At 42.8% G+C, this 143,155-nt stretch overlaps 4 protein-coding genes and 1 long non-coding RNA gene across 12 annotated transcripts in view; 2 read left to right on the forward strand and 3 right to left on the reverse strand.

The window, feature by feature from the left end:
- Positions 1 to 1,069: 1,069 nt before the first annotated feature.
- Positions 1,070 to 6,324, forward strand: LOC139168889 (uncharacterized). Its single transcript, XR_011559402.1, has 3 exons — positions 1,070 to 1,107; positions 2,804 to 2,854; positions 6,068 to 6,324. It is a non-coding gene; the product is annotated as an uncharacterized lncRNA (long non-coding RNA).
- A 2,700-nt stretch (positions 6,325 to 9,024) lies between these two features.
- On the reverse strand, positions 9,025 to 42,747 carry MCM10 (minichromosome maintenance 10 replication initiation factor). Of its 4 annotated transcripts, none has more exons than XM_070755059.1 (20): positions 42,631 to 42,747; positions 41,587 to 41,640; positions 40,345 to 40,653; positions 38,844 to 38,948; positions 34,893 to 35,030; positions 33,818 to 33,989; positions 32,715 to 32,880; positions 31,434 to 31,601; positions 30,160 to 30,276; positions 26,983 to 27,182; positions 25,538 to 25,638; positions 24,529 to 24,636; positions 23,387 to 23,504; positions 17,141 to 17,369; positions 16,227 to 16,365; positions 15,102 to 15,220; positions 13,449 to 13,562; positions 12,363 to 12,508; positions 10,922 to 10,964; positions 9,025 to 9,906 (listed from the first exon to the last, which is right to left on the reverse strand). In XM_070755059.1, exons 2-20 carry the CDS (start codon positions 41,591 to 41,593, stop codon positions 9,823 to 9,825), a joined length of 2,583 nt encoding a protein of 860 aa, XP_070611160.1. In that variant the 5' UTR covers positions 41,594 to 41,640; positions 42,631 to 42,747; the 3' UTR covers positions 9,025 to 9,822. The 4 variants fall into 4 exon arrangements, with proteins under 4 accessions (XP_070611160.1, XP_070611159.1, XP_070611161.1 ...); XM_070755058.1 differs by having other exon boundaries at positions 38,838 to 38,948; positions 42,631 to 42,718; XM_070755060.1 differs by having other exon boundaries at positions 42,429 to 42,649.
- Positions 42,748 to 44,759: 2,012 nt separating this feature from the next.
- On the reverse strand, positions 44,760 to 71,823 carry OPTN (optineurin). 5 transcript variants are annotated; one of them, XM_070755025.1, is made up of 15 exons: positions 71,426 to 71,823; positions 70,062 to 70,168; positions 67,547 to 67,723; positions 66,734 to 66,936; positions 64,027 to 64,194; positions 62,011 to 62,090; positions 60,568 to 60,714; positions 59,190 to 59,274; positions 56,426 to 56,541; positions 55,496 to 55,645; positions 53,607 to 53,700; positions 52,009 to 52,167; positions 49,750 to 49,880; positions 47,451 to 47,506; positions 44,760 to 46,078 (listed from the first exon to the last, which is right to left on the reverse strand). In XM_070755025.1, the coding sequence occupies exons 3-15, from the start codon at positions 67,710 to 67,712 to the stop codon at positions 45,954 to 45,956; spliced, it is 1,680 nt and encodes a 559-aa protein (XP_070611126.1). In that variant the 5' UTR covers positions 67,713 to 67,723; positions 70,062 to 70,168; positions 71,426 to 71,823; the 3' UTR covers positions 44,760 to 45,953. The 5 variants fall into 5 exon arrangements, with proteins under 5 accessions (XP_070611126.1, XP_070611128.1, XP_070611127.1 ...); XM_070755027.1 differs by having other exon boundaries at positions 62,017 to 62,090; positions 71,426 to 71,761; XM_070755026.1 differs by lacking the exon at positions 70,062 to 70,168 and having other exon boundaries at positions 71,426 to 71,762.
- A 20,143-nt stretch (positions 71,824 to 91,966) lies between these two features.
- CCDC3 (coiled-coil domain containing 3) lies at positions 91,967 to 115,411 on the forward strand. The gene is made up of 3 exons (XM_070754656.1): positions 91,967 to 92,429; positions 95,377 to 95,551; positions 114,757 to 115,411. The coding sequence occupies exons 1-3, from the start codon at positions 92,050 to 92,052 to the stop codon at positions 115,030 to 115,032; spliced, it is 831 nt and encodes a 276-aa protein (XP_070610757.1). The 5' UTR covers positions 91,967 to 92,049; the 3' UTR covers positions 115,033 to 115,411.
- An 18,615-nt stretch (positions 115,412 to 134,026) lies between these two features.
- The window catches only part of CAMK1D (calcium/calmodulin dependent protein kinase ID), a 154,138-nt gene continuing 145,009 nt past the window's right edge, over positions 134,027 to 143,155 (reverse strand). Inside the window, exons 9-11 of the mRNA XM_070755030.1 lie at positions 139,244 to 139,331; positions 138,391 to 138,532; positions 134,027 to 135,140 (exon numbers count right to left, since the gene is read on the reverse strand). Of these exons, the coding sequence (XP_070611131.1) occupies positions 135,016 to 135,140; positions 138,391 to 138,532; positions 139,244 to 139,331 (355 nt within the window). The 3' untranslated portion in view covers positions 134,027 to 135,015. The remainder of the gene's footprint in view (positions 135,141 to 138,390; positions 138,533 to 139,243; positions 139,332 to 143,155) is intronic.

Here is a 143,155-nt window from a genome sequence, read left to right on the forward strand (position 1 = left end):
TTGCACTCGCGAGATTTCATCGATTTTCACCATTTTCTGCTCCTGTGCATGCGCAGAAGCAAAAATATCGGCGAAAATAGCCAAAACCTCACGAGATTTGGCTTGCTGCACATGTGCAGAAGGCAAATCATTTGTGGGGGATGCACATACGTGGGTTGGGAGTGTGCACGCCTGCACCAGCCACTGAGGACCCTCTGGGTAGCGAGGTAAGTGGGAACCCACCACTGGAGCTGTTCTGTCGGGCTCTCTGGTAGACTCCTTCCAAAAATTCACAGGTACAAATTTCAGACACACACACACGTTTCAAAATTCAAAACAATGTTCTTTATAATGAAAATTCCCTTAAACCAAGCCCTCTTTTGGTATAGCAAAGAGCACTCGTCTCCAAACAAACTGGTAATTTGTACAAGTCCCTTATCAGTTCTGTGATATTTAGCTTGCAGCTGTGAGGCAATTCACAGTCCTTCTTCTTTCACAAAGTGAAACACACTTTGCTCTGGTTTAGTTTCAAAGCGGGGAAAAATCAGCACACAAAAGGTCAAAGTCAGTAAAGCAGTCACGAAACACAAGGATCAGATAATCCTCCACAATGGCCAAACCCACAGGCTGCTCTTTATAGCAGCCTCACTCATGACCACAGCCCCACCCAACCACAGGTGGCCTCATTTTCTTTGATAATAATCTCTCAGTTGTTGTTGCCTATGCATCGCTCTCCACATGCGTGGCTGTATCATTAACTCTTGTTCTGAATCGAAGGAGGAGCGACATAATTGATCTCCTTCTGAGCTGTCTGCCCCACTCTCCTCCTCCCTGTCACTCATGTCTTCTTGGTCAGAGGAGCCTTCATCATCAGATTCCACTGAGGGTAAAACAGGCCTGCAGCATGTGGATGTCTCCTCCACATCCACAGGCCTTGGGGCAGGAGCTGGGCCTGGAGGTAACGTTCTTTTGTGTTAGGTCCTGTTCTACTTTCCTGTGAGTCGTCAGATTCACGTCTTCCTCTAGTTGCAGATCTGAAGAAAAAGCTCTTTCTGCAGAAATTGCGCGCTTCAAACTTTTTAAGGAAGCAAGAGAAAAGATCAGCAAGTTCCAGTGAGGAATCTGACGGTGAGGCAGTCGGTGGGATTTTAATGGAAAAAATGGTTGGATGCGTTGGGTTTTTAAAATTACAAATAATTAAGGTGGTAATTCATCCAGTTCGGACCAGTTCGAATGAACCGGTAATGTCAATTTGTGGGTGGGCTCTGGCTTCATGCCGCCTTATTTAGACACATTTTGAAGCCGCGTGCAAAGGGACGCACGGACACACACTCACATTTGCGAACCGGTAGGGAAAATAAGTCAACACTGCTTCTGTCGGGTGCATTGTCAAATTTATTTATTTATTTCATTTTATTAAATTCCTGACGGACTCTAGGCAGCGTCTACCAGGGTTTCCCAACCTTGGCAACTTGAAGATATTTGGACTTCAACTCCCAGAATTCCACAGCCAGCGAATGCTGGCTGGGGAATTCTGGGAGTTGAAGTCCAAATATCTTCAAGTTGCCAAAGTTGGGAAACACTAGCGTATACAATAAAACCATATACAGTGGTACCTCTACCCACGAACGCCTCTACTTAAGGGTTCAAGAATCATTTTTCACTTACAAACCTCCGAAACTGTAACCGGAAAAGGCGGGGAGAAGCCTCCGTGGGGCCTCTCTAGCAATTTCCTGGGAGGAAACAGGGCTGGAAAAGGTGGGGAGAAGCCTCCGTGGGGCCTCTCTAGCAATTTCCTGGGAGGAAACAGGGCTGGAAAAGGAGGGGAGAAGCCTCCGTGGGGCCTCTCTAGCAATTTCCTGGGAGGAAACAGGGCTGGAAAAGGAGGGGAGAAGCCTCCGTGGGGCCTCTCTAGCAATTTCCTGGGAGGAAACAGGGCTGGAAAAGGAGGGGAGAAGCCTCCGTGGGGCCTCTCTAGCAATTTCCTGGGAGGAAACAGGGCTGGAAAAGGAGGGGAGAAGCCTCCGTGGGGCCTCTCTAGCAATTTCCTGGGAGGAAACAGGGCTGGAAAAGGAGGGGAGAAGCCTCCGTGGGGCCTGTCTAGCAATTTCTTGGGAGGAAACAGGGCTGGAAAAGGAGTGGAGAAGCCTCCATGGGGCCTCTCTAGCAATTTCCTGGAAGGAAACAGGGCCAGAAAAGGCAGGGAGAAGCCTCCTTGTTGCCTCTCTAGGAATCTCTTGAGAGGAAACAAGGCCGGAAAAGGTGGGGAGAAGCCTCCGTGGGGCTGTAGATAGATCTTCAGAGTCTTGCGGAAGGCGAGGAGGGTGGGGTCAGTACGAATCTCTGGAGGGAGCTGATTCCAGTGGGCCAGGGCCACCACAGAGAAGGCTCTTCTCCTAGGCCCCGCCAGATGACATTGTCTGGTTGACGGGACCTGGAGAAGGCCAACTCTGTGGGACCTGATCAGCCGCTGGGATTTATGCGGCAGAAGGCGGTCCCGCAAGTAGTCTTGTCCGATGCCATGTAGGGCTTTATAGGTCATCATCAACACTTTGAATTGTGTCCGGCAACCAATGCAGGCTGCGGAGTGTTTACGAAACATGGGTATATCTTGGAAGACCCATGACTGCTCGTACGGCTGCATTTTGCATGATTTGTAGTTTCCGAACACTCTTCAGAGGTAGCCCCATGTAGCGAACATTGCAGTAGTGATCCTTAATGGGTTCAGGAAAAAGGGTGATGTGGCAGCGCATAGCAATGAAACCCACGCAGTAAATGGAGGAAGAAAGGATTCCCACCCATTAACCTTTGGTCTCTTTTCCAGAAGGCAGGTCCCGCCGCACGTACAGGAACGTCTCTGAGGAAGACCCCAGAGGTAAGGACAGACGCCCAAAGAGCCACAAAGTCCCACATCTGCTGTGTTTTCAAATCTTGCCTCTAGAACGGCAAGATGTTGAGACGCGCCATTCAACGACTGGCGTTCTGTTTGGTTCAAACTATCAGATGTTGTGATGGCGCTAGTAAAAAAAAGCAGCGAATGAACAGTCCTTATTTTAGGACGGTCGGCAACATCCCCACAATCGTGTGAACCTTCGTGTGATGCTTAGAATTGAGACATCTCCTGCAGGCCTATATAGTTTTATGTATGGTATGCTTGTGTTGTATGTTCTTTTAAATAATGGGTTTTTAGATTTTTAAATATTAGATTTGTTCTCTGTACATTGTTTTACTATTGTTGTGAGCTGCCCCGAGTCTGCGGAGAGGGGCGGCATTCAAATCTAATAAATAATAATAATAATAATAATAATAATAATAATAATAATAATAGCAACAATAATAATAATGGAACAAACTTCCAGCAGATGTGGTTGGTAAATCTGAAGTTAGTTGGGGGAAAGATCAAAAGCAACGTGAGAAAATATTATTTGACTGAAAGAGGAGTAGATCCTTGGAACAAACTTCTAGCAGACGTGGTTGGTCAATCCACAGTCACTGAATGGAAACATGCCTGGGATGAACATAGATCCATCCTAAGGATAAAATACAGGAAGTAGTATAAGGGCAGACTGAATGTACCAGGAGGTCTTTTTCTGACGTCAATCTTCTAGGTTTCTATGTCCTGTTTTTTCACTCCCGCTGTAACTTTGAACTACGTGAACTGTTGTGTACGTCAAGCACTTGCTATACTACACAGCAATATCAGGGTTTTCTCAGGACACAGGTACGAATTCCAAAAAGGCAACGATTACTGGATATCCCCCCCCCCAATCCATTCTTTCTATACTTGAAAAGAATATAGATATACAGATAAAATCTGGCTGGCTTTCTCCCTCAGGAAAAGGCCCCATTACACAGATTCTTTGAAACCAGCGTCACAATGGATTCTTTGAAAAACAAGGCAAAACTCCCACTGAATTGCTTGCTTGAGCCTCTGTCAGAAAGGTCCGCGATTTCAAAATTTGAAGGCTTTGGAAATTTTGGAGATTTATCATGTCTGTGCCTATCTGTCTGTCCGTCCGTCCGTCCATCCATCCATCAATCCATCCATCCTTCTAGCTATCTCTCTATGTATCTCTCTCTCTCTCTTTGTCTGTATCTGTCTGTCTGTCCATCCATCCATCCATCCCTCCCCCCCCCCCCCTCTCTCTCTATCTATCTATCTATCTATCTATCTATCTATCTATCTATCTATCTATCTATCTATCTATCTATCTATCTATCTATCTATCTATCTATCTATCTATATCTATATATATATATATATATATGTTTTTTCTTATGTCGGATGACCCTGGTATATTTTTAAGGAACGTCACAGCTCCTCTTTTTTTGCCTATAGGCCCAGCCTAGGGCCACTGCAAGGCAGTAATATATTTATAGCCGACAAACTATATTTTGTATGTGTTAAATGTTTATAGCTGGAATTTTAAAATTAAGGGAGACCAGGATAGATCTATTTCGGCCTTATTAGGCCTCATCAGCTGGCCACACCCATTCTTTTACTGGGATTCAATCTGGGAAGCTTCTGCATTGTAAAGCAGAGAGCTAGCAATTAGACCCATCCGATCTGAATCCATCCAGCTTTGTACCAGGGAGGGGTATATGTTTTTTCTTATGTCGGATGACCCTGGTATATTTTTAAGGAACGTCACAGCTCCTCTTTTTTTGCCTATAGGCCCAGCCTAGGGCCACTGCAAGGCAGTAATATATTTATAGCCGACAAACTATATTTTGTATGTGTTAAATGTTTATAGCTGGAATTTTAAAATTCCAGCTATAAACATTTAACATATATATATATATATATATATGTAGATTGTTCTGAGTTCGGGTTTTGCCCTGTGTAATGTTTTGCATGTCTATGCGACGTTTGGTCTTGGTATATTCGGGTTTCTTCCCGTGTAGGAAGAAACCCGAATATGCGACGTTTCGGCGAAATCACATTCACCATCTTCAGGCTGTAGTTCCAATCTTTGTGTTGTTTTAAATGGAATGTTAGCAACTGACATTTCTTCCTAGTATGTAGTGTGGGGGTGGAGATTTGCTTTGAATGTAGCAAATAGATTGGGTGACCACGTTTCAGTGATCTGATTGGTTGGTGTAATCATAGTTATTAGAAGGAATGACATGGAGATTTTTTTGAGGTGTTTTGTTTAAGGCTGATTTCCAAATATAAAATTCTAAAATCATAATTATTAGAAGGATTGACATGCTGATTATTATGAAGTGTTTATTTTGTTTAAGGCTGGTTTCCAAATCTCTGGCAGGCGGGAGGTATGGTAACATCTGGGGTCGTTACCATATATATATATATATAATCTATCTGTATCTGTCTGTCTGTCTGTCTGTCTATCTATTATCTATCTATCCATCCATCTATCCATAGATCTATCTATCTTTCTATGTATCTCTCTATCATCTGTCCGTCTGTCAATCCGTCCATCCATCCATCTCTCTATAGATCTCTTTCTATATATATATATATATATGTAATCTATCTGTATCTTTCTGTCTATCTCTATCTATCATCTATCTATCTATCTATCTATCTATCTATCTATCTATCTATCTATCTATCTATTATCTATCAATCCATCAATCTATCTGTAGATCTATCTATCTATCTATCTTTCTATGTATCTCTCTCTCTCATCTGTCTGTCTGTGTCTGTCTTTCTATCTGTCTATAATCTATCTGTCTGTCTGTCTGTGTCTGTCTATCTATCTATCTATCTATCTATCTATCTATCTATCTATCTATCTATCTATCTATCTACCTATCTACCTATCTACCTATTATCTATCTATCCATCTATCCATAGATCTATCTATCTTTCTATGTATCTCTCTATCATCTGTCCATCCGTCCATCCATCTTCTCACAATGAAAACAATTAACCAGTGGAACGACTTGAAGCAAAAACATGCAGATTCAAAACATTTTCATTAAAACACGTAAACGGATTGCAACCCATTCGTCGCTGTGTTTACATAGCGGAAGAGGTAGAAACGGTGTGTGTGTGTTGTCAGCTGGACATTTGTACTGATGTTTACTATTGAATGTTTATTGTTTTTTTTCCACTCTACAGGAAGGGAGGAGATACCTGAAAGTACCGGTAATAGAAGTGAACTGATTGACGACATATACGACTATAATTAGGGCCAGCACGTAGAAGAATTGCTGGCGGGGAGCAACTCCAACCTGTCGAACCGACCAACTATCTGCAAACCTAGAATTGTTTTAATGTCCACTAATGCTCCTAGGTCAATTAATCTTTTCATACGGTCAGTGATTTTTGCTTAGGATTGCCTCTTGCTCTGTAACATGGGTGTGTAGAAAAACCTGAACATTGATCAAGACTTCCCTTCAGGCAGGACCAACTCTTCAAGAGCTGTGTGCACCTATCTATCTACCAGCGGGCTGCTACCAGTTCAGGCGAACTGGTCCGAGCTGGTCGGCAGCCACTCTTGGTTCCAAAGTACTTTTCCCAAATGATTTCTAAAGTTCTGCAGTTTGCCGATATTCATGTTTCCATTCACAAAAAACATGACGCTACAGCGATTAGTATTTTGATAGAGATGCTTGGAAAGTCATTGTTTTCCGATCTTTCTCAAATGATGGTAGGATACAGCTAAAAGACCATTGTTTATGCGCCTGTAACCATCTCTCTGTTTTAGCGTCTGGCCTTCTCTGTCTAACGGTTGTTTAATATTGAAAAATGTCAACGCTTTGGAAAAAAAAGCCTAACAGTTGTGTAGTAGATTTGCAACTGACATTGGGCAGCCAAAATGAGATATTTTGAAAATTAAAAACGGTCGTTTAAAACGTCTCTAGATTTGAGTCGTCTGGTCATTTGCTCTACGTAGTGGAAAGGACATGAGGGCGGCAGGTCCCAAACCTTTCCTTTCCTTTCTCTCCCTTCCCTTTCTCCTTTTCGTCCTTTCCCTTTCCTTTCCTCCTATTTCCTTCCCTTCCTTTTTTCCTTTCCCTCCCTCCCTCCCCTTTTCTCTTCCTTTTCTATTTCCTTCCCTCCCCTCCTTCTTTTCCCTCCCTTCCCTTTCTTTTTCTCCTTTCCCTCCATCCCTTCCTTTCCTTTATTTCCTTCCCCTCTTCTTTTCCTTTTCCTTCCCTTTCTTTCTTCCCTTCCCCTCCTTTCCTTTATTTCCTTCCCTTCCTCTCTTCCTTTCCCTCCCTCCATCCCTTTCTTTCCTTCCCTTCCCCTCTTCTTTTCCTTTTCCTTCCCTTTCTTTCTTCCCTTCCTTTATTTCCTCCCCTTCCTCTCTTCCTTTCCCTCCCTCCTTCCTTTTCTCCTTTCCCTCCATCCCTTCCTTTCCTCCTTTCCTTTGTCCTTCCCTTCTGCTTTTCATTTCATCCCCTTCCCTTTTTCCTTTTCTTTCTTTCCCTTCCTTTCTTTCCCCTTCCTTCCTTTCATTCACAACATGCCCTTTCTGTGGCATTTTCTGGGATGAACAGATGTGATTTGGGGTGTAGCAGTTCCGACCAATTTGGGCAAACCAGTAGTAGCAACCTGAGGGTGGGCCCGTCTGCCCCGGCACTAGGCCGCCCTACTTAGGAATATTTTGAAACCTATGCGCAAGTCATGCTTGCAAGCAAAGCACATGCATTGAAGACTACACATATGTGCTCATATTTTTGGTACTGGGAGAACTGGTAAGTAAATTATGTGAATCCCACCTCTGCTCCCAGCCCCATGACTCCTCCGTGCCGCAACTACCACTCGATCCTTGAGTAGGAGTCACGAGTCTTGAAGATCCCCAGGTTGCACACCGGGTCAGGGGCAGCGCCACCCAATTCATAAAGACGGTCAATTCCCAGATCCCAGTGGCTCCAACACCCAAAGCTTCTCAGCCTTGTCAGGCTTCAGTCCTTGTTTCCTCTCCGAAGCCCCACCGAAACAAGACGGGATGTCAACAGCGCCCATCCCTTCACAGCCGGGGTGGAGCAACAGGTAGAGTGCAGTACTGCAGGCCACTGAAGCTGACTGTAGATCTGAAGGTCAGCGGTTCAAATCTCATCACCGGCTCAAGGTTGGCTCACCCTTCCATCCTTCCGAGGTGGGTCAAAGGAGGACCCGGATTTTGGGGGACAATATGCTGCTGCAGTATAGCATAAATGTTAGAAATAGGATTGTATTAAAAATCTGGACCTCTAGCATAAAAAAAAATACTCCGCTTGACCCTGATTCTATAAAACCAGGATAAGGAAGGGCCCTCATCTGCCTAATCTGCATTCCTGGCCATCACTACAGGGAAACAAAAGGGGCTCAAATAAACATCTCACCATAAACAAAGTTTTCACAACTTGGGACAGGACGTTATAGGATCAAAGGGGGGGGGGGATTTACCTTGCCTGAAGCAAACAACAGGATGACAGAGTAATTAAGGAAGATTAGTGAGATAAGAAGACTTCAGAGAAATTGGGTGTGAGGAACATCTGCTCTTGGGGAAGAGTTTTGAAGGAAACCATTTCTTGATATCTATGGGAAAAGGAAGAACTCAAAAGATACGTTTGAAGTTGTGCTGTTGGATGTATCATTTGACATGTATATGTAATTATACCTCATTTCCTTATGTTCCTAAATAAAAAGGGGTACATGGCTCTACACCATGTCACTTCACCCAGAGAGAGAGAATGTGTCCAGGTTCTTATGTCTCACATGTTTTTTTTGCTGAATTTTAAGGGAGACTAGGATAGATCTATTTCAGCCTTGTTTTGGCCTCATCAGCTAGCCATACCCACTGGGACTTGAACCTGCAACCTTTGCCTTGTAAGGCAGAGAATTATCCTCTAGGCTACAGTATCCAATCCCTTCAGCTCTGCACCAGGGAATATATATAAATGATCTTTAGAAATATGTACATATACATACAGAGAGATAGATCAATAACTACAGGACAGGAATTGGGCAAAGTAAGTGTATGGATAAACAACCCAGCCTTTTAAACTTTTATACACTTATACTTAAGAACAACAGGTTAAAAATGCAACCACTGCAGCCCATGGAAACATTCCAAGAGACAGATGCCAAATTCGGCCGACCAATGGCCATTTTATTGATCGAAAGGTGAAGGGAACGAATTAACCAGTAAAATACAGATGGAGTTGTAGCATGCAGTCATCAGCAGACATAGACATTAAATTACCGGATTAAAACAGATTTTTAAAAAGGTGAAGCTCATTTTAAAAAATCACAAGCTACCTCGGTTTTATTAAAATCACAAGGGTCTTCTTTCAAACGCTTCTCGGGTACATACATCAAGGTTGCCAAGTTTAAAATCGAACGCTCACTACAGGTACACTGTTAATCCAACATTAAAGCAAGGTGGGGTTTTCAAAACATCCTATTTCAAGGGATGACGACGCCTTAACTTTTAGATTTAAGATTGACAGCTTTTAAGTCCTGTGGACTTCAACTCCCAGAATTCCACAGCCAGCCACGAATCCTGGGAGTTGAAAGTCTACAAGTCTTAAAATTGCCAAAGTTGCTTTGAGCAAAGACTTACCTGGAGAAGGATTCCTTCAGATATAATCGACCCTCAGAAAACTATATTTTTTTCCCAGCCTCATCCTGAAAATGCCCAAATCTCAGAGGAAGCTCCAAAGAAACTGACTTTGTTTCGGTTCTAAATACGCCATTAACTCTCCATATTTAAGAATACGACTTTCCTTCCGAAATCCAACGAAGGGTGAGGATTAGGTGCATTTCTTCCAAGTTTCAAAGAAATAAAAAAAGTTAATTAATTTGGATCGGACTGTCGTTCAGAAAGATCACTGTGTGAAAACGTTAGGAATTCAAGAGCTAAAACTTGGACCCATCCGACATTATTTCGTGCTGTTGAGAAAACGGGCGTGTTCTTCTCCTCTGGGCAGAAGAGTTTCTGCCCCAATTTTGGGGCCTTTCTTCTCCTAGAGAAAGGAAATGTCCCGTTAGCTGTCCGTCAAAATAAGCTTCAATCCATCACAATCCTTCCCATCCAAATAAGACTTCAATCCATTAGCCCGTAATTAACCGGAGATACAGTGATGGTGTCACTGTTTTCAGAGCAAGCTGGCTTCTAACAAGCCCACCCATATGCAATTCCAATTCCAAATAAAATAATTTTTTATTTATTATCTTTTATTAAATAAATTAAATTAATAAATTAAAAATAAATTATGTATGTAGGGTTTTTATAATAAGGTTTTTTTTAGTTATTTTAGTATTGGATTGGATTGTTACATGTTGTTTTTATCATTGTTGTTAGCCGCCCCGAGTCTATGGAGATACAAATCCAATAAATAAATAAACAAACAAACAAACAAACAAGATTTAAGATGGCAACGAGGAAAACTGCCTAGATAGAGGGTTTTATATTAATTGGATTTTGGATTTGTCTTCCACTGTTCTTTTTATATTTTGTAAGCTACCCCGAGTCCCCGGAGAGGGGCGGCATATAAATCCAATCAATCAATCAATCAATCAATCAATCAATCAATCAATCAATCAATCAATCATCAATCAATGATTGATTGGATTTATATCAAGTTATATTTTAACAGGTTTTTGAATATATAAGATATTATACGTTTGTTGGGGGCAACCTGAAAAAGGAACAATATTCTTGGGAGAATATTGCTTTTAATCGCCGCTATTTTGCCCATAAATGACAGCTGAAGATGAGACCCTTTCTCTATATCTCTATCTATAACTTGCATTAATTTCTGATAATTATCCTGTCTTATTGTGCTACATTTTGCTGATATCTAGAGACCTAAATGTTTTTGGCACTATCTTTATACTAAACAATGTTTCTAGTTTAAATTTTTGTTTGTGTGTGCCATGTTCTTTGCTATCATTTAGTTGTTCATTTTAACCCCGCTATTTATTTCTAATCCAATTTTGCTACCAATTTTGGTAGCAAACCTTCAGACCAACTCTTACCTTAAGCATCCCATCACGTTCCCATTTAAAGAGGCCGCAGTTACTGAAACAGGAAGAAAGGCAGGGGAAAAAAATCATTTCATGTCTTAATAACAACAGGAGGACGAAGGCAAGATTGTTCATACAAATCATTGCAAAATTATATCTCAAACGTATAAATATTGTGACATAGCTATTGTTCCAATTCACATTTTCTAGATTGGAAATTGCAAATTTATTTAGGTAGATTTTCAAAATGTGTTCCCCTGTATCAGCCGTGCTTCCTAAATTAGCTTTATTCAGGAAAAAAGAAAGAAAATGCCACTTAGAAACATAGACTGACGGCAGAAAAAGACCTCATGATCCATCTAGTCTGCCCTTATACTATTTTTTATATTTTATCTTAGGATGGATCTGTTTATCCCAGGCATGTTTACATTCAGTTACTGTGGATTTATCTACCATGACTGCTGGAAGTTTGTTCCAAGGATCTACGACTCTTTCAGTCAAATAATATTTTCTCATGTTGCTTCTGATCTTTCCCCCCAACTAACTTCAGATTGTGTTCACTTTCCTATTAAAAACACTTCCCTCCTGAACCTTATTTAACCCTTTCACATCTTTAAATGTTTCGATCATGTCCCCCCTTTTCCTTCTGTCCTCCAGACTACACAGATGGAGTTCATGAAGTCTTTCCTGATACGTTTTATGCTTAAGACCTTCCACCATTCTTGTAGCCCGTCTTTGGACCCGTTCAATTTTGTCCATATCTTTTTGTAGGTGAGGTCTCCAGAACTGAACACAGTATTATTCCAAATGTGGTCTCACCAGCACTCTATATAAGGGGATCACAATCTCCCTCTTCCTGCTTGTTATACCTCTAGCTATGCAGCCAAGCATCCTACTTGCTTTTCCTACCGCCCGACCACACTGCTCACCCATTTTGAGACTGTCAGAAATCACTACCCCTAAATCCTTCTCTTCTGAAGTTTTTGCTAACACAGAACTGCCAATGCAATACTCAGATTGAGGATTCCTTTCCCCCAAGTGCATTATTTTACATTTGGAAACATTAAACTGCAGTTTCCATTGCTTTGACCATTTATCTAGTAAAGCTAAATCATTTACCATATTACAGATCCCTTCAGGAATATCAACCCTATTGCACACTTTAGTGTCATCGGCAAATAGGCAAACCTTCCTTACCAAACCTTCCCCTATGTCACTCACAAACATATTAAAAAGAATATGTTCTGCAAGAATACTTCTGCAATTCTGTTTTATATCTAACATGCATAAAAAGAGACAACATTTTTGAAGTGTACATAGATGCCCTGGTTTTCCCCAAGCAATCAGGCTTCATTTCAAGAGATGCCCCAGTTTTCCATCAAACCTCTATGTATATATTCTGTCAAGAATAAGCTGTTTTTCAGGGGTTGCAAACAAAAGGAACTTCACGTACCTGCAGTGTTTTTTTGGGAGCTTGTCCAGGGAAATGGCTCTGTTCCCGCAAACACACTTGAAAAATCTTTTCACCCCGTTGTGCCAGTGGTAATTGTGGCCTTCCGCCACGCACGAATCCAGCAGTTTGAAATAGGTGTAGTTGCACTTCACGGGTGAAAAGAGAAAAAGAGAGACGCACATTGGAATAGATAGATAAATAGATATGGATGGATGATAGATAGAAAATAGACGATTGATAGATAAATAGATATGGATGGATGATAGATAGATTGATAGATAAATAGATGATTGATAGATTGATAAATAGATATGGATGGATGATAGATAGAAAACAGATTGATAGATAAATAGATATGGATGGATGATAGATTGTTAAATAGATATGGATGGATGATAGATAGATAAATAGATATGGATGGATGATAGATAGATAAATAGATGATTGATAGATAAATATATGGATGGATGATAGATAGATATTACATGTTTTTCTGTCGAATCACCAGAGAAACCCAAATATGGGAGGGAGCATACTGATTAGCTACTGCCTAGCAAGGGAAAAACAGCCCAGGTTCGAATCCTAGAAGGGTATGGCTAGCTGATGTGAGCATAATAAGCTTGAAATAGATCTATACTAGTCTGCCAAACCTTTCACTATCAGCAAAAATATGTTACATGCATGTATGTATGTACGTGTGTTTATGTATGTGTGTATACACAAGCTGATACAGGAGATGAGCCTGTAGCCTAATGGCTAAGACTCTGCCTTACAAGGCAGAGGCCCCAGGTTCAAATCTGAGTAAAAGGGTATGGCTACCCGATGAAGGCAAATAAGCCAGAAATAGATCTATAGTATTGTCCCTTCCTTTTCATTATCAGCAAAAATATGTTACACACACACACACACACATATATTTGTTTTCATAGATTTTCACAGGTATATTCTCCCTCCCTTCCTCTTTTTCCCCTTCTCTTTCCTTCCTTCCTTTTTTTCTCTTTTCATTCTTTTACTTTCCTTCCTTCCTTCCTTTTTCTTGTTCTCTCCTTCCTTCCTTCCTTCCTTCCGCTTTCCCGCTTGGCTTACCGTTTTGCACGTTGCCACACGACATTTCACTTCTCGGATGCTTCTCATTTTCTCTTCCATTTGTTCTTTTTTTACCAAGGGCTCGAAGTATCGTTCCTGCATCTCAGCCTCAAACTGTGACATGGGAGGGAGAGAGAGAGAGAGAGACTAAAGCATTTAGACTTATATACCACTCCACAGTGTTTCTCCAGCCGTCTCTAAGCGGTTTACAGAATCAGCCTCTTGCAAACCCCAACAATCTGGGTCCTCATTTGACCCACCTGGGAAGGAACATAACATAAGAAGAGCCCTGCTGAGCCGGGCCAAAGCCCATCGAGTCCACCATTCTGTGTCCCCCCAATTGTCCCTGGGGATCTTGAGCAGAAAGAGAAGGCAAGACCCTCCCTTTCCCTGGAACCCCAACAAATGGGACCCAAGGGAACCCTGCCTGCCTCAACCAACATAGAGGCGGCACATGGACATCCGTTTCAATCACCACCTATGATACACTTGGCATCCCTGAATCTGTCTCATCCTGCCTTGAAGCTATCAAGGCTGATAGCTGTCACAACCTCTTCTGGAAGGGAATCCCATCAATCAAAGACCCTCTGGGGGAAGAAATATTTCCCTTGATTTGTCCTCACTTTCTTATCTAGGAGTTTTAGGGAGGGCCCCCTCGTCCTAATATTGTGATAGAGGAAATAATTTATCTCTATTCACCTTTTCTATCCCATGCAGGATTTTATACACTTCGATCAAGTCACCCCTTAAACGCCGCCTTTCAATGCTGAAGAGACCAAGGCGTTGCAACCTGGTTTCCTAAGGGAGGGGCTCCATTTCCTTGATCCTTCTTGTTGCCCTTTTTTGCACCTTTCCCAGTTCCATTCTATCCTCCTTGAGGTGCGGTGACCAGAACTGTACACAGGACTCCAAGTGTGGCCTCACCATCGATTTGTACAGAGGCAACACAACACTTACTGACTTATTTTCAATTCCCTTTAAGCAGAATCTCAGGCTCCACTGTAAAATTCATTCAAATTGGATCACCAAAGGTTTTTTTTTCCTTTAAAGTTAAGAGTTGTACCCTTCCAAATTGCCCAACAGAGTTCATTCTCGTCCAGCAACCTTCCACAGCCTTTCCAGTTACGAAGCTGACGAAAATGTACCCTTGTAATCCAATCTAACACATTTAAAAGCGCCTAGATGGCCGTTGACAATAGAGGTTCTCATCCTGGGGGTTGGGACCCCTTTGGAGGTCGAACGACCGTTTCACAGGGGTCACCTAAGACTCTGGGGGGAAAAGACAAAATTCCCATCGTGTTAGGAACTAAAGCTTCTATTCTGGTGCCTTGGAATGTGTTTTTACAATCTGACCAATCGGGTGTTGACAGTGGGTGTGTCCCTCTGACCTTCCTGCCAATCAGCTTCAAGCTATGTTGGGAGAATTGGCGCTAGGCTTATGGCTGGGGGTCACCACAACATGAGGGACCGTTTTAAGGGGTCGCGGCATTAGAAAGGTTGAGAACCACTGGTTTACAAATTTTACTTGTCTCCGTAAACACAAAAGGGAAACGGATGCCAAGACCGTAAGCGCAGCCACGGCTTTGGCCTTCACCAATTCCTTGACGGATTCTGGGCTGCTCTCCAAATGGTTTTACGTGGGACGGGGCTCACCTCCTCAAGGACGCCATTGTGTTTAGAGCGAGCGTGCAGGATCTCCTGAAACTCCTCCGATTCCAGGTATTCCAGCTGTTGGCGCCGTTTCTTTTCCAAGGGCTCTAACGCTCCCCCCTCTGCGGAAACACACACACACAAATTCAGACTTCCGTAGTGTAGTTGGGCAAGAGGATTCCTTCAGTTAGTCAGTCTTAATTATTTCGAGGATTTGTTTAACTTGTTAAACTATCACATGCTTTATCTATCTACAATTTATCAATCTATCAATCCATTTATCAATATCTGTCATCTCTCAATCATCTCTTTCTCTCTCTAATCATCTATCCATCCATCCTATCTATCCCATCATCAATTTATCATCTATCATTTATCTCTCTCTATCATCCCTCAATCATCTATATTATCATCAATCTATCAATCAATTTATCATCTATCAATCTATCTATGTATCTATCTATGTATCTATCTATGTATCTATCTATGTATCTATCTATCTATGTATCTATGTATCTATGTATCTATCTATGTATCTATCTATCTATCTATCTATCTATCTATCTATGTATCTATCTATCTATGTATCTATCTATGTATCTATCTATGTATGTATCTATCTATGTATCTATGTATCTATCTATCTATGTATCTATCTATCTATGTATCTATCTATGTATCTATCTATGTATGTATCTATCTATGTATCTATGTATCTATCTATCTATCTATGTATCTATCTATCTATGTATCTATCTATGTATCTATCTATGTATGTATCTATCTATGTATCTATGTATCTATCTATCTATGTATCTATGTATCTATCTATCTATCTATGTATCTATGTATCTATCTATGTATCTATCTATGTATCTATCTATGTATGTATCTATCTATGTATCTATCTATGTATCTATCTATGTATCTATGTATGTATGTCTCTATCATCAATCTATTTATTTATCAATTTATCATTTATCTCTCTCTCTAATCAATCAATTATATCTATCTATCTAGAGCAAGATAATTTTTGGGATTCAGTTTGCGGCCATAAGTCCAGGACCACCTGTAAACAGACAAAGTAATTGTTTGATAACCGTTATCAAGTCTAAGGTTTCTCCGCACCTTCTATTTCGGTGATATTCTTTTCCACCCTTTCAGAAATCTCCGGACGGTCAAAATCTGATCGTTTCCGCTTGACGCTGTTGGGATCGACTTTGGGAAGGATTTGGCCTTTTGCGCGCAGTTTCTTTATCGCTGCCATCTAAAAGAGCCATTAGAAACACATTTTCAGCCGTTTCAATAAAATCTCGCACGAAAAGCCAGTTATACCCCCAAACACTTCTGGCTAAGTTAAAGCCTAAGGCCTTTCAGAAACCATCATTTCTAAAAAGTTATACATGTCTAAAACTCACAGATTTCCTCTCATAAGTTAAATCTGCGAGGCCATAGGTTATAACAAGCCGACATAGGGCAATAATAATAATAATAATAATAATAATAATAATAATAATTATTAATTAGATTTGTATGCCGCCCCTCTCCGTAGACTCAGGGTGGCTTACAGCAATGATAAAAACAATATATAATGACAAATCTAATAGTTAGAATCTAAATACCAATAATACATTTAAAGAGTCTAAAAAACAAGAAACCCCAATATATGAAAATATACATACAGTCATATCATACACAAAAAACTACATAGGCAGGGGGAGATGTTTCAGTTCCCCCACGCTTGACGACAGAGGTGGGTTTTGAGGAGTTTACGAAAGGCAAGGAGAGTGGTGGCAGTTCTAATCTCTGGAGGGAGCTGGTTCCAGAGTCGGGGCTGCCACAGAGAAGGCTCTTCCCCTGGGACCCGCCAGACGACATTTAGTCGACGGGACCTGGAGAAGGCCCACTCTGTGGGACCTAACTGGTCGCTGGGATTCGTGATGTCTATCGTTCCTTCACATATAAACACACATACACAAACATTTCATTTTATATCCTGCCTTTTTGCCCGTAAGGGATTACGAGTCAGGGGTCTCCGTTACCTTTTTAGCTTCTGCCAAGCAGCTCAATTTGGGGGCCGGAGAGGGCCAGTCGTCAAAGAACAGAACGTCTTCCCCTTCGGAGAGGCCGGAACCAAGTCGAGGAATCTGGGGGCTCGACAGTTGTGCGTCTTTAGGAAATTGGGATGCTGCTGTTGGGGACTGTAGCACAGCCTGCCCTCCAGAAGAGGGTGAGGTTGGGGTCTTTTTAACAGCAGGGTCCTGAAGAAATCTGCAACGAAGGGTGAAAAAATGGGTGAACCGTGCGGTCAGGCAGTAGGGAAAGCAAGTTGAATGCTTGGCTGCATAGCTGGAGGTATCACAAGCAGGAAGAGGGAGATTGTGATCCCACTGTATAGAGCATTGGTGAGACCTCATTTGGAATAATACTGTGTCCGGTTCTGGAGACCTCACCTACAAAAAGATATTGATATAAGAACGTAAGAGCCCTGCTGAATCAGGCCAAAGCCCATCAAGTCCAGCATTCTGTGTCACTCAGTGGCCCACCAATTGTCCATGGGGATCCTGAGCAGAAAGAGAAGGCAAACCCCCCCCCTTTCCCTGGACCTCCAACAAATGGGACCCTAGGGAACCCTGCCTGCCTCAACCAACATAGAGGTGGCACATGGACATCTGTTTCAATCACCATCTATGATACACTTGGCATCCATGAATCTGTCTCATCCTGCCTTGAAGCTCTCCAGGCTGACAGCTGTCACGACCTCTTCTGGGAGGGAATTCCACCAACCAAGGACCCTCTGGGGGAAGAAATATTTCCCTTGATTTGTCCTCACTTTCTCACCTGTGAGCTTTAGGGAGGGGCCCCTCGTCCTAGTATTGTGTGATAGAGGAAATAATTTTTCTCTATTCACCTTTTCTATCCCATGGATGATTTTATACCCTTCGATCAAGTCCCCCCTTCAACTCCGTCTTTCAAGGCTGAAGAGAACAAGGTGTTACAACCTGGTTTCATAAGGGAGGGGCTCCATTTCCTTCATCATTCTTGTTGCCCTTTTTTGCACCTAATCAAATTGAACGGGTCCAAAGACGGGCTACAAGAATGGTGGAAGGTCTTCAGCATAAAACTGATCAGGAAAGACTTCATGAATCTGTCTAGTCTGGAGGACAGAAGGGAAATCGGGCACAGGATCGAAACATTTAAATATGTAAAAGGGTTCAATAAGGTCCAGGATGGAAGTGTTTTTAATAGGAAAGTGAACCCAAGAACAAGGGGACACAATCTGAAGTTAGTTGGGGGAAAGTTCAGAAGCAACAGGAGAAAATATTATTTGACTGAAAGAGGAGTAGATGCTTGGAACAAACTTCCAGCAGACGTGGTTGGTAAATCCACAGTAACTGAATTTAAACATGCCTGGGATAAACATAGATCCATTCTAAGATAAAATACAGGAAATAGTATAAGGGCAGACTAGATGGACCAGGAGGTCTTTTTCTGCCGTCAATCTTCTATGTTTCTATTATTATTATCGCTATCATTATTATTATTACTGAATACAGTCACTGAATTGAAACATGCCTGGGATAAACATAGATCTCCCCCAGGCTTATATAGTTTTATGTATGGTATGCTTGTGTTGTATGTTTTTTAAATACAGTGGTACCTCGAGATACGAGTTTAATTCGTTCCGGACCTGGGCTCTTAAGTCGAGCAGCTCTTATCTCGAACGACTTTTCCCCATAGGAATTAATGTAAATAATTTTAATTGGTTCCAGCCCTCAAAAAACTCACAAAGTTAGTCTAAATTATGCAGAAAGACAAGTTTTTAATGAAGAAATGTACATGTACATATAAATGAATAATGAAGTTTCTTTCACTTAACTTGTAAACTTTCTTAAACTTTTAAATTTACATATGTTCAACTTCTCTGCCACCCAATCCTGTAGGACAGAGGTCCCCAACCCTTTTTGCACCAGGGACCGGCTTTAAGCGATCAAGAGAGGAATGGGTGAATGAATGGACGGAGGGTGGGAAGGAAGGAAGGAAAGAGGGAAGGGACAGGAACAGAGGAAGGAAGCAAGGAAACTTATGAAAGGGGAGAGTAAGAGAGGAATGAGTGAAGGGAGGGAGGGAGGGAAGAAGGTGGGAAGGAGAAAGAAAAGAAGAAATAGAGGAAGGGAAGGTAAAAGAGAGAAAGAAAAAGAGCTAACTTCCGCGTTCAGCTTCAGGAGACAGCTGCGAAGCCGCGCGCGTGTTTTAAAAGGTTGCAGCCGGCCTGGGGGGCTCGGGGGGGTGCTGGCAAGCCCCCCAGGCTGGCTGCAAGCACCCCCCGAGCCCCCCAGGCCGGCTGCAACCTTTTAAAACACGCGCGCCGCTTCGCAGCTGTCTCCTGAAGCCGAACGCGGAAGTTAGCGTTTGGCTTCAGGAGACAGCTCCTTGGCGCTTGTATCTCGAATTTGGGCTTGTAAGTAGAACAAAAATATCTCTCCCCTCCCAGCTCTTATCTCGAGTTGCTCGTAAGTAGAGCAGCTCTTATGTCGGGGTTCCACTGTAATGGGTATTTAGATATTTTCTTTTAAATATTAGATTTGTTCATTGTACACTGTTTTATTATAATGTTGTGAACAGCCTCTAGTCTGACGAGAGGGGCGGCATACAAATCTAATGAATAATAATAATAATAATAATGTAACAAATCTAATATTTAAAAAAACATCTAAAACCCCCATCATTAAAACCATAGAAAACAAGCATACCATACATAAAACTATACAAGCCTGGGGGAGATGTCTCAATTCTCCCATGCCTGGCGATACAGGTGGGTCTTAAGCAATTGATGAAAGACAAGGAGGGTGGGGGCGGTTCTGATCTCTGGGGGGGAGTTGATTCCAGAGGGCTGGGGCCGCCACAGAGAAGGCTCTTTCCCTGGGTCCCGCCAGATGACATTGTTTAGTCGACGGGACCCGGAGAAGGCCAACTCTGTGGGACCTTATTGGCCACTGGGATTCGTGCGGCAGAAGACAGTTCCGGAGATATTCTGGTCCGATGCCATGTAGGGCCTTATAGGTCATTACCAACATTTTGAATTGTGACCGGAAACTAATCGGCAGCCAGTGCAAGCCACGAAGTTTTGGAGAGACATGGCGAATCTATGTAAGCCCACGATAGCTCTGGTGGCCGCATTCTGGACGATCTGAAGTTTCCGAAAACTTTTCAAAGGTAGCCCCATGTATTTATTTATTTATTAGATTTGTATGCCGCCCCTCTCCGTAGACTCGGGGTGGCTAACAACAGTAAAAAGACAATATGAACAAATCTAATATTAAAAGTAATGTAAAAAACCCCAATTTAAGAAACCAATCATACATACTGAAATACCATGCATAAATTTTATAAGCCTAGGGGGAGAGAAAGTCTCAATTCCCCCATGCCTGACGACAGAGGTGGGTTTTAAGGAGCTTACGAAAGGCAAGGAGGGTGGGGGCAACTCTGATATATGGGGGGAGTTGGTTCCAGAGGGTCGGGGTCACCACAGAGAAGGCTCTTCCCCTGGGTCCTGCCAGACGACATTGTTTAGTCGACGGGACCCGGAGAAGGCCAACGCTGTTGGACCTAACTGGTCGCTGGGATTCGTGCGGCAGAAGACGGTTCCGGAGGTATATAGAGAGCGTTGCAGTAGTTGAACCTCGAGGTGATGAGGCTTTCCTGATAATTCCCTGATTTGCTGGACACAATGGAATTAAAAACGAAAAACCAGCAATTCTTTCCTTAAAAAGCAAAAACCCCGCCATAAAAATGGCAAAACCGATGGAGCGCTGGGCTGGATGAAATGACTTTGATCTGAACGAGCCAGAGAGGAGACAAAAGAGTTTGCATTTACGTCAGAATCACTGATTCGGCTCCTGTGAAAACAATGGCCGAGGGCTCGTTCAGTAAACGCAGTCGCTGTGTATATAATAAAATATGTGAAAGGACATTCTGATAACTTTCTTGGAATATTGTGTTCTCTTTCTGGAATGTGTCAACAACTTCTCATTCTGGGAAAAAAACACAATGGCCCTGGAATTTGGCAGAAACAAAAATGTTTTGATTTGATTTGATTTGTATGCCACCCCTCTCCGTAGACTCGTGGTGGCTAACAACAGTAGTAAAACAACATATGACAATCCAATATTAAAACAGTTAAAAACCCTTATTGTAAAACCAATCATACATACAAACATACCATGCATAAAATTGTAAAGGCCTAGGGGGAAAGAGTATCTCAATTCCCCCATGCCAGGCGGCACAGGTGGGTTTTAAGAAGCTTACGAAAGGCAAGGAGGGTGGGGGCAATTCTAATCTCTGGGGGGGAGTTGGTTCCAGAGGGCCGGGGCCGCCACAGAGAAGGCTCTTCTCCTGGGTCCCGCCAAGCGACACTGTTTAGTTGACGGGACCCGGAGAAGACCCGCTCTGTGGGACTTAACCGGTCGCTGGGATTCGTGCGGCAGAAGGCGGTCCCTGAGATAGTCTGGTCAGGTGCCATGAAGGGCTTTATAGGTCATAACCAACACTTTGAATTGTGACCGGAAACTGATCGGCAACCAATGCAGACTGCGGAGTGTTGGTGTAACATGGGCATATTTGGGGAAGCCCATGATTGCTCTCGCAGCTGCATTCTGCACGATCTGAAGTTTCCGAACACTCTTCAAAGGTAGCCCCATGTAGAGAGCATTGCAGTAGTCGAGCCTCGAGGTGATGAGGGCATGAGTGACTGTGAGCAGTGACTCCCGGTCCAAATAGGGCCGCAACTGGTGCACCAGGCAAACCTGGGCAAACGCCCCCCTCCCCACAGCTGAAAGATGTTTCTCTAATGTGAGCTGCGGATCGAGGAGGACGTCCAAGTTGCGGACCCTCTCTGAGGGGGTCACTGACTCCCCCCCCAGGGTGATGGACGGACGGATGGAATTGTCCTTGGGAGGCAAAACCCACAGCCACTCCGTCTTATTATTATCACCTCGGGGAGATTGGCATATTTATTATCTTTATTTATTTGTTAGTTTTCTATGTCGCCCAGGGCTGAGTCTGAGTTTGGACAAGATCAGTTAAAAAATGGAAGAACTAAAAACCCATTTAAAAATGAGTAAAAAATGAAAAACCAGATCTTTTCTAAAAAAAAAACCACAAATGAAGAAAGATTGGTAGTAAGGAAGATTATGGACTGTGTGCAAATGAATAGACTTAAAGTGAAAATTAAGGGCAAAGAAGACTCGGGAGTTTTGCAAAATTTGGGGGAAATTTTATGAATGCGTCGAGAGTGTAAATAATAAATAAGATAAACTTAAATACAGTGATCCCCCGGGTATCGCGACCCCGATCATTGCGAAACGGCTATATCGCGAGTTTTCAACCCGGAAGTAACACCATCTGCACGCATGCGTAGATGGTGGAGTTTGCGTTCCGGCAGATCAGCTGCTGGGCGGCCGAAGGAACGTTCCCTGGGTCTTCCCGCCGGCATGGGGGGCTTCCTAGCACCCCCCAAACCCGGGTTGGGGGCTGGGGGGGGGTGCTAGGAAGCTCCCCATGATGGCGGAGACCTGTTAAAACACTCGCGCGGCTTCCAAACTGAGTCCTGAAGCCAAGCGCAGAAGTTCGCCTTTGGCGCTTGGCTTCAGGACTCAGTTTGGAAGCCGCGCGAGTGTTTTAAAAGGTCTCCGCCAACAATGGGATCTTCCTAGCACCCCCCCAAACCCGGGTTGGGGGCTCGGGGGGGGTGCTAGGAAGCTCCCCATGATGGCGGAGACCTGTTAAAACACTCGCGCGGCTTCCAAACCGAGTCCTGAAGCCAAGCGCAGAAGTTCGCCTTTGGCGCTTGGCTTTAGGGCTCAGTTTGTAAGCCGCGCGGGTGTTTTAAAACCCCAATCTTCGGCTCCTCGCTGCTGCGGCGGAAGTAAAAACACCATCTGCGCATGCGCAGATGGTGTTTTTACTTCCGCAGCGCTACTTCGCGAAAACCCGATCATTGCGAGGGGTCCTGGAACGGAACCCTCGCAATGATCGGGGGATCACTGTACTATTATTCATTGAAGATACACGTGTTGTGATGTATGTATGGTTTTATGGTGGAGAATTAAAAAAATATATATATTAAAAAACCCCAAAGACAAATGGGATTTATTTTATTTTGCTCCATGAGACAGCTGTTATTTCCCCAAAAGAGGCTGCCTAACATTTCATAAAGTTGTTCAAAACTTGCTCCAACGTCTCCAGTTTGAGATCTCCTCCTGGCCATCCACCACTGCGGTTGTTACCTTCTCTGGATCTCTTCAGATCTTTGCTTCCGGGCAGCCAACATTTGCTGTTTCTGTAGCTTCAGCAGAGCGGACGGAGATATGGAGTGGACAGCTGGGGTTGGCGTCCCTGTAGATCCTGAAAAAGGAAGGAAAGAAAAAGAAAGGAAAGAAAAAGAAAGAGAAGAAAAAGGGAGGGAGAAAGAAGAGAGAGAAGAAAAGAAAGAGAAGAGGAAGAAAAGAGAGAGAGAGAAAGACAAGGAAAAAAAGAAATGAAGGAAGGAAAGAAAAAGAGGGAGAGAGAAAAAGGGGAGAAAGAGAGACAAGAGGGAAAGAAAGGAAGGAAGGGAGAGTCAAGAAAGAAAGAATGACAAAGGGAGAGAGACAAAAAAGAAGGAAGGAAAGAAAGAAAGAAAGAAGAAAGGCGGAAGAAAGGAAAAAAGAAAGAAAGAAAGGCAGGCATGAAGGAAGAAAGAAAGGCATGAAGGGAAAAAGGAAGGAAGGAAGGAAAGAAAGAAGGAAGAAAGGAAGGGAGGAAAAAAAGAAAGAAAGAGAGAAAGAAAGAAAGAAAGAAACTGACAATGTGACATCCAAAAGCCGCTTTTACAAGCCAACTGGTCCTTGGTTTTTCCTTGAAGTTTTTCTGTTTCTCATCCAAGGTGATTTAGAGGAGGAGGAGAAGGAAAAGAAAGAAAAAAGAAAGAAAAATACAAGAAATACAAAGGGAAGGAGGAGGAGGAAGAGGAGGAAGAGGAGGAGCAGCTTCTTCTTGGATGAGAAGTGAAATGTCTCCAAAGAAAACCAAGGAAGGTCAGTTGTCCTTTTTCAGAAAATCCCCTTTGGATGACTGAGAATCTTCTCAACCGAGCGCGATTTTGCTTCCGCATATTTCACGAGGGGATGCACGAGATTTTGGCGCATGCGTGGAAGCAAAAAAAAAGAGAGCCAAAAACCAGTGAAATTTCACACACGCGAGTGTCTTCGTGTGAGGTTTTGCTTCCTGAGCATGTGCAGAAGCCAAATCCCACGTAGGCGTGCCCGCCTGCCAATCACGTGGACCTTTGCACGCAGCTCCATTTTCACTACCGGTGCTATGGCGTCGACCGCACCGGTAGGACCCCAATACTGTTCTCAACCAACAAACCAGCCTGCATCCCACGTACCTGATGCTCCTCCTCCTCGGGCGAAGTGTTTATTCAGGTTCCGGGCTCCAGGCGACGGGAGGGCCAAGAGTTCCCGGAACTCTTCCGAACAGGGCGGTTTTCCCAGACCTGGAAACGGAACCACGCGTGAGATGGATGGGAAGCTCTTCCCCTCAGGGAGGCCTCAACTGGCCACGCTTTGTTTAGTGACTGTTCCGACGGCACTGCAAAACACGACTGAGGCCCGTTGTTTCACACTTATGACTGTTGTGGCAGCCCCAGGGTCACGTGACCCAAATCTGGAGATTTGGCAACTGGCGCATATTTATCAAAGACCAGTTGACCTGAAAAAGCAGCTTCTGGATGTCACATCTTCAGTTTCCTCTTCTTTCTTTCTTTCTTTATCTTTCCTTTCTTTCCCCTCTCCCTTCATCTTTCTCTTTCTTTGTCTCTCTTCTTTTTTCTCTCTTCCTTTCTTATTGTCACTCTCCCTTGCTCTTTCTTCCTCCATCTTTCTTTCCTTCCTTCCTTTCCTCTCTCCCTTCATCTCTCTTTCTCTTTGTCTCTCTTCTTTTCTTCTCTCTCCCCCTTCCTTTCTTCCTTGTCACTTTCTTCCTTCCTCTGTCTTTTTCTCTCTCTCCCTTTTTCTTTCTTTCTTTCTCCCTTCCTTTCTTTTTCTGTCTCTCTTTTCTTCTCTCTCCCTCCTTCCTCTTCTTTCTTTCTTTTTCTTGTCTGTCTCTTTCTCTTTCTTTGTCTCTTTTCTTTTCTCTTTCTCCTTCCCTTCCTCTCTCTCTTCTTCTTTCTCCCTTTCCGAGGGTTACGTGATCCCCTTTTGAGACCTTCCGACAAGCAAAGTCCCAGGGGATCCCGGATTCCATGACCAACTATAGCAATTGCCTTAACAATGGAGATCTTTGGCTTCAGTTGTGGTTGGAAATCCAGGGTTGCCCTGAAGGCGAAAGAAGGAGGCTGAAAGAACCAGGCCCACCCAACACAACTGGCTTTGTTTGGAAGACGGAAGAGACCTTACCCAATTTTTCTTTGGTTTCCTGCAGGATGGCATCCACCCCTCTCACCACCAAGTTTGTCAAAGTGGTTTGGACTTTCTTTTTGGGAATGGCAGCTGCAGACCTGAAGAGGAGAGCGACACAAGAACACAACACTCAGGGGCTGGGAATCAAACACCCCACACGTGTCTGTTTTAGAACATTATAATTAATTCTGATTTTTATGGAGGGTTCTGCGTACCTGACTATACCTGTAATAATAATAATAATAATAATAATAATAATAATAATAATAATAATTTATTAGATTTGTATGCCGCCCCTCTCCAAAGACTCGGGGCGGCTCACAATAATACAAACAATATTATAGCGCAACAAATCTAATATTAAAAAAAGAAGCATACAAAACCCTATCATATTTAAAAACCACAACAATGGTAAAAAACAGTACATAGTAACAAATCTAATATTTAGCAATCTAAATTACAGTTTTAGGTTAAAAAGTCCAAAAAAGAAACCCCAATATATAAAAAACAAGCACACATTGAATCATACACAAAAACTACATGGGCAAGGGGGAGATGTTTCAATTCCCCCATGCCTGACAGCAGAGGTGGGTTTTAAGGAGTTTCCGAAAGGCAAGGAGGGTGGAGGCAATCCTAATCTCTGAAGGGAGCTGGTTCCAGAGGGTCGGAGCCACCACAGAGAAGGCTCTTCCCCGGGTCCCGCCAGACGACATTGCTTAGTCGACGGGACCCGGAGAAGGCCAACTCTGTGGGACCTAACCGGTCGCTGGGATTCGTGCGGCAGAAGGCGGTCTCGGAGATATTCTGGTCCAATGCCATGAAGGGCTTTATAGGTCATAACCAACACTTTGAATTGTGACCGGAAATTGATTGGCAACCAATGCAGACTGCGGAGTGTTGGTGTAACATGGGCATACTTAGAGAAGCCCATGATTGCTCTCGCAGCTGCATTCTGCACGATCTGACGTTTCCGAACACTCTTCAAAGGTAGCCCCATGTAGAGAGCGTTGCAGTAGTTGAGCCTCAAGGTGATGAGGGCGTGAGTGACTGTGAGCAGAGACTCCTGGTCCAAATAGGGCCGCAACTGGCGCACCAGGCGAACCCTTCTCCACAGCTGAAAGATGTTTCTCTAATGTGAGCTGTGGATCGAGGAGGACGCCCAAGTTGCAGACCCTCTCTGAGGGGGTCAATGATTCTCCCCCCAGGGTAATGGTTTCCTGATTGCTTATTTGACCCCTATGACAATCATGAAGTGTTTTTTACCTCATGATTCTTGACAAATGTCTCTTTTTCTTTTATGTCCACTGAGAGCATCTGCATCAAAGACAAATCCCTTGTGTGTCCAGTCACACTTGGCCAATAAAGAATTCTATTCTATTGTATTCTAAGCAAACCCTGGGCCCAGGTTACTCCTAAAAAAGCACCCAGAAGTATTTTCTTACACGGAGGCAGCGTAGGCCGCTGAGGAAACGCCTCCGTAGTAAAAACCGTCTTGACAGAGCTTCTCTTTCAAGCCGAGGTTCCGCTTCGCGGTCCGTTTCGGCGCCCGTGTGTTGGAGAAAGTGGATTGCAGGTCCGCCCTCTTCGAGCTCCGTTTCCGATACTCGGATTGTATGTGATACTGACAATACTCACACTCGCTCTGAAAGAGACGACACCGATAGAGTCCGTGAGGCTGAGAGGCTAATCAAAAACAGAATTTGTTTTGTGAAATAATGTAATATAAATACTATATTAATAACCAGTTGATGACCTGGCAACATATATCACCTCTGCATATATTTATAGGTATATATTATTCTGAATAAATGTATCTTACTGCACAATAATTATGTCTTTACAAATTAAGAATTCACTAATTGCATAAATGTACTTAGGAACAGTTCGTTTAAATACATGACAACGGAAATAGTTGACCAATAGTATCTCCTGATTGACTAAATGGTGGCAAAATGAGATACAAGTAGAGGTACAAGAGATGGAAAATATAGTAGAAAATATAAGGAAAATTAAAAATACAAGAATCAGGGAAATGAGAAGGAAAATATTACATAAGTGGTATTATACTCCCGTTCAACTCACACATTTTCAGCAGAATGTCAGGGGGAATTGTTGGCATGGGTGTCAAGACAAAGGAGTGTTTATGCATGTTTTGGGAATGCCCGATAGTGCAGGAATTTTGGCAAAAAGTGAAAGAGGATATCAATAGAATGCTAAATATACAATGGACAATCACTAAGGAAATGGCAGTACTAGTGAAAAGCAATGCGATGGGAGAATTTAGAGAAATAAAAAAAGCAGCAATATAAAGCGCTCAGGCAGTAATAGTCTTGGGTTGGAAGGATGCAACAAAATGGACAAGGCAAAATTGGTAGAGGTACATGGTGGACCATATTCAATTTGAAATTATGGAAAAAAGGATAAATTTGGATAATGAAACTGAATTGAGACAAGTGATGGGACGATGGGACAAGGTAAGACGATATATGACGAGCAGAATCCGAGACCAAGCTACAAGAAATAAATTGGAATCACTCTATAATATGTAAACAGATATATTACTCTTGGGTTAAGTGGACTATACAAGAAACACCCCCAATTTGGTGGTGGGGAATGTGTGTGTGTCGGGGGTGGGTGGGCACAATTCACTATGCACTGTTTTATGTTGTGTGATATAAAAATTGTTAAAAATTAATAAAAAAATTATTAAAAATTATTCTTTCCTTTTTCACCTTTCTTTTCTTTTCTCTCTTTTCCTTTCCTTTTCCTGTTCTATCTATAAATTTAGTTTCGGCTTATGTGACAAGATAACTGGTTAAATTGAATAAGAACAAATTACAGTAAACATACTTAATTGATGTACATAGAAAAAAGAACGGTAAACTGCTGAAATGCCTAAAAACTTCAACCAATGTGAAATATGTTTGTCAATTTTATTTATTTTAATTGATTAATAAAGCCCATTTTTAAAATTAAAAAATAATAACATAATTTAATAATATAAATAATAAATAAAAAGATAAAATCCCATTCGCAAACTATAAGGGATTTCCCCTTAAGAGATGGAACACGTCTTTTAAAAAGAGGGCAGAGAACACTTATTTATTCGGTATCGATTTATATCCCATTTTTACAGACAGTTCTCAACTTACTACCATTTGCTCAGTGACTGTTTGAAGTTGCGACGATGCTGAAAACAGGGACTTGCGACCGTTTTCCACGCCGCACCCCAGTGATCAAAACTGAGAAGTTTGGACACCGATTCATATTTATGACCGTCGCAGTGTCCGCGTTTGTGTGCTTGAGAGAGGTCATCCACTTTTACAACCTTCTGGCAAGCAAAGTCGAATCCAGATTCGCTGACTAACTAATAACTGACCAACTAACTAATAATAATTAATAATAATAGTTAACAACCATTGCAGGAAAGGCCGTACAATGGGGCAAAAAATAACTTAACAACTGTCTCACTTAACAACGGAAAAGTTGGGCTCAATTTGCCGTTGTAAGTCGAGGACCCCGTGTTAATTTTATAAATGAAATTTGTAGCAGTTAAGCCGTTCCAACTTAACTATAAAATCATATACCAAAATGTCCTTCTTGTCAATGACTACTTCACCTTCAATCGCAACAACACATGAGCACGTAATAGATTTAAACTAAATGTCAACGGTTCTAAACTCAGCTACAAAAATTACGACTTCAGCAATAGAGGGATCAATGCCTGGAATACACTACCTGACTCTGTGGTTTCTTCCCCAAACCCCAAAAACTTTAAACTTAGATTATCTACAATTGACCTTGCCCCACTTCCTAAGAGGTCTGTAAGGGGCGTGCATAAGCGCACCATCACTGTCCTACTGTCTTTTATCATTACTTTTTATCATTAGTTTTCTAATGTTATGTTTATACAAATTACCATCCTATAATTGTTTGACCAATACAGTGGAACCTCGTGATACGAACCCCTCGTGATACGAACCCGGGGTTCGGAAATTTTTTGCCTCTTCTTACGAACTTTTTTCGGCTTACGAACCCACCGCAGATCGCAAAATGGCGCTCCAGTGGGCGCCGCTGGCCCGGCTGTCACATTTTAAAACAGCCGGGGGGGTTTCTTGGCGTTCTCCCGAGCCCGAAATATCCAGGTTTGGGAGGCCTCTGAGAAGCGCCGCCGCCCGGCTGTCACCTTCTGAAACAGCCGGGGGGCTTCTCGGCGTTCTCCCGAATGCCGAACCCGAACTTCCAGGTTTGGCGTTCGGGAGAACGCCGAGAAGCCCCCCGGCTGTTTTAAAAGGTGACAGCCGCCCGCCGCCGCCCAGTAGAGCGCCATTTTGCGATTTTTTTCCTTTTTGCACGCATTAATCGCTTTTACATTGTTTCCTATGGGAAACAGTGTTTCGTCTTACGAACTCTTCGCCTTACAAACCTACTTCCGGAACCAATTAAGTTCGTAAGATGAGGTATTACTGTATACATAAATAAATACAAAATAAATTAAATAAATACTTGGTTATCCTTGGTTATCATTTGCTTTTCAATGCTTTCATGATTCCCGCCAACTGTAATTTGCAGGTAATATCTACCTGTATGAAAACCTGGAGCCCCAAACGCCTTTTTACCTGATTAACAATCTGAGTGCACAGCTCTCCGTTCTTCTTCCTCGCTTTACAAGTTCCCACGTCCATGGATTCCCCCAAAATCAGAATCTTCTGAGGATGGTCAACCGATAGAGACACCTGGGAAGAAACAGGGAGGCAGTTTTTGGCTTTCAGGAAGCTGAACGGATTTAGTGCTAACATTGTTAGAGGAAAGAGCTCAAGTAAAATACTTGCTCAGCAGTTTTAATCGCAATTTTCTAGGCGGGAGGAACACAAATATTGTGGTTTAGTTTCTTGGGGGAAAGGAGATTTGATTTTCCTATCCAAAAGGCCTTGAGGAAGATTTAATTCCATGAAAATGATGCTGGAACTGGCTGATGTTCAGCAGCTGCTGAGATTGTTCTCCTTACTCTTCGCTACTCCCACAAACGCTGGTGTAAGGACAACCATGTTTCAATCTTTATCTGGAACAAACCAGCTTTGCTTTTCAGGATCCAATCTGGGTCAGTCACCTGGACCGGAAGTTTTATCTTCCGAGTTTAACAGATTAACAGAGTTGGAAGCAATCTTGCAGGTCATCTAGTCTAACAGCCTGCCCAAGCGGGAGACCTTATATCTGCCTCTACCTAGAATCGAACTCACAGCCACCCTGAGTGGGAGGCAAGAGTTCCACCTCTAGACCACAGCAGCTGGGTTCAAGAGCTTTTGCACTTGTGCTGGAGCACATCCTCAGGGAACTTCTCTCTAGCACAGAGCAACGAACGAGGACACCTATTCAATTTTGTAGCTAATTAAGATTGTTGGACGGTCAGGGACAAAAACAGCCAGGGAAAAAATTCAAAGCCTGGGAAATGGGTCCGTCAGCCAACAGGAGTGCTGATTTACTATCAGCTTATCAAGTAGTTAGAAAGCGAGAGATTGGCAACACAAAGAAACAAGGAGAAGGGCGGCATAAAAATTGAATAAATAAATAAATAAATAAATCAGCCAGCAACTTAATAGTCGGCCATCAACACCTCAATCGACAATTCAAAAAAGCACCATATAAATACCACACATAGAGAACAGCACACAAAACTTTCAGAGAAAAGTTCTGCCTAACAGCAAAAATATCACCGAAAATTGCCTAAATCTTGCTTTCGCGTACGTCCTCAAGTAAGATTTTGCTTGCTGCGTATACGCAGAAGCCAAAACTTGCGCCAATGGGCGTGTGCCCACGACGGCCTCAGAGGAAGCCATGGGTAGCACCGAAGACGGCAGTCCTTCGCTGCTTCTGCCCCAACCTCTCCCCATACCTCCGCTGATCCTTCTTTGGGTTTCATCCGGTTAGCGTTGAGGAGGCCTACGACCATGCCTTGGTCTGTCTTCCAGTGCTCTTTGTGAACGTCCCCAAACAGGAAGAGGGAGACCGACCGGCTGAAGTCACGCAGGTCGTTCAAGTGCCAGATGCTGAACGTTTTACCCTGGAAGACACACAGAGAGAAACAAGAGCCTTCCTACATTAATTTGCAATCTTCAGTGGTGAATTTGGTGGTGCAGTGGTTAGAATGAGGTATTGCAGGCTGGCACTGCTCACTGTCAGGAGTTCGACCTTGACTGGCTCAAGGTTGACTCAGCCTTCCTTCCTTCGGAAGTTGGTGCTAGGACTCTGTCCATAACTATTGAGCTGCCAATTATATTGGCTGCAGGTGTTGCAGACTGCCACAAGAGGGAGCTATAGATTATTTCTCTGAGTCAACCTCTCTGTTTCTCTTTGTCTGATTAGCTCTGCAATTTCTCTGTATTATACTTACTGTATTTTTCGGTGTATAAGACGCACCCTTTAACTGCAAAAAATTGCTTTAAAAATTGGGCGCATCTTAGTGTTCCCCCGATTTTCGTGGGTCCGAACTTCGCGAATAGCCTATACCACGCTTTTTCAAAAAAATATTAATTAAAAAATACTTGTTTTTTTCCTATACCATGGTTTTTCCCACACGATGACATCATATTGTTAATAATTATGTTTATAAATATCGGGATCACTAAGTGTCTTATTCAATGGTCAGTACCAGTAATAATGGTGAGTAAATGGTTGTTAAGGGAATGGGAAATGGTAATTTAGGGGTTTAAAGTCTTAAGGGAAGGCTTGTGATACTGTCCATAGCCAAAAATGGTGTATTTACTTCCGCATCTCTACTACGCGGAAGGGAAGATCAAAAGCAACATGAGAAAATATTATTTTACTGAAAGAGCAGTAGATGCTTGGAACAAACTTCCAGCAGACGTGGTTGGTAAATCCACAGTCACTGAATTTAAACATGCCTGGGATAAACATAGATCCATCCTAAGATAAAATACAGAAAATAGTATAAGGGCAGACTAGATGGACCAGGAGGTCTTTTTCTGTTTCTATGGAGGGGCAGAGCCGTCGTTCGCACTGGCGCCATGTTGTTGGGGGGCGGGCAGAGACTTACGGGACTGTCTTCTACCGCGTACCTCTCAGCCACCCGATTAGGACCCACGGGGTTGGCCTTCTCCGGATCCCGTCGACCCAAACAATGTAGGGTGGCCAGAGCAAGCATTCAACCACTTACACTGTTGGCGCTTTGAGAGGTCATTTTCTTTATTATGACGCCAATGGTGACCCAATCCATTTCTTCCAGATTTGCCGATCGAAGTTTGTCTTGTATCTGAGAGAGCCTAATCAGTTTCCGCCCGGTCATTTTCCTTTCCATCTCGGCCGAAGACACTCGGGGTTTTCTGCAAAAGAAATCAGAAATCGCCGTCGGAGGAGGAAACACCTGAACCGTCCCATCGCTCCACACAACCAGGAGGCTGAGCGACAAGAAAAGGAAGAAGTTTCCAATGTTGATCAAAAAATACTCAGCCTATAATAATAGAGTTTGGTTCTTTTCTAAATTACACTTTTCTTTTTAAAAATTATTTGTAGTTGATAAAGTCATATTTTGTAAGGGGTTTGGAGAATACATAAGATATCCTTGACTTACAACCATTTGTTTAGTGACATTTCCAAATTACAACAGCGCTGAATACACTGTTATGGTCGTTATTCATACTTAACAACGTAATAACCAAATATTGTATTTTTCTGAGTATAAGACGCACCTTTTTCCTCCCTAAAAGAGGCTGATAATTTGGGCGCATATTATACTCTGAATGTAGCTTTTTTTCCAGCCTAACTAGCTGCCAACAATCTCCCCCAGCTCTGACCTGGCAGGCTCTTTCATTGTTTCTCTCTGCAAAGAATGTTTCCCAAGCCCTAAGTCTTTGCAGGGTTTTTTTCCATTGCTCTATTTGCTCCGACTGTTTCTTTCCAGTTGCTAATGATGTTCCCAGGTCTTATTGGCTTGCAAGCTCTTTCATGGTTACTCTCTCCAAATAAAGCCAGATGAATACCTGGTAAGCAGATTCTTTTCCGTATTTTCCTTCCAAAAAACTAAGGTGCATCTTATACTCCGAAAAATATGGCAATCAAAATTCAGATAATTGGTAACCGATTCATATTTTGGTCGTAAGTTGAGGACTATCTGTAATACAGCTAGAATAAAATCATGCTGTTGGTTGTCAATGACAGAATTGTTCCTAGCAAGAAATGCATAAAATTGCCCTTGTGGCCCCCATTCCATTTCAAAATAATAATAATAATAATAAAGTTTATTCCAGATAGTTTGCTAACCTTAATTTCAATCCAGAGTAGATTTCCGTGCAAACGTTTTGATCTTTGACCTCGGGATTTTTTATCGCTGGAATTTTCTTACTGGAATCCGCAGTGGGTCTGTTTCCAACCACGGATTTAAGAGGCTGAGAGAGCAGACTCGACGTAGCTGTTGAAGCATGGTTCTTGTTCGCTAAGGAACAGAAGACAAAACAGAAGACACCATTTTAACCCAGAAGAAAACTGAAAAACCAACATGGAGGAAAAGACTTTTTAAAAAATGGAAACTTTTCTCAAACTTCTGTTTTCACAATACAATACTTACGGACTTAATTCGTTCCATGACCAGGTTCTTAAGTAGAAAAGTTTGGAAGAAGAAGCAATTTTTCCCATAGGAATCAATGTAAAAGCAAATAATGTGCGTGATTGGGGAAACCACAGGGAGGGTGGAGGCCGTTTCCTCCCAGGAGATTCCAAGAGAGGCCCCACGGAGGCTTCTCCCCGCCTTTTCTGGCCCTGTTTCCTCCCAGGAGATTCCCAGAGAGGCCCCACAGAGCCTTCTCCAAGCCTTTTCCAGCCCTGTTTCCTCCCAGGGGATTCCTAGGGAGGCCCCACAGAGGCTTCTCCCTGCCTTTTCCGGCCCAGTTTCCTCCCAGGAGATTCCTAGAGAGGCCCCACGGAGTCTTCTCCAAGCCTTTTCTAGCCCTGTTTCCTCCCAGGAGATTCCTAGAGAGGCCCCATGGAGGCTTCTCCCCGCCTTTTCCGGCCCTGTTTCCTCCCAGGAGATTCCTAGAGAGGCCCCACGGAGGCTTCTCCCCGCCTTTTCCGGCCCTATTTCCTCCCAGGAGATTCCTAGGGAGGCCCCATGGAGGCTTCTCCCCGCCTTTTCCGGCCCTGTTTCCTCCCAGGAGATTCCTAGGGAGGCCCCACGGAGGCTTCTCCCCGCCTTTTCCGGCCCTTTTTCCTCCCAGGAGATTCCTAGAGAGGCCCCACGGAGGCTTCTCCCCACCTTTTCCAGCCCTGGTCCTCCCAGGAGATTCCTAGAGAGGTCCCACGGAGGCTTCTCCCCACCTTTTCCGGCCCTGGCTTAATATACCTGCAATCATAGATTTTGATTTCTGGAACTGGCTTTTTGGCCGTCCTAAAGCAGGACTGTTCAGCTCAGCTGCAAAAGAGGGGCATTCCTGAAGTTTGGAAGGAGTCCTTTCCTTAATGACACCGGCGGGTGATTTACCTGATCAAAGGAATCAAAGAATTTTATTAAAGAGCGATGCTTTCTGCTAGAAGATATTACAAACAACCCCAACACATTTATTTATTTGATTTGTATGCCGCCCCTCAACAAAGACTCGGGGCGGCTAACAATAAAAAAGACAATGTAAACAAATCTAATATTAAAAATAATCTAAAAAAACCCCAATTTAAAGAACCACTGATACAAACAAGGATACCATGTATAAATTCTATAAGCCTAGGGGAAAGGGAAAATTTCAATTCCCCCATGCCTGACGACAGAGGTGGGTTTTAAGGAGCTTGCGAAAGGCAAGGAGGGTGGGGGCAATTCTAATCTCTTGGGGGAGCTGGTTCCAGGGACTCGGGGCCGCCACAGAGAAGGCTCTTCCCCTGGGTCCCGCCAAACGACATTGTTTAGTCGACGGGACCTGGAGAAGGCCAACTCTGTGGGACCTAACTGGTCGCTGGGATTCGTGCGACAGAAGGCGGTCTTGGAGATATTCTGGTCCAATGCCATGAAGGGCTTTATTTACAGGGATACTTTGGCTTAATTCATTCCAGAAGGCAGGACGACTACCAAAAATGCTGAGTACCAAACAAATGTTGCCAGGAGGAATAATTCAGTGTGTCCACAAGGCAACGGACACTTATACAGCCTCGGTGGTGCAGTGGTTACAGTGCAGGACTGCAAGCTACTTCTGCTGATCATCGGCTGCTAGCAGTTTGGCAGATCGAATCTCACCAGGTTCAAGGTTGACTCAGTCTTCCATCCTTCCGAGGGGGGTCAAATGAGGACCCGGATTGTTGGGAGCAATATATGTTGACTCTGTAAACCGCTTAGAGAGGGCTGGAAAGCGGAGTGATCCCTCGATTATCGCGAGGGTTCCGTTCCAAGACCCCTCGCGATAATCGATTTTTCGCGATGTAGGGTTGCGGAAGTAAAAACACCATCTGTGCATGCGCGCCTTTTTTTCATGGCCGCGCATGCGCAGGTGGTGGAGGTGGGGAGCGACGAAAGTGCGGAAGCCGACAGATTGCTTTGAATGTCGGCTGCCCCCGCCCCCCAGCACCCGCTCGCCCGCCCGGCCACCCGCCGTTCGCTCGCTGCTCGCCCGGCCACCCGGGTTCGGGGGGGTGCTGGGAAGCCCCCCAGGCCGGCTGCGACCTTTTAAAACAGCCGCGCCGCTTCCCAGCTGACTCCCGAAGCCAAACGCGGAAGTGGGTTTTTTTAAATTAATATTTTTTTAATTAATTTTTTTAAAAAATCGCGATATAGCGTTTCGCGAAGATCGAGATCGCGAAACTCGAGGGATCACTGTATATAACTCTAAACGCTATTGCTATTGCTACTACAGGGTGTCCAGGGGGAAAGGCATTTTGAAATTCCCTGATGTTTCCCTGACATTTCCCTATAACTTGCGATCTAGTTAAGGCACGGTTGTAGGTGATCTCATACCAAACGGCTAAGCCGTGGAGAAATATCGGTAGTGGAGGAAGCAAGTCGTTGCACAGTTATGCTCATTTTTGCTTGACTCTGCCAGGCAGCGTGATCCGTTTTTTTTTTAACATGACTTTTCCTGACTTTTAAACATTTTAATAGTTTGTGTCCCGTCTCCTTTCCCTCCCGATTTATTCCATTTTCACGAATTCCCTGATAATTCCCTGGTACAAACCACCGATTTCCCTGACTTTCCAGGTTTGTTGAACACCCTGTAGTATTCTTGACAAATGTCTCTTTTCTTTTATGTAGAAACATAGAACTCTGACGGCAGAAAAAGACCTCATGGCCCATCTAGTCTGCCCTTATACTATTTCCTGTATTTTATCTTACAATGGATCTATGTTTATCCCAGGCATGTTTAAATTCAGTTACTGTGGATTTATCTACCACGTCTGCTGGAAGTTTGTTCCAAGGATCTACTACTCTTTCAATAAAATAATATTTTCTCATGTTGCTTTTGATCTTTCCCCCAACTAACTTCAGATTGTGTCCCCTTGTTCTTGTGTTCACTTTCCTATTAAAAACACTTCCCTCCTGGACCTTATTTAACCCTTTAACATATTTAAATGTTTCGATCATGTCCCCCCTTTTCCTTCTGTCCTCCAGACTATACAGATTGAGTTCATGAAGTCTTTCCTGATACGTTTTATGCTTAAGACCTTCCACCATTCTTGTAGCCCGTCTTTGGACCCGTTCAATTTTGTCAATATCTTTTTGTAGGTGAGGTCCCCAGAACTGAACACAGTATTCCAAATGTGGTCTCACCAGCATTCTATATAGCGGGATCATAATCTCCCTCTTCCTGCTGGTTATACCTCTAGCTATGCAGCCAAGCATCCTACTTGCTTTCCCTACCGCCTGACTGCACTGTTCACCCATTTTGAGACTGTCAGAAATCATTACCCCTAAATCCTTTTCTTTTGAAGTATTTGCTAACACAGAACTGCCAATACAATACTCAGATTGAGGATTCCTTTTCCCCAAGTGCATTATTTTACATTTGGAAACATGAAACTGCAGTTTCCATTGCTTTGACCATTTATCTAGTAAAGCTAAATCATTTACCATATTACAGACCCCTCCAGGAAGATCAACCCTATTGCACACTTTAGAGTCATCGGCAAATAGGCAAACCTTCCCTACCAAACCTTCCCCTATGTCACTCACAAATATATTAAAAAGAATAGGACCCAGAACAGATCCTTGTGGCACACCGCTTGTAACCTGACTCTGCTCAGAATACTCGCCATTAACAATAACTCTCTGATGTCTATGCTTCAGCCAGCTTGAAATCCACTGAACTATCCAGGGATTAATTCCAATCTTCACTAATTTATCTATCGGCTCTTTATGTGGAACCGTATCAAAGGCTTTGCTGAAGTCCAGGTAGGCAATATCCACGGCACCACCTTCATCCAACACCTTTGTGACATAGTCAAAGAAATCAATGAGATTAGTCTGACACGATTTGCCTTCAGTAAAGCCATGCTGATTTGGGTCCAATAAGTTATTGTTTTTTAGGTGCTGATTTATCCTCTTTTTGAGTAGAGTCTCCATCATTTTAACTACAACTGATGTCAAGCTAACTGGCCTGTAGTTGCCAGCTTCTTCTCTACTGTCCTTCTTGTGGATAGGCACAACACTGGCCATTCTCCAATCCTCAGGAACATCTCCTGTTAACAAGGATTGGTTAAACAAGTCAAGGTGGTAGTAATGACAGATCTGAGTTCTTTAAGAACTCTGGGGTGGATGCCATCTGGACCCATTGCCTTATTTATCTTTATTTATGTACACTGTGAACATCTGCCAAAGACAAATTCCTTGTCACACTTGGCCAATCAAGAATTCTATTATATTATTCTATTCTAACAAGTTCTAGCTTGTGAGTTGAGTACCAAGACCACATTTTTTGCATCAAAAAGCAACGAGTACCAAACGGGATGATTTTCAAAACAGTTGAGTACCAAATATGACAGAAGTCCTCAACTTACAAGTGTTTGTAAGTTGTAAGCGTTTGCTTAGTTCAAATGTTACCACAGTGCTTGTTGCATTTTGATATCCATTTAGTTGGATATCTGCCACCTTCATATTTTCCTCTGCACATCCTTTGTAACTTAGGAGTAGGGCAGCTTACTCCTTATCACCTAACAAAAATATTGCAAGCGTTCTAACCATTCTATTGAACGCCGTCGCCGGTGTTTGTATAATCTTAGCAAATTGCTCAGGGTTAGAATGAATGTCCACAGGATAAGATGCAAATTTTGTGTGTTGGAGAGCAGAACTGTCGAAAAGGAGGAAAAAACCCACAATTACCAGACGTTTTCTCGCTGGGATCCGAATCCACTGGCTTTCCTATCGCCGTTCTTCCCAACTGTTCCTGCAAATTTTTCATCTGTTCTTGCAATTTTCTCAACTCGTCTATGAGGCAAAAAAGACAGAGACAGACAGACAAATATCATTGGAAGCCCAAGTTTTATAGGTACCGTACATTAAAAATTAGGGACCTCCACCAGATAAGCCAATATTTAATGTGCCAGGATGCATATGCACTATTTTGTGTCTGCAGTTTTGACTCCACTCCAGCCCCATGGCCAACGAAGGTTTGTACGGTTGTTGTTTGAGTGGGAATGATTGACTTTTAATGTAACTGGAGCTTTTAGATGAGATTAGTTAGTCTAAATTAATTGGATTTAGGACACTTGTATTGTATTGTTTTTTCTTCTTCTATTGTATTGGCAGTTCTGTGTTAGCAAATACTTCAAAAGAAAAGGATTTAGGGGTAATGATTTCTGACAGTCTCAAAATGGGTGAACAGTGCAGTCAGGCGGTAGGGAAAGCAAGTAGGATGCTTGGCTGCATAGCTAGAGGTATAACAAGCAGGAAGAGGGAGATTATGATCCCACTATATAGAATGCTGGTGAGACCACATTTGGAATACTGTGTCCAGTTCTGGAGACCTCACCTACAAAAAAATACTGACAAAAATTGAACGGGTCCAAAGACGGGCTACAAGAATGGTGGAAGGTCTTAAGCATAAAACGTGTCAGGAAAGACTTAATTAACTCCATCTGTCTAGTCTGGAGGACAGAAGGAAAAGGGGGGACATGATCGAAACATTTAAATATGTTAAAGGGTTAAATAAAGGTCCAGGAGGGAAGTGTTTTTAATAGGAAAGTGAACCCAAGAACAAGGGGACACAATCTGAAGTTAGTTGGGGGAAATATCAACAGCAACATGAGAAAATATTATTTTACTGAAAGAGTAGTGGATCCTTGGAACAAACTTCCAGCAGACGTGGTGGATAAATCCACAGTAACCGAATTTAAACATGCCTGGGATAAACATATATCCACCCTAAGATAAAATACAGAAAATAGTATAAGGGCAGACTATATGGACCAGGAGGTCTTTTTCTGCCGTCAGACTTCTATGTTTATATGTTGTAAGCTGCCCCGAGTCCTTGGAAAGGGGCTGCATATAAATCCAATAAATAAGTAAATAAGTAAATATGCTGCTCAGAAAAAATAAAGTGAACACGTCCTAGATCTGAATGAATGAAACATTCTCATTGAATGCTTTGTTCTGAACCTGCACAACAGCATGTGAAATTGATTGTCAATCAGTGTTGCTTCCTAAGTGGACAGTTTGATTTCACAGAAGTTTGATTTACTTGGGAGTTATATGGTGTTGTTTAAGTGTTCCTTTTACTTTTTTGAGCAGTGTAGATAGATAGATAGATAAATGATTTTTTGAGACAAAACCTCCACATTAGATCCCTTTCAGCTGTCAGAAATATAAGAAGGTGTCAAGAGACCTTGAAGATCCTTTTTGGAAGGTTCTTTCACTTGATTAGGAGCTACAGGATGGGACGTCTTCTGAACATTTCTTTCTTTCTTCTCTTCCTCCAACAGGTCAGTCACATCTCCAAACAGCTCAGCTACGTTTTCCTGGCTAGCAGTGGACCCCTCCTCCTCCACCTCCTCAGTGTAAGACTCGTCATCTTCTGCCTCGAAGAGTAAATCGTACTCATCCTGGTGGTCAACGGCTCTTCCCTTCTGCGAAGGACCTTCCTCCGCCTCATTCTCCTCTAAGAGGGAAACTAAGAGGTCTAAGCAATCATCCCCTGGAAGGAAACAGATAACGGCCTGTTTTTAATAGGAAAGTGAACACAAGAAAGAACAAGGGGGCACAATCTGAGGTTAGTTGGGAAAAGATCAGAAGCAATGGGAGGAAATATTATTTTACTGAAAGAGTAGTAGATCCTTGGAACAAACTTCCAGCAGATGTGGTTGGTAAATCCACAGTAACTGAATTTAAACATGCCTGGGATAAACATAGATCCATCCTAAGATAAAATACAGTGTTCCCTTGATTCAAACTTCGCGAAAAGTCTATACCACGGTTTTTCAAAAATATTAATTAAAAAATACTCCCCCCCATACCACGGTTTTTCCCGCCCAATGACATAATATGTCATCGCCAAACTTTTGTCTGCCTTTAATAAATATTTTTTTAAATAAACTTTAATAAATAACCCTGGTGAGTAATAATCTAAATGGTTGTTAAGGGAATGGGAAATTGCAATTTAGGGGTTTAAAGTGTTAAGGGAAGGCTTGTGATACTGTTCATAGCCAAAAATAGTGTATTTACTTCCGCATCTCTACTTCGCGGAAATTCGACTTTCGCGGGCAGTCTCGGAACGCATCCCCCGCGAAAATCGAGGGAACACTGTATAGGAAATAGTATAAGGGCAGACTAGATGGTCCAGGAGGTCTTTTTCTACCCTCAATCTTCTATGTTAGCAATGATCCAACGGAGCAGCCTTTACAAACACTTCCCCCTCCAACTATTTAAACCAAGCGAAACATAAATATAATTCTACATATAATTGCATCCCTGAAGTGTCCTGTTTTACCCTCTTGTTCAAAAGCAATGCCCATCTGCTCTTTAAATATCAGTGGAGGGATGCCAGCTAACAATTTAAAACTGTCCTGGAACAGATATAGCAGAGTTGGGATATGATCATTTTAAAAATCCACAATAATTCAGTACTCACCATCCATTCTTTCAGCAAGACCAGGAAAGACTTAGGGGAAAAAAATCTTGTTTTCTGGGAACATAAAAGCAACAAGGAAAAAACAAATAAATATAACCTTTTGTGGACTCCCATACAAGTAAAAGGGTGAGGAAGAAGAACATAAAATATATACTCAAAGGTGCTGCGAAACCATGTATAAAACTGAATATTTTGAACTAGGAAAGGTGCTGGAGGAGAATTTTAAGTCTAAAGAGCTGGGGGTTAAGCTTAGCCAAACCTTATATATTTACTGATAAATAGATAAAAACTGTAAAGGAAATACATTTTAACTTAATGATATATAAATGAAAATCCAACCTTAAGACAATGTATCATAGAATTGTTAAAAAGATCGTTACATACGTTTGTAAATGTGTTGTTTTGTACTGTCTATGTGTTTATCTTAATGTTTTTTAATTTTTATACTTAATAAAAATTTAGATTTCTTATACATTGATTAGGTGTATAGATTAAAATTAGATTTCTTATACATTGATATGTGTAAGATTTTTATGCCGCCCTTCTCTGCAGACTCAGGGCGGCTCAAAGCAAAATAGATACCAAAAATACAATGTATAAGAATCTAATTTAAAATCAATTCTAAAATCCAATATTTAAAAACAGTCTCCCACCTTTATTCCATATATACCGGCCGGAGCTAGGCATAACACTCAACAGACTATACAAGATATATATTATTTTGTATTTGCATGTTAATTTATTTAAGATCAATTAAAAATATATTTTTTTTAAAGTTTAGGGGCAAAGGCTGAGATTGCACCCTATCCAAGGCATGTTGCAAAAAAACCCCCACCCCGGACTTTTTGCCCCATTGCAGCTCCACTTTCCACATTGCAATTCCAAGCTGCTTGGAATTGATCAGGATTGAGTGCAAAAAAATTGCTTTTCTGCCCTCTTTTGTTTTGCAACCTCCAAACCTCTCTTTCCCCCAATGCATTGGCTGCAATTCCCTTTTTTGCAGCCCGCTCCTCGCTGGTTTGGCCGAAGCTGCGACTTTCTTACCCGGGTTGCAACTTTTCCCTTCCGCCCCAGAAGAAACAGCACCGAAAACCCGCCAAAAGTTTCGCACTTCCGGCCATTCCACCAAGGATGTCTTTGTTAGTATCTCTATGGAACTCCGAGCCCGAAGTTCTTCCGGCGTTCATAAGCGCGCATGCGCGGCGGGCTGTGATTGGCGCGGCCCGGCGAATCAAAAAGATGAGTCCTTCCTGTAAACCGCATGCGCAGTTGTCAGAAGCGAGAATGTAGGGATTTTTTAAAACCGGGGTTGATCACACAACTAGTAGGGCAGAGGCTTAGTTTAGACTGAAGAGGTGGAGCTTGCATCCACACGTGCTTTCCCTCCTTTTAACCTGATCTCCCTAGGAGCTTAATGCTTGGTGCAAGCAACCCACTGGATTTAACAGTTCACCCCAGAGTTAAACTGGGTTAATGCAAGACTCAGGTTAAGCAAGTTGTGTGAATGTAGCAATAAAGATTTAAAATGTATTTACACTATTGGTGCACACATATGTAGTTTTGTGCAAAAGCCACAATTCTTAAAATTTAGGGAAAATTTTTTTCCAGTACAAATTTTTTATTTTTGCATTTCTGGTGGGGAAGTAATTGGAAGCCCCTCTTTTCCTTGAGATGTGGTTGCAAATTTCCTTGGCAGAAGGGGCTGGGGAGCTTCCTAATATTCTTCCTTCTTGATAGGTTTATTTTTTTTTATATGAGTCTGAATCCGATGAGACATTCCATTTTAACCCAAGTTTCTATTATCCAAATATTATAAACCCTCGAAATCTGTGTGGCCCACAACAACAGGGTTCTTGCCTGCTTGCTAAGTAGAGGACAAGAATATATAAAAACCAAACCATTTACATTTATAATATAGATATATATAATATATAATATTTGTATATAAATATATATCTATATACTGTATATAAATATATAAAACCCGAACCATTACATACAGGAATCCTTGCTCATTAGAAGAGAATGAATTTTCCCTGCTGGTACCAAGTTGTTTGGGAATCATCATGATAAAAAATAAACACCTTCATTTTGATTCAAGTTGAAAAGTCGAATCTTGAAACTACGTTGCTATGACATGGAAGAATTGTAGGCGCAATTTTGTCTTGCCATGATTGGTTTGCCATGATGTCTAGTTTTTATGGTTGGTTCAAATCGATGCACAGTTGTTCAAAATTATGTAAAAAAGGAATTATCTCCAAATCTTTTAAGCAGAATTTGAATGAATCAAAAGAGCAAGTAAAAATCAACGTTCTTATGATTGCCCTCGCTGTCTTTTATCATTTACAGATATGCCATGAATTGCAGGTATAATAAAGGTATAATGGACGAAGAAATAACACTGAGTTAGAAAGAAAAACAAAAAAATAATAAAACTCCTGGACGTGACGGTAGAATGCTATAAAGAATTACAAGCATCTCTAAAAAATCTACTTTTAGTGACATATAATGAGGTCTTAACTAAAGGAAAAATACCACAATCATGGACAGAGGCACTGATTACATTAATTCCAAAGGACACCACAATGAAACATAAGATTCAATACTGTAGGCCAATTTCATTGTTAAACCCAGATTATAAAATATAAAATATTCGCCCCAATAATGGCTGAATGCCTGAAAACAACACTTCATGAGATTATCCATTCTGATCAAAATGGGTTTTTACCGAATAGGAATATAAAAAATAATAATAAGAATGATATTAAACATTTTGGAATACCATGAAACCCACCCAGGAAAATCTACAGTCCTCATCTTCCTTGATGCACAAAAGGCTTTTGACAAACTAAATTGGGACTTCCTTATAAATCAATTAACATGAACTTAAGAGAAAAAACTATTAGAACAAAGGAGTTATCTCCAAATCAGGGTTTGCCCATTTTGTATGCTGTTTCTGGACAAGCTTTTACCTGCAAATACAAAGTTTTAATCCCTTCCACCTATCTGGTAAGGTTATTGGGCCTGCATGATAGATAAAGAAACAGGAGCTTTCTAGGATAATAGATCAGATTAAGAAATCTCTGAAACGCACTTAAGAAAAAATCTTGAAAATACTGTTTTAAAAAGCTCCTCAGCTCTTGTAGGATCTTCAGTAAACTTTAAAACAAAAATGTTTCAGAACATGGCTTTATTGTTTTTTTTCATTAGTACAATTTGTTTATCACTTGTGCCACTAAATCTTTTTCTTTTCAAGTATAACATCCAGACGATTCTTGAAACAAACATAGGGACCAACAAAGTAATTATTGGGCAGTCAATCAATTGAATCTTCATTTAGCTTAAACAAGGCCACTTACTCACTGTAAAAACTAAGGTGAGCATGTGTGACCCACACAAATATTTTCCTTGAATGGTTTCCTAGCTTTGTTGTAAACTTTATATTATAGTAAGGTACTTATGGAACAATAAGAGGTACAAAATTAAACTTTAAAATAAACATTTCAAATATGATATTTAATTAAAGCACAAGGGACTCTTGTAAGTAATTCATGATTTCTTTGATTAATGTTGAAATTTAAGCAGAATTTGAATCAATCAAAAGAACAAGTAAAAATCAACGTTATTATTGCTCTCGCTGCCTTTTATCATTTACAGATATGCCACAAATTGCAGCAACTATTTCAAAGTAGAATCACCTACATCCCAGTGTGAAATGTTTTCTCAGTTGGCAATCAACACATTTTGATTTTACCTGTTCGTCAATATACTTCATCATGTATTTCTTGTCAGTCAAAGTACCACTGTCTGTCAACCATATGTACTACACGGAAGGCCACACAAAAAAATTTGATGGTGAAATGTTTAAATCCATCACGGCTCTGTTTTTCTTTCATCAGGATCGCTTGAGTTTCAGTAAATGCGATCCAACTATAAAATGAATTGTTCCGGTCCAAACAGCTACAGAAATGTTTCAACCTCAAAATCTTTTGCACCCCTTTAAAACAGGCGATTAAACATAGATACGCAGCTTCGAAGTTGCCACTTAAGACTCCCAGTTTGCAAATACTCCTACTGAACAAAACTGCGTTAAATAATCCCCATGTCACCGTCTTTTAAAATGTGTCAGTCCCTAGCGATTAACGCAGTTGACAAATTTCATTTTTGCCAGCTGGGAACGGATTGTACGGAGGGACGTTATATTTTCCGCTAAGGACAATTTTGAACGCTTAACTAAATCCTAAAACTTCCCTAGGGAATCCTGAAGAAGCAGCCATTAAGGTCTGAAACAATTTCTAAACGAGGTGCATATTATTATTATTTTTTTACAAAGTGCAGGTGTCTGGGCATTTTTGAGAACATTGTTTTTAGATGATACAGTCCATAACGTGAATTTGAAGCGTATCTATATCCGGGAGAATTATACCACATTTTGGACAAGAATGTATAGGAATATCCCTTGCTTGCTGTTGCTGATTCTGGTCTTCAGCTCCTGCAGGTATAGAGGATATTTTTTAAAAAAAAGAATATAAATATATATATGAAATATACTTTGAATAGTATGGCTAGCTGATGAGGCCAAAATAAGGCCGAAATAGATCTATCCTAGTCTCCCTTAATTTTCAAATTCAGCAAAAAAACATGTGACACATACAGATAGAATTGTCGGCTATCAATAAAATTAACTGCCTTAGAAATGGCCCTGGGTTGGGCCGAGAGGCAAATAAGGAGCTGTGATGTTCCTTCAATACACCAGGGTGATTCGACACAAAAATATGTAACCCTTCCCTGGCGCAGAGCTGAAGGGATTAGATACTGTAGCCTAGAGGATAATTCTCTGCCTTAGAAGGCAAAGGTTGCAGGTTCAAGTCCCAGTGGGTATGGCTAGCTGATGAGGCCAAAATAAGTCTGAAATAGATCTATCCTAGTCTCCCTTAATTTTCAAATTCAGCAAAAAAACATGTGACACACACACACACACACACACACACACACACACACACATATATATATGTCACATGTTTAAGCTGAATTTGAAAATTAAGGGAGACTAGGATAGATCTATTTCGGCCTTATTTTGGCCTCATCAGCTAGCCATACAAATATTAGATTTGTATGCTGCCCCTCTCCGAAGACTCGGGGCGACTCACAACATAACAGCATTACAAATCCAATAGTAGAAAAAATAAAATCAATTTAAAAAACATCAATAACATAGTAAAATCCCTAACTATACAAGCATACACATTCAACCTAATCCATCTTACAGTAAGGCCGAAAACGTAACAAAAAAGGGGGAGAGGGTGGTAATTATCTCCATGCCTGGCGACAAAGGTGGGTCTTCAACATTTTACGGGAGGTGAGGAGGGTGGGGGCTCTCCGAATCTCTGGAGGGAGTTGATTCCAGAGGGCTGGGGCCGCCACAGAGAAGGCTCTTCCCCTGGGTCCTGCCAGCCGACACTGTTTCATCGACGGGACCCGGAGAAGGCCAACTCTGTGGGACCTAATCGGTCGCTGGGATTCGTGCGGCAGAAGATGAATTATACATAGACATCAGGCGGGGGTTACTATCTACTGCTGCTACTTGTACGAGACATGCACAGATCTGCGTCTTTGGCGTGCACGCGCCCTAGTGAGATTTTGTGTCTGCCCATGTGCAGGAAGTAAAATCTCGCGAGAGGACGTGGGCGTGCATGAGATTTCGGTGATTTTTTGCCGAAATCTTGCGCCCGCGAGTGTTCTCTAACAAGGTTTTGCTTCCTGTGCGTGTAGGAAAAGGTGGAGGTGGATTTGTGGCCTAAACAAAAGACTCCATTCCGTCCAAATTTTGGTCCCACCTTCCCGCGCGGACCCGCTTGAATTACCTTGATCTGATGGCAGCCTGGTTCCATGTCGGGTTTGCATTTCTGCCAAAGAGCACCTAAGGAGGAACGGGAGTGCATGTCAACAGCCAATTCTCCACTTCCGTGGTTCTCAACCTTTCTAATCCCGCGACCTCTTAATACAGTTCCTCATCTTGTGGTGACCCCCAACTATAAGTTTAGCACCAATTCTTCCAACAGATCTTTAAACTGATTGGCAAGAGGTCAGAGGGACACCCCCCTGTAAAGGCCTGATTGGTTGGATTGTGAAAATATATTTTGAGATGCCAGTATATGTTGTGGTTAGCTCTGGCCCAGCTCCTGCCCCAAGGACTGTAGATGTGGGGGAGACATCCACATGCTGCAGGCCTGTTTTGCCCCCGGTGGAATCTGATGATGAAGGCTCCTCTGACCAAGAAGACATGAGTGACAGGGAGGAGGAGAGTGGGGCAGACAGCTCAGAAGGAGATCAATTCTCTAGCTCCTCCTTGGATTCGGAACAAGAGTTAATGATACAGCCACGCATGCGGAGAGCGATGCATAGGCAACAACAACTGAGAGATTATTATCAAAGAAAATGAGGCCACCTGTGGTTGGGTGGGGCTGTGGTCATTAGTGAGGCTGCTATAAAGAGCAGCCTGTGGGTTTGGCCATTGTGGAGGATTATCTGATCGTTGTGTTTCATGACTGCTTTGCTGACTTTGACTTTTTGTGTGCTGATTTCCCCCCGCTTTGAAACTAAACCAGAGCAAAGTGTGTTTCACTTTGTGAAAGAAGAAGGACTGTGAATTGCCTCACAGCTGCAAGCTAAGTATCACAGAACTGATAAGGGACTTGTACAAATTACCAGTTTGTTTGGAGACCAGTGCTCTTTGCTCTACCAAAAGAGGGCTTGGTTTAAGTGAATTGTCCTTATAAAGAACATTGTTTTGAATTTTCAAATGTGTGTGTGTCTGAAATTTGTACCTGTGAATTTTTGGGAGGAGTCTACCAGAGAGCCCGACAGAACAGTATAGAAGTTTTAGTTGCTAACACCATTGGAAATTTGTCTTTTCCCATGGTCTTAGGCGACCCCTGTGAAATGGTCATTTGACCCCCAAAGGGGTCCCGACCCCAAGGTTGAGAACCACTGCATGAGAGGAATTCATTTAAAAAATTAAAAATTTCAAAAAAGACTTCTTTGTTTGCTGATCTGAGGGCACCACGATGGATTTATACTAATGATAATTTTTAGAACAAAAACTGGATTGATCAAAGAACAACCGGGGCAAGCAATTGGGGACCCCAGTTCTCCTCCTCCTCCTCCTTCCCTCTTCTGCTTCTCTTTGTCAAGGTTCTAGTCCCTATGACCTATCAACCAAACCCAACATAAACCAAGTCCACTGAATACTGTGGTTAGCACTCGGGGCAACGTTAAGGCAGGGACCTTCAAGCGTGGCTGATTTTAAGACTTGTGGGCTTCAATTCCCAGAATTCCTCCTATAATATTCCTCCTGCTCTCCGCAAACCCCACAACCCTACTAACACTGAAAATGTTGCCTAGCTGGGTCCTGAGACGTCTGCGAGAAAGCCACACAGCTGAGAGAAGACCCAGTTCTTCCTCCTCCTCCTCCTATCTTCTGCCTCTCTTAGTCAAAAGGATGCTACCTGTTCCAGGTAGCATCCGAACTAAATCATAATCCGAGTCAAAGTGCTCCTCAAAGTTCTGATTTATTTCTGGAGCCCTCCTGGCACCTACACTGGGAATCCTGAATTTGAGTTGAAAGTTCACATCCTTCGTCCCCCAACCCACAAACTCCTGTTGCCCACTCAGATTGTGCCAGCGTGGCCGGTCCTACTTCCGCTTTCGCCCAGGTGGGTGGGCATAGGATGGCCTTGAAACATAGAAACATAGAAGTCTGACGGCAGAAAAAGACCTCCAGGTCCATCTAGTCTGCCCTTATACTATTTTCTGTATTTTATCTTAGGATGGATATATGTTTATCCCAGGCATGTTTAAATTCAGTGACTGTGGATTTATCTACCACGTCTGCTGGAAGTTTGTTCCAAGGATCTACTACTCTTTCAGTAAAATAATATTTTCTCATGTTGCTTTTGATCTTTCCCCCAACTAACTTCTTGAAATAATGCATTATGGCTGCGTGAAACACCCTCCCTCCGAAGTTCCCACCAACATCAGGCCTTCTACAGATAGTATGGCAAGGAGTTGATTCATCACCAACTTCTGCCCCGGCTTGACACTTTCTTTGGTAGACATTGAGGGGGTGGGTGGGTGGGAGAAAGCCCTTCATTGGTCCCTCACCTGCCCAGGTCTCCACGGTCTTGATTTTCAGCCAAGAAATACGCCAACTGTGTGGCCAGTTGTTCTTTTTCCTCGTGGATCTTCTCCCTCGCCTCTCTTTCGGCGTGGAAGTCGGAGCAGTAGACCTCCATCTGCTCGGAAAAAACGGTGTGGTCTCAGTTCAAACAGCCCCAACATTTTCATTCTGTGAAGTCTCAACTCCAGGTCTTGCTCACCTGAAGAGCCCTGGTGGCTAGAGTGTGGCATTGCAGGCTGATTCTGCCCACTGCCAGCAGTTCGATTGTGACTGGCTCAAGGTTGACTCCCATCCTTCCAACCCAGATTGTTGGGAGCTGTAGGCTGATCCGGTCAACCGCTTAGAAAGGGCTATAAAAGCACTGTGAAGTGGTATATAAGTACTATTCCTTTCTTCCTTCTTCTCTTTCCTTCCTTCTTCCCTTCTCCTTCCTTCCTTCCTTCCTTCCTTCTTCTCTTTCCTTCCTTCCTCCCTCCTTCCCCTCATTCTCTCCTTCCTTCCTTCCTTCCTTCCCCTCATTCTTTCCTTTCTGTCATTCTCTCCTTCCTTCCTTCTCCTCCCTCCCTTCTTCCTTCCCCTACTTCTCTCCTTCCTGTCATTCCTTCCTTCCTCCCTCCCTCCCTCCTTCCCCTCCTTCTCTCCTTCCCTCCTTCCTGTCATTCCTTCCTTCCTGTCATTCCTTCCTTCCTCCCTCCCCTCATTCTCTCCTTCCTGTCATTCTCTCCTTCCTTCCTTCCTTCCTTCCTTCCTTCCTTCCTTCCTTCCTTCCTTCCTTCCTTCCTTCCTTCCTTCCTTCCTTCCTTCCTTCCTCCTCCTCCCTCCCTCCCTCCCTCCCTCCGTCCCCTTTTCCTTTCTCAATCTTCTTTCTGGTGGGGCAGTGGTTACAATGCAGTATTGCAAGGTGACTCTGCCCACTGCCAACAGTTCGATCTTGACTGGCTGAAGGTTGACTCGGCCTTCTGTCTTTCCGAAGTGGGTCAAATGAGGACCCAGATGGTTGGGGGAAATAGGCTGACTCTGTAAACCGCTTAGAGACAGCTGTAAAGCCTTGTGAAGAGGTATATATATCTAAGTGCTATTTGCTATCTAAGCAGGCTGTCAGCTTCTGGCTGGCTTGGTTTGGGAAGTTTATTTATTTATTTATTAGATTTGTATGCCGCTCCTCTCCGTAGACTTGGAGTTAAATGGTTCGAGGCCCGGTGCGGACTGGATGGGAGACCACCATGAAATCTAGCTTGGACTGGGAAATTGAGAAACACCCCAGAATGTGGTATTTTCAAACCGACTCCATGGTAAAAATTGTCCAGAAAATTTGTGTTTGAAAGTGAGTGGTTAGGAAGTGGATAGATGCTCGAATGCTCAGCCAAAAACTCAGGAACCAACGTAGATCAATAATGAAGACAGCTCAGCAGGAACAGGTGTAAGTAATTTTACCTTTCAGTATATTCAAAAAACTACTTTCTTTCCCCTTCTTCTATTTACAGAATACACTCCACTAACTATGTACATGGAGGTATAACAAATCTTACTCACAAATAGCTATTATACTAACTCTGGTTTAACTATCTCACCACCCATACACAGTTCAAGCTTAATGCTTCCATTGGACCACAAACTAAGCCATCAACCAACTATCCAACAAAACCACACCCACTGCAAAGGTGCTTTGCTTCTTGTAATGCTCTGGCCCAATCAGGTTGCAGCTTAGTCCCTGCGACTCAGCATTATCACCGTTTTACCTAATTACAACCTTCTTTTACCTTACATGGAATATCATCTAGGCCAGGGGTAGGCAAAGTTGGCTCTTCTATGACCTGTGGACTTCAACTCCCAGAATTCCCGAGCTAGCATGATTGGCTCAGGAATTCTGGGAGTTGAAGTCCACAAGTCATAGAAGAGTCAACTTGGCCTACCCCTGATCTAGAATATTGTTTATTCTTGACAAAAATAAAAAATCTAGGTGAACGTATCCATAAAGTCATCCAGGGTTGAGTTCAAGGGAGGAAGATGTCTCCTACTTTGTTAGGGGGGACAGGACCTGACCGGACTTTGCAACTAAGCAGGGTCAGTCCTGGTCAGGATGGAAGACACCCCCCCCCCCCCAGGGAATCTCAAGCTACAGACTAGATCAACCTACATCAACCAACTAGCCAACAAAACCACACCCACTGCAAAGGTGCTTTGTTTCTTGTAATGCTCTGGCCCAATCAGGTTGCAGCTTAGTCCCTGTGACTCAGCATTACCTGAGCTCTCAGCACAGCCACTGTCTCAAGCTCTTCTTCTTGCTTCATGAGGGTTTGCTTCATCTTGTCGATCTGCAGCTGCTTGGCCGCCAGGGCCTTTTCGGCAAGGTCCAGTTTGTGAATTAATTCATCGAATGTCGCCTGGTCGGCCCGTTGCGCCTGCAGGAGGATAAATCAGGGATGTCACCTGTTGGATTCCAAGGGCCCACTGGTCTTTTTTGGGGCGGGGCGGAGGGGAACTAGCTAAGTAGGGCTGGACCTGTTAGTACTGTGTACATAACTGCTTGGGTTTGGCAATATATAAACAAACTATCAATGTAGGTTTAAATGGATTATAACACTATACAGTAGTTAGCGTTGCAGTTGGCCACAAGAGGGAGCCAGAAGCATCTCTCTCTGTCTCTCTGTCTCTCTTTCTCCTCTCTTCTTTCTGTCTGTCTCTCTTCTCTGTCTCTTCCTTCTCTCTTCTCACTCTCGCTTTTGGTCTCTTCTCTCTCTCTTCTTTCTGCCTCTTCCCTCTGTCTCTTCTCTCTCTCTTCTTTCTGTCTTTTCTCTCCTTCCTCTCTTCTCTCTCTCTCTCCCCTCTCTCACTTCTCTGTCTCTCTCCTCTCTTCTCACTCTCACTCGGTCTCTTCTCTCTCTCTCTCTTCTTTCTCTCTCCTTTCTCTCTCTCTTTTCTCTCCTTCCTCTTTTCTCTCTCCTGTGTTTTCTCTGTCTCTCTTCTCTCTCTCACTTCTCTGTCTCTCTCCTCTCTCTCTTCTCACTCTTGGTCTTGGTCTCTTCTCTCTCTCTTCTTTCTGCCTCTTCCCTGTCTCTTCTGTCTCTCTCTCCTTTTTCTCTCCTTCCTCTCTCTTCTCTCTCTTTTTTCTGTCTTTTCTCTGTCTCTTCTCTCTGTCTCTCTTTCCTCTCTCTCTTCCCTCTCACTTCTCTCTCTTCTTTCTGCCTCTTCCCTGTCTCTTCTCTCTCTCTCTCCTTTTTCTCTCCTTCCTCTTTCTTCTCTCTCCTGTGTTTTCTGTCTCTCTTCCCTCTCTCACTTCTCTGTCTCTCTCCTCTCTCTCTTCTTTCTCTCTCTCTCCTCTTTTTGCCTCTTCCCTCTGTCTCTCGTCTTTCTCTCTCTCATTACTCTCTGCTATTTCTGGTTTGTCTGTGTGACTACGCTGTAGAAATGTGTGTTCAAATGATGGTTTAATGTATTTTGTAAGTAAGGCTTACAGTATTGTATATATATATATTGAGAGAGGCTTGCAGTACTGTATATATACTGAGAGTATTGACCGATGTAATTGTGAATGGCTAGGATTGTTCTTGACTAAGCTATTTCCAAAAGCAAATAATAGAAGGAGAAGGAGATAGGAGAAGGAAGAGGTGATGGTATTAGTAGTATACAGTGGTGGAGAAGGGAGAGTTAGAAGGAGGAGATAGGAGGAGGAGATGGAGGAAGAAGAGAGTGCGGAGAAGGAGACAGAAGAAAGAGAAGAAGAAGGCAGAGGAGATAGGAGGAAGAAGCGGAGGACGAAGAGGAAACCCAGTATAGGTTTAAGGAGTAGCCCTCGAAAATGGCTTCCCACCCTTAGCCCAAACCTTCCAAGTTCTCTCACCTCTTCACGTTTTAATTCTTCAACGGTCTGCAAAGCTTCGGTCAGTTCCTTTACCAGCTTGCCGTAAGCGTCCTGCAGGCTCTGAAATTTGCCTCTGGGAGAGGAAGAGGAGGAGGAAGACAAAATTCAAGCACCAGCCGAGGGTCTCTCCCATTCTTGCTTTAGCCCCCTTTCACAGAAGGCCAAAGTTCGGAGGCTACAATGGGTCCAAAACACAGCCGCATGAGATGTTGTGGGCGTACCTAGATACACCCACGTTACATCAACGCTGTGCGTGCTACATTGGCTCCCAAGAGACCTCAACTCAAGGTGTTGGCCATCACCTTTAAAGCCTTACATGGATTAGGACAAAACTATTTTGTACAGTGATACCTCGTCTTACGAACTTAATTGGTTCTGTGACGAGGTTCGTAAGGAGAAAAGTTCGTAAGATGAAGCAATGTTTCCCATAGGAATCAATGCAAAAGCGAATAATGCGTGCAATCCCAAAACTCACCCCTTTTGCCTTGTGCCGCTGGGAACCCCCGCCTCCGGACTTCCGTTGCCAGCCGAAGCACCCGTTCTTGCGCTGCTGGGATTTCCCTGAGTCTCCCCTTGCTGGGATTCAAAGCAGCGCTGGCAAAAATGAAGGGGACCCCAGCGAGGAGAGTCTCAGGGAAATCCCAGCAGCGCAAGAACGGGCGCTTCGGCTGACAACGGAAATCCGGAGGCGGGGCATCCCAGCGGCAGCGGCTCGGGTTCGTAAGGTGAAAATAGTTTGGAAGAGGAGGCAAAAAAATCTTAAACACCGGGTTCGTATCTCGAAAAGTTTGTTAGAAGAGGTGGTGTTCGCAAGACGAGGTATCACTGCGTTTAATTCTTGTTTTGCAAGCCGCCCTGAATCTACGGAGAAGGGTGGCATAGAAATTAAAGTAAAGTAAAGTAAAGTAAAGGTAAAGTAAAGGTAAAGTAAAGGTAAAGTAAAAGTAAAGTAAAGTAAAAAGTAAAGTAAAGGTAAAGGTAAAGGTAAAGTAAAGTAAAAGTAAAGTAAAAAGTAAAGTAAAGGTAAAGGTAAAGGTAAAGTAAAAGTAAAGTAAAAAGTAAAGTAAAGGTAAAGTAAAGTAAAGTAAAAGTAAAGTAAAGTAAAAAGTAAAGTAAAGGTAAAGGTAAAGTAAAGTAAAAAGTAAAGTAAAAAGTAAAAAGTAAAGTAAAGTAAAGGTAAAGGTAAAGTAAAGTAAAAAGTAAAGTAAAGGTAAAGGTAAAGTAAAGTAAAAAGTAAAGTAAAAAGTAAAAAGTAAAGTAAAGTAAAGGTAAAGGTAAAGTAAAGTAAAAAGTAAAGTAAAAAGTAAAGTAAAGTAAAGTAAAGTAAAAAGTAAAGTAAAGTAAAGTGAAATAAAATTAAAATAAATAAATAAAATAAAATAAAATAAATAATAATAATAATAATATAAAATAAACAAATAAATATATGGGACCGGATTCTCCCGCATATCTCCCAGCACAGAGTTGGTCTCCTCACGGTTCCTCCCACCTTTGCGCGGAAGCAAAACGACGCCAAAAATCGGCAAAATCTTGCACGCATGAGCGTCACTGTGCGAGATTTCGCTTCCGGCGCATGCACAGGAACCAAATCCTGTCCCCGCGGCAGTCACCAGCAGCACACTGGGAACGCTGATGAACAGGAACCCCCGCCTGGGGGAATGGAAGGATTTATATTTACATAGGATATACGGCTGTAAAGAATATAAATCCTTCCTTTCTCCCCCATTTAGTCAGAACTGAGGAAGCTTCTTGCAGGAGAAGTGAAACGTCTTCAGGGAAAAAACAAAGGAAGTCCAGCTGCCTCTTGGGAAAGGACGGAGGACGGAGAGATCCAGTCCTTGGCCCTTTGTTCCCAAGCCGACACTTACTTCTCGTCGTTGGTTTTGGCCTGTTCGAGCTTGATTTCTGACCGCATGCTCTCCACCTGCAACTCCAGTTTCTTAACGGTGTACAAAAGTTGCTGCTTCTCGTTCAGGTCTCCAACGCTGGAGGGGTGTTCCCTCTCAAGAACCTGACACCTGGGGAAACGGAGGCATCGTAAGGGAAGAAATGTGGTTAAAGATCTCAGCAGCATTTTTTTCTGCTACAGCGCCATGGTGGCGTAGTGGTCAGAATGCAGTATTGCAGGCTAGTTCTGCCGACTGCCAGCAGTTCGATCATGAGTGGCTCAAGGTTGACTCAGCCTTCCTTCCTTCCTTCCTTCCTTCCTTCCTTCCTTCCTTCCTTCCTTCCTTCCTTCCTTCCGTCCTTCCTATCTCCTTCCCTTCCTTTCTTCCCCTGTCATTCCTATATCCTTCCTTTCCATCTTATTCTCTTTCTCATTCTCTTTTCTCATTGCCAATGATTTGGAGTGCAGTACTGAAGGCTGACTCTGCCGACTGCCAGCAGTTCGATCCTGACCAGCTCAAGGTTGACTCTTCCTTCCTTCCTTCCTTCCTTCCTCCTTCCCTTCCTTTCTTCCCCTGTCATTCCTATTTCCTTCCTTCCTTCCTTCCTTCCTCCTTCCCTTCCTTTCTTCCCCTGTCATTCCTATTTCCTTCCTTCCTTCCTCCCTTCCTTTCTTCCCCTGTCATTCCTATTTCCTTCCTTCCTTCCTTCCTTCCTCCTTCCCTTCCTTTCTTCCCCTGTCATTCCTATTTCCTTCCTTCCTTCCTCCTTCCCTTCCTTTCTTCCCCTGTCATTCCTATTTCCTTCCTTCCTTCCTATCTCCTTCCCTTCCTTTCTTCCCCTGTCATTCCTATCTCCTTCCTTCCTTCCTTCGTTCCCTCCCTTCCCTTTTGACAGTCTTCTATACTCACTTTTCGTGCAGTTTTTTCTGAATTACTTCTGCTTCGTTTAACTTGGCGTGGGTCTCCTGAAGCTCTCTGAAGAGGGCAGATACCTGCTGGTTCAGCACTTCCACTTCACTGCCCATCTAAAAAAAGAGTGAAATTGTCAGCTGGGGGAAAAAAAGGATGGCGTCTCGCTGAAAAGACAACGAGGCGCGAAGGAATGTGGCTAACAGCACGCAGAAGTCAAACAGGAATCTAACTCTTAAATGAATCCGCCACTCGGAATTTAAAACAAAACCCTTGTTGTAGGCACAGTACAAGAATAATACACACACACTGCTCCTACAAAATCAGTAGTGACAACTGTTTGTCACTCATAGGAAGAGTTTTCTGTTTAAGTGTAGTGGACAGCAAAGGATGGACCATCTCTGGCGGGCCCGGGACAGGGGTTTAACCTCTGTCCTGGTGCTCCTTGACCTCTCAGCCGCTTTCGATACCATCGACCATGGTGTCCTTCTGTGCCGGCTGGAGGGGTTGGGAGTGGGAGGCACTGTCCTTCGGTGGTTCTCCTCCTACCTCTCCGGTCGGTCGCAGTCGGTGTTAGTGGGGGGTCAGAGGTCGACCTCTAGGTCTCTCCCTTGTGGGGTGCCTCAGGGGTCGGTCCTCTCCCCCCTGCTATTTAATATCTACATGAAACCGCTGGGTGAGATCATCCAAGGGCATGGGGTGAGGTATCATCAGTACGCAGATGATACCCAGCTGTACATCTCCACCCCATGTCCAGTCGGTGAAGCAGTGGAAGTGATAAGCCGGTGCCTGGAGGCTGTTGGGGTCTGGATGGGTGTCAACAGACTCAAACTCAACCCTGATAAGACGGAGTGGCTGGGGCCTGGGGGTCTTGCCTCCCAAGGACAATTCCATCTGTCCATCCATAACCCTGGGGGGGGGGAATTACCAACCCCCTCAGAGAAGGTCTGCAACTTGGGCGTCCTCCTCGATCCAAAGCTCACATTAGAGAACCATCTTTCAGCTGTGGCGAGGGGGGCGTTTGCCCAGGTTCGCCCGGTGCACCAGTTGTGGCCCTATCTGGACCAGGACTCATTGCTCACAGTCACTCATGCCCTCATCACCTCGAGGCTCGACTACTGCAATGCTCTCTACATGGGGCTACCTTTGAAAAGTGTTCGGAAACTTCAGATTGTGCAGAATGCGGCCGCGGGGGCAGTTATGGGTCTCTCCCTCTCTCTGATTAACCTGTTATTTCTGGTTTGTCTGTAGAACTGTGTGTTCAAATGATGGTTTAGTGTATTTTGTAAAGTAAGGGTTATGGCATTGTATATATACAGTGATCCCCCGCTCGTTGCGAGGGTTCCGTTCCAGGACCCCCCGCAACGAGCGGGTTTTCGCGAAGTAGCGCTGCGGAAGTAAAAACACCATCTGCGCATGTGCAGATGGTGTTTTTACTCCCACAGCGCTAGCGAGGAGCCGAAGATTGGGGGCGGCGCGGCTGTTTGCCGCCGGCATGGAGGGCTTCCTAGCAGCCCCCCAAACCCGGGTTGGGGGTCCGGGGGGCGCTGGCTCTCGGCGCTTTCGAGCTGAGTCCGGGAGCGAATTCGCTCCCGGACTCAGCTCAAAAGCGCCGATAGCAAGCGGCAAGGAACGGCTTGTCTCGGCGCTTTCGAGCTGAGTCCGGGAGCGAATTCGCTTCCGGACTCAGCTCAAAAGCGGCGAGAATGAACGGCGTGGGCGGGCGAAGGGCGGGCGGCAGCGAGGAGTTTGCGTGGGCGGTGGGGAAACTCCTCGCTGACGCCAGCAAGAGGGGGAAGACTCAGGGAAGCCGCCCAGCAGCTGATCTCCCGGTTGCCATCTACGCATGCGTGCCCCGGGCACGCATGCGTAGATGGTATTTTGACTTCCGGGTTGAAAAATAGCGAAGTACCCTGTTCGCAATGGTTGGGGACGCAATAAACGGGGGATCACTGTATATTGAGAGAGGCTTATAATATTGTATACGCACTGCGAATATTGACTGATGTAATTGTGTATGACTAGGATTGTTCTTGACTAAGCTATTTTTAAAAAAAAATTTTTTTATTGGATTTGTATGCCGCCCCTCTCCATAGACTCAGGGCGGCTAACAACAGTAGTAAACAGCATATGACAATCCAATATAAACAGTTAAAAACCCTTATTGTAAAACCAAACATACATACAGACATACCATGCATTAAAATTGTAAAGGCCTAGGGGGAGAGAGTATCTCAGTTCCCCCATGCCTGGCGGCAGAGGTGAGTTTTAAATAGCTTGCGAAAGGCAAGGAGGGTGGGAGCAATTCAGATCTCTGGGGGGAGTTGGTTCCAGAGGGCCGGGGCTGCCACAGAGAAGGCTCTTCCCCTGGGTCCCGCCAAGCGACATTGTTTAGTTGACGGGACATGGAGAAGACCAACTCCGTGGGACCTAACTGGTCACTGGGATTCGTGCGGCAGAAGGCGGTCCCTGAGATATTCTGGTCCGGTGCCATGAAGGGCTTTATAGGTCATAACCAACACTTTGAATTGCCAAAGTAAATAATATTTATACACTTAATGTACCTGGTTATCTCTATTACTATTTGTATCTGCCACCTCTACCTTTCCTCTGGCCATCCTTGGTAACTCAAGGGTTACTCTGCACCCTCCTTAACACTTAACAGTTTGCAAGAAAATCACCAAGCCCACGGAGCACCAAGGACCCCGCAATTCAACCCAGAGCAACAAATATTTTCTTCTGTTAGTAAATGAGTAGTACTTACACTTTCACTCCTCTCTTCCTTCTTGCTGGCTTCTTGTTCTGTTTGAGTGCTTTTGTCATCTGTTTTCCTTTTCAAACTCAAGAGCCTATGGAAAGCAAGGATTTTGGTGAAAACATTGACCTAGAACAGGGGTCTCCAACCTTGGCAACTTTAAGACTTGTGGACTTCAACTCCCAGAATTCCTCACCCAGCTTTGCTACTGGGTGGCTGAGGAATTCTGGGAGTTGAAGTCCACAAGTCTTAAAGTTGCCAAGGTTGGAGACCCCTGATCTAGAACATCATATCAAAGAACATTTATCTTGAATATATTTTTTTTTTGACAATTTGAAGGATGTGCAAATGGATATACAAGCTCATGCATTTTGAATCTGCTTTGCTCGCGAGCAAGCTAATGTTACAACAGCTACATCAGCGTTTAAGGGGGGATGATATATGTTTTATCCTTTGTTTTTTGTTTTTTAAATGCACGTTTTTCAATCTTTTTTTGCTTAGTTTTGTTTGATCTGTTTAATTTATTGTCGTTTTGCGTTTTCACCTGTCAAATAGAAAATTAAAATTAAAAATGATTTTTAAAAAATGAGTGAAGGACAAGCCATTTAGCTCAAGTTGCAGGTTAAATTGCAGAGAAAACTCTTATAAAAATTGCTGAGAAAACTCTTATACAACAAGGAACCCCTGCCTGCATGCTTGCTCCTGTTCCCGAACCGGTTATGTGAGATTTAGCTTCTGCGCATACGCAAAAATTCAAACCTTGCGCAAGGACACACGGGTGAGATTTCGCCCATTTTTGGCATTTTTTTGCTGAGCATGCTCAGGAGCAAAATGTCGCTCGGATGTGCGTGCGCGCATGCTGGAGCTGTGGAGCTGTGAGCGGGAGCAACAAAAGCAGCAACCATTGGTGGCCTTCCGCCTACTCCAAACTTAACATGGGCTTGTTTGCATTGGCTTCTTCCCACTTGTCCACCCACAGATGGGTTGCTCTCCCCACTTCTGTTGATTGGTTGGAGAACACCAAACCTTTGGTACAGATGGTTATTGAAACGGATGTCCATGTGCCACCTCTATGTTGGTTGAGGCAGGCAGGGTTCCCTTGGGTCCCATTTGTTGGGGGTCAAGGGAAAGGGAGGGTCTTCTCTTCTCTTTCTGCTCAAGATCCTCATGGACAATTGGGGGGCCACTGTGGGACACAGAATGCTGGACTCGATAGGCTTTGGCCTGATTCAGCAGGGCTCTTCCTAGGTTCTTTTTTGGGGGGCAAGGATGGCGAGATAGAGATACTACAGAGTTACACCCGGAAGGAAAGGAGAGAACGATTACTGGGACAACACAACGGTTGAAGCCGGCTAGCAAAGGTGTCGGATACGACTAGAATACAAACTGTTGGCATTTGTCCTTCAGTTCCTGCATCTTAATTTCAAGGACTTCCCGCTTCTGAGTCTCGGTCCGGAGGGAGTGCAGCAGCTGGCTGACGGTCAGTTCTTCTTTTTCCAAGTATTTCCTGGCTTCGTCCACAGATTTATTCCGGCTTTAATAAGATAGAAAAGACACATTTGGGGTGAGATGATGACCACTCTCCTATTCTAAGCCAGTGCTTCTCAAATATTTTCCGTTACGCCCTACCCAGGAAGAAGTAAAAATTTCGCGCCCCACCAACTCTCCGCCCCGACCAACCTGCCACCCCCAAATTGCACCCCAGCGCGAGATGTGTGTCCTACCTAGGTGGGGGTTTCCACTCCCGCAGCTCCCAGTGTGTTGCGTGTTCAGGTCCGCATCGCCGCGCAGGAAGCAAAATCTCGTGAGGGATGCGCGCGCGCGAGATATTTCGGTGAATTTTTTTGCTTCCGCAGCCAAAACACTGCCGGAATCTCATGCGCGCGTACTTCCCCTTGCGTGATATTGCTTCCGGTGCATGCGCAGAAGCTTTGACGTCATGGAGACGTCCTTCCTGGCCGGCCGAAACGTGGACTCCAGGAAGGACGTCTTCGTAACGTCAAAGCTCCGTCCCTGGAATTCCCTATTGGGATTCCCCACCTCCGTTTGAGCCTCCCGACCAGCCGACAGCTCCAGGGCTCTTCTGCAAAGGTGACAGCCGGGTGGCGGCGCTTCTTGGCGGCCTCCTGAACCTGAACTTTTCCCGAACTTCCGGAGCGTCGTTTTTGCCATTTTTTTTTTTTTGCTTGCATGCATTAATCATTTTTACATTGTTTCCTATGGGAAATATTGTTTCGTCTTACGAACGTTTCACCTTACGAACCTCCTCCCGGAACCAATTAAGTTCGTAAGATGAGGTATCACTGTAATTTTGAATCGGGTGGCGCAGCACATAGAGTGCTGTACTGCAGGCCACTGAAGCTGACTGTAGATCTGTGGGTCAGCGGTTCAAATCTCACCAACGGCTCAAGGTTGACTCAGCCTTCCATCCTTCCGAGGTGGGTCAAATGAGGACCCGGATTGTGGGGGCAATGTAGTGCCTCTGTTAAAAAGTGCTGTTGCTAACATGTAATAAGCCGCCCTGAGTCTAAGGAGAAGGGCGGCATAAAAAGCGAATGAATGAATGAATGAATGAATAAATAAATAAATAAATAAAAAATTATATTTGTCTTTGTATTTACTGTTTTATACTATATAAATTATATAATTATATATATATATTATTATTATATATTATAGGCTTTGAGCCACCCTGGAGAGGGGCGGAATACAAATCTAAAAAATAACAACAATAATTTTCAGCAGCTGTGCTAAGCCGCTGTTGACTGACCTAGAAAAGGAGGCCACGGGGAGAAGCAGATATTCGAAAGAGCCAAGAGAATCTACTCACACGTACAGAGCTGAGTTCCCGTCTACTCTTTTCAGGTCTACATCCGGGTGTTCTTTCAAAGGCCCCTCGGCTTCTCCTTCCTGTAGGAAGCAACAAATGGTTTTTGTCACTTTTGATCGACGGGTTTCCTGTCTCTGAATAAACACACTTTATGGCAGGGGAGAAATTCAGTAGACTCTGACAAGTTTTTGCAGTATCCTTCCCCCAGGAGTGAGGAGGGAATGGGGATTTTGCAGTATCCTTCCCCCAGGAGTGAGGAGGGAATGGGGATTTTGCAGAATCCTTCCCCTGGAGCGGGGAGGGAATGGGGATTTTGCAGTATCCTCCCCCCAGGAGTGGGGAAAGAATGGGGATTTTGCAGTATCCTTCCCCCAGGAGTGAGGAGGGAATGGGGATTTTGCAGTATCCTCCCCCCAGGAGTGGGGAAAGAATGGGGATTTTGCAGAATCATTCCCCTGGAGTGAGGAGGGAATGGGGATTTTGCAGTATCCTTCCCCCAGGAGTGAGGAGGGAATGGGGATTTTGCAGAATCATTCCCCTGGAGTGAGGAGGGAATGGGGATTTTGCAGAAACCTTCCCCTGGAGTGAGGAGGGAATGGGGATTTTGCAGTATCCTTCCCCCAGGAGTGAGGAGGGAATGGGGATTTTGCAGAATCCTTCCCCTGGAGCGGGGAGGGAATGGGGATTTTGCAGTATCCTTTCCCCAGGAGTGAGGAGGGAATGGGGATTTTGCAGTATCCTTCTCCTGGATTAGGGAAAGAATGGGGATTTTGCAGTATTTCCCCCAGAAGCGAGGAGGGAATGGAGATTTTGCAGTATCCTTCCCCCAGAAGCGAGGAGGGAATGGGGATTTTGCAGTATCCTTCCCTTGGAGTGGGGAGAGAATGGGGATTTTGCAGTATCCTTCCCCTGGAATAGGGAAAGAATGGGGATTTTGCAGTATCCTTCCCCTGGAGTGGGGAAAGAATGGGGATTTTGCAGTACTCTTCCCCCAGAAGCGAGGAGGGAATGGGGATTTTGCAGTATCCTTCCCCTGCCACACCCACCAAGCCACGCCCACAGAACCAGTGGGGAAAAAATATTGAATTTCACCCCTGCTTTACGGGTTTGTCAAAAGAAGGGGTGAACGAATACTCTCCAACGCCAGCGCTTGGGTCTCTACAATTTCAAGGTCTTATTTCCTTCTCCTTTGCCCCCCTCCCCCACTTCCACATCCATCCCGGAGATTAAGTGATCCTGGTTGACACCTCTGAGGCTATGGGTAGTCCTTGCCGTGTGGCCGAAGCAAAATTTTTGTCGCTAAGAGAGACATCTGTTAAGTGAGTCTAACCAGGGTGTCCGGGGGGGAAAGCATTGTGAAAACCCCTGACATCTCCCTGACATTTCCCTGTAACTTGCGATCTGGTTATGGCACAGTCATAGATGACGTCATACCAAACGGCTCAGCCGTGGAGAAATATCGATAGCTGAGGAAGTAAGTTCTTGCCACAGTTATGCTCATTTTTGCTCGACTCTGCCAGGCAGCACGATCAATTTCTTTAAAAACATGATTTTCCCCTGACTCTTAAACATTTTAATATACAGTAGTATCTCTAGATACGAGCCACTCTGCATGCGAGTATTTCCAGATACGAGCTAGGAGGGGAGAGACATTTCTGTTCTACTCCCGAGCTGAAATTCGGGATACGAGCCGAGCGTCCACTAGGTGGCGCAAGAATCCTTGCTTTTGGTTAGAATCCTTGCTTTTGGTTATCTCCGAGGGGAAAAAAAGTTATTTGTTCCAGAATACGAGTTGCCTCGAGATACAAGCTCCCTTATGGAACCAATTATGCTCGTATCTAGGGGTACTACTGTAGTTTGTTTTCCCCCCTGATTTATTCCATTTTTTTTCATGAATTCCCTAATAATTCCCTGATATTTCCCGAACCGCCAATTTCACTGATAATTCCCTGATTTTCCTGTTTTCTAGGTTTGCTGGACACCCTGCTAACCCTAACCCTAACCCATGTCGCTTACATGCATTCTGATCTCGACGAAGGAGTCTTCGGCTGTGGCCGAGTTGAGCTTCAACTGCAGCTCTGAAATGATGGCTACCAGATCCGCCTTTTCAGCCTGGAGTTTGGCTACCTGGGCCTTCAGTTGTTCCAGCTCTTGGGCCATCTCCTTCCGCGAAACTGGACTCTCCTAGGAGAAGAAACTCAGCTGTGAGTCGCCATCCAGAACAGCTGAGATGTTACGGGCTGAACGCCGAAAGATTCTAACCGCCCTACGACAATAAGGCTACGGCAATAAGCCGTCCCGAGTCCTTGGAGAGGGGCGGGATAAAAATCTAACACATAAATAAATAAATAAATGAATAAACACAGAAAGTCCTCGACTTACAATTCCTTTAGTGACCGCTCAAAGTTACGAAGGCACTGAAAAAAGGGACTGAAAAAAAGGGTGGCCAATACTGTAGCGCCATGGTGTTTCCTGCGCTCTGCTGGGGAATCCCAATATCCATGCTGTTAGGAGACTTGGTTCGGTCAGAACTGAGTCAAAACCACCTTGGAGAGGTGGGGAAAAAAAGAAGTACCTACTGGTAAGCTGGGGTGGGTGGGTGGCATAATGGGGTGGGTGGGTAATGACCTATAAAGCCCTACATGGCATCGGATTAGAATACCTTCAGAATCGTCTTTTGCCTCACAAACTCCAGCGACCGATTAGGTCCCACAGAGTTGGCCTTCTCCGGGTCCCGTCGACTAAACAATGTCATCTGGCGGGCCCCAGGGGAAGAGCCTTCTCTGGGGTGGCCCCGGTCCTCTGGAATCAACTCCCCTGGAGATCAGAACTGCCCCTACCCTCCTCGCCTTTTGTATATTACTGAAGACCCACCTATGTCGTCAGGCATGGGGAAATTGAGCCCCTGGGTTTATATTATTTATGTATGGTATGTGTTGCATGGTTTTAATAATGGGTTTTGAGATGTTTTTTAAATGTATGAGATTTGTTTACATTGTTGTTATTGTTGTGTCACGCTGAATATTGCCAGCCCCAGAGACATTTAGTAATTAAAGAGTTAACTGTGTGTGTGCCTTACTAAGATCCTCCTATTGTGATGTAATATCCTGCCAAATCTAACCTCACTTCCTTCTTCTTCATCCTAAAACTCCATTCTCGTTTCTATCCACCATCATGTAAGACGTATTTGTTATGTTGTCCCTCGAGACGTTTTATTTTCTACTTTTATAATAAAAGAAATCTTGTTTTGAACAAATGACTAAAGGCTTTCATCTATCGCCTCCGCGGGATTAAGGTTTTAACGGACTTTAATCACTTACAAACCGCGACAGTGAGCCGCTCTGAGTCTCCGGAGAGGGGTGGTATACAAATCTAATAAATTAAATTAAATTAAAATTCTGTCCCCTTGGCCTGCAGCGACGGAAGACGAAGCTGAGCGGGATTGAAATAAAAAGATCGGAGTCACCCAGCGCTGTTTTTTTTCCCAGTTATGACTTCCGTAGCACTCCCTTAGTGATATGATCCAAATTCAGGCGCTTTAACCGGTTCATACTTATGACGGTCATAGCGTACCAGGGTCAGGCGATCCCCTCTTATGACCTTCTGACAAGCAAAGTCAATGGGGAAGCCAGATGCGCTTAACAACCGGGTTACTAACATCGACAACAGTGATTCACTTAACAACATTGGCAAGAAAAGTCTGTAATATGGTAAATGATTTAGTTTTACTAGATAAATGGTCAAAGCAATGGAAACTGCAGTTTAATGTCTCCAAATGTAAAATAATGCACTTGGGGAAAAGGAATCCTCAATTTGAGTATTGTATTGGCAGATCTGTGTTAGCAAAAACTTCAGAAGCGAAAGATTTAGGGGTAGTGATTTCTGACAGTCTCAAAATGGGTGAACAGTGCAGTCAGGCGGTAGGGAAAGCAAGTAGGATGCTTGGCTGCATAGCTAGAGGTATATCAAGCAGGAAGAGGGAGATTGTGATCCCGCTATATAGAGCGCTGGTGAGACCACATTTGGAATACTGTGTTCAATTCTGGAGACCTCACCTACAAAAAGATAGTGAAAAAATTGAATGGGTCCAAAGACAGGCTACAAGAATGGTGGAAGGTCTTAAGCATAAAACGTATCAGGAAAGACTTCATGAACTCCATCTGTAGAGTCTGGAGGACAGAAGGAAAAGGGGGGACATGATCGAAACATTTAAATATGTTAAAGGGTTAAATAAGGTCCAGGAGGGAAATGTTTTTAATAGGAAAGTGAACACAAGAACAAGGAGACACAATCTGAAGTTAGTTGGGGGAAAGATCAAAAGCAACATGAGAAAATATTATTTGACTGAAAGAGTAGTAGATCCTTGGAACAAACGTCCAGCAGTCGTGGTTGGTAAATCCACAGTAACTGAATTTAAACATGCCAGGGATAAACACAGATCCATCCTAAGATAAAATACAGGAAATAGTATAAGGGCAGACGAGATGGACCAGGAGGTCTTTTTCTGCCGTCAGTCTTCTATGTTTCTAGGTCACAAAATGGGGCCAAACTCACTTCACAAATTTCTCACTTAAGAGTCATCAGACCATGCGCTGTGGTCATAAGTCAAGGACTACCTATACACAGGTTTTTTTTTCCTGGCTAGTTTTTTCAATTTGGGAGCCCCCCCCCCCTCGCTTCCTTCTAGGCCCCAGGCAAAGTCCAAATCTTGTTTTTCACTTACGCCGTTGCTCCGTCCTTCTTTCTCTTCCAGGCTCTGGAGCTTCTGCTGGAGGCTTTCATTCTCCAGACACTTGGCTGCCAAACACTGACGCGCTTCCTTGAATTTCGACTCGTAAAATTCCCGCTCTTCTTTCAACTTCTCCTTCCAAGCGGACAGCTCTTCGAAACGATCCTTCATGGCCTGGTTGCGCTGCCTCATGGCTTCTGGTTGACCCCAAGAAAGACCCAGTTAGGCGTCAGAATGACCCGTTCCCCAAAACACGGAACGTGGAGGTCGAATTCAGCCGGTTCGGGCAAACAGAAGGAAAAGGGGGGACATGATCGAAACATTTAAATATGTTAAAGGGTTAAATAAGGTTCAGGAGGGAAGTGAACCCAAGAACAAGGGGACACAATCTGAAGTTAGTTGGGGGAAAGATCAAAAGCAATGTGAGAAAATATTATTTGACTGAAAGACTAGTAGATCCTTGGAACAAACTTCCAGCAGACGTGGTTGGTAAATCCACAGGAACTGAATTTAAACATGCCTGGGATAAACATAGATCCATTGTAAGATAAAATACAGAAAATAGTATAAGGGCAGACTAGATGGACCAGGAGGTCTTTTTCTGCCGTCAGTCTTCTATGTTTCTAAACTGGTAGTAGCAAATCTGTGGGTCGCTTCTACCAGTTTGCCTGAAGTGTCTGAATACCGCTTCCACGCTCCCGACCGGGAACTAAGGAGGAATTTCCTAACAGTGGGGACAATAAAATAAATAAATAACACAGAGGCCTGACAAGGACCTGTCGGCCACGTTCGATGTTGAACGTTCACCTTTGAGCTCGTTGTTCTCCGTGATAAGTTCTTTCATCTGTTGAACCATCTCCTCCACGCTGGAGTCGCTGAGCGTGGGTGGTACCAGGCTGGGATGTCCATTCTCCACTTCGGTCTTCTCCGACCGACCGTTTTGAAAAGGGATGTTTAAAGGTGTCTTGGACATGGTTCCCGTTGCTTCAATTTTTTTTAAAATAAAAAGGAATGGAGAGAAAGAAAAGGAAAAAACCTGCATAAATGGATGCAGGAAATAACCAAAGTACAGTGGTATCTCTACTTAAGAACTTCATTCGTTCCATGAGCAGGTTCTTAAGTAGAAAAGTTTGTAAGTAGAAGCAATTTTTTCCCATAGGAATCAATGTAAAAGCAAATCATGCGTGCAAACCCATTAGGAACGAAATAAAAGCTCGGAATTTGGGTGGGAGGAGGAGGAGGAGGAGGAAGAGGAGGAGAGTCGCTGCCGAAGGAAGAAGGTGAGATGAGATGAATAAAAAAAAATCCAAAACTTTAAGGCAGCCCAGAAAAGCCCGAGATGGCCGGGATTAATGGGAGAATGGCAGGAAACTGGCTGGGCCTTCGTGCTGCTCTCAAATTTCCTGGGAATTTTTTCCGGGCTCGGGTTCTTAAGTAGAAAATGGTTCTTAAGAAGAGGCAAAAAAATCTTGAACACCTGGTTCTAATCTAGAAAAGTTCTTAAGTAGAGGTACCACTGTACCTATAGAATTGACACCAGAGCTCCTCCTCTTGGGAATATTAAAAAAACATAAAGTATTAAATATTTAATATTACATATTACCATCATAGCCAGGATAGTATTCGCAAAGTTTTGGAAAAAAACCCAGATATCTCTGCAGAAAGCATAATAATAAATAAAATCTACAAATGTGTTGAAATAGACACACTTCCCATAGAATTACAGGGCCCAAAAGATTCAGATTATTATGAGGTTTGGGAACAATGGTATCAATGGGTTGAATATATAAAAAAATAAAAATAATAGCTAAAAAAATAAAAATAAATTTAAAAAATAAGAGGACCATAATATGTGAATATGTAAATATAAATATGTTTGTAATAATGACAAAAGAAATAAGATTAAGTGTAATGTGTTTATATTTAAACAAAAATAGAACTAGGTAACCATGTAAAATTGCTCAAAGAATTATTTTAACAGTTATTTTAAAGGAAAGATTTGAAAATCAATAAACTTTATTTTTTTAAAAAAACAAAAAGATCTCTGCCAGAAAAGCAAAAAAAAATTAATACAAGACCCTGATCTGCAACAGTGATTTTCAAACTTGGTGATTTTAAAAATGTCTGGACTACAACTCTCAGAATTATCCACTGTTTTTAAAAAAGAAGGGTAACCAGTTTTTCAACCTTGGCAATTTTAAGAATTCTCCACTGGGAAATTTTGGGAGTTGAAGTTTATAAATTTTAAAATGGTCAAGTTTGAAAAACTGATCTAGACTTTACAATTTTAATGTTTTCCCACCTTTTTTTTTTTTTTAAAAAAAAAAGCTTTTTGAATGTTTCTGCAATTTTATGGAGTTTGCTATCCAAGTACTGTATGTATGTAAGTATGTATGTATGTAAGTACGGGCGTGCATAAGTGCACCAGAGGGTCTTCCGTCCCCTGTCTTAATGTTTCTCTTTTACTAGTATCATGTACAGTGGTACCTCTACCTAAGAACACCTCTACTTACAAACTTTTCTAGATAAGAACCAGGTGTTCAATATTTTTTTGCCTCTTCTCAAGAACCATTTTCTCCTTACAACCCCGAGCCTCTGAAACTGTAACCGGAAAAGGCAGGGAGAAGCCTCCGTGGGGCCTCTCTAGGAATCTCCTGGGAGGAAACAGGGCCGGAAAAGGCGGGGAAAAGCCTCCATGGGGCCTCTCTAGGAATCTCCTGGGAGGAAACAGGGCCGGAAAAGGCAGGGAGAAGCCTCCGTGGGGCCTCTCTAGGAATCTCCTGGGAGGAAACAGGGCCGGAAAAGGCGGGGAAAAGCCTCCATGGGGCCTCTCTAGGAATCTCCTGGGGGGGAAACAGGGCCAGAAAAGGCGGGGGAAAGCCTCTGTGGGGCCTCTCTAGGAATCTCCTGGGAGGAAACAGGGCCGGAAAAGGCGGGGAGAAGCCTCTGTGGGGCCTCTATAGGAATCTCCTGGGAGGAAACAGGGCCGGAAAAGGCAGGGAGAAGCCTCCATGGGACCTCTCTAGGAATCTCCTGAGAGGAAACAGGGCTGGAAAGCACTGGGAAGCGGTATATAAGTCTAAGTGCTATTGCTATAAAGGTTATAAATGAGTACTGCAGGATTGAGTGCCATATAAGTCAAATTAAATAAATAAAGATAGATAAATAAATAAATAAGAACCAGTTGCATCCAAATTTTGATCACGTGACTATGGGGACATTGCCAAGCTCATAAGTGTGAAAAAAACAAGTCACATTTTTCCCAGCCCCGTTGTGACTGCAAACAGTCACCCAACAAATCATGGTCAAGTCCAGAATTTACCTGTGTTGCCTTAACTTTGGAGAAATCCAAGCTGCCCCTATATCTTGTGGGTCAACTGAATCTGCAAAGCAAATCCTGTTGCAAGATGTAACAAAGATGTTGAGACTCTAGAAAAAGTGCAGAGAAGAGCAACAAAGAGGATTAGGGGATGATTGAAGGCTAAAACGTGAACGGTTGCAGGGACTGGGCACAGCTAATTTAGTGAAAAGAAGGAGCAGGAGGGACATTGATAGCAGCATTTCAATATCTATTTATTAATTAGATTTATATGCTGAGAGAGACTCAGGGCAGCGTATAAATATTTCGGGGGCTGCCCCAAAGAAGGAGTCAACCTATTCTCCAAAGCCCCTGAGGGTAGAACAAGAAGCAACGGGTGGAAACTAAACAAGGAGAGAAGCAACTTAGAACTAAGGAGACATTTCCTGACAATCAGAACAATTAATCCATGGAACAAGTTGCCACCAGAAGTTATGAATGCTCCAACACTAGATGTTTTAAAAAATGATGTTGGGTAACCATCTGTCTGAAGTAGTGTAGGGTTCCCTGCCTAAGCAGGGGGCTGGACTAGAAGACCTCCAAGGTCCCTTTGAACTCTGTTGTTGTTGTTATTATTTTATTCACAAAAAACAGTAATACACAGCAAACACGATTTATATGCTAGATTTTGTATCACAGTATCACAAGTTGAACTCTTCCCAAGTGTCTAGGACTGTGTGATGTATTATTATTATCATTATTATTAGTAGTAGTAGTAGTATTGTTGTTGTTGTTGTTATTATCATCATCAGAAGAAACAGTAATACACAGCAAACCAGATTTGTATGCTGGATTTCGTATCACAATATCACAAGACGAACACTTCCCAAGGATCTAGGCCTGGGTGATGTATTATTACTATTATTTTATTTATTTGTCAAACATGTATAGGATAGTAGCAGTTTGTATAAACATAAGCAAAAGTAACGATAAAAGAGGACAGTAGGATAGGGGTTGTAGGCACAGTGGTGCACTTATGCACGTAAATAGTAATTAGTACTGTAATAGTAATTACTATTACTACTACTGCTGCTATTGTTATTGTGTTGTTATTGTTATTATTATTATTATTATTGGTTGTTATTGTTATTATTAGTTGTCGTTATTGTTATTGCTGTTGTTATTATTATTAGTTGTCGTTATTGTTGTTATTATTATTGTTAATAATACAATTGTCATTATTATTATGCCCCCCAACCCTGCACGGAAAGGAGAGCGAGGGGCATTGCAAGGGCGCCATCCTGGCCAGGGCTGAGCGCAAGTCTCCGCCTTGGCTTGGACGGGGCCGGGCGTTCCCTGACCTCCGGCCCTCTTCCCACCTTGCTTACCTTTTGGGCCAAAGCGTCTCCAGGAACCAAGGGCGCACAGGAAGCCTCGCCGGGGGCGGAGAGGGCAAGGGGACCCCGCTTAGCTGCCCCTCCAGACGGGCCGGCGCTTCGGCTCGGGCTTCCCCGGGGTTGGGGGGGCCAAGCGGGGGCCCCTCCCGGCTCGGGGGCTCAAGCGCCCCCCTGCAGGACCCTGGCGGGCCGCGGCGTTTTGGGCAGGCGTCGGGGTGCCCGGGCGGTGCGTAAAAGCGCAAAGGAGAGGGCGCAGAAGGGGCGCGGCGGCGGCGGGGAGGCCGGGCGGGGAGTCCTTGGCTCGCTCGGGGCTGGCTCCGGTCAGCTGACGGCAGGAAGAGCCTCCGCCCCGGCTGTTCCGGGGAGTTGACTCACTCCGCCGCCGCGCCAAGAAGCCCGAAGGCGCCTCGAGAAGCCGCCAGGCGGTGCCAGAGGTTTTGCTTTCTCTCTTTCTCTTCCTCTTCCCCTCTTTTCCCTTTCTCCCTTTCCCTCCTTTCATTCCCTTTTTACTTTCCATCTTTTCCTTGTCTTTTCTTTCTTCCCCTCCTTTCTTTCCCTTTTCCCTTTTCCCTTTCCACTGTCCTTTCTTTCCCTCCTTTCTCTCTCTTTCCTTTTCTCCTCTTTCTCTTTTCCTCGTCCTTTCTCTCTTCCCCTCCTTTCTCCCTCTTTCTCTCTTTCCCTTCTTACTCTTTGTTTCCATTGTCCTTTCTTTCCTTTTCCTTTTCCCTCTTTCTCTTTCCATTCTATTTCAATCTTCTCTTTTCCTCTTTCCATTTTTCCTCTTTCTCTCTTCCTTATCCTTTTCTCTCTTCCCCTCCTTTCTTTCCCCTTCTCTCTTTCCCTTTCCCCTCTTTCTTTTCCCACTGTCCTTTCTTTCCTGCCTTTCTTTCCCTCTTTCCATTCCCTCTTTCCTTTTCTCTACTTTCTCTTTTCCTTGTCTTTTCTCTCCTCCCCTCTTTCTCTCTCTCTTTCTTTCAATTGTCCTTTCTTTCCCTCTTTCCTTTCCTTTTCCCTTTCCCTCTTTCCCTTTCCATCATTCCTTTTCTCCTCTTTCTCTCTTCCTTATCCTTTTCTCTCTTCCCCTCCTTTCTTCCCCTTTCTCTCTTTCCCTTTCCCCTCTTTCTCTTTCCCATGCTTTTTCTCTCTTTCCCTCCTCGCTTTCCTTCTTCCCTTTTCCCCTTTTATCTTTCCTGTGTCTTTTCTGTCTTTCCCTTTGTCTCTTTCCCTTTCCCCTCTTCACCCTACCCTTGTCTTTTCTCTCTTTCCCATTCTGTCTTTCTCCCCCCCCCCCATTTTATTCAGAAGGGGAAGAACCAGTTAAAAGTGAAGCCATTGAATTACTTCCATAGGTTTATAGTGGAGATTGAGGCCTTCTTCTTTATTTAGTCCATTTATGCTCTGCCTTTCCACCTAGAGGCAAATAGGAAGGTTGCAAATAGAATAGAATGATAAGATGGGAAGGGGCCTTGGAGGTCTTCTAGTCCAACCTCTCTCCCTCCAAGTACTTTGCCATTCCAGACAAATGATTGTCCGGTCTCTTTTTAAAACCCTCCACGATTGGATCACCCACAACCTCTGGAGGCAAGTAGTTCCACAGGTTAATTTTTCTTACCCTCAGGAAATTTCTCCTTAATTGTCAGTTGCTTCTCTCCTTAATTAGTTTCCATCAATCACGTATCCAAAGCAACTTTGGGTATCCAATTAACTCCACAACTAAGTCCAATCTAACCATTACGTCATTTCCTTGTAACTGAACATTGTTAGTTGCTATTTTCTAGTTTGTGATCTCCTCAAATGGAAAATGAGATTAAAACAAGTTAATGGGCTGTACAGATAGAATAGGATAGGAAAATAGAATAGAATATAGAATGGAATGGAATAGAATAGAATAGAGTAGAACAGAATAGAATAGAATTCTTTATTGACTAAGTGTGATTGAACACACGAGGAATTTGTCTTTGGTGCAGATGCTCTCAGTGTACATAAAATAAAATATACTTTTGTCACGATGTTCAACACTTAAGGATTGTCATAGGGGTCAAATAAGCAACCAGGAAACGATCAATATTAATACAAATCCTAAGAATACAAGCAACAAGTTACAGTCATAAGTGGGATGAAATGGGTGATAGGAATGATGAGAAAAAACTAGTAGTAATAGTAGTGCAGGCTTAATAAATACTTTGAGGGAATTATTTGTTTAGCAGAGTGATAGCGTTCGGGGAAAAAAACTGTTCTTGTGTCCAGTTGTCTTGGTGTGCAGTGCTCTGTAGTGACGTTTTGAGGGTAGGAGTGGAAATAGTTTGTGTCCAGGATGCGAAGGGTCAGTCAATATTTTCACAGCCTTCTTTTTGACTCGTGCAGTATACAGGCCCTCAATGGAAGGCAGGTTGGCAGGAATTGTTTTTTCTGCAGTTCTGATTCTCCTCTGAAGTCTGTGTCGGTCCTGTTGGGTTGCAGAACCAAACCAGGCAGTTATAAAGGTGCAGATTACAGACTCAGTGATTCCTCTGCAAAACTGGATCAGCAGCTCCTTGGGCAGTTTGAACTTCCTGTAGGACCTTAAGGACCTTCCATCCTTTGGTCTTTTCCCCAAATTATTGTGGGGATAATCACTTTTAAATGTTGCCAAGGAAAAGAGACCAAAATTGGTTCCAAGACCTAGCCGCTGTATAGAGCGCTGATGAGACCACATTTGGAATACTGTGTCCAGTTCTGGAGACCTCACCTACAAAAAGGTATTGATAAAATGGAACGGGTCCAAAGACGGGCTACAAGAATGGTGGAAGGTCTTAAGCATAAAACGTATCAGGAAAGACTTCATGGACTCCATCTGTATAGTCTGGAGGACAGAAGGAAAAGGGGGGACAGGATCAAAACATTTAAATAGGTTAAAGGGTTAAATAAGGTTCAGGAGGGAAGTGTTTTTAATAGGAAAGAGAACACAAGAACAAGGAGACATAATCTGATGTTAGTTGGGGGAAAGATGAGAAGCAGCGTGAGAAAATATTATTTTCAGAAAGAGTAGTAGATGCTTGGAACAAACTTCCAGCAGACATGGTTGGTAAATCCAGAGTGACTGAATTAAAACCTGCCTGGGATAAACATACATATCCATCCTAAGATAAAATACAGGAAATAGTATAAGGGCAGACTAGATGGATCATGAGGTCTTTTTCTGCGGTCAATCTTCTATGTTTCTATGTTTCTAAGACTCCTAGAAGGTGAATATTAGAGAGGAAGGACTTTTCAGGGGGGAAAAATAGGTAATTTAGAGAGGCTTTGTAGCAAATTAAGTATAATCTTTACTGATCAAAAGAACTAAGAAGGATTAATTTTTAGGGAAAAAAACCCTGCACACCTGCGCTCTGGGTTTCCTGTTTACTTTTGAACCAGCAACGAAGCAGAAAGAATTATTAATTATTATTAGGCTCAATCAAGGTTAAGGTTCCCTTTGAGAAATGGCCTCTTTGTTCTAAGCAAGGCACATTTTGGCTGTGTTTGTTTCCTTTTTCTTTTTTTACCCCATTTTTTAAAAAATATTTTTTTATTGAATTCATTTAAAACAAAGCAACATACAGTATACAAAATATACATATGTACAAAAGCAACATACAAAAAATTATACACTAGCATAAACAACATAACCTAACCCAGTGAAGGACTGCAAATTTTTTTACTGCCCCACTGTGGGCGTGGCTTATTGTGGGTGTGGCTTGATGGTCATGTGACTGGGTAGGAGTGGCTTGCCAGCCATGTGACCAGGTGGGAGTGGCTTGACAATCATGGGCTTAAAGGTCATGTGACTGGGTGTGAGTGGCTTACTGACCAAGATAAGTTTTCCAATAGGTGCTTGGACTCTTTTTCAATAGATGAAGTCACATTATTTGAATAGCCACCCAAAGGACAAATGATAGACAGCATTATTGGTTGAGGAGCACATCGACATTTTCAGGTTTTGTACTGAACCCACAAGGTTCAGTAGGATAACAGATTAGGCAAGTAGCTCAATTTTCTTTAATTGAAAACCCCCAAACCCCCAAAAAGTTTGTTTTCTTTTTCATGTCATCTGTTGATTTTTCCTCTTTTTTCTTTTCCGTATTTTTCATCTCAAACACATCCAAGTAAATAAATTTAAAAACATTCTTAGGAGAACTTAAATTGGCTATTTCGTTTTTCAGGCAGGGAGTTGTTTAGCCCTTCAGGCGCATCCTCTCCTTTGTTTTTGCCTTTGGGATTAAATGCCACATGAGAAGGTGCCCAACGGATGCCCATTTATTGTGCGAAAGAGATGCCTGAACCTCATGCATATTTCATATTCCATGCATATTTCAGTGTTGCTGGAGATTTCAGGATGTTTCAACGAAATCTGAGAGCATCTCGGTGCAACTGCAAAAATTCCACGTTTATTGTATTTATTTGTTGTGTGTGGGGGGGTTTCTGCCTAAGCAGGGGGCTGGGTTGGAAGACCTTCAAGGTCCCATTTGTTCTGTTCTCCTAGTCTATCCTATTCTTCTATTCTATTCTAAATTCTCATTCTATTCTATTCTATTCTATTCTTTATTCTTACTCTATTCTGTTCTATTCTATTATTACTCTATTCTTATTTTAATGTATTCTATTCTATTCTAAATTCTTATTCTAAATTCTTATTCTAAATTCTTATTCTAAATTCTTATTCTATTCTGTTCTATTCTTACACTTTTCTATTCTATTCTATTTTATTCTTACTCTGTTTTATTCTATTCCATCCCCTTGATTTTATGGTAACAATGGGCTTGCCCAGAGGTCTTCAAACGTGGCAACTTCAAGACTTGTGGACTTCACTTCCCAGTTTGAAGACCACTGGGCTTGCTGAATGTAAAAGAAATTAAAAATGTTGATTTTTTTTTTTGAGCTGAGCTTTGTACAGAATCCTGTTGCCTTCAGAAGTTGTGGGACCTTCATCCCTGGAGGCTTTCAAGAAAAGATTGGACAGCCATCGGTCAAAAATGGAGGTTGGACTAGATGACCCACAAGGTCCTTTCCAATTCTGTTAATCTGTATCAGCTAGGAAGTTGTATTATTTTAATTTTGGAAGGCCATTTGTCTTATCTCTGTTTTCCTCCAATCTCTTCTTCTTATTTTTTTTTCTTCTCCTTCTTCTTCTTCTTCTTCTTCTTCTTCTTCTTCTTCTTCTTCTTCTTCTTCTTCTTCTTCTCCTCCTCCTCCTCCTCCTCCTCCTCCTTTCTCTTCCTCTTCCTCCTCTTTGGAAAGGGGTGGCATAAAAATCTAAATAAATCTTAATCTTAAATCCTCCTCCTCCTCTTCTTCTCCTTCTCCTTCTCCTCCTCCTTCTTCCTCTTCCTCCTCTTCCTCTTCCTCTTTGGAGAGGGGTAGCATACAAATCTAATAAATCTTAATCTTAAATCCTCTTCTTCTTCTTCTTCTTCTTCATCTTCTCCTTCCTCTTTGTCCTCGTCCTCCTCTTCCTTCTCCTCCTCTTCTTCTCCTTCCTCTTCCTCCTCCTCTCCCTCCTCCTCTTCCTCCTCCTCTTCCTTCTCCTCCTCTTCCTCTTCTTCTTCCTCTTCTTCTTCTCCAACGCTGTGACCTCCCATCGGTCAAGATCAGCGCCGTTCAACATTGCAGCCTCATTTCAGGCCTTCCAGAATTCTAAGCGCACTTCCCTCTCCGGTGCCTCTCTTCAGGGCTCCTAACCTAACTAACCGATAGAGCTCAGATCCCTTGACTTGCAGCCAAGATAAATGAGCCTTTGAGTCTTGGCCAGATTGCTGATTTCAGTCATATTTCCAACAGCAGGTGACTTTAAAGCGCCCTCAAGATCTGCCACTTTCAAAGTTAAGAAGATTAACTCTAGGGGGAGATTAAGCTCTGAATGATGGAGAGGGTTTTTTTGCTCCCCACTTAGCAGAGTTACATCATAAAATGTCACTCCCGTTGCACAAGGGAGCAGTGTAACAAATGCACATTTAAAAAGAAGCTGTCCTTCAAGGACTAACTGGTTGAAACATACAAGATTGATGGCAGAAAAAGACCTCATGGTCCATCTAGTCTGCCCTTATACTCTTTCCTATATTTTATCTTAGGGTGGATCTATGTTTATCCCAGACGTGTTTCAATTCAGTTACTCTGGATTGACCAACCATGTCTGCTGGAAGTTTGTTCCAAGCATCTACTACCCTTTCAGTCAAAGCATATTTCCTCCCGTTGCTTCTGATCTTTCCCCCAACTCACCTCAGATTGTGCCCCCTTGTTCTTGTGTTCACTTTCCTATTAAATGCATTTCCCTCCTGAACCTTATTTAACCCTTGAACATATTTAAATGTTTTGATCATGTCCCCCCTTTTCCTTCTGTCCTCCAGACTATGCAGATTGTGTTCATGAAGTCTTTCCTGATAAGTTTGATGCTTAAGACCTTCCACCATTCTTGTAGCCCGTCTTTGGACCAGTTCAATTTGATCAATATCTTTTTGTAGATGAGGTCTCCAGAACTGGACACAGTATTATTCCAAATGGGGTCTCACCAGCGCTCTATACAGCGGGATCACAATCTCCCTCTTCCTGCTTGTTATACATCTAGCTCTGCAGCCAAGCATCCTACTTGCTTTTCCTACCGCCCGACCACACTGCTCACCCATTTTGAGACTGTCAGAAATCACTACCCCTAAATCCTTCTCTTCTGAAGTTTTTGCTAACACAGAACTGCCAATACAATACTCAGATTGAGGATTCCTTTTCCCCAAGTGCATTATTTTACATTTGGAAACATTAAACTGCAGTTTCCATTGCTTTGACCATTTATCTAGTAAAGCTAAATCATTTACCATATTACAGACGCCTCTAGGAATATCAACCCTATTGCACACTTTAGAGTCATCTATTCTATTCTATTCTTTCCTGTTCTGTTCTGTTCCGTTCTCCATCCATCCATCCATCCATCCCAACCCATTCCATTTTATTCCATTCCATTCTATTCTATTCTTTCCTATTCTGTTCCGTTCCGTTCCACTCCACTCCACTTTTATTCTATTCTATTCTATTCTATTCCATTCCATTCCATTCCATTCTATTCTGATTTCTCCTCTCCCCTCCTCTCCCCTTCTTAACTTTGCAGTCCTTTCATAACTTTGCAGACAGGATGTTTCAAGTTCTACCTTGGACACTTTCAACTGACAGTTACAATTGAGGAGAGGGGCTGTGAAAGACCCCCCTCCGTGCCATCGGAGGCAACTAGGAAGTGATGCTAGCAAAAGGGGAACAATTCAAAAAATCAACGAAAAAAAAATTAAAACAGCTTTAGAACCTGCTCTATTAAATATCCAAACATTATTTTTGTGTATTTCCCGCAGATGGCAGTAGCGTCTTTGTGCTTGGTTGGCCAGGGAAACTTGGATGGAAAAGGGAGAAAGCTGATACCGCCAGATTGTTATCGCGGTTGGCTGCCCCACCTTGCAGATGTTGAGGCTGGATTTGTCATTTTGATCCAGCCAGTAGTTCCAAGGACCTGGGATAGACAGAAGTTCTTCTTTGATAGTGTTCAAAGATGCCACCACCAGACGTAAGCGGTTTCAAGCAAAGACACCTTTTTGCAATTGACTGATGGTGAATTTGTCAATGCCAAGGGTGTTCCAATGATGCTCCAGATGTTTTGGGGATTGTACCCAAGGCCCTTGTGACTATTTATTTGTCTGTCTGCCTTCCCTATCTATCTATCTATCTATCCATCCATCCATCCATCCATCCATCCATCCATCCATCCATCCATCCTTCCTTCCTTCCTTCCTTCCTTCCTTCCTTCCTTCCTTCCTTCCTTCCTTCCTTCCTTCCTTCCTTCCTCTTCCTTCCTTCCTTCCCCTTCCTTCCTTCCCCTTCCTTCCTTCTACATACCTACTATCTCCTCCCTCCCTTCCTCATCTCTCTTTCTATTTCATTCCTTCCTTCCCTTTCTCCTACTCTTCCTTCTACCCATCTCCTCCCTCCTTCCCTTCCCTTCCTTCCTTCCTTCCTCCCTCATCTCTCTTTCTCTTTCTCTTTCTCTCTCTCTCCACCCATCCATCACTTATCATCTCTCTATCATCTCCATACCTACTTTCCTCTCCCTCCCTCTTTCTCTCTTTCTTTCTTCTTCACCGGGCCCTTTTTAAAAAACCCCTCTTAGCTTTGTCCCTGTTACGCTCCTCCCTAATAGCCAAATCTCCTTATCCTGCTCTCTGATCACAATAGCGATTGATTTGACTTGACATCTCGGCTTTCAGCTTGGCACACGGTGCGGAAGACATCTGACGGGTTGCTCTGAGCATGTTGGCATTGCCAAACACCTGGAGATGAATCACGTCCACCTGGCCAGAGAGAGGGCTGGAAGGACTCCGCAGAAGAGAATTGGGGGCAGGAGAGATTGGTTCATGCAGATTTTGGGGGTGGGTTTTCTTTGGATGGATGGAGGCTTAAAGCTTCCAAGGTTGCCTCGGGGTTGCTGTCTGTCACTTCATTGGCTTTGGTGTTTATTCAAGCACCAGATTTGCAAATCGCTTACGAAAGCATCCAACAATCCTCCTACCGCCGGTATCCGGTATATGTTCTGTCGGAATCTGGTAGAATCCTCCCAAAAATTCACAGGTAGAAATTTCAGACACACACACACGTTTGAAAATTCAAAACAATGTTCTTTATAATGAAAAGTCACTTAAACCAAACCCTCTTTTGGTATAGCAAAGAGCACTTGTCTCCAAACAAACTGGTAATTGGTACAAGTCCCTTATCAGTTCTGTGATACTTAGCTTGCAGCTGTGAGGCAATTCACAGTCCTTCTTCTTTCACAAAGTGAAACACACTTTGCTCTGGTTTAGTTTCAAAGCGGGGGAAAATCAGCACACAAAAGGTCAAAGTCAGTAAAGCAGTCACGAAACACAACGATCAGATAATCCTCCACAATGGCCAAACCCACAGGCTGCTCTTTATAGCAGCCTCACTAATGACCACAGCCCCACCCAACCACTTTCATAATAATCTCTCAGTTGTTGCTGCCTATGCATCGCTCTCCGCATGCGTGGCTGTATCATTAACTCTTGTTCTGAATCCAAGGAGGAGAGAGATAATTGATCTCCTTCTGAGCTGTCTGCCACACTCTCTTCCTCCCTGTCACTCATGTCTTCTTGGTCAGAGGAGCCTTCATCAGCAGAGTCCACCAGGGGCAAAACAGGCCTGCAGCATGTGGATGTCTCCCCCACATCCACAGTCCTTGGGGCAGGAGCTGGGCCAGAGCTAACCACAACAGTATATAAAAAGATATGGATCAAATTGAACAGGTCCAAAGATGGGCTACAAAAATGGTGGAAATGGATTTCACCTTTGGGAAATGGATCCTTGTTTTCTCTCAGGTTTTCTTTCAGGTTACATATCAGCTGACCTCTAGGTGGCAGCAAAGAGTTAGATTTTTTTTCTGAATCTCTTTGTCCCCCTCTAATGGTCAATCCAAATTTAACATTGTGATTATTGTGCTTTTCTTGACATTTCCAAAGAAGCAACTGGACTTTCTGGTATTTTTCTTTGAAGATGTTTTGCTTCTCAACCAAAAAGCTTCTTCAGTTTGGGGTGAATGGATGGAAGAACTGAAGAAACTTCTTGCACGAGAAACGAAATGTCTTCAAAGAAAAAAACCCAGAAAGTCCAGTTGCCTTCTCTTGGAAAAAAGCACTTTTGGGAAAACCATGAGCTGGAGGACGAAAAATCCCCATAGACATTTTTCTTAGTATTATTTAGAAAGTGAGTGGGATCCACGTTGGAATTAAGAGCCGGGGTGGCACAGTGGTTAGAGTGCAGCACTGCAGGCTATTTCAACTAACTGCTAGCTGTAGTTCAGCAGTTCAAATCTCACCACTGGCTCCAGGTTGACTCAGCCTTCCATCCTTCTGAGGGGGGTCAAATGAGGACCCAGATTGTTGGGGGCAACAGGCGGATTCTGTAAACTGCTTAGAGAGGGCTGTGGAAGCACTATGAAGTGGGCATATACGTCTACAAGCTATTGCTATTCCTTCCTTCCTTCCTTCCTTCCTTCCTTCCTTCCTTCCTTCCTTCCTTCCTTCCTTCCTTCCTTCCTTCCTAGATGGGTCAAATGATATACGTCTACATGCTATTGCTATTCCTTCCTTCCTTCCTTCCTTCCTTCCTTCCTTCCTTCCTTCCTTCCTTCCTTCCTTCCTTCCTTCCTTCCTTCCTTCCTTCCTTCCTTCCTAGATGGGTCAAATGATATACGTCTACATGCTATTGCTATTCCTTCCTTCCTTCCTTCCTTCCTTCCTTCCTTCCTTCCTTCCTTCCTTCCGAGGAGGGTCAAATGAGGACCCAGATTGTTGAAGGCAAGTGGCTGATTCTGTAAACCGTTTAGAGAGGGCTGGAAAAGCATTAGGAAGCGGTATAAATGCTATTGCTAGATATTTATTCATTTTTATTTATTTGTTTAATTTATTTTATTTGTCATAACAATATGGTATTGTATTGTAGTATGCTTAACATAATGTAAGTATAAAGTAGAGATAGAAAAGATAAAAAGACAGTAGGATAGGAACAGTAGGCACGTTCCTATCCTTATGCGCGCCCATATTTATTTATTTATTTATTTATTTATCTATCTATTAATCTATTTATTTATTTATTTATTCATTCATTCATTAATTTGTCCAATACATAAATACATAGGAAGAAAAATAGACATGTGATAATATAAATGAGGGTGAAAGTGAACTTAGAGGAGAGGATATATGAAAGGAAGAGAATATATAAGATACTGTATTCAATTCTGGAGACCTCACCTACAAAAGGATATTGACAAAATTGAACAGGTCCAAAGACGGGCTACAACAATGGTGGAAGGTCTTAAGCATAAAACGTATCAGGAAAGACTTCATGAACTCCATCTGTGTAGTCTGGAGGACAGAAGGAAAAGGGGGGACATGATCGAAACATTTAAATAGGTTAAAGGGTTAAATAAGGTTCAGGAGGGAAGTGTTTTTAATAGGAAAGTGAACACAAGAACAAGGGGACACAATCTGAAGTTAGTTGGAAAGATCAAAAGCAACGTGAGAAAATATTATTTCACTGAAAGAGTAGTAGATCCTTGGAACAAACTTCCAGCAGACGTGGTTGGTCAATCCACAGTAACTGAATTTAAACATGCCTGGGATAAACATATATCCATTGTAAGATAAAATACAGGAAATAGTAGAAGGGCAGAGTAGATGGACCATGAGGTCTTTTTCTGCCGTCAGTCTTCTATGTTTCTATGTTTCTAGGTGGAAGAAAGGAAAGACAATTGGACAGGGGACGAAAGGCACATCAGTGCAATGACGCTCCCTTCTACAACAACGGTTGCCCTTTTCAACCAGCTGCGTAAATCTGCTTTGCGGATTAAAGCAAAAAAGAGGTAATTGCTCAGGAGCAGGAATTAATTTGTGTCCCTGGAAGGCACATCGACGCATGGGGAGCACGGCGGGTCATAAAAGCTACCTCCGCAGGTGACCAGCGGTGATGTTCTAATGGTTTCAGGGGGAAGGCAAGGGATCCTGCCGGGTGGAAACAAATTTCCCCTGGGGGATGTAGGAGCGGCATTATGCTCCGATGAAAAAGCTTTCGACACAAAAGAATGCACTGATTTGGTTTAATGCAGCCATTGATGCAGCCAACACCAGACGAGGGAGCATTCGTTTAAGAACATCTGTAATATTTTTATGGCTGGAGAATGCCTAATGACACTTGCAAGCTGACACCCAATTATTCTCAAATACAGTGGTACCTCTACCTAAGAACGCCTCTACTTACAAACTTTTCTAGATAAGAACTAGGTGTTCAAGATTTTTTTGCCTCTTCCCAAGAACCATTTTCCACTTACAAACCTGAGCCTCCGAAACTGCAACCGGAAAAGGCAGGGAGAAGCCTCCATGGGGCCTCTCTAGGAATCTCCTGGGAGGAAACAGGGCCAGAAAAGGCAGGGAGAAGCCTCCGTGGGGCCTCTCTAGGAATCTCCTGGGAGGAAAAAGGGCCAGAAAAGGCAGGGAGAGGCCTCTGTGGGGCCTCTAGGAATCTCCTGGGAGGAAACGGCTGGAAAAGGAAGAGAGAAGCCATTGTGGGGCCTCTCTAGGAATCTCCTGGGAGGAAACAGCCAGAAAAGGCAGGGAGAAGCCTCCATGGGGCCTCTCTAGGAATCTCCTGGGAGGAAACAGGGCTGGAAAAGGCAGGGAGAAGCCTCCGTGGGGCCTCTCTAGGAATCTCCTGGGAGGAAACAGGACCGGAAAAGGCAGGGAGAAGCCTCTGTGGGGCCTCTAGGAATCTCTTGGGAGGAAACGGCTGGAAAAGGCAGGGAGAAGCCATTGTGGGGCCTCTCTAAGAATTTCCTGGGAGGAAACAGAGCCAGAAAAGGCAGGGAGAAGCCTCCGTGGGGCCTCTCTAGGAATCTCCTGGGGGGAAACGGGGCCTCCACCCTCCCCAATCACACACATTTTTTGCTTTTATATTGATTCCTATGGCAAAAATAGCTTCTTACAAAGTGTTCTACTTAAGAACCTGGTCATGGAATGAATGAAGTTCATAAGTAGGGGCACCACCATAAAAGATGCCCACATCTTTGGATTGAAACTGAATGGATGGAAATGGAAGAATTCGATTGGAAAACAGGCACTCTGTCCAGGTCATAATTTTCCCACCGTAAACCGTGTTAATGCTAAGAACGTTTGTGTTTATCACTTCCGACAAGAGTTTTAAAAACTTTTAAAACATTTACAACGTTAGCATGCCTTTAAAATATGCACGTAATTGCATTGTAATGTCACTGTTACTTAATCAATCTAGCTTTAATTACTGCTGAGCTCTATCCTGATTTTGAATCATATTTGCATATTCATCTAACTAAATGGCTAATTTGATTTCCCCAATTGTCGTGAAAAATATCTGTCTCTTGATATTTCTCCTTTTCTTTTTGCTATAAATAAGGAAACTTAATAAAGAGACAAAGGGACTTAGACTTATCCTTTCTTCAAGATTCGTTATCCTAAGGCAGTGATGGCGAACCTTTTCCCCCTCGGGTGCCAAAACAGCGTGTGTGCATGCTATCGTACATGTACGAGTGCCCACACCCATAATTCAATGCCTGGGGAGGGTGAAAACAGCTTCCCCTGCCCCCCGGAAGCCCCCTGGCCAGAAACGGCTTGTTTCCCAACTTCTGGCGGGCCCGGTAGGCTCGTGTTTCACCCTCCCCAGGCTCCAAAGGCTTCCCTGGAGCCGAAGGAGGGTAAAAATGCCCTCCTCCATCGCTCCAGAGGCTCTCTAGAAGCCAAAAACACCCTCCCAAAGCCTCTGTGGAGCCAAAAATCAGCTGGCCGGCACACAAATGCACGTTGGAGCTGAGAATTCCAGCAAGACTAGATAAGCACGGCAATAACTCAAGACAATCCGGAGGGGTGCCAGGAAAGCAGGCCACACTGTCAACACCAGACGAATTCAGCATTTGTTCCTGACAAATGACTCTCCCAACTGGCTCTCCTTTAAACTCCATCCCCAGGTGTGCCTTGCGAAGGGAATCCGGGCTCTTTCCTCCCTCGTAAGCCATGCAACCCCTGTGTAGGGTTTCCTGCCTAAGCAGGAGGTTGGACTAGAAGACCTTCGAGGTCCCTTCCAACTATGTTATTGTTGCTTGTTGTTAGTATTATTATAGAACAAGAAGGAAGAGGAAGAGCCACCCCAAGTCTTCGGAGAGGGGCGGCATAAAAGTCTAATAAATTATTACTATTATTATTATTATTATTATTATTATTATTATTATTATTATTATTATCATTATTATTAAGAGGAAGAAGAGGAAGAAGAGGAGGAGGAGGAGGAGGAGGAAGAAAAAGAAGAAGAAGAAGTCGTCTACGGAGAGGGGCGGCACACAAATCTAATAAATAAAAAAAGAAATAAAAAAAGAAGAAGGTGGCGGCAAACAATTACTTTTAAATTAAACAAATATAATTAGACTGCTCATTTAAATTCAGCCCATAATTGATTAAAAAGTTGCTGTAACCATTTGCAACTCATAACAAGATAAGGGTCCTAAGTTTTCAAGGACAGCTAAAGCCCCCACCGCCTAAAGTAGCTTTTTGTCAAAACTCTCTTTCTTCTAATGTCATTTCACTTCTGACAGCTGCTGTCACTTCATAGGCGAAGAAGGAAGCCAAGCTAGAGAATCCATCAATCTCTTAATTCGGGAGACATCCTGGGAACGAAGTCACTGCTATTTGACAACAGCCCAGAACAAATCACAAAGGCCCCCCTGGTTTGAGTTTTCTATCAACTCAAAGAAAGCTGAATCGGTCCCAATTAGGCGGAGTGGAAAAAATACACACAGAAGTCCTATTTCATCTTTTTTAATTGGAGAAAAGGGACCAAAACATGTGTCCTCCTTAAAAATCATTCCAGCATGACTGTTTCCAGGAGATTAAAAACTGAGCTTGTCTTAAGCTCTAGTGATATTATGAAGGAAATAAAATGGTCAAAAGTTAGATGCTTCGGGGCATCTAACCTTGGTTGCTTGAGGATGAGTGGACTACAACTCCCAGAATTCCTCAGGTAGCTGTCTTCCTCCACCTTGGTTGCTTGAGGGTGAGTGGACTACAACTCCCAGAATTCCTCAGCCAATCATGTTTCTCAACCTTGGTTGCATGAGGATGAGTGGACTACAACTCCTGGAATTCCTCAAACTGCTGTCTTCCTCAACCTTGGTTGCTTGAGGATGAATGGACTAAAATTCCCAGAATTCCTCAGCCAACCGTGTTCCTCAATCTTGGTTACTTGAAAATGAGAGGATTACAACTCCCGGAAATCTTCATCCAGCTGTCTTCCTCAATCTTGGTTGCTTGAGTGGACTACAATTCCCAAAACTCTTCAGCGAACCATGTTCCTCCACCTTGGTTGCTTGAGGATGAGGGGACAACAACTCCCAGAATTCCTCAGCCATTTCTCAACCTTGGTTGCTTGAAGACAAGTGGACTACAACTCCTGGAATTCCTCAGCCAGCTGTCTTCCTCAACCTTGGTTACTTGAGGATGAGTGGACTACAATTTCCAGAATTCTCCAGCCAACCATGTTTCTCAACCTTGGTTGCCTGAAAATGAGAGAACTACAGCTCCCAGAATTCCTCCGCCAGCTATCTTCTTCAACCTTGGTTGCTTCAGGATAAGTGGACTACAATTCCAAAAAATTCCTCAGCCAACCATGTTTCTCAATCTTGGCTGCTTGAAAACGAGAGGACTACAACTCCCAGAATTCCTCAGTTGGGAATCCTGGGAGTTGAAGTCCACTCTTTTTCAAGCAGCCAAGGATGACCAGCCTTGCGATGGAACAATGCGCTTCCAATGACATTAGTAACAAGCAAGGCTGGTGAGCCTCAAGGCCCTCTGTGCAAATCCATGTGCAAGGGGGAACTGATTGAATTAGCATGCCTGCCTGCCTTTTCAAAACAGACCAAGAGCTATGCGATTTTTTCCAAAAAAAAATCCAAAGAGCAAGGCCGCTACTAATAACGTTACGTCCTCTGGAAGATGGATGCCATTTCTCTCCACTCTCCGACACCCCTATTTAAAGTCATCTTTTGGGTTGAATCGAACTCCTACTTGACCTCAAAGCAATGGCCAGGCAACTTTCGTGGTTTTTTGACCCTAAGCAAAGTTTCATTTTTAAAAAATGTATGAATACTCAATGCAAAAGGAAACCAGACCCATCCTCGAATACAGCTCATCTGTCTGGAACCCATATAGAATAGAATATAATTCTTTATTGGCCAAGTGTGACTGGACACACAAGGAATTTGTCTTTGGTGCAGATGCTCTCAGGGTACATAAAAGAAAAAGATACATTTGTCAAGAATCATGTGGTACAACACTTAATGATTGTCGTAGGGGTCAAATAAGCAATGTCACATCTCGGACATCAACACCCTCGAAAATGTCCAAGGATACTTCACCAGAAGAGCTCTTCACTCCTCCACTCGAAACAGAATACTCTACGAAACTAGACTTACAATCCTGGGTCTAGAAAGCTTAGAGCTATGATGCCTTAAACATGATCTAAGTATTGCCCATAAGTTCATACGTTGCAATGTCCTGCCTGTCAACGACTACTTCAGCTTCAACCACAACAACACAAGAGCATGCAACAGATACAAACTTAATATTAACCACTCCAAACTGGACTGTAAAAACTATGACTTTAGCAATCGAGTTGTCGAAGCGTGGAACTCACTACCGGACTCCATAGTGGCAACCCCTAACCCTCAACATTTCCCCCTTAGACTATCCACGATTGACCTCTCCAGATTTCTAAGAGGTCAGTAAGGGGCGCGCATAGGTGCACCAGGGTGCCTTCCGTCCCCTGTCCAATTAGTATTCTACCGCCTTCTACCGCACGAATCCCAGCGGCTGATAAGGTCCCACAGAGTTGGCCTTCTCCGGGTCCCGTTGACCAAACAATGTCGTTTGGTGGGCCCCAGGGGAAGAGCCTTCTCTGTGGCGGCCCCGGACCTCTGGAATCAACTCCCCCCGGAGATTAGAACAGCCCCCACCCTCCTTGTCTTTCGCAAGTTACTCAAGACCCACCTATATCGCCAGGCATGGGGGAATTAAGACATCTCCCCCAGGCTTTCTTATATTTTATGTTTGGTATGTGTTGTGGTTCCGTCTGAGGCCCCTCCGGGAACGGCTGACCTTCTGTCGGTTTCCAGCTCAGAGGGAGAGGCTGAGGAACAGGAGGTGCAGACAGACGAGGAGGAGGAATCCCAGGCTGAAGAAGAGGGAGGACAGCCAGAGTCCCACCAGGGGGAGCTCTCCCCAGCAAGCAGCCTGGATTCCTTAGAGGAAAGTGCACAAGCCATAATTGATCTGCGACAACGAAGAGCTACTCAGAGACGGAATCAATTGGCTAAATACTTTCAGCATTAAAGTGGCAACAGCTGGGTTTGGGTGTGGTGCTCTTGGGAAAGGCTAAAAGGCAGACCCACCCTTCCTGGCTTGTGGAGTTTTATCTTTGAGAGTCGTGGGACCTGACTGTGAACTTTGGCGTCTTGGAATCCTGGTTTGTGCCTTTGACTATTGAAACCTTGGGGGGGGGGGTGCCAGCAAGAAGCTTGCTGTATTGTCTGGACATCAGGACCCTGCTGTACCGTATTATATCCTGTCTGTTGGGAAGAACAGGTTTTCCTCTGTGCTTATTTTTTCCAGTTATAAAATACTTTTGGCTTTTACCAGAGTGTCTGGCTGTTTTTTCCAGTTGGTGTTGAGGTCTGGGGGAACCCAGACAGAACAGTATGTATGTGTTGTGTGGTTTTTAAATTGCTGGGGGTTTTAAATATAATTTTATTATTAGATTTGTTCCATTATTATACTGTTTTTATTATTGTTGTGAGCCGCCCCGAGTCTTCGGAGAGGGGCGGCATACAAATCTAATAAATTGAATTGAATTGAATATTGTGTGATAAAGAATTTTTCTCTATCTGCCTTTTCTACCCCGTGCATGATTTTATACCCTTCGACCCAGTCCCCCCTTCAACGCCGTCTTTCAAGGCTGGAGAGACCAAGGCCTTGCAACCTGGTTTCATAAGGGAGGGGCTCCATTCCCTTGATCATCATTGTTGCCCTTTTTTGCACCTTTTCCAGTAAAGGAAACCGTGTCCTTTCCATCAAAGGAAACAGATGCTAATCCTGCGAGGATTCTGCACTGGAAACCCCAGCAGCATTTCCTAGGAGGGAAAATGAATGATGCCAAGACAGCTGGAACCTCTGCCGTTTCACGGTGTTTAATGGTTCCTGTCAAAACAGACCGGGAGATAACCGGCTTCTGTAATAAATCAATGGATCCAACCCTGAATTTAAGAATCTAGGCAGCCCTTTGATATCTGTGGTTGGGGGGGGGGGATCTCTTTTTATTCCTTTTAGAGGGGCAAGAAATTCACAAGGGGGAGCTTTTCATTTCATCATGGGCCACGTTGGCAAAGCCACCTAAGAAAAGACAAAAGACAGCGATAGCATTTAGCATTTGGACTTATAGAAACAGAAGACTGACGGCAGAAAAAGACCTCCTGGTCCATCTAGTCTGCCCTTATACTATTTCCTGTGTTTTATCTTAGGATGGATCTAGGTTCATCCCAGGCATGTTTACATTCAGTGACTGTGGATTTATCTACCACGTCTGCTGGAAGTTTGTTCCAAGGATCTACTACTCTTTCAGTGAAATAATATTTTCTCACGTTGCTTTTGATCTTTCCCCCAACTAACTTCAGATTGTGCCCCCTTGTTCTTGTGTTCACTTTCCTATTAAAAACACTTCCCTCCTGGACCTTATTTAACCCTTTAACATATTTAAATGTTTCGATCATGTCCCCCCTTTTCCTTCTGTCCTCCAGACTATACAGATTGAGTTCATTAAATCTTTCCTGATACGGTTTATGCTTAAGACCTTCCACCATTCTTGTTGCCCGTCTTTGGACCCATTCAATTTTGTCAATATCTTTTTGTAGGTGAGGTCTCCAGAACTAAGCACAGTGTTATTCCAAATGGGGTCTCACCAGCGCTCTATGCAGCGGGATCACAATCTCCCTTTTCCTGCTTGTTATACCTCTAGCTATGCAGCCAAGCATCCTACTTGCTTTTCCTTCTGCCCGACCACACTGCTCACCCATTTTGAGACTGTCAGAAATCACTACCCCTTATCGTATTTTTGGGTGTATAAGTTGCAAAGGAGGCTGATAAATTGGGTGCATCCTATACAGTACTATGATTGTAGCTTTTTTTCCAGCCCTAACTAACTGCTAATGATTTTTCCAGCTCTCACCAGCTTGCAAGTTCCTTCATTGTTACTCTCTGTGAAGAATGTTTTCCAAGCCCTGAGTTATTTCAGGGTTTTTTCATTGCTCTAACTTGCTCTGAATAAGTTTATTTCCAGCCCTAACCAGGTGCTAACAACGTCCCCAGCTCTTACTGGCTTGCAAGCTCTTTCATTATTACTCTCTGCTAAGAATGTTTTCCAAGCCCTGTCTTTGATTTTTTTTCATCCTTTATTTGCTCCCCCCTAACCAGGGGATTATCTGCTTTCCAGCCCAACAAGATACTAACAATTTCCCCAGCTTTTACCGGCTTGCAAGCTCTTTCATTGTTACTGTCTGCAAATAATGTTTTCCAAGCCTTAAGTCTTTGCAGGTTTTTTTAATTGGTCTAACTTGCTCCAAATGTTTCTTTCCAGCCCTAACCTGGTGCTAATGATGTTCCCAGCTCTTACCCTCTTGCAAGCTCTTTCATTGTTACCCTCTGCGAAGAATGTTTTCCAAGCCCAAAGTCTTTGTACTTTTTTTTCATTGATCTACTTGCTCTGACTGTTTCTTTCCAGGTGCTAATGATGTTCCCAGCTCTTGCAGGCTCTTTCATTGTTACTCTCTCAGAATAAAGTTTTTTTTAAGCTCTTAACCAGGGGATAAAATAATGTGCTGAAGCTGACCAGACTAAGGACGCCAGCCAGATGAATACCTGGTCAGCAGATTCTTTTCCCTAGGTGTCTTATTCTCCAAAAAATAAAGCATATACTGTTTCATAGTGCTTTACAGCCCTCTTTATGCAGTTTACGGAGTCAGCATATAGGCCACAACATTCTGGGTCCCCATTTTCTTTTCCCTTCCCTTCTCATCCTATCCTATCCTATAACACTCTTCTCTTCTCCTCTCCTCTCTTCCCTTTTCTTCCCTTTCCTTCACTTCCCTTCCCTTCTCATCCTATCCTATCCTATTATACTCTTCTCTTCTCTGCCCTTCTCCTCTCCTCTCCTCTCTTCCATTTTCTTTCCTTTCCTTTCCTTCCCTTCCCTTCTCTTCTCATCCTATCCTATCCTATTATACTCTTCTCTTCTCTTCTCTTCTCCTCTCTTCCATTTTCTTTCCTTTCCTTTCCTTCCCTTCCCTTCTCTTCTCATCCTATCCTATCCTATTATACTCTTCTCTTCTCTTCTCTTCTCCTCTCTTCCCTTTTCTTCCCTTTTCTTTTCTTCCCTTCCCTTCCCTTCTCTTCTCATCCTATCCTATCCTATTATACTCTTCTCTTCTCTTCTCTTCTCCTCTCTTCCCTTCTCTTCCAATTTCTTTCCTCCAACTTCTCCCCCATGCATCTGTCTGAAATCATGTTGGGGGGGCTTTGAATCTGAGGCAAAAACTCAATAGGAGAATGAGAAACAACAGGCCCTTTTTCCAGCTCTGGTGCTGTGTGTGTGTGTGTTTGTGTGTGCAGTTCGGTCCTCCCCTCTTCCTTTCCCTCCTGGCTCCAGAAGTCCTCAATGTAAGGCAGAAAACCTGGAAAGACCCCCCCTCCTTTTTCCCTTTCCTCTTTGCAGCCACTGCTGAATAACTAAAGAAACTTCTTCTCCAGTTACGGGCCCTCCTTCCCTGGGAGAGAGGGGTCCCCATTGGCCCAACGGGAGCCAGGGAACCACCTCTCCGCCTCTTGCCCTGCATCTCCCAGCCATCCTGGGTCATAAACCTTCGCTCTGTGCACTTTACGAGAATCAGCTCTGGGGGGGAAACCCTGGAGTGTCCCAGCGCTCGGGCCCCATCCATCATGGAGCAAGGCAGCTGGTTGCTCAGCCTCCTCTTCCTCGGGGGCCACCTGAGACCCAGCTGGGCTTGCCAGCTGCCTTCCGACTGGAGGCCGCTGAGCGAAGGGTGCCGGGCGGAATTGGCCGCCACCATCGTCTACGCCAAAGTATTAGCCCTCCACCAGGATGCCTACAGCCTCTACAACTATTTGCCCTGGCAGTACGAAGCCCTGGACGACGGGGGGCTCTTCTACTCCGCCGAGATCGAGATGCTGTGCGACCAAGCTTGGGGGAGCATGTTGGAAGTGCCGGCGGGCTCCAGGCTGAACCTCACCGGCTTGGGCTACTTCTCCTGTCATTCCCACACGGTCATGCAAGATTACGCCTACTTCTTCTTCCTCAGGTGAGACCCCCCACCTTGGCTTATTTTTTTTAAATTTAATTTTATTGTTTTGTCAAGCACTCATGGGTGGCATGCAAAGATATATAACAATGTTTATAATATTTTAGAATAGAATAGAATAGAATTCTTTAATGGCCAAGTGTGATTGCACAATATACAGAATAGAATAGTATAGAATAGAATAGAATAGCATAGAATAGAATAGAATAGAATTCTTTATTGGCCAAGTGTGATTCAACATACAAAGAATTTGTCTTTGGTGCAGATGCTCTTAGTGTACATAAAAGAAAATATACAGAATAGAATAGAATAAAATAGAATAGAATAGAATTCTTTATTGGCTAAGTGTGATTGGACACACAAGGAATTTGTCTTTGGTGCAGATGCTCTCAGTGGACATAAAAGCAAATATATAGAATAGAATAGTAGAATAGAATCGAATAGAATTCTTTTATTGGCCAAGTGTGATTGGACACACAAGAAATTTGTCTTTGGTGCAGATGCTCTCAACGTACATACAAGAAAAAATATAGAATAGAATAGTAGAATAGAATAGAATAGAATTGAATTCTTTTTATTGGCCAAGTGTGATTGGACACACAAGGGATTTGTCTTTGGTGCAGATGCTCTTAATGTATATAAAAGAAAATACACGTTTGTCAAGAATCATGTGGTACAACACTTAATGATTGTCATACGGGTCAAAGAAGCAATGAAGAAACAATCAATATTAATAAAAATCTTAAGGATACAAGCAACAAGTTCCAGTCATACAGTCCTAAGTGGGAGGAAAAGGATGATAGGAATGATGGGAAAAAACTAGTAGAAATAGAAGTGCAGATTTAGTAAAAAGTCTGACAGTGTTGAGGGAATTATTTGTTTAGCAGAGTGAGGGCATTTGGGAGAAAATTGTTCTTGTGTCTAGTTGTTTTGGTGTGATGATGATGATGATGATTATTATTATATGAATGTGCTGAGAAATTGATTTGAAACGACTGCTTTTTATGGCTTGGGGTTTTTTAGATTTTAGATTTAATTAATTGGATCTAAAATGTTACACATTGTTTTATTATATGTTGTAAGCTGCCCCGAGTCCTCGGAGACGGGTGGCATAAAAGTCCAATTAATAAATAATAAAGAAATAAATATACATGATACTAGTAAGAGAGAAACATTAGGAGGGGGGACGGAAGGCACGCTGGTGCACTTGTGCACGCCCCTTACTGACCTCTTGAGATCGGGTGAGGTCAACAGTGGAGAGTCTAAGGGAAAAGTTTTGGATGATACTACTGAGACTGGTAGTGAGTTCTATGCATTAACTACTCGGTTGCTAAAGTTATATTTCCTGCAGTCGAGTTTGGAGCGGTTTACTTTGAGTTTGTATCTGTTGTGTGCTCGTGTGTTGTTGTGGTTGAAGCTGAAGTGGTCATTGTCAGGAAAGACGTTGTAGTAGATGATTTTGTGGGCTATGCTTAGGTCGTGTTTAAGGTGACGTAGTTCTAAGCTTTCTAAACCTAGGATTGTGAGTCTAGTTGCGTAGGGGATTCTGTTGCAAGTGGAGGAGTGGAGGGCTCTTCTCGTAAAGTATCTCTGGGTATTTTCTAGAGTGTTTATGTTTGCATTTTTGACATAGCCATCTTAATAATAATTAATAATAATTTATTAGATTTGTATGCTGCCCCTCTTCAAGGACTCTTGCTAACTTCCAGAAAAATCTTGGTGCAGTCAATGATGAACAAGGTGAGCGATTCCACCAAGATTTGAAGGTCATGGAGGCACAGGATCAAGGTAGATGGGATGGACATACGAGATTAGAACGGCCCCCACCCTCCTTGTCTTTCGCAAGTTACTCAAGACCCACCTATATTGCCAGGCATGGGGGAATTAAGACATCTCCCCCAGGCTTTCTTATATTTTATGTTTGGTATGTATGTGCTGTATGGTTTTTAAATTGTTGGGGGTTTTTAATGTAATTTTATTATTAGATTTGTTCCATTGTTATACTGTTTTTATTACTGTTGTGAGTCGCCCCGAGTCTTCGGAGAGGGGCGGCATACAAATCTAATAGATTGAATTGAATTGAATTGAATTGTTGAAGCATCAAGCGAGAAGGTCCACAGATTAAACACTCCAGAAAAAGCTATAAGCAATTTTTTTTACCTTAACATGTATAATTACCATTCGATAAAAAACACACACACCTATTTGTATGAACACAATTGAACTTGCAGTAATTATTATAGCCCTTGTATGAATAAATTTATTTATCTATCTATCTATCTATCTATCTATCTATCTATCTATCTATCTATCTATTTTATTTATTTTATTTATTTTTATTTTATTTATTTTTATTTTATTTATTTTATTTATTTTTATTTTATTTATTTTTATTTTATTTATTTTTATTTTATTTATTTTATTTATTTTATTTATTTTATTTATTTTATTTATTTTATTTATTTTATTTATTTTATTTATTTTATTTATTTTATTTATTTTATTTATTTTATTTATTTTATTTATTTTATTTATTTTATTTATTTTATTTATTTTATTTATCCAATGCATAAATACATAGGAAGAAAATAAACATGTGATAATATAAAAGAGGGTGAAGGTGAACGTAGAGGAGAGGATATAAGAAAGGAAGAGAATATATAAGATAGGTGAAAGAAAGGAAAGACATATTCTTTGTAAACAGTATATTTGGCAAGTTTTTCCTTTCCTTTATATGCACAATTTGTATGAACTTTGTGGGTATCCCGTAGCTTAAAAAGTTGACGTGATTGACAAGAACTGTGGTTATTTTGGGATCCAGAAGCCAAACGTTATTTGAAAACAAGTCACAGATTGAAGGCAACGCAATCGCTGTTCCCCAGTGTTGTTTCCCACCAGTCTAATCTGCAACACCTTTAACCCTCGGTCCTTCCTCTCTTCTTCACAGAATGGACGAGAATTACAATCTCCTTCCACACGGGGTCAATTTCCAGGATGCCATATTTCCGGATACGCAAGAAAACCGCCTGGTGTTTTCCAGCCTTTTCCAATTTTCCAACTGCAGCCAAGGGATCCACGCCATCACATTCCCCAGCGATTGGGAGACCCAAGAGGACAATCGGGTAGGTCCACCTGGGTTAAGGTTCTTCCCGGGAAGCAGTTAACCCAAACAGAAGATGGTTGGATTTTATTTATTTATTTATTAGATTTGTATTCCGCCCTTCTCCCAAGACTCGGGGCGGCTAACAACAATATAAAAAAGACAATGTAAACAAATCTAATATTAAAAATAATCTAACCCCCCCCCCAATTTAAAGAACCACTCATACATACAAGCATACCACGTATAAATTCTATAAGCCTAAGAGGAAGGGAATATCTCAATTCCCCCATGCCTGACGACAGAGGTGGGTTTTAAGGAGCTTGCGAAAGGCAAGGAGGGTGGGGGCAACTCTGATATCTGGGGGAAGCTGGTTCCAGAGGGTCAGGGCCGCCACACAGAAGGCTCTTCTCCTGGGTCCCGCCAAACGACATTGTTTAGTCGACGGGACTCGGAGAAGGCCAACTCTGGGACCTAACCGGTCGCTGGGATTCGTGCGGCAGAAGGCGGTCCCGGAGATATTCTGGCCCAATGCCATGAAGGGCTCTAAAGGTCATAACCAACACTTTGAATTATGACTGGAAATTGATCGGCAACCAATGCAGACTGCGGAGTGTTGGTGTAACAGGTTGGATGCAAGTTTATTTTCAGCTGTATGCAGTGAAGGGCTGCAAATGTTTTTACTACCACAGTGTGGGTGTGACTTATTTTGTGGGTGTGGCTTGCCGGCCATATGACCAGGTGGGAGTGGCTTGGTGATCATGTGACCGGGCGGTGGCTTAAAGGTCATGTGACTGGCTCAAAGGTGGCCAACTTGACGTCACTCACGATAAGGGTTAGAGTTAGGGTGCCTGGCCTCTCCTCGCCTCAAAGAGATGCAATTTCTAATCTTGCATAGGTTTCCGATCCAATCCTAGGTTCGGCCAAACCTGGTTTTCATTTTGCTTGGATGATTTCTCAAAAATTACCTAAGAGGAAGGCCTTCTTGTTACCTCTACTTAAAGGAACACACACACTCATTTATTTTTATTTACAGTATTTATTTTATTCATTTGTCATACAAACATAGTATTGTATTGTAGCATGTTTAACATAAGTATAAAGTAGAGAGACAAAAGATAAAAACACATTAGGACAGGAACGGTAGGCACGAAGGTGCACTTATGCACGCCCCTTACAGACCTCTTAGAAAAGGGGAGAGGTCTATTGTAGATAATGTAAGGTTGAGGATTTTGGGGTTGGGGGAAGAAACAACAGAGTCCGGTAGTGAATTCCAGGCGGTGACCACTCTATTGCTCAAATCGTATTTTCTGCAGTCTAGTTTGGAGCGATTTACATTGAGTTTGTATCTATTGCGTGCTCTTGTGTTGTTGTTAAAGGTGAATTATTCCCTAACAGGGTATACATTGTGATGTATGATTTTATGAACAACAGTTAAATCAGTTCGGAGGTGGCGTAGCTGTAAGTTTTCTAAACATGGTCATTGAAATCTGGAGGAGTAAGGTCATTTGTTGCGTGAGGAGGAATGGAGGACTCTTCTTGTGAAGTATTTCTGGACTCCTTCAATTGTACTAATGTCTGTTATGCAGTGTGGATTCCATACAGGTGAGCTGTATTCAAGAATTGGTCTGACCAATGTTTTGTATGCTCTGGTTAGTAGATCGGTGCTTCTAGAGAAGAAGCTGCATAGAATTAAGTTTGTGACTCTTAGTGCTTTTTTGGCAATGCTGTTGCAGTGGGCTCTGGCACTTAGGTCATTGGAAAGTCTTTGACTGAGTGAGGGTCTTCTGCATGTTCAGTTTGCCCAAGTGTGTATTTAGCATTCAGATTCTTTTTACCAATGTGTAGCACAGAGCATTTGTTAGATGAGATTTGGAGTTGCCAGTTGTTAGACCATTCAGCTACATGGTCAAGGTCCTTTTGAAGGGCAGAAGTGCCTGTACAATATTGTTTTATCGCTTGTTGTGAGCCGCCCCGAGTCTTCGGAGAGGGGCGGCATACAAATCTAAATTATTATTATTATTATTATTATTATTATTATTATTATTATTATTATTATTATTATCGGAGGTATTAAATAGCTTAACATCATCAGCAAAGAGAACACAATTGCTTGTAATATTGTCACGGAGATCGTTTATGTAGAGTATAAAGAGAGCAGGTCCTAGGACACTGTCGTAGGGGACCCCCACTGTTAACTGGAGCAGGATTAGATATTCTTTCAGTGGGCTGTTGGCTAACAACAGACAACTTGGAAAAGAAAGATGGATGCATGAGTCAAAACAGCAACAGACGTTGTCTACATTACAGATGTGTAGCTGGGGTGGGGGGGGAGAGGAACCCCTGGGATACTTCTGGACTCACAATCCCGGCTACCATGCAGCATCTATTCAACTTTATTGCATTTTTGACACAATTTTGCTTTGCCTTTTTAACCGGCCGGGAATTTGGAAAAACAAGAAGAGGAGCCAAAATCAGGATCGGTGGAGCTTTGCTCCTACAGAGAACTAGCAGGAAGAAACAATTATGTGGAGTGCATTTGGAAATGTCCCCCAGCGAAGTGCGGTCCAGTTTAAAAAAAAAAAAAAAAGAAGTTCCATTAGCAACGGTCCCGGGGATGCCAAGATGGAGCGGCCAAACCGTCTGTTAAACGTCCAGAGACAAAAAGCAGAATTTAAAGGCGGCCGCAACTGAAAGATTGTATCTCCCTTAAGCCTCAGAAGGGGACGAGGTTCCAGACAAATGTGCAACTCTTGTTTACCAGCAGCTAGTTTTATATATATACAGGGTATGTCTTTTGTAGGTCCCTGTAAACTTCTCCAGATATTCCAGGAAAGGCCCACGAGAAACGGAAAATAGGTTTATCCACTGAAAAACTGCAACATGCCCAAATATGCGTACAACAATACAAACTCAAAGGGAACCGCTCCAAACTTGACTGTAGGAAATACGACTTTAGCAACCGAGTGGTCGATGCCTGGAACTCGCTACCTGACTCTGTGGTTTCGTCACCAAACCCCCAAAACTTTACCCTTAGACTGTCCACTGTTGACCTCACGTGATTCCTATTTTTTATGAGACCACACTCAATTTTATATAGACATGGGATGCTGTATTTTTCGGAGTATGAAATGGACCTTTTTCCTCCCTAAAAGAGGCTGCTAATTTGGGTGCGTCTTATACTCTGAATGTAGTTTTTTTCCCCCCAACTCTAACTAGCTGCTAATGATCTCCCCAGCTCTTACTTTGCAGGCTCTTTCATTGTTACTCTCTGCAAAGAATGTTTTCCAAGCCCTAAGTCTTTGCAGAGTTTTTTCATTGCTCTACTTGATCTGAATGTTTCTTTCCAGCCCTAACCAGAGTCTTCGGAGAGGGGCGGCATACAAATCCAAATAATAAATAAATAAACAAATAAATAAATAAATTAAGGATGTTCCCAGCAATTACCGGCTTACAAGCTCTTTCATTGTTACTCTCTGCAAATAATGTTTTCTAAGGCCTAAGTCTTTGCAGATCTTTTTTTCATTGCTCTAACTTGCTCTGAATAAGTTTCTTTCCAGCCCTAACCAGGTGCTAACGATGTTCCCAACTCTTACAGGCTTGCAAGCTCTTTCACGGTTACTCTCTGCAAATAATGTTTTCCAAGCCCTAAGTCTTTGCAGGTTTTTTTTCATTGGTCTAACTTGCTCCAGATGTTTCTTTCCAGGTACTAATGATATTCCTAGCTCTTACTGGCTTGCAAGCTCTTTCATTGTTACTCTCTTAGAATGACATTTTTAAAAAACCCTAACCATGGGATAAATAATGTGTTGAAGGTGATCAGACTAAGGTTGTTAGCCAGATGAATACCTGGTAAGCAGATTCTTTTCCCTATTTTCCTCCCCCAAAACTAAGGTGCGTCTTATACTCTGGTGCGTCTTATACTCCGAAAAATATGGTATTTCTCTGCCAGGTAACTGTAGCTCTGTGCAGTGATTGATAACCGAGTTTTAACCAGTTAGCCTTTTCAAGTTCTACCAGCCTTGAAGAAGAGCCCTTTGTGGTCACCACCACAAAATTACACTTAGCATAAGTCAGCACCCTGTTGTTATTGGCTCTCTAAACACACATGAGAAATTGTGACTTAAATTAAAAAACAAAACAAAAACACACCACATATCCTGCTAGCAAGTCATTTGAAAACAAAAAAGAGTTCCTAATGTTTCGTTTCCACCAACTTTGTGGTGAAGTGGAAGATGATCCTAATTATATCCCATGTTTGCGGGCAGCGAGAGATTTATCTGCTCTTCGTATAATTAAAGCCATGTTTCCCTTCCAGCCGTTTTCCAGAGAGAGGCTAAAGAAATCAAAATATGTTGTTGCGCCTTTTGAATATCTGGGGGAGAACGTTCTACGTTCAATTTTTCATTTTCCGTTTAAAAAATGGCCTTTACCCTGAATTAATTGGCAAAGCTGCAGTTGAACTTGTCAGGATTAACAATTATTATTGTTGTTGTTGTTGTTGTTTTTAGTGAAGCTACCGTGTTTCCCCGAAAATAAGACACTGTCTTATATTAATTTTTGCTCCAAAAGTTGTGCTACGTCTTATTTTCGGGGGGTGCCTTATATTTCTCAAATAAGACAAATTCACAGGCAGAAAAGCTGACACCCCCAAAGAAAGTATATACCGTACGGTACACTGATTACGGTACAGTACCTGTCAGTATGGCACCCACACACACAAACGACGGCATTTATACGGTACAACAGTATACTCCGGCTATTGCAGCTTCCGGCCACCAGAGGAGCTACAGTCTATGCACTGGAGTGGAGACTGTAATGGCGGTGAGACAGCAGCAGACTGTGTCTGCTGTACTGGACGGTACAAAGCGATGGAAGGGGCCAGCAGGGGGCGCCACATTATTACGGTACCGCTATGAACAGCTTTGAATGGCACCGTATGTTTTTCCACCGTACCGTATGTAAACTTGACTAGGCCTTATTTTCGGGGGGTGCCTTATATTAGCAAATTCTGCAAAACCTCTGACATGCCTTACTTTCGGGGAATGTCTTATTTTCAGGGAAACAGGGTACCTTCGATCCCATCTACTCCTCTAAAAAGTGACCAACTGATTTCTTAAACCCTCTTAGCCTCCACAGGTGAAAACTAGAGTTTTTCTTTAGCCGTTGTCCAATTGGAATTAGAGGATTTGGGCTGATTTTGCCCTGGAATCTAAGCTGTGGGTGACAATTTCTTCAGCCCACTCAGAAAAATCTAGCCTGGATCTCTGTGAATCAAAAAATGGCAAAATTGAGCATCTGTTCAACGAAACCATTAGAAACATAGAAACATAGAAGTCTGACGGCAGAAAAAGACCTCATGGTCCATCTAGTCTGCCCTTATACTATTTTCTGTATTTTATCTTAGGATGGATCTATGTTTATCCCAGGCATGTTTACATTCAGCTACTGCGGATTTATCTACCACGTCTGCTGGAAGTTTGTTCCAAGGATCTACTACTCTTTCAGTGAAATAATATTTTCTCACGTTGCTTTTGATCTTTCCCCCAACTAACTTCAGATTGTGTCCCCTTGTTCTTGTGTTCACTTTCCTATTAAAAACACTTCCCTCCTGGACCTTATTTAACCCTTTAACATATTTAAATGTTTCGATCATGTCCCCCCTTTTCCTTCTGTCCTCCAGACTCTACAGATTGAGTTCATGAAGTCTTTCCTGATACGTTTGATGCTTAAGACCTTCCACCATTCTTGTAGCCCGTCTTTGGACCCGTTCAATTTTGTCAATATCTTTTTGTAGGTGAGGTCTCCAGAACTGAACACAGTATTCCAAATGTGGTCTCACCAGCGCTCTATACAGCGGGATCACAATCTCCCTCTTCCTGCTTGTGATACCTCTAGCTATGCATCCAAGCATCCTACTTGCTTTCCCTACCACCTGACTGCACTGTTCACCCATTTTGAGACTGTCAGAAATCACGACCCCTAAATCCTTTTCTTCTGAAGTTTTTGCTAACACAGAACTGCCAATACAATATTCAGATTGAGGATTCCTTTTCCCCAAGTGCATTATTTTACATTTGGAAACATTAAACTGCAGTTTCCATTGCTTTGACCATTTATCTAATAAAGCTAAACCATTTACCATATTACAGACCCCTCCAGGAATATCAACCCTATTGCACACTTTAGAGTCATCGGCAAATAGGCAAACCTTCCCTACCAGACCTTCCCCTATGTCACTCACAAACATATTAAAAAGAATAGGACCCAGAACAGACCCTTGTGGCACACCGCTTGTAACCTGTCTCTGCTCAGAATACTCGCCATTAACAATAACTCTCTGATGTCTACGCTTCAGCCTATTATTACTATTATGAAGTAAACATGCCATACTTGATGTAATATTTGCTTCAAGACCTACTAAATGGTTGACTTAGTTTGATTTATTATTGGATGTTGAAGCCTTGAGTGGGGTTAGCTATCAGATTTTAGCAGTAGCAACAATCGTTTCATTTCCAGCCGGGCGAAATTGAGGGATGGGTTTTCTGAATGGCTTTTTTTTAATCTCTCGCCTGCTGCTTAAAACCATCTCCAGCTCAAAGACAGCGCATCTTAATCTCTCAAAATATGTGTCTTCCATAGAAATGATCTTCCCAGCCAATAAAGACACTGCTTTGTCTGCTGTTTGGTTTGTGTTATTATTGTTGTAGCGTTGGAAGGGAAATGGAGGCCGATTGGAAAGAAACTTTAATGATGAAGCCGCAAAACACAGCATGGGGTTCTGGGGCAGCTGAACGAACAAAGGTCTCAATGAGTGAATGCATCTTGATAGCTTTCTGTGACTTTGAAGGTTGAACTGTTCTGGGGATTGTGCAATGAAGGGGTTTGTGCTCTGTTCTGTCGGGCTCTCTGGTAGACTCCTCCCAAAAATTCACAGGTACAAATTTCAGACACACACACGTTTGAAAATTCAAAACAATGTTCTTTATAATGAAAATTCATTTAAACCAAGCCCTCTTTTGGTATAGCAAAGAGCTCTCATCTCCAAACTTGTAATTTGTACAAGTCCCTTATCAGTTCTGTGATACTTATCTCGCAGCTGTGAGGCAATTCACAGTCCTTCTTCTTTCACAAAGTGAAACACACTTGGCTCTAGTTTAATTTCAAAGCGGGGAAAAATCAGCACACAAAAGGTCAAAGTCAGTAAAGCAGTCACGAAACACAACGATCAGATAATCCTCCACAATGGCCAAACCCACAGGCTGCTATTTATAGCAGCCTCGCTAATGACCACAGCCCCACCCAACCACAGGTGGCCTCATTTTCTTTGATAATAATCTCTCAGTTGTTGTTGTTGCCTATGCATCGCTCTCCGCATGCGTGGCTGTATCATTAACTCTTGTTCTGAATCCAAGGAGGAGCTAGAGAATTGATCTCCTTCTGAGCTGTCTGCCACACTCTCCTCCTCCCTGTCACTCATGTCTTCTTGGTCAGAGGAGCCTTCATCAGCAGATTCCACCGGGGCAAAATAGGTCTGCAGCATATGGATGTCTCCCCCACATCCACAGTCCTTGGGGCAGGAGCAGGGCCAGAGCTAAGCACAACATGCTCTAAAAGGGTGTTGGAGCAATTCCTATTGTGGCTAATTGGCTTTCGTCCTGTGTTGGATCTTGGGCAAGGGAGTTGCTTGTTCTAAACCTACTACTCTGCTTTGGTTAGCTGTCAAACTTTGCTGCAAGGGGTTTCAAAATATCCTACCTCGAATGGATTTCTGCCGGCTACATATTTCCTTTGCTAAGGAATAGAGGTATCTAGATAGTCGTTGTTCTGCCTGGTGTGACAGCTGAGAAGTGATTAAGATCAAAGTCAAACACACAGACTGGAGTTTCAGAAACACCAAAATATATTTCCTTAACAAGTTGGCTGAGAGCCGCAATTAGGGCAAAATAATGTCTGTTTACTGCCAAAGAGTCTGAGTTATCTTCAAGTGTCCAAAACACCCCAGGGTTTGTAAATAATGTCTCCGAACTGAGCTGAAGCAAAGGTACTCAGTAATTTTGCAATCGCTACAGTCTTTCATAAAGCAATTTTCCAAAGACTGGGTTTCTCCAAGAAGGCAGGGAAGTTGGTTTAGAGAAAACGCTGGATCTGTTTCTCTTTCTCTGTTAAACCACGAACGATAACTCCTGCAAAGAACACTTCCACAAACCTCCCCTTTTATGCACGCTGCAGAATTCCCTATGACTCTAAGCTGTGGTCAAGATCTCCTCCTGCCTCTGTGCAACTGTTCCTATCTCCCCTTCATCCTTCGCAGATACACATTCAAAATTGGATCATTAATCACCCCCTCCTCATCCGATCCAGACAAGGCCCTAGCTGGGGGTCCCATAGGCATTGCAGAGGCCTCCATCTCTATCTCTCCAGCACCCGCAGCTTCCAATTATCCTTCCCCCTCACTATCTGAATCCTCCAATAGCCACACAGGTCTCCGGTGCTCGGACAGACCTGAGTATGGCTCAAAATCCATTACCAGAGGAGCTGGCTGTGATCCAACCACAATAGTCATCTTCCTCTTTCAACAAGCTCTTTCATCTCCTTAAGTGCTGGCATCTGCATCGAGGGCTGCTTCCTGCCTCTAAAAAAACATGTTTCTCCATTTCTCCTTTAGGGAAATATAATATTCTGCCTTTTTGAATATTTCCCGAAATATTTCATTCTTCTAAGTGGGACAAGCTTCCCACAATGGGTTTGTTTTATCTCTTTTGGGCATGTTGCCTGGAGAACGTTAAATGCACCTTGAATGAAATGAAAGCAGCAAGTCAGAACTGAAGCTTTGGAGACTATAAATATTAGAACATTAGAACTCAGCGACTATAAAAACCCCATCTCCCCCCAATTCATGTGTGAACACATTTTAGAGTAGGAGAGCAGAAGTTACTATTAAATTACTTTGTAAGGTAAGTGTAATGTAATTACGCCGTTAATCTTTGCAAAATAGTTACTGGGTGAGCAATTGGATTGCATTTAACCTGTGCCTTGTGTGTACCAGAAAATCCCTTTGACATTTAAAAAGGGAGTTTTTCCTGCTTTTCTGTTGATAAAGACTTTTGGTTTTCCTTCTATCGTGTGGTGTGTGTCTTTCTGGACTAATTACCCTGTAATTACGGGTGGTTGGGACACGCCAGCAGAACACTGGTGGTCCCAGTAGGCTTGTGTTTCGCCCTCCCAAGGCTCCAAAGGCTTCCCTGGAGCCGGGAGAGGGTAAAAACGCTGTCCCCCACTCCCCTGGAGGCTCTCTGGAAACCAAAAACACCCTCCCAGAGACTCTGTGTGAGCTGGCCGACACACACAGGCACATTGGAGCTCAGCTAGGATAATGGCTTGCATGCCAGCAGATATAGCTCCGTGTAACACCTGGAAATTTGAGAGCGGCATGAAGGCCCGGCCAGTTTCCTGCCATTCCCCCTGGGTTTCTCTCTCTGGCGCAGTGTACGGGAGGCAGCCTCGCGTCGGGTGTATGGGAGGCGCATGCTCCTCCTCGCCGCCTGTATAGTCCCTCTTTATTTTTAAGCCTTAAAGTTTTGGATTTTTTTTGATACACAAACATTATCACTAGTGTTAATTGATCCAGATTCGAAAGTTGGAATATGCATCAGATCCACTTTCAGTAATGGGATGCCAGTAGGAAAATATTCAAACACTTTCCTAATGGGTTTGCACACATTATTTGCTATTACATTGATTCCTATGGGAAAAATTGCTTCTACTTACAAACTTTTTCAGCTTCCCCAATATAACTTTGGAAACTATAAGTATTAGAACATTAGAACTCAGCGACTATAAAAAAACCCATCTCCCCCCAATTCATGTGTGCACACATTAGAGTAGGAGAGCAGAAGTTACTATTAAATTACTTTGTAAGGTAAGTGTAATGTAATTACGCCGTTAATCTTTGCAAAATAGGTTAAGAGGATTCTCGTTTGCAAGCCCTGGTTCTAATGAGACTTTATCAAAGCCATCACTTGGAGTTTGCTGGGTGCAAATTAAAAAACATGTTCACTTTAATTATGGCAAAGTAAAGAGGATTTTTTTCCCCTGCCTCAGTGGAGAAGATTCTGCTTTTATCCCTAAACTGAGCTAAGATCCAGAATTGCTGGATTTTTCCAGCTTTATTTTTCAGGGCTTCACAGTTTTATTGATTACTGATAGTCCTTAACTTACAACAGTTCGTTCAGCGACTGTTTGCAGTTGTAATGACAGTTGGAGAAAGTTTCTTTAATTTCTTTTATTTGTTTGTTTTGTCAAGTATGTATTCGTGCTATACAAAGATATAATAATATTTATATACGTGATACAGTGGTACCTCTGCCTAAGAACGCCTCTACTTACAAACTTTTCTAGATAAGAACTGGGTGTTCAAGATTTTTTTGCCTCTTCTCAAGAACCATTTTCTACTTACAAACCCGAGCCTCCGAAACTGTAACTGAAAAGGCAGAGAGAAGCCTCCGTGGGGCCTCTCTAGGAATCTTCTGGGAGGAAACAGGGCCAGAAAAGGTGGGGAGAAGCCTCTGTGGGGCCTCTCTAGGAATCTCCTGGGAGGAAACAGGGCTAGGAAAGGAGGGGAGAAGCCTCTGTGGGGCCTCTCTAGGAATCTCCTGGGAGGAAACAGGGCTAGGAAAGGAGGGGAGAAGCCTCCATGGGGCTTCTCTAGAAATCTCCTAAGGAGGCAACAGGGCCAGAAAAGGAGGGAAGAAGCCTCCGTGGGGCCTCTCTAGGAATTTCCAGGGAGGAAACAGGGTCGGAAAAGGTAGGGAGAAGCCTCTCTGGGGCCTCTCTAGGAATTTCCTGGGAGGAAACAGGGCCGGAAAAGGCAGGGAGAAGCCTCTGTGAGGCCTCTCTAGGAATCTCCTGGGAGGAAACAGGGCCAGAAAACGCATGGAGAAGTCTCCATGGGGCCTCTCTAGGAATCTCCTGGGAGGAAACGGGGCCGAAAAAGGCGGGAGAAGCCTCCGTGGGGCCTCTCTAGGAATCTCCTGGGAGGAAACAGGGCCTCCACCCTCCCTGTGGTTTCCCCAATCGCACACATTATTCGCTTTTACATTGATTCCTATGGGAAAAATAGCTTCTTCTTACAAACGTTTCTGCTAAAGAACCTGGTCTCAGAACGAATTAAGTTCCTAAGTACAGGTACCACTGTACTAGTAAATCCAAATGACACAGACCTCCTGTTCTGTAAATCCGTCCAGGGTTTACTTCGCTGGAACACTTGTAAATTCCATAATGGATTTCCCCCGTATTTATTTCTTGAGCCAAGTGTTGCGTAAACCCTTCTTAACGAGGGCTTGTGGGAACTTCTGTTCAACCTCTCTCCCTCCGCGTCCAATTTCCAGACACGACAATTGCAAAAAAACCCAAAACAAAATAACGAAAACAACCATGCACGAAGGCTTGAAAGCAGCCCCCCCCTTCGAGTGTCAATACATTCCCATGGCAACTTGGCATATATGTTCTAAAGCCAGCTCTGAGAGTTGAGATCAAGGTTATAGTTGAGAGAGCCTGAAAGATGCAAATTGCATTGTGGGGGAAAAAAGTTCCATCAACTTTAAGCGGATTTTATTATTACATAGAAAAATAGAAGATTGACAGCAGAAAAAGACCTCATGGTCCATCTATTATTATTATTATTATTATTATTATTATTATTATTATTATCATTATTATTTATTAGATTTGTATACCGCCCCTCTTTGAGAACTCAGGGCGGCTAGTTTGCCCTTATACTATTTCCTATATTTTATCTTAGGATGGATCTATGTTGATCCCAGGCATGTTTCAATTATTTATTTATCTATTTATTTATCTATTTATCTATCTATTTATCTATTCATTTATTCATTTGTCCAATACACAATACATATGGAAGAGAATAGACATGAAGTAATACTGTATATATAAAGATAATATGTAAAAATAGAGGAGAAGATATATGAAAGGAAAAAAAATGATATATGAGATAAAGGAAAGACAATTGGACAGGGGACGAAAGGCACACCAGTGCACTTATGTACGCCCCTTACTGACCTCTTAGGAACCTGGAGAGGTCAATCGTGGAGAGTCTAAGGGAGAAATGTTGGGGTTTAGGGGTTGACACTATTGCGTCCAGTAATGAGTTCCACGCTTCGACAACTCGATTGTTAAAGTCATATTTTTTACAGTCAAGTTTGGAGCGGTTAATATTAAGTTTGAATCTGTTGTGTGCTCTTGTGTTGTTGCAGTTGAAGCTGAAGTAGTCATTGACAGGTAGGACGTTGCAGCATATGATCTTGTGGGCAATACTTAAATCGTGTTTTAGGCGCCGTAGTTCTAAGCTTTCTAGACCACAGTTCCTGTGGATTGACCAACCATGTCTGTGGGTCGTTTTTTCCAAGCATCTACAACTCTTTCGGTAAAATAATATTTTCTTGTGTTGCTTCTGATCTTTCTCCCAACTAACCTCAGATTGTGCCCCCTTGTTCTTGGGTTCACTTTCCTATTAAAAACACTTCCCTCCTGAACCTTATTGAACCCTTTTACATATTTAAATGTTTCGATCATGTCCCCCCCTTTTCCTTTCTGTCCTCCAGACTAGACAGATGGAGTTCATGAAGTCTTTCCTGATCAGTTTGACGCTTAAGACCTTCCACCGTTTTTGTAGCCTGTCTTTGGACCCATTCAATTTGATCCATCTCTTTTTGTAAGTGAGGTCTCCAGAACTGGACACAGTATTATTCCAAATGGGGTCACACCAGCGCTCTATACAGAGGGATCACAATCTCCCTCTTCCTGTTTGTGATACCTCTAGCTATGTAGCCAAGCATTCTACTCGCTTTCCCTACCACCTGATTTCACCCATTTTGAGACAGAATGTCAGAAATCACTACCGCGAAATCCTTCTCTTCTAAAGTTTTTGCTAGCACAGAACTGCCAATACAATACTCAGATTGAGGATTCCTTTTGCCCAAGTGCATTATTTTACATTTGGAAACATTAAACTGCAGTTTCCATTGCTTTGACCACTTATCTAGTAAAGCTAAATCATTTTCCTTCTTTCTGGCAGCTTAACCAAAACCTGGAATTTTTTGGAAAAAAAAGAACCCCAACAACAAGGAATAAGCAAGAATAGCCCATTTAACTGAGTGCTTTCAGTAACAATGGCTGTTTATCCTAAACTTACTGTAATTGCCTTTTTATTCCTCAGTTAAAAGAGCAGGATTTTACTGCAACCAGCACCGACAACCAAAAAAACCCGCTCTCAAGAATTCTCCCAGCGTGTTTAAAAAAACGGTGCACAAAAACAAATTATAAAACTGAAGCTTTTATAATTTTAAAAATGGTCACATTTGGTTGTTCTGTCGGGCTCCCTGGTAGAATCCTCCCAAAAATTCACAGGTACAAATTTATCAGTTCTGAGATACTTAGCTTGCAGCTGTGAGGTAATTCACAGTCCTTCTTCTTCCACAAAGTGAAACACACTGTGCTCTGGTTTAGTTTCAAAGCGGGGAAAAATCAGCACACAAAAGGTCAAAGTCAGCAAAGCAGTCACGAAACACCACGATCAGATAATCCTCCACAATGGCCAAACCCACAGGCTGCTCTTTATAGCAGCCTCACTAATGACCACAGCCCCACCCAACCACAGGTGGCCTCATTTTCTTTGATAATAATCTCTCAGTTGTTGTTGCCTATGCATCGCTCTCCGCAGGCGTGGCTGTATCATTAACTCTTGTTCTGAATCCAAGGAGGAGCTAGAGAATTGATCTCCTTCTGAGCTGTCTGCCCCACTCTCCTCCCTGTCACTCCTGTCTTCTTGGTCAGAGGAGCCTTCATCAGCAGATTCCACCGGGGGCAAAACAGGCCTGCAGCATGTGGATGTCTCCTCCACATCCACAGGCCTTGGGGCAGGAGCTGGGCCAGAGCTAACCACAACATTGGTCAAGAGAAAAGACGACAATAAACCAATCAAAGAGAATATTTGTAGCTCGTGGTTGAACTTTGGGGTCCTTGATGCAGATATTTCATGACCCAAGTAGATAACTTTATCAGTGCTAGAAGGGAGTGGGATTTGTGGAGTGGAAGAGGAGGAGGAAGAAGTGGTGGTGATGAAGGAGAGGAAGAAGAGAAGGAGGATGAGGATGAGGAGGTCAATGACTGTAGGGGTTCCTGGTAGTCTCTGAGCTTGGTGGTGTTCTTGTAGACATTTCATAACCCAACTAGGTCGAGATAGAGGAAGAGGAGGAGGAGGTCAAGAGTAGTAGATACTTGGAACAAACTTCCAGCAGACGTGGTTGCTAAATCCACAGTCACTGAATTTAAACATGCCTGGGATAAACACATATCCATCCTAAGATAAAATACAGGAAATAGCATAAGGGCAGACTAGATGTACTAGGAGGTCTTTTTCCGCCGTCCACCTTATATGTTTCTATTACTGTAGGGGTTCTTGGTAGTCTCTGAGCTTGGTGGTTTTCTGCAGACATTTCATGACCCATCTAGATAACATCATAATCATCAGTGCAGATGTGGTCCAGATGAAAGGCAAATTGTGTCATCCTTGTTAGTGCTGCTTATGAATTCTGGACAATAGAATAAACCCACGAAACCTGTAAAATAGGGAACTAAACCTTGGGTTTCATATTACTTCCTGGGGAGAAGTAAGTACTATAAATCACATCCAGATGTGGTCTAAGTAGGTTCATTTATACGCTCATCTGCTTGGAGCGAAAGGCTACGAAGAGGGAATACATTTGCCATGATCTAAATAAATAAAGGGATACCAAAATTTTGATTCACAGCATATGCTCGGTCCCAAACCCGCTATAAATTTCCATTCTCTAGGCAATCGTAGAATTAAAGGTATCAGCAAAGAGACAACAATTACTAGATTGGAGTAATAGTCCTTATTGTAGAGTTAAAGAAGTTGGCTAGAAGAACAGAACTAATTAAGAAAGTCAAGAATGTGGTTCTTTTAAAACCACAAGCTGAAAGACAAGATGTCAGGCTGAACTCTCTAACTCCACCTGAAACTAGATTTCTAGGATGAACGGTGTTGTTCTCTGGAACGAAGCATTGTGTGACTCCCCCTTTAAATAGCCTGAGGGCGTGTCCCAATAGCCAGCAGTGCTACTCACGAGCAAGCCTCCCCCTGAGTAACCACTCATGCCTCCTAGAGGCCCTGTGCACCTTAGCATCCAGAAGAGGCGCCTCCTCTTCTCCTGAGTCACTCATCTCAGGAGGTGCAGAAGGCCCTGGTTGTTCTTCACCCTCTAGACACCATGTTCTCTTCGCTATCAGTCTCGAACTCAGGACGTGAACAGGTCACAACACAAATAATAGGTGTGTAAAGCAGATGAGGAAATTAAGAATCAGAACAGATACACAATGATCTGGTTTGGCCTTAAAACATCTCTCGAATGTTTTTCAGAAAATGTTTTTCAGCTTTATTGTAAATTGCCTTCACCCTGAAATTACCTCTCTTCAAGGTCACCAAGTGCTCAAATAACCCAAGTGAAAGAAAGACCCTATTTCCCCCCCCAATCAATGTGTCCATTTTCTAGAGACTTAAAAAAAGGGTTTTTTTTTGCAGATCTCAGTACTTTTTGGTACATCCCCCTCCCACTCCAAAATTGGTTTTACTGTGATTTTGTCTTTCTGCTGAATCGGTGCCTCTTGCAAAAACCAGTAACTACTTTGGTTTCAAACCTGCAATTTGCTCTCGTGTTTTTATTTTATTTTTATCATCATCACAACATGATAGGCAGCAGCCAAAAATGTTGGGGAAACGCTTCAAGGGAATGAGCCACAATCGTAGTAAATGAATGCCCAAGAGAAATGGGAATAAAATTTATTTATTTTATTTATTTATTGATTAGATTTGTATGCCGCCCCTCTCCGAAGAATTACAATTGCTGTTTAACTGGATCCCAGATTATGAACGTGGGGCAAAAGCTGTGGAGCGTTTCTTCTTCACGTATGGATAGAGAGGAAATCCAAAATTTCCTTAATTTCTTTATTTTTCTCTACCATGCATCAAATACAATTGCATCCATATAAACCCATCATCATCATCATCATAGCCAGAATTGAAAAACCAACAGACGATCTGAAGTGCAGAATCTGTAAAGAAACAGACAAAACATTCGACCACACACTCAGCTGCTGCAAAAATAGCTGGCTTCCCTCGCCTCTTGTCTGGTCATTTTTCCCAACAATTTTTTTAAGTTAGTACTTTTCGTAATAGACTAGACTAGACAAACTAGAACAGAACAGAACAGAATAGAATGGATATAGACTCGAATAGACTAGGCTAGAATAGATTAGAATAGAATAGAAAATAGAATAGAATAGAATAGAAAATTGAACAGAATAGAATTTGGAATAGGATAGAATAGAATATAGAATAGAATATAGAAAAGAATAGAGTAGAGTAGAGTAGAGCAGACTAGAATAGAGTAGAATAGAATATAGTATAGAGTAGAACAGAATATAATAGAATTTGGAATAGAATAGAATATGGAATGGAACAGAACAGAACAGAATAGAATAGATATAGACTCGAATAGACTAGGCTAGAATAGATTAGAATAGAATAGAAAATAGAATAGAATAGAATAGAAAACTGAATAGAATAGAATTTGGAATAGGATAGAATAGAATATAGAATAGAATATAGAATAGAATATAGAATAGAATATAGAAAAGAATAGAGTAGAGTAGAGTAGAGCAGACTAGAATAGAGTAGAATAGAATATAGTATAGAGTAGAACAGAATATAATAGAATTTGGAATAGAATAGAATATGGAATGGAACAGAACAGAATAGAATAGAATAGATATAGACTCGAATAGACTAGGCTAGAATAGATTAGAATAGAATAGAAAATAGAATAGAATAGAATAGAAAACAGAATACAATAGAATAGGGAATAGAATAGAATTTGGAATAGAATAGAATAGAATAGAAAACTGAATAGAATAGAAAATAGAATAGAATTTGGAATAGAATAGAATAGAGTCGAGTCGAGTAGAATGCAATGTAGAATAGAGTAGAACAGATAGAATAGAATTTGGAATAGAATAGAATATGGAACGGAACGGAACAGAACAGAACAGAACAAAATTCTTCATTGGCCGAGTGTGATTGGACACACAAGGGATTTGTCTTTGGTGCAGATGCTCTCAGAGTACATAAAAGAAAAGAGACATTTGTCAAGAATCACGAGGTACAACGCTTTATGGTTGTCATAAGGTTCAAAATAAGCAATCAGGAAACAATCAATATTAATTAATTACTCTTCCCTCGTACCACTTCTGGAATCTCAATTAACTTGAATCCTGCAGTGATTTTTGTTTTCAACGTTGGCCCCTCCATTGAAATGCAGGCACACACCCATAAACCCCAATTGCTTGGATTCTGCCACAGCTTCAGGAGTGAAGGCAGGTGGCATTTCTGCAGAGAATTGAAGATCTATCCAAAATAAAAAACCAAAAAACCCCTCACCGCAGTTCACAAAGACTGACATATAAATCATAGTCTATGAATGGCAGCTTGGGTGAGTCACTTCCACCCCTTTGGAAACAAATCAGCATTCTTTTCCTTCTGAACTCTCCCCGCTTGTTAAAAAATAATAATTACAAAACCGGGAACACAGAAAGGAGACATAATAACTTGCATTATCTCAGCTGGCGTGTTGCAATCTCTATAGCTTTGCCTTTCGCAGAGCTACGTGAGAAAACTCCGTGGGCTAGGAGGAGGAGGAGGAGGAGGAGGGAAATAAACAAGAAATAAACCTTGACTGTAGTGCCATGAGTAGTTTTTCAAACCTATACAAGGGTTGAGTAACATTCGGTGCTTCGAAGGTAAGATAACGTATTCACTGTGCTTTAGAACACAGAATAGAATTCAGAATAACATCCTGGGAGCATTCACAACTTCTGGAGGCAAATTAGAAGACCCCCCTCTCCCAAGTTCTCTTCCAACTCTGTTATTCTATGTCTTCTACATCTATGATTTTCTCACCTGAAGATTTGAGATCTTCAGCAGTGTTCTGTCGGGCTCTCTGGTAGAATCCTCCCAAAAATTCACAGGTACAAATTTCAGACACACACACATTTGAAAATTCAAAACAATGTTCTTTATAATGAAAATCCACTTAAACCAAGCCCTCTTTTTGTATAGCAAAGAGCACTGGTCTCCAAACAAACTGGTAATTTGTACAAGTCCCTTATCGGTTCTGTGATACTTAGCTTGCAGCTGTGAGGCAATTCACAGTCCTTCTTCTTTCACAAAGTGAAACACACTTTGCTCTGGTTTAGTTTCAAAGCGGGGGAAAATCAGCACACAAAAGGTCAAAGTCAGTAAAGCAGTCACGAAACACAACGATCAGATAATCTTCCACAATGGCCAAACCCACAGGCTACTCTTTATAGCAGCCTCGCTAATGACCACAGCCCCACCCAACCACAGGTGGCCTCATTTTCTTTGATAATAATCTCTCAGTTGTTGTTGCCTAGGCATCGCTCTCTGCATGTGTGGCTGTATCATTAACTCTTGTTCCGAATCCAAGGAGGAGCTAGGTAATTGATCTCCTTCTGAGCTGTCTGCCACACTCTCCTCCACCCTGTCACTCATGTCTTCTTGGTCAGAGGAGCCTTCATCAGCAGAGTCCACCGGGTGGCAAAACAGGCCTGCAGCCTGTGGATGTCTTCCCCACATCCACAGTCCTTGGGGCAGGAGCTGGGCCAGAGCTAACCACAACAAGCAGTAGGATCAATCTTGGTGAAACAAATTTATACATAGATTACCGCACTGAATGCATCAAATCCAAGACCCTTCCTACATCTTCCAGGCTACCATCCCTCAACAACAAATTGACATCCCAAGCACCACCAACCAATAGGAAAGCGCGTCCCTTACTTCCTCAATCCAATAACCAATCTCGAATACGAAACCAATCTCAAATGCAAACTAATCAATGCAAGAAGTGTAGTCAACAAGATGTCTGAATTCCTACTACTACTAGACACTGACATCTTGGACATTATTTTTGTCTGTGAAACATGGCTAAATGCATCTCCTTGAAACATTGCTAAATGTCTGGTGGATGAGGTAGAAGCTTATGGAGCAGGTAAGAGCATAGAACTCCTTAAATTTCAGTTACTTGATGCTCCTCTTGTCTTCTGTCGTTTCAGCTCATGTGCTCCTCCCTCCAGAAGGCCTTGTTCGATGAGGAAGACCATGTGAAGAAGCTCCAGCAAAAAGTGGCGACCTTGGAGAAACGCAACAAGCAGCTCCAAGATCGAGTGAAGAAGGCCAAGAGGTTGCTGAGGCAAACCAGGAAGAACGGACGGCACCTGGAGCTCATCAACCAGAAGCTCAGCGAGAAACTGTCTTCTACAGGGGTTCGGTTCCCCTACGCGAACTCCTTAAAGCAAGGCCACTCTCGGTCCACGTACCTGAAAGTCTAAGAGCAACTTTGGTACTTCAAGCGACGGTCTTAGTAATCGAACGGCGTGTCCTTCTCCACCCATCTTACCTTGAGAAAGACTCGGACTGCATTCAAAGTCTTTGAGTTTCGACCGTGAAGGATTTGCACCTCCAGTGGGTATCTCACTGGCTTTGAGCCTGCTGCTTCAGAAACAGGATTTGATTTTTGCTTAGGAGGGAAGCATGCAGGCAGGGGTTCCTCTTCGTCCTCCATCCTCCAGGGTCACAGCTGTTCCAGAGGTGCTTTTTTCAAGACGCAACTGGACTTTCTGGGGTTTTTTTTCTTTAAAGATGTTTCGCTTCTCACGCAAGAAGCTTCCTCATCTCTGTAAATAATAAAAAAGTTTATACCCATCCCGATCCTGAAAAAGTCTGCGTATTAATGCAAAGGGATTTCTGAAATGGGGATGATTGACATTCACTCCTGCCTAAAGACCTTCATGGGTCGATGTAAAGATCGGCTTCAAAAGAAGCTTTGAGTAACACTACACCGTGTCTGAGAGGAGACTCCCACAGGGCAGGGTTTTTTTAAAGCCACTGTTCCCTTAAACATCCATTTTGCTGCATTTTAAATCAGGCTAGTCCTCATGACACAAATGTAATTTTCACATTCTTTCCTTACATTCATTTTAACAATTTCACTCTTGTTTCCTTCCCTTCATAAAATTGGCTTGGTTTTACCTGTTCTTTCCTCCCCTGTCTCCCTCCTCTCTCCTCTATCTATCTCATCATCTATCTATCTATCATCAATCAATCATCTATCTATCTATCTATCTATCTATCTATCTATCTATCTATCTATCATCTATCTCGTTATCTATCTATCTATCTATCTATCTATCTCATCATTATCTATCTATCATCAATCAATCATCAATCAATCAATCAATCAATCAATCAATCAATCAATCAATCTATCTATCTATCATCTATCTCATCGTTATCTACCTACCTACCTACCTATTTATCTATCTCATCATTATCTATCTATCTATCATCAATCAATCATCAATCAATCTCTCTATCTCTCTATCTCCCTATCTCCCTATCTCCCTATCTCCCTATCTCCCTATCTCCCTATCTATCTATCTATCTATCTATCTATCTATCTATCTATCTATCATCTATCTATCTATCATCTATCTCATCATCATCTATCCACCCACCCACCTACCTACCTACCATCTATTTATTACCTATCTCTCTCTCTCCCCCATATCTCTCATCTATTTATCTATCTCTTCCTCTCTCTCTCCCCATCTTCTGGTGATCAGCCAAATTCACAGCTGTCTAGATTTGGATTCGATGGGGGAACTCATCCAATTTGCAGATGACACCAAACTGGCATGGGTAGCCAACACTCCAGAAGATAAGCTCAAGATACCAAGAGGATCTTGACAGACTTGAACAGTGGGCCCTATCCAACCATATGAACTACAGTGATGGAAAAAAGTCAGGTTCTACATTTAGGCAAGAAAAACAAAACACACAGGTACAGTACATGTGGTACATTGCTCAACGGTACTAACTATGAGAGGGACCTTGGACTCCTAGTGGACAACCATTTAAATAGGAGCCATCCGTGTGTAGCAGCTGGCAAAAAAGCCAACACAGTTCTAGGCTGCATCAACAGAGGGAGAGAATCAAGATCACATGAGGTGCTAATACCACTTTACAAGGCCTTGGTAAGGCCACACTTGGAATACGGCATCCAGTTTTGGTCGCCATGATGTAAAAAAAGATGTTGAGACTTTAGAAAGAGTGCAGAGAAGAGCAACAAAGATGATTAGGGGACTGGAGATTAAAACATATGAAAAACGGTTGCAGGAATTGGGCATGTCTAGTTTCATGAAAAGAAAGAAGTTGTGAATGCTCCAACACTGGAAATTTTAAAGAAAAGTTAGGACAACTATTTGTCTGAAATTGCATAGTGGCATATGAGCAAGGGGGTTGGACTAGAAGACCTCCAAGGTCCTGTTCTGTCGGGCTCTCTGGTAGAATCCTCCCAAAAATTCACAGGTACAAATTTCAGGCACACACATGTTTGAAAATTCAAAACAATGTTCTTTATAATGAAAAGTCACTTAACCTAAGCCCTCTTTTGGTATAGCCAAGAGCCCTCATCTCCAAACAAACTGGTAATTTGTACAAGTCCCTTATCAGTTCTGTGATACTTAGCTTGCAGCTGTGAGGCAATTCACAGTCCTTCTTCTTTCACAAAGTGAAACACACTTTGCCCTGGTTTAGTTTCAAAGCGGGGAAAAATCAGCACACAAAAGGTCAAAGTCAGTAAAGCAGTCACGAAACACAACGCTCAGATAATCCTCTACAATGGCCAAACCCACTGGCTGCTCTTTATAGCAGCCTCACTAATGACCACAGCCCCACCCAACCACAGGTGGCCTCATTTTCTTTGATAATAATCTCTCAGTTGTTGCTGCCTATGCATCGCTCTCCGCATGTGTGGCTGTATCATTAACTCTTGTTCTGAATCCAAGGAGGAGCTAGATAATTGATCTCCTTCTGAGCTGTCTGCCCCACTCTCCTCCTCCCTGTCACTCATGTCTTCTTGGCCAGAGGAGTCTTCATCATCAGATTCCACCGGGGGCAAAACAGGCCTGCAGCCTGTGGATGTCTCCCCCACATCCACAGTCCTTGGGGCAGGAGCTGGGCCAGAGCTAACCACAACAGGTCCCTTCCAACCCTTTTATTCTCTTATTCTGCTTGATTAGGCTCTTAAAGGAAACAGCTTACATAAAGGTAAATCGATTGATAAGATCAAACTTGCTCCTCTGATATTTTCTGACAGTAGAAAGCAGAAGTCAAATAGAAATCACAAATAGTGTCACCCTGGCTTTGCATCTTCCGTTAGCGCTCTCACTTTTAAAAAATTATTTCTGCAAGGTTTATAAAAAGGGAATGTGTTAAAGTCTTCCGTTTCATAGTGATGGGGCAGGAGATTTTAGAATTAGATCAGACAGTGAAAGTATCTTCTCTCGGGTAAGATTATTATACCTGTTTGATAAACAAAGAGTTAAGATTTTCAGAGAATTTTGGGTATATTTGCCAGCTGTTAAATGTTGCCTAGTGATGTTAGCAGTTGGTCCTGGAATTAAAAGTGAGAGAAAGGCTTGCAAATTTTTGTCTGTCGCCTATTTAGCTGTCCAATCAGTTAGTTTCAACGTACTCAGTTAACCTGTATTAATGTAGCTTCCAGAAAAGGGAAGGGAAAAACCTTAATCTTTGATACTATAAAAAATGGATTTTTTGCAAAGCCAGAAGGTAATACTTTTGACCTCCTGTCTGGCGATCAAACTCTCTTTTAAATGCATCACTACTGGTCAAATGCTGGTACAGTGGTGCCTCTACTTACGAACTTAATTTGTTCCGTGACCAGGTTCTTAAGTAGAAAGGTTTGTAAGAAGAAGCAATTTTCCCCATAGGAATCAATGTAAAAGCAAATAATGTGTGTGATTGGGGAAACTACAGGGAGGGTGGAGGCCCTGTTTCCTCTCTAGGAGATTCCTAGAGAGGCCCCACAGAGGCTTCTCCCTGCCTTTTCCAGCCATGTTTCAACCCAGGAGATTCCTAGAGAGGCCTCATGGAGGCTTCTCCCCGCCTTAACCCAGTCCTGTTTCCTCCCAGGAGATTCCTAGAGAGGCCCCACAGAGGCTTCTCCCCACCTTTTTGGCCTTGTTTCCTCCCAGATTCCTAGAGAGGCCACACAGAGGCTTCTCCCCACCTTTCCGGCCTTGTTTCCTCCCAGGGAATTCCTAGAGAGGCCCCACGGATGCTTCTCCCCTCCTTTCTAGCCCTGTTTCCTCACAGATTCCTAGAGAGGCCACACAGAGGCTTCTCCCCTCCTTTCCGGCCTTGTTTCCTCCCAGGAGATTCCTAGAGAGGCCCCACGGATGCTTCTCCCCCCCCTTTCTAGCCCTGTTTCCTCCCAGATTCCTAGAAAGGCCACACAGAGGCTTCTCCCCACCTTTCCGGCCTTGTTTCCTCCCAGGAGATTCCTAGAGAGGCCCCACGGAGGCTTCTCCCCACCTTTTCCAGTTACAGTTTCAGAGGCTCGGGTTTGTAAGTGGAAAATGGTTCTTGAGAAGAGGCAAAAAAATCTTGAACACCTGGTTCTTATCTAGAAAAGTTTGTAAGTAGAGGCGTTTGTAGGTAGAGGTACCACTGTACTTAAAGGTATGAAATGTTTCTTCCAAAACCCTCAACTCAAAAGTTGGTACCCCCAAATTTGCTACTTCAATCTTAATCTGTTCTGCCCTTTTCCCCTTCTTCCTTGATCTCGGCACCCCTGGAATTTTCTGCCAAACTTTGTCTGGCAGGCAAAATGGATCGAGTGGAGATGCTTGTTTTATTCCTTCCCTACCTCCTCCTCCTTCTCCTCCTCCTCCTCTTCTCCATCGGAGTATAAGAGCTGCCTGTGGGAGGTAGTTCTGCATTTTTAGCTGCTCATTAGAAACACAGCTGTTTTACGGGTATAAATCATCCCTGGGAAATAAGATTTGAAAGAGGCACTTAATCAGCAATGGAGAGAAGCCAAATGTTGGTTTTTATTTTTTGTCACTAAGTTGCATGATTCTAGACAAGCCTCAAGGAATCCGACTGTAACCTTGTTTCAGGTCCCTTTTTGTCAATCCACTCAACCTTCCTGCCTATACGTGGTATATATGTTGCATCACCTGCAAAGTTATGGAATCAATCATTAACCAATCCATTACCTTCCACTTAGAAACAAATAACCTACTCTCTAACAAACAATCTGGCTTCAGAAAAAAAAAGTCCTGTAATCTGCAACTCCTACACTGCAAAAACATATGGACTACACAACTCCATCAGGGCAAAGCAATGGATGCAATTTACAAAGACTTCTGCAAAGCCTTTGACTCAGTGGTACACGGCAAACTACTTCTAAAACTAAAATTGTATGGCATTTCTTGACCCCTGCATAATTGGATAACAGCGTTCCTCTCAAACAGGCAACAAGTGGTCAAAATAGGGAGCGCCCTATCAAATCCTGCATCTTTACATAATAAATACTCCCTCTCACTCTTATGATGTAAGCTGCCCCGAGTCCTCGGAGAGGGGCAGCATATAAATCCAATAAAACTTAAACTTAAATGTAAATACCCCGAGGGTGTGATCCAGTAGCCCACAGCACTGCTCCTGAGTGACTCTCCTCTTAGCCAACCATTCATGTCTCCTAAATGCCCTGCGTACCCGGGCATCCAGAAGAGGCTCCTCCCCTTCTCCTGAGTCACTCAGCACAGGAAATGCAAAGTCATTACTCACAGGAGGTGTTGGTTCACTCATCCCAGGAAGTGCAGCAGGCCCTGGCTGTTGTTCTGACCCTGACCCCTCATCTTCTTCTGCCAGGGACACAGGACCCCTGTGCCGCGCCTCTACAATCTTTGCATCCTCTGAGTCCATGATTATTTGTGCAGGACGCGAGCAAAGCACAATAACTTGCCTCTAGATGTTGTGAATGCTCCAACAATGAAGGTTTTAAAGAAGAAATTGGTCAACCATTTGTCTGGAATGATGTAGGACAGTGATGGTGAACCTATGGCATGGGTGCCACAGGTGGCCCGTGGAGCCGTATCTGCTGGCACACGAGCTGTGGCCCTAGCTCAGGTCCAACGTTCATATGGGCTGAATTTTGGCTCACACAGAGGCTCTGGGCATTTTTGGCTTCCAGAGACGCTCCGGGGAGATGGGGGAGGGCATTTTTACCCACCTCTGGTTCCAGGGAAGCCTGAGGAAGGCCAAACACGAGCCTACTGGGCCCACCAGAAGTTGGGAAACAGGCCATTTCCGGCCTCCAGAGAGCCACCGGAGGGTGGGGGAAGCTGTTTTTGCCCTCCCCAGGCATTGAATTATGGGTGTGGGCTCTCGTGTAGGCATGATAGCATACGCCCACGCTCTTTCGGCACCCAAGGAAAAAAATGTTTGCCATCACTGATATAGGGTCTCCTGCATGGGTTTGGACTAGAAGACCTCCAAGGTCCCTTCCAATTCTGTTATTCTGTTAAGTTTGATTTGGTGCAGGGAACCCACAACTTCTGGGTTCAATGAAGGAGCTAAAACGGAGAGTCAGCGAAGAAATCTTGAGACGGAAGCTGCCTCACAAAGAATTATTGGAGAACTTCTCATCAGTTGTATGATGTCCCTTATCAGATGGACGTGTCAACCTGCCCCATTCCTGGTCTCTTCAAAGCTCGCTGGTTGTCTGAACGGGTCATCGATTGAAACCCTGATGGTTTGGAAAGATTATCTGAGAACCGAGTGGAAATGGAAGGTGAGCGACATCCGACGAAGAAGGAGGCGAGAGCAGCTGCTCCTGTTCGTTTGATCTCTCCACCCCTCCACCCCTTTATTTTTTTGGTTCCCCCTTGAATTCTCCCCTCAAAAAATCACGGTAAGAGGATCTGAACCTTTCAAAGGAAAGAAGTTTCTGGCTTTCAAGAGACCGCAAGAAAGAACCTCTATTCCCAAGGCAGCAGATCAAAATCTTGAGATGAAAGACGGCGTCATCTGGTCGGCGTCTCTTGACAAGGCTGCAACTTCAGATGGAAAGGCCTTGTTTACTTGAACTCTGTCCTCTTCTTCCTCTCCTGGGTTTCCTCCAGGCCGGATTTTTAAGCCTCTATTTAACATTTTAAAAACGTTGAGCAGAACTACACCTTCACAGCGGAGTTTCCACTCATTGCACCGTGGCAGCAATCAAGAAAGCCCTACTCATCCATCTCCTATACAAACACACACACACACAAACGTATAGGGACCGCCTTCTGCTGCACGAATCCCAGCGACCAGTTAGGTCCCACAGAGTGGGTCTCCTCCGGGTCCCGTCAACTAAACAATGCCGCTTGGCGGGACCCAGGGGAAGAGCCTTCTCTGTGTCGGCCCCGGCCCTCTGGAACCAACTCCCCACAGAGATTAGAATTACCCCAACCCTCCTTGCCTTTCGTAAGCTACTTAAAACCCACCTCTGCCACCAAGCATGGGGGAATTGAGATTCCCTTTCCCCCTAGGCCTTTACAATTTTATGCATGGTATGTCTGTATGTATGTTTGGTTTTTTATTATAATGGCTTTTAATTGTTTTTAGTATTGGATTATTGTTATACGCTGTATTATTATTGCTGTTAGCCGCCCTGAGTCTCCGGAGAGGGACAGCATACAAATCCAACCAATAAACCAATAAACCAATAAACCAATAAACCAATAAACCAATAAACCAATAAACCAATAAACCAATAAACCAATAAACCAATAAACAAACAAACAAATAAAGAAATAAAGAAATAAAGAAATAAACAGGGTACACAGAGACACACTTCACTTTTATTCATTTATTTGTTTTGTCACGTACGTATTGCTGGTATACAAAGATATAATATTTATATACATGATACTAGTGAGAGAGAAGCATTAGGACAGGGGACGGAAGGCACACTGGTGGACTTATGCACGCCCCTTTACTGACCTCTTAGGAATCGGGAGAGGTCAACAGTGGACAGTCTAAGGGTAAAGTTTTGGGGGTTAGTAGGTGATGATACTACAGAGTCTGGTAGTGAGTTCCACGCATCATTTACTCGGTTTCTAAAGTCGTGTTTCCTGCAGTCGAGTTCAGAGCGGTTTAATTTAAGTTTGCATCTGTTGTATGCTTGTGCACTGTTGTGGTTGAAGTTGAAGTAGTGATTGACAGGACTACTCTACTCTAATTCTATTCTAGCCTATTCTATTCTAAATTCTTCTATTCTATTTTATTTTATTCTACTCTACTCTACTCACTCCACTCTACTCTATTATTCTATTCTATTCCTCTACTCTAGAATAGAATAGAATAGAATTTTATTGGCCAAGTGTGATTGGACACACAAGGGATTTGTCTTTGGTGCAGATGCTCTCAGCGTACATAAAATAAAATATACATTTGTCAAGAATCAGGAGGTTCAACACTTAATGATTGTCATACGGGTCAAATACTCTACTCTACTCTACTCTACTAAATTCTACTCTACTCTCTCAACCCTGGCTGCTCTTTAGAAAGCCAGGTCCTGAAGAAGAAACTCAAATACTTTGGCCACCTTATGAGAAGGAAGGACTTACTGGAGAAGAGCCCAATGCTGGGAACGATGGAGGGCGTGATCTCAAATGGAGTCTGAAGGATGGTAGAGGACAACAAGCCCTGGAGGAACATTGTCCAAGGGGATCATGATGGGTTGGACATGACTTTGCAACTAACAACAACAGCAGTATTGTTGTTGTTGTTGTTGCTATTGTTATTGTCCTTCCCATCATGTTTATGATGATGATGATTACTTTGTTTTTTATGCATTTGTGCTAAGAGCGTTTGCACCGGAGACAAATTCCTTATGTGTCCAATCAGATCCGGCCAATAAAGAATATTCTCTTCTCTTACTGATAGGACTTGGAGTGAGCCAGAATAAGGAACCTAAGTGGCTATTGATCTCTGCAAACTGCACGTTAGCAGCCGATGGCTCATTAGCAAGTGTTTGATGACATGGGTCCCAGAGAGAGGGTACCTGTAACACAAGACACAGTTGGCAACACTCTAAGGCAGAGAAGGAAGTTTGTCCCAACTGAAAGGAACAGCAACGATATTCCCACCGGGACTCACAGAACAAGGAAAAAAGAACAACATGCAGGCCGTTGCTCAATTCTGTACGGTTTCAGCTTCAGAACAATTGATTGGTTCTCTGATCAATACTGTACAATCCTTTGCCTTGGCTCTTTGTGCTTTTCCTCTAAGTTGCCTGGAAGGGAGGGAGGGAGGGAGGGAAGAAGGAAGGAAGGGAGGGTAGAAGGAAGGAAAGAAGAAAGGGAGGGAGGGAGGGAGGGAGGGAGGAAGGGAGGGAGGGAGGGTAGAAGGAAAGAAGAAAGGGAGGAAGGAAGGAAGGAAAGAAGGAAGGTAGTAGGTATGTAGATGATAGAGAGATGATAAATGATAGAAGGAAAGAAGGAAGGAAGGAAGGAAGGCAGGAAGGAAGGAAGGAAGGAAGGAAGGAAGGTAATAGGTATGTAGATGATAGATGATGGAAAGATGATAAATGATAGAAGGAAAGAAGGAAGGAAGGCAGGCAGGAAGGAAGGAGGATAGTACGTATGTAGATGATAGATTATAGATGATAAATGATAGAAGGAAAGAAGGAAGGAAGGAAGGCAGGCAGGCAGGAAGGAAGGTAATAGGTATGTAGATGATAGATGATAGAGAGATGATAAATGATAGAAGGAAAGAAGGAAGGAAGGAAGGAAGGCAGGAAGGAAGGAAGGAAGGAAGGAAGGAAGGTAATAGGTATGTAGATGATAGATGATGGAAAGATGATAAATGATAGAAGGAAAGAAGGAAGGAAGGCAGGCAGGAAGGAAGGAGGATAGTACGTATGTAGATGATAGATTATAGATGATAAATGATAGAAGGAAAGAAGGAAGGAAGGAAGGCAGGCAGGCAGGAAGGAAGGTAATAGGTATGTAGATGATAGATGATAGAGAGATGATAAATGATAGAAGGAAAGAAGGAAGGAAGGAAGGAAGATAGTAGGTATGTAGATGACAGATGATAGAGAGATGATAATAAGGAAGCTACAAGATACCCTCAAATTGTGCCTATAAAGGAAAGTAAAAACTTACCAAACATACTATTTACAAACAATAATTTTATTCATACAAAGGCTATAATAGTTACTGCAAGTTAAATTGTGTTCATACAAATAGTTGTTTTTTTTATTGAATGGTAATTACACATATTAAGATAAAATTTTTTGATTATAGCTTTTTCTGGAGTGCTTAATCTGTGGACTGTCTCGCTTGATGCTCCAACAATAGTCAGCCATCCTATGTCCATCCCATCTACCTTCATCCCCTGCCTCCATGACCTTCAAATCTTGGTGGAATCGCTCACTCTGTTCATCATTGACTGCACCAAGATTTTCCGGGAAGTGAGCAAGAGGACTATGTCAAAAATGCAATTTGATGCTCATGTTGCAACCTCATAATTCTCATAAGGTGTAGAGAGAAAAGTTGACATGGTAGAAGAAAACTAACTACGGTTTTGAAACCAGCATATGCCTAATTAGCTATAAAAAAGCTCAAAAATCAAACTCAACAGAGATTGTGTTACAAATTGTCCCCTAGTGTTACCATCAAGCTCCACCCACCATCACATGATCATCAAGCCCCACCCGCAAAATAAGCCATGCCCACAGAACTGGTAGTAAAAAAAAAATTAGAACCCACCCCTGCCTGGAGTCATAGAAACATAGAAACATAGAAGTCTGAGGGCAGAAAAAGACCTCATGGTCCATCTTGTCTGCCCTTATACTATTTCCTGTATTTTATCTTAGGATGGATATATGTTTATCCCAGGCATGTTTAAGTTCAGTTACTGTGGATTTATCTACCACGTCTGCTGGAAGTTTGTTCCAAGGATCCACTACTCTTTCAGTAAAATAATATTTTCTCATGTTGCTTTTGATCTTTCCCCCAACTAACTTCAGATTGTGTCCCCTTGTTCTTGTGTTCACTTTCCTATTAAAAACACTTCCCTCCTGGACCTTATTTAACCCTTTAATATATTTAAATGTTTCGATCATGTCCCCCCTTTTCCTTCTGTCCTCCAGACTCTACAGATTGAGTTCATTAAGTCTTTCCTGATACGTTTTATGCTTTAGACCTTCCACCATTCTTGTAGCCTTTCTCTGGACCCGTTCAATTTTGTCAATATCTTTTTGTAGGTGAGGTCTCCAAATGTGTATTCCAAATGTGGTCTCACCAGCACTTTATATAGCGGGATCATAATCTCCCTCTTCCTGCTTGTTATACCTCTAGCTATGCAGCCAAGCATCCTACTTGCTTTCCCTACCGCTTGACTGCACTGTTCACCCATTTTGAGACTGTCAGAAATCACGACCCCTAAATTCTTTTCTTCTGAGTCTGTAAAGAACATGACACTAGAACAACAAGCATTTGAAGCTGAAGACTTACAACTGGTAGAAGATGTCCACCCGAAACATATTTACAACAAGGCTGAGTTTATGATATTTCCTGTCACCGCTGCCTTAACTTGCTATGGCTTGTCATTATATAATCCGCAAGATTCCGTAGCAAGCTTGTCGTTATTTAATCCGCTAGATTCGTGTGTCAAGAAAGCACAAGTCATCGTAATTTGTAGGCAGAATTTTGTGGTGTGACATTTACTTTCCGAATATATTCTCTGCAGAAAAAAGGAAAAATAAATCTCCTAGAATTCTTTTAGAAAACCAAAGCCCAGCGTTTAGCGTTACATCTCTCTTCAAATCCAATTCAACCGCGTCTATAAAAAGAATGATGTGAGTAATATCATCTCCCGCAACATATTCAACTCAGATTGCAAGTTTTCTGGGACAGACGTAGTAAAATGTTGCTGTTGTAATCAGAACTCTTCCTGCGTTTGATGGGACTTCTGACTTATTTTCAATGTCACCGATTCTTTCTCCTTCGAAAAGTTAGAAAGCCTTACTTTTTCCCCAGGTATCTTGGTATAATGGCACAGAATAATCTACAGGTAGACCTCAATTTACAGAAATTCACTTAGTGACCATTCGAAGTTACAACAGAACTGGAAAATATTTTCCAGTTCCTTTATAACTTCGATTTTCACACTTATGACCACTGCAACTTCCCCGTGGTCCCGTGATCAAGAATCAGATGCTTGGCAACTGACTCAAGTGTCTCATATTTTTTTGACCTTCTGACTAGCAAAAATGGGATTCGCTTAAAATGATATTACTACTGTATTTTTTGGAGTTTAAGACACGCCGGAGTATGTAGGGGAAGGTTTGCCTATTTGCCGATGACTCTAAAGTGTGCAATAGGGTTGATATTCCTGGAGGCGTCTGTAATACGGCAAATGATTTAGCTTTACTAGATAAGTGGTCAAAGCAATGGAAATTGCAGTTTGATGTTTCCCAATGTAAAATGATGCACGGGGAAAAGGAATCCTCGATCTGAGTATTGTATTGGCAGTTCTGTGTTAGCAAAAAGTTCAGAAGAGAAGGATTTAGGGGTAGTGATTTCTGACAGTCTCAAAATAGGTGAACAGTGCCGTCAGGCGGTAGGGAAAGCAAGTAGAATGCTTGGCTGCAAAGCTAGAGGTATAACAAGCAAGAAGAGGGAGATTGTGATCCCGCTGTATAGAGCGCTGGTGAGACCACATTTGGAATACTGTGTTCAATTCTGGAGACCTCACCTACAGAAAGAGATGGATAAAATTGAATAGGTCCAAAGACAGGCTACAAAAATGGTGGAAGGAACTAAGCATAAAACTTATCAGGAAAGACTTCATGAACTCCATCTGTATAGTCTGGAGGACAGAAGGGAAAGGGGGGACATGATCGAAACATTTAAATATGTTCAAGGGTTCAATAAGGTTCAGGAGGGAAGTGTTTTTAATAGGAAAGTGAACACAAGAACAAGGGAGCACAATCTGAGGTTAGTTGGGGGAAAGATCAGAAGCAACGTGAGAAAATTTTATTTTACTGAAAGAGTAGTAGATGCTTGGAACAAACTTCCAGCAGACGTGGTTGGTAAATCCACAGGAACTGAATTTAAACATGCCTGGGATAAACACAGATCCATCCTAAGATAAAATACAGAAAATTGTATAAGGGCAGAAGAGATGGACCATGAGGTCTTTTTCTGCCGTCAGTCTTCTAGGTTTCTAACATGAGAAAATATTATTTCACTGAAAAAGTAGTAGATGCTTGGAACAAACTTCCATGCCTGGGATAAACATAGATCCATCCTAAGATAAAATACAGGAAATAGTATAAGGGCAGACTAGATGGACCGGGAGGTCTTTTTCTTCCGTCGATCTTCTTATTTCTATGTTTCTATAAAACGCAGCTTCTGAAATTTTACAATCTAAAAATCCAATATTTAAAAACAATCACACCAGTTCAATCATACAACATATATCTCATTTCGTTGGACAGGGGGCTGAGACCTAATTGCCCCAAGCGTGGCGACATAGGTGACTCTTAAGACTCTTGCGGAAGGCGAGGAGGGTGGGTGCGAATCTCTGGGGGGAGCTGATTCCAGAGGGTTTGGGGCCCCCACAGAGAAGGCTCTTCCCCTAGGCCCCGCCAAGTGACATTGTCTGCCTGGAGAAGGCCGACTCTGTGGGACCTAATCGGCCGCTGGGATTCGTGCAGCAGAAGGCGGTCCCGAAGGTATTCTGGTCCGATGCCATGTAGGGCTTTATAGGTCATTCCCAACACTTTGAATTGTGACCGGAAACTGATTGGCAGCCAGTGCAGGCCGCGGAGTGTTGACGAGACATAGGCATACCTAGGAAAGCCCATGATTGCTCTCGCGGCTGCATTCTGCATGATCTGAAGTTTCCGAACACTTTTCAAAGGTAGCCCCATGTGGAGAGCGTTGCAGTAGCCGAACCTTGAGGGGATGAGGGCATGAGTGACTGTGAGCAAAGACTCCCGGTCCAAATAGGGCCGCAACTGGTGCACCAGGCGAACCTGGGCAAAGGTTTATGCCTGTCCTCCCACCTTCTTGAACCCACGCGCAGAGTAGACAATAAAGCATCTCAGAATAAGCCAGTTTCATTTTCGTTTATTGGAGGAAAATTATTCTCTCTATCCCTTAAATAATCTTTACGATAGAAATCTCGATAAGTACTGTATACATGATTGTCAAGGCAGAGAATAATTTGCAACACAGCCCCATGAACAATTGGTAACATCGCAAAACTCCTTAGGCGGGTTAAACATTTTGCTATGCCTTGTTACATGCACATGAGTAAGATACACACTTCCCTTCTCAAAGGTGGTGTTATGGAACTGAATTGATTGCAAGACCTTATAATTTAACAGGCACACTGAACATTCCCGGATTAAATTTGCAAGTGGTTGGGTTGGGGTGGTTTTATTGTTCTTTTAAATTGACTTTTTAAAAACATGCTTGCTTTTTTTTGTTGTTGCCTTTGTAAAAATGAAAGTAAGAATGAGATGTTTTTGCCATAAATGCCATTTTTTAAGAACTGTTCCAGATTTGGATCCGAGTAAAACCAAGCTTTAAAAACAAAACAAAACCTATAACAACAACCCAAATGAATAAAATGTATATAAAAGGCTGAATTTTATTTAGGAACAAAAGACTTTGAGTCCGCTTCAGTCACAAGCGATCGGTCACATGGAACAATAGGTAGCTCTGCTTGAAAATATACATCTGAAATCTTACTCAAGCCATTGAATGACTCTTGAAAGTACATTACAGTAGATCTGAGAACACACACATTAATCAACAATATATGCCATAGTGTAACTTCTTTGATTTTCCTGTTCGGTTGCAAATCCAAAGCATCCAGAAAGCTTAAGGCTACAAAACTAAACCTACTTACGGAGGAACGAGTCCCATGGAATTGAAAGGGCCTTTTTCCCCCCCAAGTAAGTACCCGTAAAGTTTTGCCAGAGAAATCCATTAAAAAACGTATTTCATTCTATAACAGATTGTGGTTGAATCCTGCAGGAATTTGGAACGTTCTAACCAGAATAACCCAGTTGGAAGGGACCTTAGAGGTCTTGTAGTCAATCCCCTTGCTCAAGCAGGAGACCTCATACCATTTCAGACAATCTCTGCTTAAAAACCACCCACAACTTCTGGTGCCAAGCAGTTCCGCTGGTTTATTATTCTTGCTGCCAGGAAATTTCTCCTTAATTCTAAATTGCTTCTCTCCTGGGTTAGTTTCCACTTTGGCTTCTTGTTCTGCCTTAAGGTGCTTTGGAAAAATAGTTTGACTCCCCCTTCTTTGGGGCAACCCCTGAGATATTGGAGCACTGCTATCATGTCACACCTAGTTCTTTTTCACTAAACTAGCCGTAGTTTAATCCAACCGTTCTTCATATATTTTAGCCTCTAGCCCCCCAATCACCTTTGTTGCTCTTTTCTGCACTCTTTCCAGAGTCTTACATTTTTTTTTGTTTTTAACATCAAAATGTAAAATGGATGTGATCCAAATCCGAGCGAAGCACTTTTAATCTGAGCGAAGCATTTTTGGAGCATCGTCAATTTTAGTCCGACTTGGGCTGTAATAGAGAGCCCAAGAGAGCCATAATACTCAGTTGAAAGTACACTGCTCAAAAAAAAAATTAAGGGAACACTTAAACAACACAAGATAACTCCAGGTAAATCCAACTTCTGTGAACTCAAACTGTCCACTTAGAAAGCAACACTGATGGTCTGCGGGATTTAAAATTATGAATTTAAAATTATTTTCCATTAAATTCATAATTTTAAATCCCATGGACCACTCATATGTTGTTTTAAAAAAAAATTGAGATAGGAAATCCAAACTGATGAGATTTCTGGTTTCAAATTACAATAAAAATTACCCTATTTAAAAAAAAAGAATTTTTAAAAAAAGGATAAGTAGTATTTCGTGCAATATAAAAAAAATGGTATATAATATTTCTGCAGACCCCCAAGATTTTGCTCACGGACCACCAAGTGGTCCGCAGACTGACCACTAACCTGGATGATCAACATTTAAATTGGAGGTGTTGACCAAAGAGATGAAAGGCTTCCTAACTGTTATTCTGATTAAAAAGGATTGCAAATGGCACATACATCCTTTTGCTATTTTGTCCAATGGCTTGATCGTTCTTGTCTCTTTCTTTCCATAGATACGATGGATTGAAGCTCAGGTTAAAAACAGCTAACAGGTTAACCGAGAAACTTCAGTGTCTATAACCAGAAAAGATGAAAGGAACGGAATCTTACTTGATTAACTTTTCTATGAGTAAGCCATGACTCAGAAGTTATATAGAATGAGATACGTTTTACCAAAAAGAAAAAAAATCGAATTTAAGAGATGGAAAGAAAGCCTACGGATTCCGAAGGTGTTTTCATACAAAGGCTAAGATTGGGAAAGCAAGCTCAGTCATTAAAACATGCAGAGCAGTTTCATGCATTTGTTTTTCAACATCTCCGAGTTGTTAATTCATCCAGCAACAATTCCCAATTCGGTATCAAGGCTTGGCCACCATTTCCCACCATTCCTCAATTTGGGTGGAAAAAAATAATAATGAAAACCTCACACAAAGCCCAAAACTATATTGTTTTTCCGTCAACGAAGAAAAATAATCTCTCTTTAAAAAGAAAAAGTTTCTATAGGTAAATGTAGTGCCATAGCAGGCATGTATTGGTTTATTATTATTATTTTTAAAAGATAAAAATAGAATCTATTTTCCCCTCTTTTACAACCGTTTCAAAACTTTGCATTTTTAAAAAAAATGACCAAGGATATAATGATTCTAAAACTATCAGCGATCTATGATGAAACAAAACCAGGTATGAAGAGAAAGTATTGGGACACTGAGATTTAGATTGGCTACTTTTCAAACTTCTCATTACTAAAATAGATTAAAAAAAACATGAGCCTTGATTGAAAAAACTTTGATTTATGAAAAATAGGGCCCTCTCTCTCTCTATGTTTCTCTCTCTCTTTGTGTGTATAATCACAACGTGGATAATAAAGGAGAATATTTGTAGCTCAGGGTTGAAATGAGAGATACGTGGTGCTCCCTGAACTCGGTTATTTCCCTGCAGACGTCTCATCGCCCAACTAGGGAACATCATCAAGTCTACTAGTGTGGACAGGCTTTACATTGTAAAGTTTTGGAGCAAAGGGAAAAAGGAGACAGACAAAGGAAGGAGGAGTAGAAAAACACCGTTAGGTGTTAGTCATGGGGTTCATCAGCCCAAATTAAACATTTCAATTATTTTAATGGGAAGGCCAGCATTTTTCTCAGAGGTCTGACTTTTTGCTTTCTTCTGTGCCTTATATTCTTGCATCGCGTAGATGATTTTATGAACCAGTCTTTTTTAACCAGACAGGCAAAATTTGCAAAAGAAAGGGTTTTTTTCATGGTTGTGGGACTGGAATTAAAACCCACAAAGACTGATCTAAATATTGAAACGTATGTCCTGGAAGCTAACCTATATTTGAAGAAGACGGGATTCTGCTGGTTCGTTTACCCACGGCTTAAAACTCACAGGAGAGCAACAGATGCTTCTATCTGTTTTGGTTTGAGCTTTCAATCCGGAGCCAGCAGTTTTGAAGTATTATGGACTACTCCAGTGATATTAAAGTAGTATTTTCCTCCACGTTTAGAACTGGTGCAGTGATAGTCTGTCAATCTGTGCAAGGGGGTTAAATCTGGGTGAGATTAAGAAGAGAGTCCAACAAAAAAACAGGACCAGAAAAATCTAAATTTGGGGTCTGAATTATTGTCCCAAAGGTGCTTTTTTTCAAGAGGCAGCTGGATTTTCTGGTGTGTTTTTTTTTGAAGACGTTTTGCTTCTCACCCAAAGAAGCTTCAGAGCTGAAAAGGCTTCTTGGATGAGAAGCACAAAGTCTTTGGGGAAAAAAAGCCACCTAGAAAATAGCTAGAGGTAGAACAAGCAGGAAGAGGGAGATTGTGGTCCTGCTGTATAGAGCGCTGGTGAGACCCCATTTGGAATAATACTGTGTCCAGTTCTGGAGACCTCGCCTACAAAAAGAGATGGATAAAATTGAACGGGTCCAAAGACGGGCTACAAAAATAGTGGAAGGTCTTAACAATAAAACTTATCAGGAAAGACTTCATGAACTCCATCTGTATAGTCTGGAGGACAGAAGGGAAAGGGGGGACATGATCGAAACATTTAAATATGTTAAAGGGTTAAATAAGGTTAAGGAGGGGTGTTTTTAATAGGAAAGTGAACCCAAGAACAAGGGGGCACAATCTGAAGTTAGTTGGGGGAAAGATCAGAAGCAACGTGAGAAAATATGATTTCACTGAAAGAGTAGTAGATCCTTGGAAGAAACTTCCAGCAGACGTGGTTGGCAAATCCACAGTAACTGAATCTAAACCTGCCTGGGATAAACATAGATCCATCCCAAGATAAAATACAAGAAATAGCATAAGGGCAGACTAGATGGACCATGAGGTCTTTTTCTGCCATCAATCTTCTATGTTTCTATGTAAAATCCAGCCGTCTTTTGAAAAAGCACCTTTTGGGACAACTGGATGACTGAGAATCTCCATAGACATTTGTCAATATTATTATTGCTTTTTTCCCCTGGCTCAAAAATGTTCGGAGAAAATTCAGACTGGTGGTTTCTGGGTGTCAAATCCTTCTTTTTCTTCTTTATCGTGGATCCGTTTGAGCTAAATCAAGACATCATGAAGAGTTTTTCCTCCCTTTCCTCATTTTAAATCCCAATTCTTTAACCGAAAGCTGTGCAGGAAGATAATAGCAAAACCCACCTTGATTCCGAGCGCACAACGCCAGCAATTTCTTTTCAGAATTTGCAACGCGTTTTATTTGAGACTTAAGTAAGTAAACCACAATGGAAAAGTCAGGTGTAGGTTTTTTTGCGCCCGGCTGGGAAGTTCACATTTTAATGCAAGGTGGATTTTAATATCATAACTGCCCACCATTTCTGGAAGAAACAGATTCAGGAATTTATTTATTCATTATTAGAGTTGGAAGGGACCTTGGAGGTCATCTAGTCCAACCCCCTGCAGGAGACCTCTACATTTACTCCTTACTGCTTACTGCAAATGACTGCTAGGTCAGTACTGGGGAATAAAACTTATCTTTTTTTAGGTCCTCGCAGAGGGGCGGCATACAAATCCAATTAATAAACAATTAATAAACAATTGGTATATTCATGGGGCGAAAAATTACATTTTGCCTGGGTGAAAGCTGTCCAGCTCCTATGCTTAGGACACTCAATTTAAAACAAACAATTCCATATTTTACTAGAAAGAATCACAAGTCTTTTACAACACATTGATTTCCTGATGCGTCTACATCTGATGCGTTTTATTAATTTAATAATAACAATTTATTAGATTTGTATGCCGCCCCTCTCCGCAGTCACCTTTTCATTATTTGCTTTTTATACTGTCATTTTATACTTCCATATCTTTTTAAAAAAAATTACACTGTATGGAATATGCTAGCCTTTGGCCATAATAAAGTTTTTGTAGGGTTGAAAAAGGGAAGGGGAAAAAAAAACCCACAAGGAAATTCATTTTGGAGCCCCTGAAGATGAGTCTGGTGCGAATACAAACCGAGAATAAAACATTATTTCTGTGGATTTAACACAGAATTGTATTCTTAAATCCAACCCATGAAATCTTCCCGTTCCGTTGGGCTGGAAGGAAACCATTTTTCTTAACAAAATAGGATGCAAAAGCAGTTTGTTTTCGACGTCGTTTGCAAGGTCCAGACAATTCCGGCAGTCCAGAATTATGGAGATAAGAAAAATATGTACATATGTACATATAAAACACGCCGCGAAAGCCTTCCTGATTTGAAAGTTTAATGCAAACTTCTTCGTATTCTCTACTTTTTGGAAAAAAATCAAAAAAAACACAAAAAGAATAACAGCCCGCCCTCCAACAAAGCCGAAAATACAAAAATACAACCAAGAAAAAAAATGTTTGAAATTATTCTACATAATCCAGTTGAACTATTTTGTTAATGATAAACCAAAGCAGGTTAACACTGAGAACAGAGTCTTAAATCATTGAGGAACTAACAAAGAGGTCCACTTTAAAGTCAGAACATTTCGGTTATTCCTGGACCAGTTGTCTCTCTCTTCTCCATCCTTCTGAAGTCCCTTCCGTTCGCGATGAATGCAACTTTTCGGCATCGCAGTATAAAATATGGCCTTTTTTTTTTTTGGTGTGTGTGTGTTTGTATGTGTGTGTTTTGTTAAAATCCTCCTATTCTTCTAATGCTTTGGATGTGTTTTGCAATGCAGGATGAAATCACCTGGGGTGGAAAGCGTCCTTCCCTGCCTGCTTGGGCACCGAGATGGGTCTATTTTCCACCCTCCATCTCTGACATCTTGGGTGGGATTCATGGGGTCGACCTGGATCACTTGGTCCCTGTGTGTATTGTGGTTGTGGCTATCGTTGTCTGTCTGGGCCTCCTCTCCCCGCCAGAAGAAATACCAGGCGAAGCTGAAGAAGTGAAACTACAGAGAGTGGACGAGGGATTGCCTGAAGGAAGAGAGAGAAAGAGAGAAAGAAAGGAAGGAAGGAAGAAAGAAAGAAAGAGAAGAGACATCAACCATCAACATCTAGGCAACCGATGGATGCAATGCTCAGAAGATATACCCTATTTTTCGGTGTATAAGATGCACCTTGTTCCTTCCTAAAAGAGGCTGATAATTAGGGCGCGTCTTATGTAGCTTTTTTCCCGGGCCCTAACTAGCTACTAATGATCTTCCCAGCTCTTACCTTGCAGGCTCTTTCATTGTTACTCTCTGCGAAGAATGATTTCCAAGTCCTAAGTCTTTGCAGGGTTTTTTTCATTATTCTAACTTGCTCTGAGTAAGTTTCTTTCCAGCCCTAACAAGGTGCTAACAATATTCCCAGCTCTTACTGGCTTGCAAGCTCTTTCATTGTTACTCTCTGCCAAGAATGTATTCCAAACCTGTCTTTGTAGGGTTTTTTTTCCATTGCTTTATTTGTTCCACATATTTCTTTCCAGCCCTAACCAGGTCCTGTTAATGTACTTACTTTGCAGGCTCTTTCATTGTTACTCTCTGCGAAGAATGTTTTCCAAGTCCTAAGTCTTTGCAGGTTTTTTCCCATCATTCTAACTTGCTCTGAGTAAGTTTCTTTCCAGCCCTAACAAGGTGCTAACAATATTCCCAGCTCCTACTGGCTTGCAAGCTCTTTCATTGTTACTCTCTGCAAAGAATGTTTTTCAAGCCCTAAGTCTTTGCAGGTTTTTTTATTGGTCTAACTTGCTCCAAATGTTTCTTTCCAGCCCTAAACTGGTGCTAATGATGTTCCCAGCTCTTACTGTCTTGCAAGCTCTTTCATTGTTACTCTCTGCTAAGAATGTTTTCCAAGCCCTAAGTCTTTGCAGGTTTTTTCCATTGCTCTCCTTGCTCAGATTGTTTCTTTCCAGGTGCTAATAATGTTCCCGGCTCATAAAGCTATAAAAAAACCATACAAAGACAGGTTTGGAAAACATTATTGACAGAGAGTAACAATGAAAAAGTTTGCAAGTGGGAAGGAGCTGGGAACATCGTTAGCACCTGGTTAGGCCTGGAAAGAAACATTTGGAGCAAGTTAAAGCAATGAAAAAAATCCTGTAAAGAGGGCTTGGAAAACATTCTTTGCAAAGAATAACAATGAAAGAACCTGCAAGGTAAGAGCTGGGAAGATTGTTAGCACCTAGTTAGAGTTGGGGGGGAAAAGCTACATTCAGAATATAAGACACAACGGAATTTTCAGCCTCTTTTAGGGAGGAAAAAGGTGGGTCTTATACTCTGGAAAATGTGGTAAATCTAATAAATTAAATTAAATTATGCTGACCTGGGGCCATAATAAATAAGTATGGTTTGATTGGATCTCTAATGATCTTTTTTGCAAGTCCATATTATTCACGTTAGAACCACATGTCCCTGATCCAAACACTGATGATGGACCGCAGGCATCTCGCTTGAAGCTGCTTTTAGATACTGAATTCCAAAATGGGAATAAATCTTCAAGTATTAGCTGCCTTGCTTTGACTATCTCTAAAACTCCCTCCTTTTGCTCCGGAGAGGAAATGACTAGTGTTGGGCGAACCCAACAAAGTTCGGGTTTGGCACCCGAATTTTTTTTAAAGTTCAGGCTCGGCACCCGAACCCGAACTTTTGCCGAACTTTTGCAAAAATTCAGGTTCGGGTTCAGTATACTGAACCACGCAAAGTTCGGTACGAACCCGAACTTTGCAGGTTCGGTTCGCCCAACACTCGAAATGACATTTGGAGACGAGACGTTTGGAGATTCTGCCGATCAAAATGACAAGAGATCTGATTCAAGCCACCTGCGAGACAGGCTGAATTTTGGTGCAACAACTTGATTTGGTAACGGGATCAAATCCAGGGCCCCGGAAAATTCAGACCAGCTCCAAATATAGGAGGAAGACAAATTATCTCTAGGGCTGCATTATTATGGAGGCTAAAACATATGAAGAATGGTTGCTGGAACTGAGTATGTCTAGTTTAAGGGAAAAAAGGACTATGGGACGGTAGAAATCATGATTTGTAGAACGAAGCTTGTCCAGGCCATGAAATCTCTTTGGGATGAGTAGCTTCATGATTTGAAACTTTGCCCCTAGACTTGCTAGTTTATTATTTATAGCCAGTTTCTTGCATATACAAGTATAAAGTATTAATTCCTAGTTACAATGGGAATTATTAATATGTAACAGATAGCATGCAGACATAATCCTGTCAAGGCGGGATGGCTAAGTAAACAGAAGAGTATCTAATTAGTTTTTTTAACCTTAGACAAACAGAAGGATTTTAATTACCTTAGGTAAACAGAAGCCTAAATGAATATTATTTCCTTAAACAAAGGAGTGGGTTACCTTTGATCAGCATGTAGGTTTAATCCTATCATATCCACAGAGGGCATTCCACATGGATAGTTAACCCACAAGGGAGACATGATAGCAGTCTCCCAATATCTTAGGGGTTGCCACAAAGAAGAGGCAGTCAACCTATTCTCCGAAACACCTGAGGGCAGAACAAGAAGCAATGGGTGGAAACTGAACAAGGAGAGAAGCAATTTAGAACTAAGGAGAAATTTCGTGACAGTTAGAATAATTAACCAGTGGAACTGCTTGCCACCAGAAGTTGTGAATGCTCCATCACTGGAAGTTTTTATTACTGTTCTCAGTAATTATTGTTCTCACTGTCAGGACATTTCTCCTCAATTTCCAGCTATTACTTCTTGTCCTGCCTTCTGGTGTTTTGGAGAATAGGTGTCAAGCCTATTGAATTTTTTTTTGTTTATTTATTGATTTTCATAAAATGAAAGATACATCTCAATGGTCTTTTACAGATCATGGCCTGTTTCCATTACAAGCCTGAATTTGATTGGGGTGTGGGCACCCATTAAAATAGCTTGACTCCCTCTTTTTTGGGGCAGCCCCTCAGATTTTGGGAGACTGTTATTAGGTCTATTAGTCCTAGATGTTTTTAGTTAGACTGCTGTTAGTCCTTCTTTTCACTGACATATCCAGTTCCAGGAACCATTTTTGATATGTTTTAGCTTCCGGTCCCCTGATCATCTTTGTTGCTGTACTCCAAACTCTATGCAGAGTCCTAACCCTTTCTTTATATCATGTAAAAAAATGCCAATATTATACGTAACAGAAGGTGATCAATATTGGGTTAAATGAGCCTTGCTCCAAATGCCTGACGTATTCTCCCACCCGCCGTCTGTTGCATGCAATTGTACTTACACTCTTTTCTGGTCGTGCCATCTGGGAGGGGGTTGGCCAAACTAAGGTTGTTTGATACACTAATGTTGGAACCGCTATCCAAACTGCTGCCCAGGTGTAAGCGCCGCATGTGTCTCACCACAGCTGTGGCATTAAACGCTTGCTGGAAAAGATGAGAATGAATAAATGAATGGTTGACTATCTGGATAACTGACTGACTGACTGACTGACTGAATGGATAACAGTCATCCATTCAGTCAGTCAGTCAGTCAGTCAGTCAGTTATCCAGATGGTCAACCAGACAGTCATCTAACCATCCAATCAACCAGTCCTCCAGTCAATCAGTCAGTCATCCAGTCAGACACACAGTCAGTCAGTCAATCAGTTAGTCAGTCAGTCAGTCAGACACACAGTCAGTCAGTCAGTCAGTCAGTCAGTCATCCAATTATCCAGTCATCCAGACATACAGTCAGTCATCCAGTCAGACACACAGTCAGTCAGTCAATCAGTCAGTTAGTCAGTCAGTCAGTCAGACACACAGTCAGTCAGTCATCCAATTATCCAGTCATCCAGACATACAGCCAGTCAGTCAGTCAGTCATCCAGTCAGACACACAGTCAGTCAGTCAGTCAATCAGTCAGTCAGTCAGTCAGTCAGTCAGTCAGTCAGTCAGTCAGTCATCCAATTATCCAGTCATCTAGACATACAGTCAGTCAGTCAGATTCTCAGTCAGTCAGTCAGTCAGTCAGTCAGTCAGTCAGTCAGTCAGTCAGTCAGTCAGTCAGTCATCCAATTATCCAGTCATCCAGACATACAGTCAGTCAGTCAGTCAGTTAATCAGTCAGTCATAGTCCTCTCCAACAAAAGAACTTACTCTCCATTTGCTTTTTGCAAAGTTCTTCCGAATCTGAGCGCTGACAGACTCATGGATGTTTTTGCTGAGGGCTGTGTCACCGGCGATCCTGAAAAATAAAATGAAACAAAGAAGATGTTTGATGAAGTCATTGAAAGTTTACAAATGCTGGAATGTTTCTCGTCGTTCTTCCCAAGACAAGAATGAAATCCAGCTCTACATTTTTTTTATCAACGGGTTCAGTAAGAGGATAACTGCCCTGATGGTTACCAAGGAAACTCAGAATTAAACACAGCAGTACATTTTATTCTTGGATGATGATGATGGGTTTTGCCCCGAGTAATAATTTGAGTGTCTATGCGACGTTTCGGTGAAATCACATTCACCATCATCAGGCTGAAGTTTCAAGCTTCGTGCTGTTGTAAATATTTACAACAGCACGAAGCTTTGAATATATAGCTTGCTCACTCAAAATTGTCTAATCTTTGCCTTCCTGTGGCATATGTCCAGTTAGAAGTTCTTCTGGTTATCAGGCTAGGTTAGGAGTCAGCAACCCACAGCTCTGGAGCCGCGTGCGGCTCTTTCACACCATCTGCTGCAGCTCCCAGTCACTGGTTGGCTCCACAATTGATAGGGCTTTCGGTTAGGACAAGAAGAGGAAAAAGGATGACGCGCTAGGAAAAGACTCTATGGTGGAGGAACCAGACTTCCAGTCAACAAGGGAGGGGGAGATTGCTGTGCTAGGAGGAGACTCTATGGTCTGGGAACCAGAGTTCTGGTCAGCAGAGGAAAAGGTATGCCATGATAGGAGGAGACTATATGGTCGGGGGGAACTGGTCAACTAGAGGAAAAAGGATGCCATGCTAGAAGGAGACTCTATGGTTGGGGAACCAGACTTCCGGTCAGCAGAGGAAAAAGGACACCATGTTAGGAGGAAACTCTATGGTTGGGGAACCAGACTTCTGATCAACAGAGAAAAAGGACGCCATGATAGAAGGAGACTATGAATTGAAATGGGTTGGACTTAAACCATTTGTGGCAATGTAATGACTCTTGGCTGATGACTTGCTTGACTCCCTCCCATCTCTGCCCGCTCTTCGCCTACAGAACTCCGATTTCAGATTTATTTATTTATTATTTATTTATTTATTCAATTTTTTTAATGCCGCCCTTCTCCTTAGATTCAGGGGGGCTTACAACATGTTAGCAATAGCACTTTTTAACAGAGCCACCAGCCTATCGCCCCCACAATCCGGGTCCTCATTTGACCCACCTCGGAAGGATGGAAGGCTGAGTCAACCTTGAGCCGGTAAAGAGATTTGAACCACTGACCTACAGATCTAACAGTCAGCTTCAGTGGCCTGCAGTACAGCACTCTACCTGGAGCGCCACCCTGGCTCACATTTCCAAACCAGCTTACAACTTCATGGTTTCCTAGGTGGCGAATCGCCCATTCGAATATTCCGCGGGGTTGGTTCTACTTAGTTTTCTAGGTGAGCCAGTGGGACTTAGTTCTTGCCAAGGAAAACATCTGGCCAAGAAGTGATATATCTAAGCTTGGGTTTTATTGCAGATGGGTCAGCGGAATCATCTTGGCACATCTTCAGTCAACCACTTTCTGAACACCAGAAGGTTTTCTTTCCTTCTATAAACAAAAGCTCCCTTTAAAGCTTCCTGCCAAAATTTGTCGGGTCAAACTTTTCTGGTCTTGCCTTGCAAATGAGAGGGAAGGTCTCCACAGCCCTCAACTGTCGGAAATTCAGAGTCAGCTTTCTCCCTTCAAGGTATCTTCTGTGCTTAACCAGTTCACTTATTCCAGTGATGGTGAACCTATAGCACGCGTACCGTAGGTGGCACGTGGAGCATTTTTACTACCACACTGTAGGCGTGGCTTATTTTGTGGGTGTGGCTTGCTGGCCATGTGACCAGGTGGGAGTGACTAGCCAGCCATGTGACCGGGGATGGCTTAAAGGTCATGTGACTGGCTTAAAGGTGGCCAACTTGATGTCACTCACATCCAGGGTTAGGGTTAGAGTGCCTGTCCTCTCCTCACCTCCAAGAGATACAATTTCCTTATCTATTTACTATGACTGAACATCCAAAATATACTCTTTAATTCTATGTATATGTATTCTCTATGTGTACATACATATTACACACAGGCACACCAAAATATACATTATCTACTATATAAACTGTATGTGTATGTACACACACACACATGCAATCACAGCTCTTCTAAAATTATACACATTCAACCTCATTTACTGCAATGGGAAAAACGTATCCAGAGCCCAGAAGGGAAAAAAGAAAAGAAATCAAAATTTTTCTACTGGTTCTGCATACCTCATCTTCCCTGTAGCAATGTGTTGCCTTACATCAGCTCCAGCGTGTATGCGCACACTAGCCAGCCGATTTTCGGCCCTTGGGGAAGGTCATTTCGCCATCTGGAGACTTCAGGAAAGTGCCAAAAACCACCCAATGGGCAAATGAAGAATGGACTTCCGGTTTGTCCATTGTGCTGGGTTTTTTGCACTCCGGCAGCTTCCTGAAGCCCCGGAGTGCGAAAAACAGCCAAACGGGAAGTTTGGAAAAACAGACTTTGTGTTTGCCTGTTGTGCTGTTTTTTTGCACTCCGGAGGCTTCCTGAAGCCCCGGAGTGTGAAAAACAGTCAAAGCAGAAGTTTGGAAAAACAGACTTTCAGTTTTCCTGTTGTGCTGTTTTTCGCATCTCGGAAGATGTGGACACACGCGCATAAAAGGAATGGAGGATGAGGATGGCAGATTGCCGTTTCATTGGGAGCACATCGCAAATTTTCCCTTGACGGTGAGCGAAAAGAGCGTTCAATTTTTCGCTCCTTCGATTTTCCATTTCAAAAACATATCCTCTCTGCTTGCTTGGGCTGAATCGCAGATCTAACGCGTGCGGTCTGACTTGCATCATAAACAGTGAGTTGCCTGGAGCTTAAAAATCCAAGTCTGTTTTTCCCCCCGACAGGCTATGATATTATTATAATTAAATTTTCAGCGCCTTCTCTTTCTTCTGTGGTATTTTCTCTTTGCGTTTGGATCTTTCCCCAGAGACAAATGTGATTGTCCTACACATTGGTAAAAAGAATCAGAATACTAAATACAGTGGTACCTCCTGATACGAACTTAATTTTATTTATTTATTTATTTATTTATTATTTGGATTTGTATGCCGCCCCTCTCCGAAGACTCGGGGCGGCTCACAACAAGTGTAAAACAAATCATAAATAATTCAATTAATTAAAATATTTAAAGATTTAAAAAACCCCATATACTAACAGACACACACACAGGCATACCATGTATAAATTAAATGTGCCCAGGGGGAGATGTTTAGTTCCCCCATGCCTGACGGCAAAGGTGGGTTTTGAGGAGTTTACGGAAGGCAGGAAGAGTAGGGGCAGTTCTGATCTCCGGGGGGAGTTGGTTCCAGAGAGTCGGTGCCGCCACAGAGAAGGCTCTCCCCCTGGGGCCCGCCAACCGACATTGTTTAGTTGACGGGACCCGGAGGAGGCCCACTCTGTGGGACCTAATCGGTCGCTGGGATTCGTGCGGCAGAAGGCGGTCTCGGAGATATTCTGGTCCGATGCCATGAAGGGCTTTAAAGGTCATAACCAACACTTTGAATTGTGACCGGAAACTGATCGGCAGCCAATGCAGACTGCGGAGTGATGGTGAAACATGGGCATACCTGGGTAAGCCCATGACTGCTCTCGCAGCTGCATTCTGCACGATCTGAAGTTTCCGAACACTTTTCAAAGGTAGCCCCATGTAGAGAGCATTACAGTAGTCAAACCTCGAGGTGATGAGGGCATGAGTGACTGTGAGCAATGAGTCCCGGTCCAGATAGGGCCGCAACTAGTGCACCAGGCGAACCTGGGCAAACGTCCCCCTCGCCACAGC

The sequence above is a fragment of the Erythrolamprus reginae genome, chromosome 6, assembly GCF_031021105.1.
Source record: "Erythrolamprus reginae isolate rEryReg1 chromosome 6, rEryReg1.hap1, whole genome shotgun sequence".
Classification (NCBI taxonomy): Eukaryota; Metazoa; Chordata; class Lepidosauria; order Squamata; family Dipsadidae; genus Erythrolamprus; species Erythrolamprus reginae.

Bases quoted from the DNA above. Each gene is read 5' to 3' on its own strand.
- MCM10 (XM_070755058.1), bottom strand. The intron at 35,031-38,837 runs GTGGGTTTTTTC...TCCTTTGATCAG, and splicing joins CGAGAAAACGTCTGGTAATT to GTAAATCACCCGCCGGTGTC. The intron at 33,990-34,892 runs GTATATTAAGCC...TCTGTTCCTTAG, and splicing joins ATCAAAATCTATGATTGCAG to CGAACAAGAACCATGCTTCA.
- OPTN (XM_070755025.1), bottom strand. From the start codon at position 67,712: ATGTCCAAGACACCTTTAAACATCCCTTTTCAAAACGGTCGGTCGGAG. The intron at 64,195-66,733 runs GTAAGTGAAAAA...TTCTTCTCCTAG, and splicing joins AAGAAGGACGGAGCAACGGC to GAGAGTCCAGTTTCGCGGAA. The intron at 47,507-49,749 runs GTGAGGGACCAA...GTTCCTCCTTAG, and splicing joins GACCGTGGAGACCTGGGCAG to GTGCTCTTTGGCAGAAATGC.
- CCDC3 (XM_070754656.1), top strand. From the start codon at position 92,050: ATGGAGCAAGGCAGCTGGTTGCTCAGCCTCCTCTTCCTCGGGGGCCAC. The intron at 92,430-95,376 runs GTGAGACCCCCC...TCTTCTTCACAG, and splicing joins GCCTACTTCTTCTTCCTCAG to AATGGACGAGAATTACAATC. The intron at 95,552-114,756 runs GTAGGTCCACCT...CTGTCGTTTCAG, and splicing joins AGACCCAAGAGGACAATCGG to CTCATGTGCTCCTCCCTCCA.